Here is a 140327-nt window from a genome sequence, read left to right on the forward strand (position 1 = left end):
TTTTGAGGAAATAATTAACCCTAACCATCCCAGACCTCGCTGAGGGTGTTAAGTAATATATCATACAGGCATCGGGAAAACTTTCTAAAATCCCACATTTTCCGAATTCTGGAAACATACCTGGCCCTTAGACTTTCGGGTTTAACCATGGCCTCGGCTGGTTTTCAGCTAAGGAAACTGAGTCACTCCCTCCCAAAGCCAGATTCCCGCAGTTCTAAGTTGAGGCAACTCTGTTTTGAATTTTAAAAAGGCGAAGGGTATTGATATTCCCGCGCCCGCCCGGTACCTGGAGCTGCAAAGCACCTTGGGGATGGGGCGTCCTCAAGGCTTTGCGCCGGGCTGGGACAGTCCTTGGCGGGCGGGGCAAGGGGGCTTCCGGGGCGGCAGCCACCTGGCCCGGCCCACTCCGGCCCCGCCCGCTTGGGCTCAGCGCGGTGATTCACTCCCTCCTTCGCCCCGGGGGCCCCCTTACCGGCCAGACGGCGGGCAAGACGGCTGGGTGTGCAGCGTCCTCGAACCCGCGAGCCAGCGAGCCAGCGAGCCAGCAGATCCTCTGTACCCGCAGGAACTCCAACCCACGCCATGGCGGATTCCGAGCGTCTCTCGGCCCCCGGCTGCTGGGCCGCCTGCACCAGCTACTCGCGCACCCGCAAGGGAATCCTCCTGTTCGCCGAGATTGTGAGCGTCCCCGGGCAGGCGGGTGGGCAAAGGCGGGGTGGGGTGGCGCGACCACGCTGTACTGGACAGTCCTGGGTGAGGCAGGCACGTGGTCGGGGCGCTGGGCCTTGGGGCGCAGGTGGCTGGGTTCGTGGCTGGGAACTGGGGGTGCAGCGGGAGTTGGTGTGATTTGGGAGGGTGTTGGAGAGTTGGTGGAGCAAGGACGAAGCGGGGAGCCTGGGACGCACATGGGGGTTTTGGTGGGAGAAGCCCTCCAGGACTCAGTGGACTCATCAAAGGGGTCGTGGGGGCCTGAGAAGTGGGGTGCCTTCCGTGGCAGGGCGTGGCGCGGCCTGGACACTGGCGGGCGGGCTGGCAGTGTGCCGAGAGGCGGGGCCTGTTGGGGTGGGGCCCCGTGCACTAGTGTGGCGGGGTGGTGTGCCCCACCCTCCGCCAGTTCTTTCTTGCCCTTTTGGGACTGGGCGGAAGATCCTTAGCTCTTCAGGCGCCTGGGGAACCTGGGTTTCCCGCCCCTCAAAGTGGGCACCGCCTTTGAGTCACTTATGAGAGGGGTGCGGTACCTTTAACGGAGCCCTGCCCCTCCAGTGTCACTCTCACCGCTTCCCAAAGGGGTTGCTGGGGGAACCGCACGTTCCGCCTTCTTATGGGCTGGAAGCTGGCGCCAGTCTTGCTCGCAAAACACCTGGCAGAGCCACTCCCCTAGGCAGGGGATATCCTAGAAGGGAAAGCGGGGGAACTGAGGCACCCAACTGTGCTCCTTACTTTATGAGTGACCCTGGGAAGCCACTTAACTTCTCTGACTCACTTTTCTCATCTGTAAAACAGAGATACTAATAGTATCTAGCTCATTAGGTGGTTGTGATGACTAAATGAATTAATATTTTTAACCGAGAACAATGCTTAGAGCCCAGCATGGTGGCTCAAGCCTGTAATCCCAGCGATTTGGGAGGCTGTGGCTGAAGGATCACAAGTTAGAGGCCAGCTTCAGCAATTTAGCGAGCCCCTGAGCAATTTAGCAAGACCCTGTCTCAAAATAAAAAGGGCGAGAGATGTAGTTCAGTGGTAAAGTACCTGTAGGTTCAATCTCTAGAAACCAACCAACCAAACAAACAAACAAAAACCCACATTGCTCCAGGCACAGGGAACACACAGAAAGTGTTTAGCAATTATTGTGTCTCATTTTTTCCCAGACCTGGTAGGTATCTGAGAAGTGGATCTTTTTTTTTTTTTTTTTGGAGGGGGGAGGGTGTTGGGGATGTAACCCAGGGCCTTGTGCATGCAAGGTACTACCATTGAGGTATATTTCCAGCTCTGAGAAGTGGAATTAATTTATTTTTTCTGGTAGCCAATTTAAACTAGTTCCCTCAGCCTTCGGAACTAACTGGGACCCCTGTTCCCATGTCACCCTTCCAGGTATTGTGCCTGGTGATTCTGATTTGCTTCAGTGCCTCCACATCAGCGTACTCCTCTCTGTCTGTGATTGAGATGATCCTTGCTGCTGTCTTCTTTGTCATCTACATGTGTGGCCTGCATGCCAAGATACCATTCATCAACTGGCCCTGGAGTGTGAGAAGGGGTCAAAATGGCAAGCTGGGCAGGGGCCTGGGCAGTTGGGATTGTCTGGGGAACTCTGGATGCTGACTTCCCTCTTCTCCCTACACCTCACAGGATTTCTTCCGAACTCTCATAGCATCGATCCTCTACCTGATCACCTCCATTTTAGTCCTTGTTGACAACAGAAGCCAATCCAGAATTGCTGCAGGGGTAAGCCTGTGGAGGCACCTCTAGAGCATAGGGAAAAGGGTTTGAAGATCCAGGGACCATCTGCTTCTGCTTTTGGCAAAAACTTATTCTCAGGGCCAACAGGAAAGTCTGGCCCCAGCCATGGTTTATCTCCAAAGATCATTTGCTATAAAGGGCTGCCCATTGTCAGACACAGGGCCTTTGTTGGAAGTATAAACATGCTAGATTGCCATCTGTTAGAACTTTGTCTCAAATGTAGGATGAAATATGCCCCCTACATTTGGCTGGCTGCCCTGTGTTGAGAGGTCCTAGGGGCGGAGTGGGGTAGAATCCAGCCTCCTGGACTTTCTCTTTGGCTCTGGGGCTTCCAATCTAGATAGGAGTTACCATCCTGCATGGGGCAGTCCCTGGAGGTGGTGGATACCTGGAGTTAGGAGTCTGAATGGGCCAACTACCTAATCCAACTCCCTCACTCTCATCTCCATCCCCAGGTACTGGGACTGATAGCTGTGTGCCTCTTTGGCTATGATGCCTACTTTACCTTCCCTCTTCGGCAACAAAGACATACAGCAGCCCCCACTGGTAAGTGTGTGTGTGTGTGTTGCTGAGAGAGCAAAGGAGAAAAAGGAAAGGTATCTCCCAAGGGAGGGTAATAATGCCCTTATGTCTCGTATCAGTAAGTGCCATAAGCTTCAACATTCCTGTTTGTAAAATGGGCATATGGATGGGGCTGGGGTTGTGGCTCAGAGGAAAAGTGCTCGTTTAGCATGCGTGAGGCACTGAGTTTGATCCTCAGCGCCACACAAAAATTAAATAAAGGTATTGTGTCCACCTACAACTAAAGAATAAATATTTTTTAAAAATAGGCACATGGATCTAGCCAATGTTTTCTCTCTTCCTCCTGCAGACCCCACAGATGGCCCGGTGTAGAACTCCCCTCATTTCTCTCTGCAGTTTGAAAATAACTTCTTTTGGAAAACACTTCTTCCCACTCTCACAACAATCCTCCCAGCCAACCAACTTCTAGCCCCCTGTTGAGGTAACAGTGCCTTTTCTGGGAGAATTTTGTCTTCCAGACTGCTACTCAATCATCCTGGGTATGGTCACCTTTATGGGTATGCCTAGGTCCCCCTCCCTTCTTCAGTATTCAGTTCTGCCTGGACCACACTCCCACCTAAACCACAAAGTGAGGGAAGTGGGTGCCTAGGATTTCAGAGTGTACACTCCACCTGGTGACCCACTCCAAATAACCTCCTCATTTTGGGGGATGGTTCTGTGGAGAGAGAAATAAATAATAAACATTGTTAAAGTCTATGATAATGAATAAATTAATCCTCTGATCAAATGTGAACAAATCTCAAACATCCAGGTGGGTTGACCTGGAGTAAAGGAAGCAAAGAAGCCAGGCCTGTTTTACGACAAACATTAAATTATTTCAATAATACAAACAGAAGAAAGAGGGAGGAAGAAAGGGTACTTGACTTAGTTCAGGGTGGGCGGAATCATCTACGCTTATCAGAGAATAGAGCCCCCTCCAGAGCTGCCTAGGTCTTTAAGCCACGATGCAGTTCTTGTCTCGGGCCTGGCGAGGCATCCCTGTGCGAGAATCCCCATGGAGCTGTGGGGTCACAGAGCCTAAAGTCTCAGCTGCACTGTTGGGAGAGGTTGTGGGCCTGCGCAGGTGAGGGGGCAGTGGAATACGTTCCCCTAGGAAGAATCCATCATCCTCAGAGGATTCAGAACTGGGGCTGGAGGGTGAGCTGGAGCAAGATCCTGAGTCGGACCCTGATCCCAAGTCACAGCGATGGTAGCCACGTCGGCCCGTGTGGCGGTGGTGGTGGTGGTGGTTGTGATGATGGTGGCGGCGGCGGCGACGGCTGGGGGCCCTAGGTGGGGGACTACGTGGCCTGCGGCGCTGGGCCGGAGGTGCACTCAGGGTCCTCCGCGGACCTCCCTCTGAGACCAGAGGCTCACGGAAACTAACACGAGGGGTGCTTTGGCGGCCAAAGGCACTATCGTCAGGACGCAGGTCTGGTTGCTCTGGAGACTCCAGGGGTTGCTCCGGAGCGTTGCGGAGCCCCAGCTCGGGCATGGAGTGGCGATGGGGGGCCCCTCTCGTAAAGGGGGAGGGCTCCTCGGCGCCTGTAGCTGGAAAAGAAGAGATGGGGGCTCCCTGTATCTGCAGCCCCCACCTGTGAGGAGGCTTGTGGAAAGGCCTTCTCCTTTTCCACCCACTAAGACTAGGGAAGTGGGGACAGGGATCTGAAGCCTGGTGCAGATTGGGTGAAGGGAGGAAGAAAAAAATGCAGGAGGAACCAGGTACGATTGGTGTATGGGGCGTGGCCAAGGGTTGGGGAAGCTGCTGGGATGGGAGACGGGAGGCTTGGGATGGAGTAGATTGGATTTACCACAGAATAGGGGTGGGGCCTGAGTGCAGTGGGTGGAGGGTGACGGGTTGAAGGAAAGGAGGAACTTGGGCTCCAGCAGGAAGCAAGAGAAGCACCCTGTATAAAAGCAGGGTAAACCCAGGGTTCCCGAGGCAGGTGTAGCTGGGGCTGGAGACCAGCCTGGAATGGTGCGGCAAAGAAGGCTGGGTCAAACACTGGGCGGGGCCTGGGCAAGCCCTGGGGAAGGGCTCAGGTTGAGGTGGGGGGCGGGGCTGTGACTGGGCGTGGCTCTCACCAGGCGCCGCCTCCGTGCAGGTGCCTTTGGTGGCCGTCTCAGAATTCACCTCCGCAGCAGGGAAAGAGGACGAGGAAGTTGCCAGCCGGGCGGCGATTGTGCCTCCGCTCCAGCTGCGGCGGCCGGGCCCTGGAGCGGTGGGCTCAGACCCAAGGCTACAGGCTCGGGAGCAGAAGATTAGGCCACGTCGGGGCAGGAAGGGGCGGCCCAATAGGGCTCTGCCACAGCGACTGCAGCAGAAGCAGCGGTCTGAAGCGTGCCAATGCTGACCCTCATAAGCCATCTGGCCCTGGTCCAGGCCTGTGGGGACCAAAGTCAGGGGTGGGGACTGAGGCAGAACCCCAGGCATACTCCCAGTCCTCATGAATGGGGCCTTAATTGGAAAAAAGTGGTGGATTGGAGGCAGTGCACCCTGATTTGCCGCCCCCCTTCCTAAATGGGATCACTCTGGAGTGGGGTTTGGTCCACACCACACGGCTCCTCATCCTCCTGAGTCTCTCCTGGAGATTGGCAAATGTCTTACCTACCCACCTCCCTTTATTGCCCAGGGTGCCCCTCTGGGAGTGGGGTTAATCACTGGAGGACTCTTATGATGTGAGCCAGACAGACATTAAAGGGAGGTGACTTCAGGTGGGTGGGCCTCAAGAAGAGGCCTGGATGGCTGTGGCAGAGCTTAGAGGGGATAGTGTCACTAGAAGGTGGGACCAAATCTAGGCTGGTGGAGGAAAGTGGAAGAAAATGGGGCATAGCTCAGGGCAAGCAGAGGCTAGGCTTAGAGGGCTTTGTGCTGCTGGTGGGTGGAGACATGTCACAGTGGCCTAATGTGTAAGTAGGCCTTATGGCAAAGCTTGGGATATTGGGGATGGAGCTTGCAGTGAAAAGCACTAGACTGTGATGCTGGGACTGAGTTAAAGGACAGGGTGTAGTGGGGGCTAGGGCCTGGTGGCGTGGGGCTGTGGCCCAGCTATACATGCATCCCTCCATTGAGTCCCATTATTCACCCACCGATGTGCTCCCCACAGCCATCACAGTACTCCGCATGTCGGGCCTCATAGCAGGCACAGCAGTGGGGGCGGCTTTGCCGCATGACATAGCGCTGCCCTCCTAGTGAAGCTTCACACTCGAAGCAGCAGAAGTGACCCATATGCCAGTGCCGGCCCTCAGCTTCTGTGCACTCAGGGGAAAAAATGATCTGGAAGGTGCAGGCCATCTGTAGCTGTCAGAAGGTTCTGCCCTGACCCTTTCCGCCCTCCACTCCCACCCCTGGGCAGAGAGGCACAAACCTCGTCACAGGCTTGGCAGCGTGGGCGCAGGCGTTCAGCATGGTGACGCCCACAGTAGACCTTGCCAGCATGATAGAAGTAGATGAGGTCAACAAGCAGCTCCCGGCATGTGGTGCACACAAAGCACTGTGGGTGCCAGCAGGCACCCAGGCCTGCACGGCTGGCAAACACCGCAATGTCCCCACCTCCAATCTGCTTCCCACACTGCCAAATGACAGACAGACACGGTCACCATCACTAAAATAGTCAGATGGATTGGGTCAGCCAGGTATGTCACACTTGGGCCTTTCCCATGGTCAAGTTTTATGACTGGCCCCACGTACAGGGTAACTTTTTTATTTTTTGGTACTGGGAATTAAACCCAGGGGTGCTTAACCACTGAGCCACATCTCTACCCTTTTTATTTTGAGACAGGGTCTTGCTAAGTTGCTCAGGGCCTCGATAAACTGCTGAGGCTGGCTTTGAACTTGCAATCCTCCTGCTACAGCCTCCTGAGCTGCTAGGATTATGGGTGTATGCCATTCTGCTTAGCAGTAATATTTTTAAATCAGTTACAGGGTAAATTGGAGACAGTTTTCACTTACGGGGGTGCCTTAGTGACTGACCCTGTTCATGGTCAGAAACCATAGAGACAGGCACTACATATTGAGGGTGGCCTTACAGGCAATCCTCCTGCATAGGGGGCTGGAGCAGACATAGAGACAGAACAGATCTAACCACCAGGACCTTATTGACAGACTTCAACCAACAGTAAGTTCTAAGGACAAGCTCCACCCACCAGAAAAGGCCTTAGAGATAATTCCACCCACCACTTGGCTTTGGACACAGGTCCTGCCACTGTGGGTCAGTTTCTTTGTGCTGGGGATTGAATCTTGAGCAGGCTAAACAGTGCTCTGCCACTGAGTCATACCTCCAGCTTCTGGGTCAATTCTTAAGCACAAGTCCTGACCACTAGAGGACAAGAGAGATAGCCCACGGCCCATGTCCATTATTGCATGGAGGAAAGAAACCATGGAGAGAATACACCAAGGCCTCCTTAGAGAAAATCTATACCCAACAGTGGAATCCCAGGGACAGGTCCTATCTATCAGTGGGCTATAGAGACACATTTGGTCCAGTAGAGGGGGCCCTAGAGACAGTCTACTGGGGCTTGAGTGGCAGGCCTCAGCTTTGCAGGGCCTAATAGGTGGGCCCTGCACCCCAGGACCTTCAATCCAAGGCCCTTCATGATTTACCTCTTCACAGATGGCCCCAGTGATGGTCACTGGGAAGATGCGTACAGTTCCACGCCCCAGATTCTCTCGCTTCCGCTGCTGACTGAAGGCTCTCAGTTCTTTCTTCTCCTCCTCTTCCAGTGCTGTGCAGTACTGTGCCTGAGGGGAGCAGGGGTCTTCCAGACTTCATCCACACTCACAAGTTAACTTCTAGGACTTTCTATAGCTGGTGCCTCCTGCCTGAAATACCTACCCCTTCCCCCTTTTTCCAAAGCCAAGCTGTGGTTTTGCCAAGGAATGTTCCCTGATGGCCCCTGCCTGTTCAGCCCTAAGCTCAGCTCAGTTTACCTTTTCTCCTTCAACCCTACCCATTTCCAACTGTCCTGCATTTGCCCAGGCTGTGCTCTCTACCCAGCATGCTCTTTCCGTCTTCTCTCTCACCTCACTATCGTGTGGGGGCAGCTGATGCAGCAACTGCTTGATCCTGTATTTCTCCCCAGGACTGTTGACATAGGGGACCTTATCTTCTGGGAGGCAGCTGAAAAACTGGTATACCTGGGAGGACATGGTGGGGGTGGGTAGGAGAAAATAATTGAGATTAAGGGTGGTAGGGATGCAATGAGATGGTGGGTCCCTGCCTCTCTAAAAAATTAAACTCATCAGGGGAACGTCTCTTGGTTCCTCCTTCTCCCTAAAGCTCCCAAATATGCTGAGAGTTCTCATGTCTTGACCCTACTTTCCCCTCCAGTTATGCTCCACTTTTCTCCTTTTTCTGTACAGCAAAATTCCTCAAAAGAGTTGTGAATGCTTATGTGCACTCCACTTCCTCTCCTCCCATTTTTCCCTTAACCCTGGTTGAGTCCCCAGCACTGCAATACACACACACACACACACATACACACAACATATCCTGCTCGGTGCAGTAGCTCACATCTGTAGGCCCAGTAACTCAGGAGGTCGGGGCAGGAGGATTCCAAGTTTGAGACTGGCCTCAGCAATTTAGTGAGGCCCTAAGCAACTTAGTGAGACCCTTTCTCAAAATTGTAAAAAAGAAAAAAAAAATAAAAGGACTGGAGATGTAGCTCAGGGGTAAAGAACCATAGGGTTCAATCCCTAGTACCAAAAAAACCAAATATATCTTTCCATGTGAAGTTTAGATTCCTGAAAAGAGAAATAGCCAATAAACAAACATGTAAACATATAGTCATCCTTTGGGATCTTTGGGGGATTGGTTTCAGGACCCCTCATGGATATCAAAATCAGCAGATGCTCAAGTTCCTTGTATAAGATGGTGCAGTGTTTGCATATAACCTATACACATCCACCCACACACTTTAAATCCTTTCTGCATTACTTGTAATGCCTGATACAATATAAATGCTATTTAAATAGTTGTATTGTTTACAGTCTAGGGGTATAAATCAATAGTAGAGCATTTGCCTAACAAGTCCAAGACCATAGGTTTAATCTCCAGCACCATAAAAAAGAAGTATTGTTTAGGAAAATAATGACAAGGAAAAAAGTCTGTATGTGTTTAGTACAAGTGCAATTTTTTTTTTCAAATCTTGATCCACAACTGGTTGAACCTGAAGATGTGGAACCTGCAGATATTGAAGGGAAAAACTATGTCAGATGGTATAAGGGATATGGAACAAAAAAACAGGGAAGGAGGCAGGTGCAGGTTCAGGCCTGTAATCCCAATGACTTTGGAGGCCAAGAAAGGAGGATCTCAAGTACAAGGCCATCCTCAAGAGTTTATTGAGGCCATGTCTCAAAATAAAGAATAAGAAAGGCTAGGGATATAACTTAGTGGTAGAGAGCTCTGGGATTCAATCTCCAGTGCCAGAAAAAAATAGCAAGGAAGGGGAGCGGGCAGTGGAACTGTAATAAGGAACTCAGGTAGGCCTCTGTGAGAATTTAATGTCTAGCCGGGCATAGTGGTGCATGCCTGACATTCTAGCACCTAGGAAGGCCAAGGCAAAAGGGTTGCAAGTTATAGGCCAGCCTCAGCAACTTAGCAGGACCCTGTCTTAATATTTTTTAAAAAAGGGGAGAATCAGGCTTGCTGGCACATGCCTATAATCCCAGCAATCCCATCAGCTTGGGAAGCTCTGACAGGAGGATTGCAAGTTTGAGGACAGGTTCAGCAACTTAGCAAGGCCCTAAGTGACTTAGTGAGACCCTGTCTCAAAATAAAAAATAAAAAGGGCTGGGGATGTGGTTCAGTGGTTAAAATGCTCCTGGGTTCAATCCCCAGTACGGAGGAGGAGGAGGAGGAGGAGGAGGAGGAGGAGGAGGAGGAGGGTGGGGGGGGGGAGAAGGAGAAGAATTGAATATTTGAGATGCTCCAAAGGATGTGAAGAAGTGAGTTAAGCAGATATGTGAATTAGAACAATCCAGGTAGAGAGAATAGTGTTAAGACCCAGAGGCAGGAGTGTACTTGGCAGGTATGTGTGAGAAAGTGAGCAAAGGGGACAGCAGTTGGAGGCGAGGCCAGAGAGGTAGCAGGGCCATGGAGAGGACTTTGACTGTAACTCTCAATGAAGGATCAGTCACTAGAGGGTTGTGAGCAAGGAGGGACATGATTTGTCTTAGGAGTTAACAGGATCTATGGCTGCTGTGACAGCCTGTAGGAATGAGGGAGGAAGCAGGGGGAAGAATGAGGAGGAAACAAGTGACTACTGCAACAACTGGTGACTGTGCTGATGATGGAAGTAGTGAGTCTAATTCTGGAGAATGAAAGTGTATATGTATATATATTTTTGTTTCCTCCAGTGCTGGGGATGGAACCCAGAGCCTTGCACATGCTAGGCAAGCACTCTACCACTAAACCCCAATTCCGAATATATTTTGAAAGTAGAGCTGGTAGGACAAGAGGATTTGCTTGTGGGGGTCAAGATAAAGGAGTGAAAGATGACCTAAGAATATGTGGATGGGTTCACTTGTGTGAAAACTGTCAACTGGGTGTGGTGGTACATGTTTGTAATCCCAGTGGCTTGGGAGGCTGAGGCAGGAGGATCATGAGTTCAAAACCAGCCTCAGCAACTTGGTGAGGTCCTAAGCAACTCAGCAAGACCCTGTCTCTAAATAAAATAGAAAAAAGGGATGGGGATGTGGCTCAGTGGTTAAGTGCCCCTGGGTTCAATCCCCAGTACCCTAAATAAATAAATAAATAAATAAATAAATAAATAAATAAATAAATGAGGAAGTTGCAGATGGAAGAGCTTAAGTTTGTTTCTGGCCATCTGGAGCCTTGGGCATGCTGGCAAGTACTCTACCACTGAGCTACATATACCCTTAGCCCCTATTTTGTGTGTTTTCTTCACTGTGGTGTTCACAGTGCTTAGAACTGTGTCTGCAGTAGACGCTCAGTAATTATTTGTGGAATGAATCAGTCAATGATGATGTGGTGAATGAGATGCTTGGATAAGACCTGGGGTGGGGGGTGCAATAAGAGTGGGTGAACAAGTCCTGGGGAACTGATCCAGTGATCACTCAAGGGTCTCCATCAAGAGAGGTCAGAAGGACACTGGAAGTTTGACCACACACTCTAGCATTGCTCCAGAAATAGATTCCTATTTGAGTGTTATGTGTTTGTGTGTTTATGTGAGTGTATGTGCATGCCTGCATGTGTGTGCACCCACTGGAGAATGAGAGTGGGTGGCTGGCCTATGGTCACCTGCTCAGGTTTTAGGCCCGGGGGCACCCAGGCATACTCCTCTGATGCACAGCCTGAGTCATCATCCGAGATGGAGTGGCGCTGGAAGTCTGAGATTAGTCGACACATGATGCGTTCCAGGTCCACAGGTACTGCATGCACTGCGTGCTCCTCCCGTGGGCATTTGCAGTGCTGGCAGATCTTTCTGAGGGGGCCAAGATGGGTGGTCAGTTACCTAGGAGTAGCCTATCCAGACCCCCCTGAATCCCTTCACAGGCCAAATTCAATGAAAGAGCAGGACATGTAGATTACCACCAAAGGGCTGTGAGTATAGAGCTATGGGCCTTGGGGCTGATAGGACGTGGGGCTAAGAGTCAGGGTCTGGTTATGAGCCTGTGGCCAAGGTCATAGGGAGTGGGGTGCTGGTTATGAGGGGCCCAGCTTCTGACTGATGGCAGGGTCATAAGATGCGGGCAAAGGGAACTGGAGCTGGGGCTGTGAACCTGTGTGCACACAGAATGCCAAGGGGCTGTATAGGGTCTTGAGAATATCGCCTAACCTTCCTGTTCTGGGACTTGGGTCAGACTCTCCGAGCAGTGAGCAAGCAGCTGGTCTGAGAGTGGTGGGACTCCAGAACTGAGAGTGGAATTCTGAATCTAGGAGCTTCCCTTCAGGAAAGGCTCCGTGCTTTGTGGGGGAACTCCCTCTCCCTTGAGGCAGGGCTCCAGCCCTGTGATGAGGCACTGAACTTGTGTGTGTTGGGGAGGTGGGCTATGAGCTCCAGTAGGAGGATAGGACGCTGGCCCTGGGAGAAGAATGGAGTCCTGGAGAAAGGGGTTGGGGAGTGCGTGGGCGATGCTCAGAGCCAGGGTCAGGCTTGGGGAAGCCTCTTGGGCGGGGGACTGTGTAGTAGGTGGAGCTCTCCTGGGAACAGGATTCTTTGTAATGAGTTAGGGGGCGGGGCTCTGAGCCTGAGATTGAGGCTCTTTTCCCTACAGAGATCTTTCTGTGGGCAGAGTTCAAGCCTAGGGACATGGTCTAAGCCTCCAGTAGTTTTCCCTGAGGGCAAGGCTATGACAGAGTTGAGGTCCTGGAGAGGGTTCACTTACCTCCAGCCATGCAGCAGGAAACCGGGGCACTGCTCTCTACAGGAGTTGCAGGGCTGGCCCCGGTCTGGGTCCTCAGCCTCTGGAGGCTGTAGTAGGCCGAGGCAGACGCAGGGCCAGGCGAGGCGCCAAAGCAGAGAGGGAGAAGTCAACGCCTGCCTCTCCACTCCTAGGCCCACGACTGCACGCTGGGGCCTGTCCCACTAGGGCAGCGCTGGGCAGGCTGGGACAGCGCCTGGAGCGCGGGGGGAGGAAGACAACCGAGCCAGAGGCGGGGCAACTGGGGCCACCTCCCATATGTTCATTTTTCAAGGAATTACTCTCCCTGTGCAGTCTTTGCCTCTCCCCCAGCCTTGGACACATCCCACCAGCCTCAGATCCCTTCAGACCTCCCCCAGAATCAGGGTATTCATCCCACCAGAACAGAGTCCCAAATCTGGGCATCCCCTCCTAGGCTTCATCCCAGCAGCTTCTCCACCAAGAAGACAGCAGCAGTCGGATTCCATAGGGTAGAAATCTGAGACCCCCATTCTTCCTTGGGATCCCCACATAAACCATGCCACTCCCTTCAGAAGCTCAAGAGCCTGCCCCCAAATCCTGCCTTCATTTCCTCATATCTAAGAAACTGGGGACTGTCCCCTAGGATCTCAGGAAGCCCCTGCTCCATCCAGAAACCCCCACCCCATGAAGCCTTGGCCTTTATTCCTCATGTTTACTAGGACTATTCACTCCTTTGGATCACCAAACCCAGACCCCACCTTTCCTAGTCAAGAGACTTCCCTCCAAAGGAAAAGAAAGACCCTCCCATATGGGAAGTCAAAAGCTCCCCCGGCTCAGGTGGGAGCCTGGAAGCCCTTTTACCTCAAATCCCTGTTCCTCCACCCTAAGCATTGGGGCACCCCACAAGGGTGGGATCCCATCCCTCAGTCTATTTCCCTCCCCAGGGTGTGGAGGTCCCTGCTCATCCCAAGACCCCAAGACTTAGCCTTTTGACTCTAAGAATCCCCTCTCATAGTTCCCAGGAAAAGGGACACACCACGACATAGGGTTACTGATAAAGGTGTGCAGAGAGGTGATTTAGGAGCGTGGGTCACCAGATCTATATATTCCTTTATCCAACACCTCCAGCGGCCCCAGAGCCCAAGTCTGGGAGAGCTGGGGATAGGGATTCCCCGACTCTCTGTGGGGCTTCTCCAGGGTATCCCTGTGCCCTGCGCCCTCACCTGGGCCTCAGTTTACTCCTGACCCCCACCGCTGCCCTGATTGTCGCTCACCAAACGCCCGGAGCGGCGCCTCCGGGACCCACGCGCGAACATGGCGCGTCCGGACAGTGTCAAGCCGGGCCGGGTAGGGCGAATGGAATCCTCGCGGCCTCCAGGACACGGCGCGTCAGGCCTGGGAGCTCTGTTCCGTAAACCTGACACCGGCGTGGGAGGAGTGCGCCCCGTAGGGTCCGCCCCCGGCCCCGTTGTCTCTCCGAGGCCAAAGCGCCCCCTGTCTGAAGGTGAGCTGTCCGCAGCCCGGTCGTGTTCTGCAGAAAAGCCCCCTGCCCTCTCGACCCCAGCCGAAGCAGGAGGCACAGCCTCTATAACTCCAACGTGCCACGTGGCCTCTAGGACTTAAGTCTTTAAGTAGTGGAGGAGGGAGGTTCTTGGAGGTGGCTACCTGACTGGAAGGAGTGGTGCACTAGGCTGCTTTTATGGACGCTTTGTGTAGACTTATCTTGGATGTTTATTTGGGCAGGGGGTTAAAGCCATCTCTTGGCCTCTTACCACTGGTGAGGATCCAAAGTTCTCTTTTCCTTAAAAGAATACTGCAAGATGGGCTGGGGGTGTGGCTCAGTGGTAGAGCACTTGCTTAACACGTGTGAGGCACTGGGTTTGATCCTCAGCACCACATAAAAATAAATATACTGTGTGTCCATCTGCAACTAAATAATAATAATAATAATAATAATAATAATAATAATAATAATAATAATAATGTGAGAGTGGTTCCCAATCGCATCTACAGCCCCAGCTGCGGCTCTGTGACTCTAACCAGACAGCTAGACCCTTCCTATTTCCTTTTGTGAGCAAGAATTGTATGAGATTTGTGGGGAGGAGGCTAAAGTCAGCGGCTAGGTTTAAAGGCCCTCTTCCAGCTCCCTCCCCATCCTTACAGGCCCTGCCACCATACCCACCAAGTCCAGAGAAGGAGATTTTAAAGCTTTGCCTCCCCCACCTCCATTTTTTCTCTCTTGGGGTAGATATCCCCTTCCCAGAGTTGGTTCCAGAACTGGGAGTCTCTTCCTTGGCACTCTCAGGCTTCACTGTGCCTCGGGTCTGGGAGGAGGGGGTCCAGCGTCTGCAGTCAGAACTCAGACCTCGGGCGCCTAACCCGGGTCTCTAATTAGACGTGGAGGGGAGCCGGCGGCGGTCAGCCCGGCCTTTCATCGTGGGCGCCAGGAAACTCCCTCAACCCCATTACACACACCTCAGTCACTTCCCTCCCCTTTTAGTCCCCGGGAGGGTGTAAAGAGAATGAATAAATTAATTAAAGAGTCACGCCAGCGCCCCACCTCCCTGGTGTCGAGGTTTTCCTGCTGGGGCAGAGTCAAGGAAAAGGAGAGAGCACAGGATTGGGTAGGGTGAGGTCTCCCTGTGATGTCTCCCTAGTCAGAGCCCTTGGGGATCCGTCTGTCTGTCTATAGTACTAGGGAGCAAACCTAGAAACTCTTGCATGCTAAGCAAGTGGTCTACCACTGAGCTATATCTCAAGCCCTTCCCATGGGGATTTGAGGATAGGGCTCCACAGGAACCAGGAAGGATAGTGGCTGAGGGATCAGAGTGTGAACCAAACCCTAGAAAGACCTGTCATAGCTAGCAGGTCTACTCAGAGCATGACTTAGAATGACTGGCAGGCGAGGAGCCTTCACAGAGGATGTGGCAGCAGCCTGAACTGCATTCATCAGGTTTGGGTCTTAGCCTCCTCTCCCCAGTCTTTACCCGCACCCCATCTGCCCCCCAAAAAGACACATTGAGAAACTGCAGCCGATTGGACTAGGTGGTTGAGGAGTTTATTTGGGGGAGGAGAATTATTCATATTTGTTCTTCCTGGGGAGGGGGTCTTCAAACAATACCGAAGGGCAGGGTGTGGGAAAGGGGGGTCTGGAGGGGAAAGGAAGGGGCCACAGCCAGACGAAATGGCAACACACAATCACAGGCACTACCGACATCACAGACACAGCAGAGGGTGCAGGATAGGGGCTCCAGACCAGGCCTCCAACCACCCTAGATCGGGTGGAGATGTGGAGGGAGGGAGGGGCAGGGGAAGGGGGAAGAGGGGTGGGCCAGCCCCACAGACCTGCCTGGCTCTGCCCTCTGATTACCTAGCTATCTGGTCAAGGGGAGGGACAAGGGTGTGGGGGCTGTTCCTCTCTGGATCCCACCCCTCACTCTCCAAGCCAAATCATTTGTTTTTTTCTCAGACCAGCTTCCTTGGTTCCCAGCCTTAGCTAGGGCCATTTTCCCCACCCTTAACAAAACTCATCCTGCAGCTCCTAAGCACCCCCCACCTATTACCCAAACCTGTTCAATTTAAAACACCTTTTCTTCACTGTCCTATTGGGGGAGGGGCTGCCCTTTCTGAAACCACCAGGCTCACCCCACTCTAACCACAACCCTTCTGGAACCCTGACTAGGACAGTTCACCCCAAGCTTAGCTCATTCCTGAACCCCACCTCTTGCTCTACTCAAGATGTGTTCCCATTAGATCAAGTTCAGATTCTTGAATGTGCCAAGCCACACACACACACACACACACACACACACACACACACACCTTCTATAGGCTGGTCCCAATCCAAGACCCAACCAGTCTGGAGTCCACTTGCTGGCTCACATAAACCCCCACCCCTTCTAGAGACATGCCCTGGGCCTCCTTCCAAGCCTCACCCCAGAATGCTTTAGGCACCCCTTTACTTCAGTTACTCCCTGATGACTTCTCCCCTCCACTCCAGAGCTCCCTTTAAAGACCACCTTGGATCCAAGCTGTCCTCTCTACCCCAAGATTCCGGATCTCTGCCTCTCCCCTACCCTCAGGGTTGAATTTTCCTTCACAGCTTTGTTCAGGCAAGGCTGGTGGAACCAAGGCCAGAGTTAGGAGGAGGGGCTAGAGAGAGGGGAGAGTCTGAATTCACACCCACCCTCCCCACACAGCTGAGGTCTGTCCCCTCCCTGTCCCCCTTCCAGAGCCCCCTAAATTCAGGGGACAGGGACAGGGATCAGAGAGGGGCTGAGGAATGCAGGGAAGGGGCAGGAGTAGGGAAGAAGCCCACTCAAGACTGGGGCCCTAGTGCATGAAGGGAGAGGGGTGAGGGCAGGGCTCAGACAGATAAATAGATATTTATATATAATATATATATATATATATAAACAGCAAAGACAGTTAGGGTCTCCTGGCTTGAGGGGTGGAGACCTAGGGTGTAGGGGAAGGAAGGGGGGCAGGCCTTCTCCTGAGCTCTTGCCCACCCATGGGGTCCTCCCGGGCTGCACTGACCTGTAGAGACAAAAAACACAGAAAGGAGAAAGGGTCCAAACACAGATGGCACCCTTAGGGAGGAGCTGCCCCCTTTCCCTGGGTGCTGCTGCTTTTTCCTTTCTTTCTTCACTCACAGCCCTGAAATCAGTTTCTTTCCAGCTGCCCTCATGGTGTTCCTGATCTTGAGCCCACTGGGTTAGGTACCAAAACCATTAAGGTCCCCCACTCCCAACTAAAAACAATCCATTAACAGCTATTGTTCTAGCCACTGGGTATACACTGTATTGAGCAAAACAAAGATCCCTGTCTTTATGGGGCATACCTTGTGGCAGGGGGAGACAGACTTTCCTTAATGATGCATAAATGAATTATGTAGTAGAACATAAATTCATAACATTGAAATAAAATGAAAGTGGAGTGAACAAGGGGCATGGTGTCAGCAATGGGGTCACATGGCACCTTGGGGATCAAGCTGTGAAGACTCCATCTTTGCCTCCAGACGTGATATAAGCCATGGAATGATTTTGAGCAGGGAAGAGTAAAATGAGTAAATGTCTCATGGTGTTTCCATCGTTTACTCAATAAAATGTTTCGTAGCATGAGGAGTGCTCTAAGTGATGTGTGTCCTGTATGAATAAGTTCTGGTTATATTCCTCAGTCTAGGGGAAGAGACAGTGAATAAACATATACACTAATAATTATAGATCATGATAAGGAAAAGCACAGGGTACTATGAGAGAGATAACAAGGGGGATTTGTTTTAGACAGGCAAGACCTCAACGATCAAGTGACCAAAAGGATGAAATGAAGCTGGCTAGGTAGATATTAATTTGTGTGGGTGTGAAACTCTAGGAAGAAAACAGGTTCAAAGGCCCTGAAGTCAGATTGTGCTTGACACATTGCAGTGTCCAGTTTGACTGAAACAGAGTAGGGGAATGGTAGGTGAGGTCAGGAAAGTGAGATGGGGGTGGGGGGGCTAAATGTGTAGGGATTTAATGTACATAGTGAAGACTTCTAGTTTTAATTCCAATGAGATGGGTGAGATGGGAACTACAGCTGACTTCTAAGCACAGGAGGGCCATGAACTAATTTAGGATATAACAGAATCACTCGGATACTGCATAGAACAGAATAAAAATGGGGGTGCACACCTGTGAAGAGGTCCAGGGGAGATTACAGTAAGAAGTGGAAAGACTATGGAATTATTTTGATGGTAGGGCCCACAGGGTTCTTTGTTCAATTAGATGAGAGATGCTTTAATAAATCCCCTGCCTTTTGCTTCCTAGCTAACCCAGTACCAGAAACTATCTCTACCCACATGTTACAACTTCCTTGCCTTCCTGCCCGCCCCCCCAACTCAGGGAAATCTTTTTTTTTTTTTTTTGGCAGTACTGAGGATCAGATTCAGGGACACTCTATCACTGAATTACATTCCAGCCCTTTTTATTTTGAGGCAGGGTCTCACTAAATTGCAGAGGCCGCGCTCAAACTTTCAATCATCCTCCTTCAGCCTCCAGAGTAGCAGGGATTGCACCACCACCAGATGACTCAATTCTCTCTTAAGGCACAGCAAAAAGACAGGTAAGCCATGCTGGGCACGGTTGTGCAAGCCTGTAATTCCAGTGACCTGGAAGCCTGTAGCAGGACTGCAGGCTAACCTGGATAATTTAGCGAGACCCTGCCTCAGAATAAATAATAATAAAAATAAATTAGGGGGCTGGGGCTGGGGCTCAGAGGTAGAGCGCTTGACTCGCAGGTGTGAGGCTTTGGGTTCAATCCTCAGCACCATATAAAAATAAATAAATAAAATATTGTGTTCATCTACAACTGAAAATTTTTTCTAATTAATTAATTAAAAAGTGTAGTTTAGTGGTAGGCCCGCCCTGGGTTTAATCCCCAATATTGCAAAAATAGTAAGTAAAAAAAAATGTCGGTCAGCCTTCCCAAGCACCCCACCCCCACCCCTTTTCCTCCTCTGAAATTCCACACCACATCTTTAACCTCGAAGACTTGGGAGAGGTGGCCTATCTACCACCTCCTCTGGCATTGGTGAGCTCGTCTGACCTTCAAGACTCAAGCCGTTTACACTCAGCATCTATTGGCTAACCTGTCACTTCTAAGACCCACCTCTTCCGCAGAGCCGCTCCTCCGACTATACTCTACTGCGCAAGTCCTCCTGAGATTCCCTCTTTTCATTGGTCTCTCTGTCTACTTGTTTCACCCCTTCCTTCCCGCAGAGCTGCACTTCTCCCTCCCTCTCATTGGCTTGTTATTCTGCCCATCTTCAAGTACCACTCTCTTGTTCTCCATTCATTGGCTAGCTTTTCTACTCAGGTATCTTTATTGGTTCCTTCACACTTTAACCCTTACTCGTGGGCAAATGTTCTATGTACTGTCCATTCCTGACTCTTATTGGTTCACTGACCCGCCCAGCTCCTTTCATGTACCCTCTTTGGCCATATCACCCGCCAGTCACTCACCAGATTACATCTGATTGGAGAAGGAGGTGGGCGCACCCTGTGGGCCGTAGCCTTGCTGCCCATAGTCGCCCTGAGGCCCGTAGCCACCGCCACCGCCGCCGGCTGGCTGCCCGTAGTCGGGCTGGTAACCACCCTGGGGCCCGTAGGAGTCCTGGGGCCCATACCCGCCGGGGCCCTGCCCGTATCCTGCATCGCCGTAGGCGTCCCCGGGTGCTGGTTGCTTCTCAGGGGCGCCAGGTGGTGCACGCAGGAACGGGGCGGCCCAACCTGTCTCCTTAAACACAAACCACAGGTTGCCGACCCAAAGCACCAGGTTCAGGAAGCCGAACACCTGCAGGGAGATAAGGCCTGGCTGTAGTCCCCTGCCCACTACCTTGGGAGCCTGAGGGGACTTCAAGGCCATGCGCACAGGAATGGGCTTATAGTGTTTGAATTTGTGGACTCCTGGACGGTGGTGGTTTCTAAAGTCCTGACTGAGTCCCAGGGTTGAATGTCAATGTGCAGAAACATTATCTTGGGCATAGGATGCATGTTAGAATTAAGATTCCTGGGGATGTGGAGCTGTTATCAGTATTCCGTATACAAGTATTTATCTATTTGCACACATTACATATACATGTTTACACATGTATAAATTATAATAAATTTAAATTTGTAATATGTTTATCATAAGATGTAAGCATACTTTTTTAAAACTAGGTTCTGAACCCAGGGCCTTGAGTATGTGTGCTCTACCACTGAACTGCAGCCTTATTTTAATTTCAAGACAGGGGCTTGATAAGTTGTCCAGGCTGGCCTCAATTTGGGATTTTCCTGTCTCAGTTTCCCTAGTAGCTGGGATTTCGGGATTGTGCGATCACGCCTGGATATAAACATACATTTTTTATTAAATATGCCACTAACAGGGCTGGGGATGTAGTTCAGTGGTTGAGCACTTGCCTAGCATGCACGAGGTCCTGGGTTCAATCTCAAGTACTGTCAAAAACTAATAAAAGAAGCTGGGTGCGGTGGTGCATATCTGTAATCCCAGCAGCTTGGGAGGCTGAGACAGGAGGATCGTGAGTTCAGTCAGCCTCAGCAATGGTGAGGTGCCAAGCAATTCAGTGAGACCCTGTCTCAAAATAAAATATAAAATAGGACTGGGGATGTGGCTCAGTGGTCCAGTGTCCCTGAGTTCAATGCCCAGTACCAAAATAATTAATTAATTAATTAATTTTAAAAAACAAAAGAATAGGCCACTAACAAATGTGCACACACACACACATGAATACACAATGTGTATAAATTCATATGTAATTATTCATGTGTAAAAATATGTAATTATGTACTGTTATATTAAAATATAGATACATGGGAGCCAGACCTGGTGGCACATGACTAGTCCCAGTGACTCGTGAGACTGAGGCAGGTGGATCTCAAGTTCAAGGCCAGCCTGTACAACTTTGTAAGACCCTCAATAAAAAATAAAAAGGGCTGGGGGTATACCTTAGCGGTAAAGTGCCCCTGGCTTCAATCCCCAGTACCACAAAAACAAAGCAAAAATATATCAATATATTGAATGTATAAAAAATATTTTAAAAACATAAAACCTTTCATATATCTTTTGCTATATATTGTGCCTACTTCTAAGTGCTTTACATGTTATTAATTAACTTAAAATTCCTTTTTTTGGTACTAGGAATTGAACCCAGGGGTGCTTTACTACTGAGCTATATTCCTAGTCCTTTTTTTTTTGTTTGTTTGTTTTGAGACTCTGTTGTTGGTATGCCTCCTCCAGGGATCCTCCTTGGATCTCTTACTGAATTTCTTAGGCCCTTGCTAAATTGCTCAGTCTGACCTTGAACTTTCCATCTTCTTGCCTCAGACTCCTAAATTGTTGGGATTACAGGCATGTGCCACCATCACCAGCAAAATTTCATTTTTAGGACTGAGGTTGTGGCTTACTGGTAGAGCACTTGCCTGGCACATGTGAGGCACTGGGTTCAATCCTCGGAACCACGTAAAAATAAATAAATAAAATAAAGGTATTATTTTAAAAAGTTCCTTTGTAGATAGGAAGTAAAATCTCCATTTTATTTTACCTAAATTTTTCCTTATTTATTTATTGAGGCTGGGCCTGGCAAAGTTGCCCCAGCTGACCTCAAACTCCTGGGCTCAAGTGATCCTCCTGCCTCAGCCTCCAGAGTAGCTGGGACTACAGGCCCATGTCACCACACTTGGCTGATATTTCTAATTTATTTATTTAATTAATTTATTTGGACCTGGAAATTAAACCCAGGGGCACTTTACCACTAAGCTATAGCTCTGGCCCTTTTGATTTTTTTTAAAATTTTGAGACAGAGTCTTGCTAAGTTGCTTAGGGCCTTATTAAGTTGCTGAGGCTGGCCTCCAGCTTGCAGTCCTTCTTACTTCAACCTTCCAGGTTGCTGGGATTGCAGGTGTGCCCACTATGCATGGCTGATATTTCCATTGCTTTAAACAGAGGAAATTGAGGCCCAGAGAAGCTAAGTTACCCAAGGTCTCAGTCAGCAAGTAATTGAAAGAAGAGTTAGAATCTTGGCACCTGTAACATTTGTATGCAATTTACATTGTGCCAGGCCCTTTTCTAAGCACTTTGTATGTTATTAATTCATGAAATACTCAAGTTTGGAGCAAAACCAATTATTAGTCTTCAATTTACATGCTCAAACAGCCCCGAGAGGCAGTGTGACTAGCTTTAGGTCACAGAGCTCATAAGTGGCAGAGCTAGGATTTGAACTTACAAGTAGGGAAACATTTCAAGTTATTGTTTCCTTTTGCACATAAGAAAACCAAGGTTCCAAGAGGATACTGAGTTGTGGGAGATTCTACATGACAAGGTTGGGTCTGGGATCCAAGTTTCTCAAATTTAATATGGATAGAAGGCTTCCTGTTCCCCACTAGGGGACAGTATGTGCATCGCTGTGTTATCTCATCCTTCAAGACTCTGTTGTTGGTATGCCTCCTCCAGGGATCCTCCTTGGATCTCTCCTGACTGTCCTCTCATTTTCACTTTCCAATGCTCCCTATGCCAGACTGGAAATTTCCCAGGCTCCCTTCTCAAACAGTTCCAGTTTCCCAGGGCTTACCACTGAGGTGTTGAGTCCTGAGGTCACAGGGTCCCTCAGCTCCTTGCATGTGTTGCCTGTGTGGCGGCAGACAGCCATCTCCTTGATAATGTTCTCTGGGTCTGTGGCCATCTTCACATCCGAGAGTCCCTTGGCCCAGGCGGATGAGCTAACTAGCCACATGAAGGCAAACACCGCTGTGGCTAGAAAGTCCTAGGGTGGACAGGGGCGAGGAAGGTGGCATTGTGAGTGGGCTACTTCACACTGAACCCTCCTGGGATCAGAAGCTTTCTTGGGAGGGAGGGTCCCCCACAAGAGGCCCCTCTCTCTCCCCTGCCTTTTCAGCTGGGAAGCCTACAACATTTTCACCTGAAGGTGGCCCTCCCAGCTTCAGCTTGTGTGAGTTTATGTGACACAGAGGATGTGAGAGTTTGATTGTGATGTGTGGGTGCAGGTGTTGGGGAGGAACTCTGTGGGATGTTTCCGAATTTGTGGGAAGTGGTGTGTCTTTCCACTTTCATCTGCACGTGGGAATTTGTGTCATTTGATGTCTGGGATGAGGGTGTGTGAGTACAGCTGTGTAGGAATCTGTCTGTGTGGCAGGATGACATGCATGACTGTCACAGAGAACCTCTGCATGCTCCTTCCTTTGATCTAGACTGCGTGGTTGTGAGAGAAATGGTAGGTTCACTGGTGTAGGCCTGTCTGGGATTTTTTGTAGGCTGTGAGTATGTCCCTGGGGCCCTGTGGCTCCCTCACTCCCTGATACCCAGTGTGGACTCAAAGAGGCAGCAGCAGCAGTAACGTGTGGCTGTTATGATGGCTGCTTCCATATGGGCCTGACAGTTGGTGTGGCCTATGAACAAAATGAATTTTGTCCCCGAGGTCTTGTGTCCCCCAGACTCTACATACAAACAGCAGGGGACTCACCATCATGGGCCCTTTGTTGTTCTCTCGGTACTTGTTCTGCAGGAAGATGTAGGTGGCCAGAGCCCCCATGGAGTAGAGGAAGGCAAACACAGCCACAGTGACAAAGAATTCAGCAGAAGAGGAGTAGTCCCCCACTAGGAAGACCTTTGTGGTGCCCCCTCGGCAGTTGGGTGCATCAAAGTACACTTGGTGCAGCCTGCAGAGAGAGGTGGGCAGGTGTGGTACAGCCCCTGAGAATACTGTCAGCCCTCTGCCCAGTCATGGGTCTACCAGATTCTGACAAAATCCCAGGAAAGGGAGGGAATGACCATTCACAAAGCACCTGTGATGTACCCAGTCACATTTCACTGACTGCTCAAAAGCATTCTAGTGAGAAGGGTTATCCATGCTCCACTCCAACCTAGGCACGCTTGTCTCTTGGTTATTCCTAGAACTTGCCAGTCATCCTCTTAACTCAGGATCTTTGCACGGGCTGTTCCCTTTGCCAGGAATGCTCTTCTCTTAAATATCTTCATATCTTACTCCCCCATCTTCTTCAAGCTTTGCTCTGTTGTCACCTTCTTAGTGAGGCCTTCCCAGAAATCACTATTTAAAAATTAATTAAACCATTTGCTCCCCGTACTCCTTAACCCCCTTCCTTGTTCCATTTTTCTCTGAAGCTGTGATCACCACATAACATACCAGGGATTTGTTTTGCTTTGGGATTACTTATCTTGATTTCTGCTGTAATTACAAGAGGGCAGGGCTTTTTCTTGTTTGGTTCACTGCTGTATCCCCAGCGTCTGGAGGACCCTGGAGCACATAGTAGGTTTTCAAGCAGTATTTACTGAATAAAATGTACAGGGGTAAAAAAGGCTCAGAGAACTGCATTAACTTGACCAAAGTCACAAAGCTGGCAAGGGAATGGCAGAGTTGGAGCTGAATCCTATCTTCCCCCTATATCTTGCTCATTCTTCTCCCCATCCCACTTCAGGTTCCTGGGAGAGGAAAAAAAAAAGTATGCATAGCAGAGGATAAAAGCCCAGTGGCTACAAAGTAGGAAAAGACAGAAAGGAGGGTAGAAGGGACATTGGAACGGGATGTTTATATGTGAGGCAAGGACAGTCTGGTGAAATGGAGGAAACTGTAGGGGGTAAAGGCCTGGAATGGGGGCCAAGAGCTCTGACCTCAGACTGGGGGCAGGATTCTGAGACTGAGCAAATTGTGCCAGTGTTTATGTATAGCAGAGTTCCTGAAGGAGGAGGCTTAACATTTATTGATCACCTACTAAGCAATTTATATATCTATCTAATTTAATGATGCCCTTCTAGCAATTTCTCTAAAGTGGGCATTACTAGACTCATTTTACAGGTGAACAGAGGCTTAGCAAGGCTATTACTTGTCCAAGGCTGTACAAGGAATTGAATCTGGGTTTGAGTTTCCGTTTCCAGTGGGCTGGGTTTAGAGAGGAGGTACTCAAAGGGGAATGAGGGATCCTTAGGGTGTATCAGGGCACTGAGGAAGGCTTGTTCAGCAGGACTTGGGACAAAGACTTCTTTGAGGGAGACTTTTGGGTAAAGGGCAGATCCTTCTGTCCTGAAGTCCTAGGCATTGGGGAGTCCATAGGGAGCTTTTGTGATGTGGATTCGCAGAGGGTCAACTTTAAATAGTTTTCTATGCTGCCAACTACCACTTCTTCTCCCTGGTTTCTATGATCCAGTGGATCCTTGTTTGCTCCTCTGCCTCTCAGGTCATGCTTTCCTGGTGCTTCCACTTCTTTCCATCATTATTCAGGGTCTGGGCTGGGATTTCCTCTATTTTAACCGTTTCCTCTTTCCACTGAGTGATCTCTTGGGCTGACATTGACATTTAGGGCTCCAAAACCCCCAATTTCCAACTCAATGCTTGGCCTCCTTCCTTGCATTCCTAAAACTGGTTTCTTTTACTTATTTAGCCAACACTTCTGGGCACTTTTTCAGTACTGGAGATTAAACCCAGGGCTTTGGGCATGTTAGACAAGTGCTCTACCACTTAGCTACACTACCAGCCCTTCTTACTTTATTTTCAAACATAGTCTCAATAAGTTGCCCAGACTGGCCATGAACTTATGATCCTCCTTCCTCAGCCTGAGTTGTTGGGATTACAGGCTTACACCACTATGGCTGGCTCTTAGCAAGCATTTCCTATGTGCCAGGCACTAAGCTAACCATGGTGCAAGTATTAACTCATTTATGACTTCCCAAAACCCTGTGGGATAGGCATTATTATCATCCCCAATTACAGATAAGGAAGTTGAGACTCAGAGTGGTTATGTGATTTGGCTAAGTAGTGGAGGAACCTCAATGGAAATTGTGTCTATAGGCCGGTCTCCCCATCCCTCAGGAGATAGTAACCATGCCAGCTGTGCTCACTCTTGGACACCTAGGATCCTGCACAGAGCCCAGCATACAATGTAAGCTCAATAAATGCCAGAATCGTTTAACTGGGTATCATCATTCCCCATATCTAAGCAGCACCTACTCATTTTTCACTATCAGAAAACCCTGCATGAGGATCGCCTCCTAGAGTTTCTCTCCATTTGCAACTATCCTCTTTATCAATTTGTTTGTTATCATATAGACTCCACATGGGTAGACAGCATGGTGTGTTTTAGTCACTTCTATATCCCCAGCACTTTGAGCAGTATCTGGCAAACAACAGGTTCTCAAAAATGTGTATGGAATGGATGAATGAATGGAGAATAAATAATATTGATTGAGCATCTACTGTGTTTAGATTTATATCTTTTACTATTTTTTGTTTTGGTTGTGCTGAGGGTCAAACTCAGGGATTAGGCAAGTGTTCTACCACGGAGCTACATCCCTGGCCCTGCATTTTACTTTTTTTCTTTTGTGGTACTAGGAATTAAACCCAGTGGTATTCTATCACCGAGTGACATCTCCAGCCATTTTTATTTTAAGACAGAATCTTGCTGAGTTGCTCAGACTGGCTTCGAGCTTGCAATCCTCCTATCTCAGCCTCCAGAGTAACTGGGATTACAGGTGTGTTACTTTTTAATCTTGTTTATTTCCTGTCCCTTACCCTTTCCCTTCACTAGAACAGAGCCAGAGGGTGACAGCCTGTGTCTGTCTTGCTCACCACATGGTCCTAGATGTCCAAAGGAGTGCCAGGTACACAGCAGGTGCTCAGTGCATGGGCAGTAATCCCAGTGGTTATGACCTCTTAAGGTGGGGGCTGGGCAGAAGCCACTGGGTAGGAGGTATTAGCCAGTCCCACCCCACCCTTGCCTTTCCCAGGTCTGTTGGGATCCCAGGGTGGGGTCACACCTGAAGGGGTACTCAAATTCAACCTCGATGCTGAGGTCACTCTCCGTCTTGTTGGCACACTCCACGCTCAGCCGGAGCTCCCCGTTGTAGCTGCCGCATGTGGCAAAGGCGAAGATGGCAAAGACCTTGGGCAGCAGGGATGGGGATGGTCATATTGAGCTTGTCTGCATGTGGGAGGGGGGGTGCCCTCGTCTGGACAGATGGGGGCCCAGCATAGGCAGCAGCAGATGGAGAGGTCCCCACCCCCATCCCCTAATCAGGGCTCATAGTCACAAGCTGATTACAGGGGTGTGGCTGTCTCTTCCTGTTTCTCCCTTTCCCTGTGCCTCTCTGTCTCTACCCCTCTATGCTCTTATGTCCTCCTCTCTTTCTTTTTCTGTGTGTCTTACTGTGTTTCCATATCTTTCTATATCTCTTTTTCTCTATATGTCTTTGTCTTTCTCAGATGTGTCTGTCTCTCTGTGACTCTGATTTTCTGCCTCTCCTGTCTCTAGGTGTCTCTTTTTGCTCTCTCTATATGAGTGTATGTCTATGCCAGTGTCTTTCAGTTTCTTGGTCTGTCTCTGTCTCTCATGAGGTCTCCATATGGTCCTCTCTCTGTCTCCTTCGTATCTCTTTTTCTTTGTGTTAGTTTCTCTTTATTTCTGAGAATCTGTCTGTCTCTTCTCTACCCCACTCCATTTTCCTTCCTCTCCCTGTGTCCATTTCCATTTGCATCTCTGTTCTCTGTGCATCTTTTCTTGTCTGTTTGCCTTTCTCTCTCATTTCTTTCTTTTTCTCAGTATTTTCTTCTCTATCTCCATCATTTTTGTCTCTATTTCTCCCTGTCTCCTTCACTGTCTCTGGGTTTCTCTGTCTTTGCATCTCTCCCCAAGCAATCAGCTTTAGGCTCCACCTCCCCCACCCCTCCCTCACTTCAAGAAAGGATGTAGGACGTCACATTATGCCACTTCACGACGGGGGTACCCTCAGCCTTATGTGACGTCACAGTCCATCCTTTCCTTGGCTTCAAACCCCTGGGACCTCACCCTCAAGCCCAATTCCCTTATCCCCTTCCACTGTCCATCCATTTGTTGGCTCCCACCCCTCCTCCTCCCTGGTTCTTCTGGACCCCCACTACCTCTGGCTCTCTCTTCAGTGTTCCTCACGACCCAGATCACACTCACCCATTGCAGCACCTTCACGAAGCCAAGGGGCTCCTTGATCACCCGGAACTGACCCCCAGCCACCAGCTGAGGAGAGAGTGGGGAGGGGGGGTTGGGGGAAATGGACAGGAAGGTAAGGGGAAAAGCTATCAGGTGATGACCCCTGAGGATAGGGCATGTGACCTCTGGGAGGGGGAGGCATTTGGAAAGGGAGTGAGAAGGAAAAAGTGACACCTTGGGGAAGGTATGAGCACCAGGGTCTCTGTGAAAAGACCCTCAGGGTTCAAGTCTAGTGGAGAGCTCTGAGGTGATAGTGGGTCAGATGGCAGAAGAGTTCAGAGGTCAGGGATGGAGTGTGGACCACTTAGGGAAGGTAGGTGTGAAATCCTTAAAGGTGAATCAGATGGGGAAGAAGGTCGGTGAAGAAGGTGAGGAAGGAGTTGGGGTTCACTAGGGTTGGGGGAGGGGGTCTTGAGTGGTGAAGGTGAGTCATAATAGGGCGGGAGGTGGGTTGTCTAAAGTGGGGGAGCAGTCCACAGGAATAAAGGTGAGTCAGATGGGGGAGGTCTGAGGAGATGAGGATGAGGAGGGGTTGGTATTGGTTAGTGAGGGGGCGAGGTTCTGAGGTGGTGAACCAGAGTGAGATGGCGGAGAGGGTCTGGACTGATTAAGGTGGGGGAGAGCTGGGACATGGCTTCACTGGACAAGTCTTGTGGGAGAAGAGATTGGGGGGTTTGGAGAGGCAAAATCGGATCGTCCGCCTAGGTCTGCCCTGGGGAAAGGAGTGGTCATCTACTGGGGTGCAGTCTGTTTGGGAGGGGCGAGTGCCAGCCCTCCCCCACCCCACCCCCACACCTTCTGTCGCTCTATTTCCTAGCTCATCCGCTGCCCCCCCCCCAGTCTCCCTTCCACTCTTCCCTCCCCTCCCCCCTTTTCTTTCCCCCAACCCCAAGACCCCCTCATGCTCCCTTCGAGGTAGCCGGTAATGATCAGGGATTTTGGTGGCCTCCGCTGCGGCAATGAGGATAGCCCTCGCTGCGGCAAAGAGCGCACTCCTTCTTTTTTCCACCTCCCTCATCCTCCCCTCGCCTGCCGCAGACCCCCAGCCCCAGCACCAGGGAACGGGTCTCTGTTGCCAGGACCCTGGCCACCACCTCTCAGAGTCAGGGGGTCAAAGCGACCCGAGTCCGGAGGCCTGGAAACAGAGGGTTCTGTCCGCGGTGCTGGAGCGCGTACCTGATTCACCACGTCCATGTCTGCCAGCAGCAGCATCAGCAATGCAGGGGGCGGGAGGTGCCTGCTAGCAAGGGCGGGCGCGGGGCGCGGCGGGGGCGGTGCGCGATCATTGGAACAGCCCAGGCGGCGGCAGCCCCGCCCCTCGCATCCCCCTTCGCGCGCGCCTGCGCACAACAGGCCGTATCCCAGTCTCACCGGCCGCCATTCCAGCCTGGAGGCTGGAGACAGGAGAGCGTTTTGGGAACGTCTTTCTCTCTGAAAAGACAGCTAGAGGACTGGGGTGAGGAGGACCGCTCATTCCTACAGTATTATATTTTGCCAGGTCCTTTCCTGAGTTTGTTAAAATGTTCACTCATTTAATCCCTGGGTAGGAGGGACTATGAACCGTGTTTTTACAGAGGAGGAAAATGAGTCCCCAGAGAGGCTAAGTGACTTGCACAAGGTCACCCAGCTAGTAATTGGCAGTGCTCAGAGTCTCTGCAGTTTAAACATAGTTCAAGGTCCTGAGGGTTCTGAAAGTCTGAATTTTAAGTACATCCAAACAAACCTGCTCCTCCCTCCTGTCATCTCATTTTTCTCTTCCTCTTGGTCAAATCCTTGCCTACTCCAACTCTGCAGTTTAGTTCCTATTTATTCCTTATTATTCCTTCCTATTTATTATTTATTAAGCACTCTTAATTTGACCACCCTTCCATGCTACTAAAACTAGGCCTATCAAGGTCAATAGTGATTGCCATGTTGCAAAATCGAGTGGATGAAATAGAGTTGGGGCTTAAGATGTTCAACCTCACTCATGCTAAGAGAAGCGCACATAAAAATTACTAATACTAAATGCTAATAAAGCAGTACATCATTATACCTGATAACAGTGGCTGCCACTAGAGGAAAAAGAAACTTTTCAATTTATCCTCTTTGTAGCTTTTGAATTTTGAAACATCAAAATGTATTCTTTTTTAAAAAATATTTTTTTAGTTGTAGATGGACACAATAACTATTTATTTTGATGTGGTGCTGAGGATCGAACCTAGTGCCTCACATGCAAGGCACGTGCTCTACCACTGAGCCACAACCCCACCCCCTTATTTTTAAACACATAAATCATACAAATATGTAATGGATGCTTCCTAGTTGTTGGCTTATGAAGGGAAGCAGTGTACAGGAGGGGTGAAGAGCATGGGATTTGACATTCAGCTGCTTGAATTTGAATTTGAATCCCATCTCTAATATTTATTCCTCTTTGACCTTGGGCAAGGAAGAAGGTTTAAAATGATGTGTATAGGGTTGTTGTACTGATTAAACACAATATTCACTGTAATGCTCTTAGCACTGGGCACAAGAAATGGTTAATTTTATCTCTTTCACTTCTCTGGAATCCATTCACTTCTTGCTGTCTCCTCTGTCACCTTCCTTAGCTAAGGCGACCATCATTTCTGCCAATTTTAGCATCTCCAGTCTCTTTCCCCTCCCTTCTGTTTTCAGCACAGCCATCAGAGCATCTATTTAAAATGCAATGTTAACTATGTCACTACCCTACTCAAGTCCCTCCCATGGTTCCACATGCTCTAAATCTCATATCTTGGGTCCTAGCATTCAAGGCTCTACATGATGTGGCCTCAGGTGGTCTCTCCTACTTATCCCTTAGCAGTCTTCTTTCACTCTCTATGGACTGCCCAAGATTTGCTATCCCATCAGTCCAAACACTTCAAGCCTTTGTTTCAAGGCCTAGCATAACTCTCTGGAATCCCAGTCTCCAATTTTGGCTTCCTCCAAATTTCAGTCCTGATGTGATTGACACAAATGATGCAAATGAAAAACCACTGCTCTGAGAGTGAAGAGACCCTAAGTCAGACCCTCCCCAGTGGTGGCCCCCAACCTGTAGCATTGTCTTGTGTTTGAGCCAGTTCATAGTTCATAGTTCATAGTTCCCTGAGAGAACCCAGAATGCCTGATAAGCTTTCCCTGGATGAATGACACCCCAAAGTTGGGGCAATGAGTACAGGTGGAACAAGAAGCAGAAAAAAAGGAGCTTGGGGATCTGTATGGGAAGAGAATGAGTGACTCTCATGTGATTTGAAGAAGGCCAGGGGGCTCCTGAGTGAGTTCTCTGGAGATGGGAGCCCCACCCCTTGCTGTCATCTATATCTTCTACCAATGAATTTAGGTCTTCTTCTCTTTCTTGGGCAGAAGGTGGGAGGCAGAAGACAGCATGATACCAATTTTAGCCTCTCTAGAATTTCTGATGCCATCAGAGGACCCCTCTGCCTAAGACACTCACATACCAGACCAGCTCCAACTTCCAGGCCTTACCAATGGCAGGACTCTCCTATGGCTTTCCTTATCCTTTCCTTCTTATCTGTGTGTCCTTCCTCAGTTTGACCTGACTGACCTCTTGAGAATCACTACCCCCCTAGCCAGGCACCAACCCTCACGTCCTCTCTCCCCTCCTTCCTCCATTTCTACCCAGTGCCCTCCTCCTCCCCTACCACCTCCACTCTGTCTCCAGCTTTTTTTGGCTGCTGTCTCTTCTTCCTCCTCCTCCCTCCTTCCCTGACGCTGAATAATCAGGCCTAGCTGTCCTGGTTTCTGGAAATACCCATGTGTGGGCAGTGGCTCAGGGCTGGAACCAGGGACAGATGGATGCATAGGGACCTCTGGGCAGCTTCAGGCCCCCAGAAAAAAATACACCAAAGTATAGCAGTGTGTGGTCCATGCCTGTCTCCCTCTGGGGAGGTGAGGGCAAGAGGTTTATTGAGCAGTGGGGGAGGGGTAAGTATTCAGAGGGCATGGACACAGGCCATCTCATCTCCCAGGTCCTCCTCATCAAAGCGGGAGAGGATGGACTCCTCATCACTATACAGTGAGCTGGTCCCCTGTGCCAACAGGTCACTAGCAGCACTGTCCATTTCATCCAGCGTCAGGCGACATGCATCTGCAATCTCCTTTTTGGCCAGGGCCACAAAGCGTGGGTCTCGGGCAAAGAGGCCTAGGCCTTCAGAGATGAGTACCTGAGGGCACATAGGTGGGATCAGTGTGACAGTGTATACAGAGGGGTCAGTGTGGATTATATGATGTGCCCATGAGGACATATAGGGAAGTCAGTGGGGGACAGTGGCTGTACATTATGAAGAACATGCACAGTGAAACCTAGGGACCCCTTCCCCCCTCTCCTCCAGGTTCCACCACCTCCCTTTCCCCAGGCCTCTTGCCTATACCCCCTCTGTACTCACAGCCTCCACCAAACTGTCAGCACTGCCTCTCTTGCCATGGCTGGGGTCCGAGCGAGATCCAGGCACATGCAGACAGGTAAAGGTACGCAGTGGACCGCTGGATTTGCCGAGGTATCCCTCCCCTGCTGCACCCTCCTCTACCAACAGCAGTGGGGCGTATAGGAGCCGACCCCTCTGAGGAGGGGTTGCCCAGGAACCCTGGACCAGAATAAATATCAGAGGTGCAGAGATTGATGGGTGACCATGAGGGTCTAGGACTCACTCCTGTGAATGCTGTCCTCCTCCCCCAATACACAACTGGAGTCAAAATGAATGGGTGTAAATTATTTATGTGTTTATTTGCAGTGCCATGGCAGGGGGACAGGGCCTTGAGCATGCTAGGCAAGTGTTCTACCATCGAGCCACATCTCCAGCCCCAGAATTGAGTTTATGTCAGAGCATAAGATCATCTCTGTCACTTACTAGCTATATGATCTTGGATGAATACATTCCTCTGGGCCTGTTTCCTTATCTGTAAACTAGGGGTGGTATTACACACCTCACAAGTTCAGTGAGAATTATGTGTATTCCTCCATGTATACCCTGTTGTTCAGAAAGTCCTGACATGCAGGGTATTTGATAAGTTCAGTCCAGGCTGCTCCCACTCTTGCAGACCCAGGACCCCCCTCCCTTGCCTCACCTGAGCCCTGCTGGGCCCTGAGTTTCTCCCCCGATGATAGGTGCCTGGGATGGGTAAGTCTTCACAACTGCCCTGGCGCTGCAGACACTGGATGGTGAAGGAGGGCTTCCGGCCTGGGGGTAAAGAACAATGGCATTATTTCCCTGGCTTGCTCTTCTGCTGGACCTTGGGGGGTGGCCCTAGAGTCCATTCCCACCGTTACCTGCAGGAGTGGGGGGCAGCAGACGTCTGCGTGGTGCATTGTGTCCATTTACATATCTCTGGGGTTGGTGAGGTGGCAAAAGGGCTGGGTGCGGGGGAGCCTCTCTCTGCTCATCCAGATAAGACAGCCTGTGCAGAAGGGGGAGATGGAGGTGAATCCATGTCTGGAACTTGGAGATGGAGTAACAACAGTCCTGCCCTCTCCCCCACAATTCATGGGCTCATCCAATGTGACATGGCCAGTGTACCGGTCAGGGATTTCCTCTTCCTCAACTTGCTTGTTTTGCTCTTTAGTTTCCTTGGGCTGAGAACTTCCTTCTTCTGGGATGGTGAACATGAAAACCCCAGAGCTTCTCCTGGGAAAAATGAGGCATATTTGGTAGATCAGATACTCCCAAATATGTGGCCCTGAGTCCTTGGTTACTATTATACCATGCCCCATCTTCTATACAAATACTGGGCTTAACACTTAAATGAAAATTCATATAACATAAAATTAACTATTATTATTATTCTAAGGATAGAATCCAGCATTTTGTACATGCTAGACAAATGCTCTACAACTGAGAACTGAGTGCTTTACCCCCAGCCCTTTTTATTTTATGTTATGTTATGTTATGTTATTTATTTATTTATTTTTGATACCTAGGATTGAACCCAGGGTTGCTTAACCACTGAGCCACATCCACAGCTCTTTTTACTTTTTATTTTGAGACAGGGTCTCACTAAATTGCTTAGGGCCTAAGTTGCTGAGTCTGGCTTGGAACTTGTGATCTTCCTGCCTTACCTTTCTAGGCTGCTGGGATTACAGGCATGCACCACTGCATTGGTCTCTGTTATTCATTTTAACATGAAAACAGGTTTACTTTTTTAAAAAAAAATTATTTTTTAGTTTTAGGTGGACAAAATATCTTTATTGTATTTTTCTGTGGTGCTGAGGATGGAACTCAGTGCCTCATACATGCTAGCCAAGCGCTCTACCACTGAGCCACAATGCCAGCCCCCAGGCTTACGTTTTAATACATATTTGTCTCATTAGAAGGATTCCCAATTTTTTTTTTAAATCAAAGTTGGTCTCTTGAAGAGATAAGTTCAACACAGGAGCCAGGATTACGTTGGGGGAAGTAAAAACTGGGCACTTGACATGTATGACTTCATTTCATCCTTTCATTACCCCTATGGAGTAGATGCTGTTATCATCACCATTTTGGAATTGAGGATCCAAAATGAAATGATTAGGGGCTAGGGTTGTAGCCCAGTGGCAGAGCACTTGCCTAGCACATGTAAGGCACTGGGTTTGATCCTCAGAACCACATAAAAGAAATAAATACAACACAGTTTTTTTTTTAATGAAATGATTAGCCCAAGGTGTCACTTAACAAGTGACAGAGTTAGGATTTGAACTAAAACCTATTTAGTTCCGCATCAAGTGATTTTTGCATTAAACCTTTACACTGCCTTTCTCTTTTTTTGAGGGGGGTACCAGGGATTGAACTCAGGGGCACTCGACCACTGAGCCACATCCCCGGCCCTATTTTGTATTTTATTTAGACACAGGGTCTCACTTGCTTAGTACTTCACTTTTGCTAAGGCTGGATTTGAACTCATAATCCTCCTGCCTTAGCCCCCAGAGCTGCTGGGTGCCTTTCTCATATGACTCTCTTGTTATTCCCTCTTCCCACGTGAGCCCTTGAAACATCTCCACCCTCTCCAGATTTCTACTCAAAGGTCTCTGGGTCCTCATGCTGCGCCCCTGCCTTCCTTCACCATTTTCTCCCAGACACTTGACCTTACCTTTGGTTGTGGGATCCAGCTGGGTTCACACTGGGCTGTCTGGAATTGGAAGCCCTCCCATCATCATCACTGGGCCCAAGGGAAAGTGAATCTGGGTTTTTGCTTCCAACAGGCAGAGACACGGAAATTCTGGAATTCCTACGAGATGGGGGCTGGGACTCCATGGGGGCCTGTGGAGAGTCACAGGACTAAATGTTGCATCAACGTTATAGCTAAATCAGTTGGTCATATAGTGTGTATCCCTCACTGGTTCATAGGCTTCCCAGGGGCCAAATCTGGGTCCTGCCCTCCAACAGCCAATGGTTGGTACTGAATAAATATTTTTCCATCATGGAGGGGGCTCCTTTGGAGGGCTTTTTCCTAGAGAAGTGTCAAAGGCAATCAGGGGATTGGGGGAATATTATATGATCAAGAATTCCTGGGGGATGAAAATTAAAGGGAGATCAGTAGAGGAAAGGGACCAGGGGGAGGGAGACAGCTAGGGAGGGGGAAATGCTGGTGAGCGGTATTGGTCAAATTATAATGTTATATTGTATGCATGTTCGAACATGTAACAGCAAATCCCATCATTATGTACAAAGTATAATGCACCAATAAAAAATATGGGAAAAATTCCTGGGGGAATGAAAAGCAGTTCTTACTTTGTATGTTTCTGGGTCCTTTTCAGCTTCTTCCTCTCCTTCCTGCCCCTCTTCCTCCTCCTCCCCTTCCTCATCTGTGTCACATGTGAGGGCCTGCCGGATCTCAGGACCCAAGTCCTGTAGGCTCCTCAGACCAGCCTATGGGGGTAGAAAAATAGGGCAGTGGGAAGCTCAGGTTCTAAACTTCCCCTCCACAAGCCTGCTTCCCATGGAGGAGTGAGTGTGTGAGTAGGAGCTCTCAGTCATCCTTGACCCTCTGTGGGGACCAGTGCCTCAGTTTCCACATCTGTGACATGGGTTTCATGAGAACAAGAGGGAGGTGAGCCTCAGCCTCAGCCACAGCAGACCCTGCCCTGAAGACCTGAAGGACAGAGGAGGTGCTGGAGGGGGCCTCAGTTCCTAATAGCCCCTTTTCTTTCCTCCTCCGGAATTTGCGGAAATAATCTTGGATCAGGAATGTGGCATAGAATTTGCCCACGGTGACTTCCTCCTCTGGAGACAAGGAAGAAAGGATAAAGTTACACAGGGTTGTCTCTCCCACCACTGCCTCCCCAATTCTTATCCACCAGCAAGGACCCCCACTTATCACAGGCCAGTGCTGGTTTTAAGGTAGAAAGCAATCACTGGACACTTAAGCAATCCTCTGATGATTCAGTTGTCTGGGTTCAAGGAACTGGAGTGGGGACAGCTCACCATCTGGAGGGGGAATGATTTCATCCAGTAGCTTCTGCTTTATCCGCTTCCAGATCTTTTTGATGACCATCCGCAGCTCCTGGTTGGCTTGCTCCAAGTTCCCTGCATTGGAGGAAGATGTGGGGCAGAGTAAATGGGAAGAGCTGCTCAGCACTGTTGGTGGGGGGCATCAGAAACTACTTTTTTTGCAGTACTGGGACTCAAACCCAGGAGTGTTCTACCTCTGGAGCTATATCCCAAGAGCTTTTGTAAAATTTTATTTTGAGACAGGGTCTTGCTAAGTTGTACTGGCTGGCCTTGAATTTGCAGCCCTCCTGTCTCAGCCTCTCGAGTAGCTCCAGAAGCCTTGACTACAGCTGTGTGCTGGCCCCATTGTATGGGATGGACTAGGCCTGGAGATGCCAGAGCCACCCATTTTGAGGTTTGAAGTGGGGTTCATCACTCTATGAGTTTGGTCCCTGCACCCTCCCCAAGGACTCTCTCACTCCTGCCTCTGACCTCTCACACACCTTCTGTCTTGATCTTCAGGGATGTCCGCACCAGGGCAAAGAGTGTGGCATTGAAGGTCACTGTCCCATCTGAATTGAGGGGCACGTTCATTGCCACAAGTCTCTGCAAACATCAGAGATATAGAACCCACTCTGAGAAAATGCCAGGTATCCAGGCATGAATCTCTGGGGCTGAAACATTTGAGAATGTGACCAAACACATGTCCCCACCCAAGGCAGGTCCCTATCCCCACATGTGATGGACAGCCCTCCCAGAGGCCATGAGAGGGTGGGTAGGTGCACAGACCTTGCAGGCCACACGATGTGGGCACAGCTTCCCAAATCCTAGTGGGGGCTGGATGCGTCTCAGCAGGGCAACCACATCCAGGTGCTTGATGCGGCCCCTAGGACAGTTGTGGAGGTTCCCCTGGGTTGGTGATACCCTCTCTAGCTCTTTGTCAAGACCCCACTGGCTCATCACTACATCCCCCTACCAACACCTTGAGGTTTTCTAGGGAAGAACTGGGGGTCAGTTGGAGAGGGCAAAGGACAGGGGCAGTAGATCACTCAGGGCATCTATTGACTAGGTAATGGGATGCATTGGTCAAAGGTTCTGGGACTATGGGACCATTGAGGGGAGTGCACTGTCCCCTAGGATTTTGGGTAAAGGGTTAGAAGGCATACTTGGCCCCAGGGTCATATTCAGACCAGATCCTCTTGAATTCATCAAGATGATGAGGGCCCAGGATAGACCAATCTCTGGTTAGATAATCAAAGTTGTCCATAATCACAGCCACAAAGAGATTTATGATCTGTGGGCCATTGAGCAAAGAGGGTTAGGTGAAGGGCAGGTCAGGGCTGTGGGGGGATTGTGGGAGGCTAGGGTGATCTTATATTGTCACTGGGTCACAAGTCCCCAAGGCTGAACTTACTGTCAGGCCAGCCCTCTCAAGATCTGAGTTGCCCACCTAATTTGGACATCTCTGGGCCCTTAGGGCCAGCCCCCAAGGCAGTGCTGGTGATTTCAGGGAAATGGTTCTCACCAGGAAGGCACAGAGCATGAAGAAGCTGATAAAATAGGCTATGGCAAAATTGCTACCACAGGTAAACTCCTCGCCAGGGCCATAGTCAGACTCAGGGTCACACCGACTTCCAGGAAGGCTGGCAAGCATTATTTCCTGCCATGCCTCACCAGTGGCACACCTGAGGGGTCACACAGGGATGGAATCCTGAGAAGAGGCCATGAAATTGTGGCAAGTAGCATTGTGGGAAATTAGGGAGTAGGGAGATGACCCACTCCTTGCCAGGGGCTGCATCTGGCAGACAGCATTTCATTGTTTTAGTGGCCAGCAAGGCCATGTTGATGACAGTCATTTTTGCATCTTACAGTTGAGGGCACTGTAGACTAAGAAGGAGGTGTATCTTATTACTAGAAAAAGAATGGCTGCGACTAGAATATTCTAATAGACTCTTCAGATCATGTCCAGAAAACATCTCAGGCTACATGGAGTCTCATGCTGCCCTAGTATTTCCATAGCACAGGAAGTCTGAGGACCACAGAGGATGTGGGGACCAAGATGGCAGGGAAGTGGGAAGATGTCACCTGAACAGAAGGAGCACAGCCTGTGGAAATGTCTGGAAGTTGTTGTTTCGGTTGATTTGGGTGCCATCCTGAAGAGCCACCTTGCCAAACATCTGTGGGCACACAGGGGCCATGTTAGGGGGATAAGCCCATGTCCTCACACGTTCCCACCCAGTTCAGACCTTCCAATACCCAAATTATTCTCATAATCCTGACAAGCAAGCACTGTTGACCCCATTTCACAGATGTGTAGACTGACCTAGGGTCTGTTGATCTCATTTCACAGATGTGTAGACTGACCCAGGGTGATCTAGCTTTTCTATCTTTCCACCCCCACCCCACTATGGGGCTATTCCTACCCAGTTGTCCCCCTTCTGCAGAGAGGTGCCAAAGGGATGCTCCCTAGGGTCCCCACATACCTGCATGCCAATGACTGCATAGATGAAGAATATCATTGCTATGAGAAGAGCCACATAGGGCAAGGCCTATGGGGATGGGGGAATAGATGCTTAGGTCCAGACAGAGAGCTATAAACCCCAGAATGCACTCCCTGCCCCCAGCCATGTTTCCTGGGAGATGTAGTCCATCCTCAAAATGCTCAGGACTACCAGAGTTAGTATGGACATAGGATTAAATAGAGTAGGGTAAGGTCAGTGAGGCCAGGGGCATGTTGGGTATTGAGAGCACAGCTGGAGAACGCTAGAAAGCTGGGAACAGTTAAGTTGGAAGTGAGTATGGCAATTTTGGAGAGCTGGAGTTCTAAGGGTAATAAAGGGGCAGTCTGAGAGGAAAGGGGTTGGGTCGAGGCGTGGTTAAAAGGGTGGGACTGGGGATTACCTGGAAGGATTTGATGAATGTCCAGAGCAATGTGCGGATCCCTTCACCCTTACTGAGGAGCTTGACCAGCCGCATGACTCGGAAGAGGCGAAAGAAGGTGATCGAGATGCGAGAGCTGTCTTCAGAGCTCTGGGGATGGGGATGCCCAGTTTATACCAGCCCTAGCCACTTCCCTGTCTCATGTCTTCATCCTCCCAGCCCCCAAACCCTCAGAAACTAGGCCCCAGAGTGGTCAGAGTTAGGGTTAGGGCTAGGGTTTCTAAGGACTCTTGGGAAAATAGGGAGGGAGAGGGTAGAAAAGGAGAGTGTCCCTGTGGTGGTGGGGGGTTACCTCACCAAGATGGCCACCATTCTGGAGGAAGATATGGCCAAAACAGAGATAACAGAGATGATGAGATCATTGACCCCAAATGGACGAGGAGGAGAGGAGAGCCAATGGAGGACATGATGGAATCAGTATTTTATGGAGATGATGGAGATGAGGACCAATGGATGACCCATTGAAGAAGCCAGTGATGGAAATGTGGAACCAGCCGCATCATCAGTTGAGGTGATAGAGTCATATAATTCCCGGTGGAGGAGATTATGGAGCCCATGTTGCAGTCATTGGTGATGACAGAGTCATGAATGAGCCAGTGATGGAGATGACAAAGTAGGTTGAGGAAATGGAGCCCACGGAGCCATCAGAATGGATGATGAAGCCAAAGCCAAAGTCAATGGGCATGATGGAGCCAATGGAGAGGAAGGTAGAGGCAAATAAAGAGGTGACGGAAATAACAGGAAAGGCATTTTAGGAGATAATAGAGCCAGTGGAGAGTTTGCAAAAAGGGTTAAGGGAGCATGTGGAGGGAGACTTTGGCTGAGTCCAACATGAACTCATTAAGAGAGAGAGCTAAATTCAGGAGTGCTGAATCCCCAGAGGTGGTGACAATGTAAGTGGGAGACACCTACCCATGTGAAGGAGGGCCCTGAGGTGGAGGTGGGGGAAGGTTTTGGGGGGAGAGTGGGTTCGTGCAAAGGCCAATCCTCACATTGACTTCAGTGACAGCGATGTCCACGACACTGCCCACCACAATAAGAGCATCAAATGTGTTCCAGGCGTCAGTAAAGTAATGCTGTAGACAGGAGGAAACAATGTTCTGTCTCCTCTGAGCTAGCAGGGAAGGGTAGGGGGACACTGGGGAGGCAGGGCCTGGCTTGGGCCACAAGATGAGTCAACACCTGGATCCCTCTCACTACCTAGTCTATGACTCCCTACTTGCTTCCCCCCCCCCTCCCGAGCTCTGGAATGTGGTCCCTTCCCAAGAAATTCACCCACTTGGGGGTGGTTCTGGGGCTGAGGGGCACCTTTGGTTTGAAGGCGATGATTTTGAGCACCATCTCGATAGTGAAGAGTCCAGTGAACACCATGTTGAGGATATCCATCGCATAGTTGAAGGGAGCAGTCTGCTCATAGTGCTGGGGGAGAAAATCAGTGGGTGAAAGAGTCTAAGGCAAAGAATCCCCATTCCCAACCAAATTGTTCCTGATCTGGGCTAAAGAGAGTCTGGGGACATGGTAGCAATATGGGTTGGCCAAACCCCTTACACTGTCTGCTTCCTATTATGGATACTAGAAAGCCCAATCTTTGATTCCTAGCTTTTCTCACAGATGGGCAAGGCCAGTTCTGCTGACACATAAACATAAATCTGCTGCTGGTTGAAAGCTTCTGTGAAAAATATCTTGCTCTCCATCAAAATGCTCAAATAAGGAGAGTCCTTTATCCTGCCTTGAATGTGGTTTTGATGTCTGGAGCTATGGCAGCTGTGTTGTGACCATGAAGCAACAACCACGAGAATGAAAGTCATTTGCCAGGAATGGTGAAGCAGAAAGACAGATGGGGTCTAGGACTGTGATCAACAATAAGCAAACAACTACCTCAATACTTCTCATAATGTGAGGTAATTACCATATTTCAGTGACTCTCTTTAGAATCTCTGAAACTGGTGTCATTTTATAACCAATGGCAACTTAAAATGGCCACGAATCATTGTTTTCCACATTCATACAACTCTGAAATCAGAATACAATTTACAATTTTTGGCCTTAGATTAAAGAAATATGTCAAGTGTCTTGATAACTTGGGTCTCTGCCAGTTGGAGGATCTTTGTTATTTGTGGCCTAAAGTATTCCTAATGCTTCCCAGGGGATTGTGTGGAGAGGGTAGAAGCAGGTGCCTAGCATAGATCAGAATAGGGCATTCAGACCTGCATGGCTAGGGCAACTGTGTTGAGCAGGATGAGCAGGAACATGAGGTATTCAAAGGCAGCAGAGTTCACGGCAGCCCACACGCGATACTGATGTGGGTTCTTGGGGATGTATCTGCGGAGTGGCTGGGCCTTGAGGGCGTACTCCACACACTGGCGCTGCAAACCAATTTAGAGCACAAGTGAGCATGGGGGAGGAGTCCCAAGGCAAAGAGGGAGGGGTTCCTGGTCACCAGTAGGGGGTCCGGGATCAGAAGTCACCTGATTCTTGTCCAGCTCACAGTTTTGATACTCCTGCTCGCCCTGGGCACGGAAGGTGATAATGACAAAGCCCACAAAGATGTTCATCATGAAGAATGCAATGATGATGATGTAGACAATGAAGAACACAGAGATCTCCACTCGGTAATTATAGATGGGGCCTCGGTTTTCTGCATGTGCATCGATGGCCTTATATAGCAGCCTGTGGGAACCAGAGGAGAGTAGAGGCAGGGGAAGGTGAGGAGGTATCCTAGACCCCTCAGACCTGATCCAAGATCACCTATCCCAGATACAAGTGAATCTCCTGTCTGGTAACCCCAAAGTCCCTGAATCCCCAACCTAATCCCTTGGGACCACTATACATTCTCAGAGATCCCCACCAGGACCTCAAAAGTTCTCAAATTCCTTATTCCACAGACCCCCATACAGCCCTTGGAAAAATTCCCATTCATCCTTTCAAAGACCTTCACCCCCCAAATTCCCATAGACCTCCAAATCCCCTTATCCAGCCACCTGAACACATCCATGCAGCTCACAGAACTTCCCCCCAAAGCCCCTAAAGATCTTTAAATCCCCAATCCCATTATCAGGAATCCCCTTCCCCATTCCCCCTAGAAATCTCCAGTTAGTACACCCAAAGACCCGTGCAACTTCCCAGAAATCCCTGAATTCCCTGCTCCACCTCCTTGGTGACCTTCTTTCCAATCTCCCCAGACCTCTAGTAAGTTCCTACCAAGTCCCTTCTAGACTCCTACTTAGTCCATCAGAGATCTCTACACAGTTCCTGGAGACTCCTCACCCAAGTACCCAAAGAACTGGCAGCCAGCTTCTGGGAGACCCCCCCACCCCGAGTCCTTGGACACAACCACCAACCACCAGTCTTTAGAAAACCTTACCCAGATCTAGAAAAAAAAAGACAACATAAAAATAGCAGAGAGAGCATTAGAGAAGAGGAAGATGATCAGGGAGCTAGGGGAGGAGAGGGTCAGGGAGGTTACAGGGGTGGAAAATGATAAAGGAATGTTATATGCATGTGCAAACATCCCCAAATAAAGCCCATTATTTGTTCTGTATAAATAATATGAATTTAAAAACCCTATCCAGTCTTGAGAGACTTTCATCACATCCCCAAGTTATTGCAACTTCTAGGAGATCCCCATCGAATCCCCCAGAAAACCCTGCCCAGTCCCAAGCCATCCCTAGGGCCCCGCCTCTCACGCAGGCCAGCCTTCAAAGGTGGAGACAGTGAACAGGGCCATCATGGCTGAGAGGACATTGTCAAAGTTGAAATCACTGTTGACCCAGAGCCGCTCCCGGACCAGGGGTCGTGACACATCTCCATCAGGATAGACCAGGAAGGTGCCCCTGTGGATGGATGTTGCAGACAGGCTAGGTGGGTGAGGAGGGTTGGAGATCTGTGGCAAAGGGTGTGGGGTCTCTAGAATGAAGGCAGCAGGCCATACTGGCAGAGTTTGACAGGCTGGGTTCAAATCCTATTCTTCCATTTCCTGGATAGGTGACTGGACATTGAACCTCTCTGTGCTTCTGTTTTCCCCATTTAAGGAATGAGGATAGTAACAGAACCCATTTCCTGGCTTGTCACAGGATTAAGCAAGTCAATAAATAAAATTCAGGGGGCTGGGGTTGTAGCCCAGTGGTAGAGCGCCTGCCTAGCATGTGTGAGACACTGGGTTTGATTCTCAGCACCACATATACATAGACTAAAAAAAGGTTCATCAACTACTAATAAAAATATTTTAAAAATAAAATTCAGGTCTGGCTATAGTTGGTGCTCTATCAATCCCACCATCACCAGCCAGGGAAAAGTAACACTAACGTGGTTGTCAATGCTGAGTTTTTAGTGTAGTAACTTTATACCATGGCACACTTTCTTTTTTTCCTTCCCCTCCCCTCCCCTTTCTTTTCTTTTCGGTATCAGGGATTGAACTACTCAGGGGCACTCAACCCCTGAGCCACATCCCAGCCCTTTTAATATTTTATTTAGAGACAAGGTCTCACAGAGTTGCTTAGGGCCTCGCTAAGTTGCTGAGGCTGGGTTTGAACTCGTGATCCTCGTGCCTTAGCCTTCCAAGCTGCTGGGATTACAGGCATGTGCCACCACACCCAGCTACAATCACATTTTTTTTAAAACTCCATTTTTCAATTAAGCTAAAAGGGACTCATCAAGGTTAAGAAATATACCCAGATCTCATGACATGGATTTGAACCAGGAATGTCTGGCTTTGCAGCCTACACTTTTACCCTCTATTCTCTCTCTCTCTCTCTCTCTCTCAGTATCAGGGATTGAACCCAACAGTGCTTAACCACTGAGCAACACCCCCAGCCCTCCTCCTTTATTTAAAAATTTGAGAAAGGGTCTTGCTGAGTTGCTTAGGACCTTACTAAGATATTGAGGCTTGTTTTGAACTCGCGATCCTCCTGCCTCAGCCTCCAGAGCCGCTGGGATGACAGGTGTGCAGCACCATGCCCAGCCTATAATCTATCTTCTAAAGGAGTCTCCAGATGGAAGCTGGAGGCTTGCAGCAGGGATAGGGATTGCTAGGAGATCTGGGATGTAATGGAATGTAGCTGACACTGGAGAACATGGAGGTTTGAGGGGGGAAATGGGGCAGCCTCTGAGGACTAGGTGATCTCTAAGGGCCTCTCAAGTTCTTGGAATGTATCTTGGGGCCTTAAGGAGTTTTGGGGGGGGGTTGGAGGTCTTAAGGAATTCTGGGAGTCTTTACAGTTCTCCGGAGGAGGCTCTAGGGGTTTCAGAGACCTTGGTGAAGTCTAGGGACCTCTATGGCTTTCAGGAGGGGGTTCTGGGGTCCCTGGAGGGCTGAAGACACTCACTTGCATTCTTTGGGGGTGTGTTTGGCCTCATCGGTACAACTGTAGAATTTTCCCTGTAGAGAGAACATCTGTCAAGCAGGTTTGTGTTTCACCCACTGCCCTGACTTCTGCCCATCCTCCCTCCAGCATTTCTCCCACCTTGAAGAGCTGCACACCAATGCAGGCGAACATGAATTGCAGGAGCGTGGTGACAATCATGATGTTCCCGATGGTCCGGATGGCCACAAACACACACTGTACCACGTGCTGCAGGCACCCATGCATATGGCTGATGGATACTGCAGGCCACGGTAACCATGGGGTGGGGACTCTGGTGATAGATGCAGCTCGGGGACTTTGAACAGGCACATGTGATTGCAAATCAGGGATATGTGGCCAGAAACACGCGGTGAAAAGACAGTGATGTGGGCTAGGGCTGTGTGGGCACCAATCAAGAATATCTGCCAGGCAGGTATATTTGGCTACATGTCAGGGACCTGAACTAGAGAAATGCGGTCATTGCTAAGGAACACATGGTCATTTGTAAGGAACATGGGTCAGGTCATATGATTAGTAGTCAAGGTCATAGTACTTATGACCGCACAGTTATGCATCAGTGCAAATGGTCAGCTTGATCAGTGTCCCTGGCTCCAGAGACAGGCAAAGGGCCTGGGCCCTGTGGGTTTGGGTAAGGTGGGTTTACCTTGAGTCCCTTGGCCCTATTGATGGCTCGGAGGGGCCTCAGTACCCGGAGTACTCGCAGAATCTTCACCACGGAGATGGCACTGGAGCTGGGAAGGGGGCAGTCCTCAGGCCCTGAACTGGGCCTGGCTCTGGCTCTGAAAGGAATGGGGTAGGCAGGGGGAGGTGTCACTTACTGGATGCCAAAAGAGATGAGGGACACACTGACCACCAGTAGATCCAACAGATTGAACCAGCTACGGCAGAAGGAGCCACGGTGCAAGAAGGCCCCAAACACTGTCATCTGGGAACCAGAGGACAGTGGGCTAGATGTCAGACCTGGAGATAGTTGGGGGAATGAGGGGACGGGGACCAGAGAGGTACACTTGTGGGGATGGGTAGGAAAAAAGACTAGAGGCTGGCTAGAACCATAGGGGCTGGGCTGAGAGAGCGGGTAAGAAGGATGCTGGGGTAACTTAGGGTATGGCTGGGGGTCCATTAGTCACCTTTAGTAAAATCTCCACAGTAAAAATGGAGGTGAAGGCATAATCGAAGTACCCTAGAATCTGGGAAGTGAGAAAGAGGGGGAGCCACTGAATCATGTGTAAGTTTTGTCCTCCTGCTGAGCACAGTGGTGCACCCCTGTCATCCCAGCAGCTCGAGAGGCTGAGGCAGGAGGATCACGAGTTCAAAGCCAGCCTCAGCAACTTAGTGAGGCCCTAAGCAACTTAGCAAGACCCTGTCTCTAAATAAAATACAAAATAGGGCTGAGGATGTAGCCCAGTGGTTAAGCACCCCTGGGTTCAATCCCTGGGTAGTGAGACCCTGTCTCTAAATAAAATACAAAATAGGGCTGAGGATGTGGCTCAGTGGTTAAATGGGTATCGTTCTCCCTCTCCTGTTTCTCTCCATCATTATTATCATCACCAAGACTTCTTTACAAGTCAAAAGGGTTGGCCATCAGACAGACTAGGGTTCAAATCCGGACTCCTCTGCCTCAACCCAGCTTACATGAGTGCCCTTGGCTTGCTTCCTTTCCCTGATCACAGCTCCCCTCCACCCCAGTCAAAAACTGATTCCCCCCCTGGCCTTCCTCAGATGTGTTGCACACATAGTAACTTCTGGCACTGCTGTAGCTGCCACCATGAATCCTCATTCTCAGCCAATTAGAGGTTTTCTCCCTGACATCCCTTGGGAGAGTCCCCTCCCTCCGCCTGCCACCTCGAGATATGGAGGCCCCTCCGAGCCTCACATGGTTGCGGAAGGAGTGGGCACGGATGGGGTCTTCGGCGGCCAGGGACACACTACTGAGGATGATGAACACCAGGATCAGATTGGTGAAGATATGATGGTGGATGAGGGTGTGACAGGCCTTCCTCAGCCTGGGGAGCAGGAAAAGGGCTGTGGTCAGAACCCAGGATCATAGAAACAGGCAGCAAAGCCTGAGAGGTACGTCTTTGTCCCACCTCTGCTTTGACAGCTCCATGGCTCACCACCTGCCCCAGCCCCAGGGCCACTCCCAGTGCTCACGGGTTGGTTTGGCTGAGGCAGAAGAATGCACTGCCTTCTGGGATGGGCATCACCTTCTCCTTGGGTACAACTTCCTGCAGGAGTTCCTCATGCCCTGCACCTGCTTCCTCTTCCTCTTCTTCTTCTTCTTCCTCATCCTCTTCCTCTTCCTCTTCCTCCTCCACACCTGGCATTGGGAAAAACAGCAAAAGAGAAAATTCATTGAGAAAATTGATGTAAAGTGCCTGGAACAGTGTTTGTCCCATGGCAAGATTTTTCCATTTTCTCTGCCAGAATGTCAACTCCTCAGGAAATTATTTATTTACTTTTTTTAGTACCAGGGATTGAACTCCAGGGCATTGAACCACTGAGCCACATCTCTTTTGTATTTTATTTAGAGACAGGGTCTCATTAAGTTGCTTAGAGCCTTGCTAAATTGCTGAGGCTGGCTTTGAACTCATGATCTTCCTGCCTTGGCCTCCTGAGCCACTGGGATTACAGGTGTATGCCACTGCACACAGCAGGGAAGGGATCTTAGTCCATTTTGTTCACTGCTGTATGTCTAGTGGGACAAGGCAGGGGCTCAGTGAGTGTGTATTGAGTGAACATTGTGTGTGTGTGTGTGTGTGTGTGTGAGAGAGAGAGAGAGAGAGAGAGAGAGAGAGAGAGAGAGAGAGAGAAGTTCTGCAGTAAAACAAAAGGTCTTTTTCTCTTCTTTAACCTCAATATTCCCAAATATTGTTGGCCACACTCCAAGTCCATTCCTTTCAAGATGATCTTGGAAAAGGCCACTATCTGGAGAGGAGAGCATCAGGAGTTGGGAGCTCTGTGCCTGGGCTCTTTCCCCAAGATCCCACACCAGGTCCCACTGCCTACTTGCCTGCTTCTTCAGTCTTTGTACCTTCCTCTTCCTCATTTTCTCCACCAGGCACCTGGGGACAGGAAGCTGAGAGTCAGTGATAGTGGGGAGGACAGCAGAGGATGGATACAGGAGGCATGGATAAGATGTGATAAAGGGGGAATGAACAGGCCGAGGGTGGCAGTTAGTCACTCACACAGGCACGTATGGGTGGTAGTGGGAGGTGTGGCCAGCACCCAGGCTTCTAACTCACCAATATTCCATTCTCTTTTGGGACACTCTCCTCACTGCTCTTCTCCCTGTGTGAGGAAATAGGGGGTGACTCTCATGGATGGCAGCAAATAGACAAGTCTGGGGAGGGTCACTGCAAATAGAGCAGACCTTTCTTGGATCCCCCAGAACCTCCCTGATTAGGCTCAACCCCCACATTCTGTACTCACAGCAGCCAGAAGGAGCCTGTCTGCTTGCAGCCTTCCCATGTTTCCATTACCAAGAGCTAAGGCCAAAGTCTTACCTTGACCCAGAATGCCCTCACTCTGGCCCCTCTCTCCTCTTTACATTCGACCTCACCTCCTACCTCTCTCCTCCCTGCACACCAGTGGGTGATTATTTGTTGGTTCGTTTGTTCGTTTGCAGTGCTGGGGATGGAACCCAGGGCCCCACATAAGCTAAGCAAGCTTTAAACCACTGAGCTATGGCCCCAGCCCTGGTATTTTGTTTTAAAATGCTAACAACATTTGCACTTGCTGTTCCCTTGCCTTAATACTCCTTCCCCAGATATTTGCACAGCTTACTCCCTCACTTCATTCAGGTCCTTGTATAAATGTCACCACCTCTTAGAGCCCTCCCTTGACTATCCCAACCAAAATAGCAATCTTGGTTTCTCTTTATCCCTTCATCTGCTCTTTTTCTTTATTACTTATTAATATATACTCAAGTTATAGTACATATTCATGTGTTTTGCTTGCAACTAGGAGGCCAGCTCCATAAAAGGCAAGAACTCTGTCTACCTTGACCCCTGCTGTCTCCGTGGCATCTGCATCAGAGCTGTGCACAAAGTAGGTGCTTAATAAATGCATGTAGAATGCATGACCCCTGACAGTTTGCATCTGGAGGTGAGGATTACCAGGGACACAGGAGGCATCTCTAGTGTTACTGGTTGTATGCGGGGTTCCTAGTCAGGCATCTCAGGGAGTGGCTGTCTTGGGGGTGGAGCCAGACCTCACCTGCTCTTGTCCGTGGCAGTGCCTGCATCCCCACTGGCCAGGTTATCCACAGCAATGGCAAGAAACACATTCAACAGGATGTCTAGTGTGAGCTCAGGCTGCAAAGGCAGAGAAGCAGCCTACCTACAGACCACCCAGGTCCCCCTATCTATCCCTAGGCCCCAGGCCCCAATGCCCAGGCCCCCAAAGCTTCCAGGATACAGTTGCCGCAGATGAAGAGGATGATGAAATAGACACACACCAGCATCCCTGGGAAGAAGGGGCCACCATACGCCATGATACCATCATACATGACCACGTTCCAGTCCTCACCTGTCAGGATCTGGGGGTGGGATGTCACCATGAAGCTCTTGGGACCCCCTCCAACTCCAGGATTTCCCCAACCCACCTATCCTAAGGTGTCCTGGCCCCACCTGAAAAACAGTGAGCAGTGCCTGGGGGAAGGTGTCAAAGGTGCTCCGCTTGGTTTGGGTCTGGTCAAAGTTGAACTTGCCCCCAAACAGCTGCATGCCAAGCAGGGAGAAGATGATGATAAAGAGGAAGAGGAGCAGCAGTAAGGATGCAATAGATTTCATGGAATTGAGCAGGGATGCCACCAGGTTGCTCAGAGATGCCCAGTGCCTGTGGCAGAGATAGAAAGGGGCAGGGTGGATACCACGTTTTCTGAAGAGTCAGGAGCCAGGGTGGGGCTCCAGCTTGGAATGCATTGGGGCCATTTGGTAGAAATGATTTTGGAATTGGGGTGTGGTGAGAGTAAGAAATGAGGGGAAAGCTGAGCTTGGGGTTAGGGTTGGCATTAGGGCTGCTATGGGAGATGAGGTAGGGATGGAGGTGTAGGTGGGGATTGGTGAAGCTAAAGTTGGGTTTCAGGTTGGAACTGGGATGGGGGAGGGGACTAGGGACATTTGGGGCTGGATATGGAGCTGGGGATAAGCTTGTGGTTGAGGGTTGGGACAGGAGAAGGGATGGGGAGGGGATTGTGGCTAGGGCAGGGAACGGGTCTGTACTTGGGAAAAGGGTGATGATTAGGGGTTAGGGATGTGGGGGTTTTGTTTGAAGACTGAGGATGGCACTATACTTGGTGGTTAATGATGGGGCTGGGGCTGGGACATGGGGCTGGCTTTGTTAGTGGATGTTAGTGTTGTAAACACACCATGAACAATGAATGGTGGGGGCTGGAGTTAGAGATGGACTTATGGTCCAGGGATGGGGTGGGGATGGAATTTAGTTTGAGGACGAATATGGAGTTGACTTTGGAAATGAACTTGGGGATGATGTTAGAGCAGGAATTGAGGTTGAGGAAGGGGATAGGAATGAAAGGGATACTCTTCCCAGTGGAGTCAAATCTCCATAAAGGCAGGGACTTGGGTCTACTTTGATTCCTGGTGTGTACATAGGGCCCAGAAGTGTGCCCAGCATGCAATAGGTGCTTAATGGGTGTTTGTTGAATAAATGATGATGCAGATGAGATTATCATTGGAGTTGGGATGTGAGTTGTCTGGGCTGTGTATGGGACTCCAGTCTTCCCCCATATACACACCTGGTGACCTTAAAGATCCTGAGGAGACGCACACATCGAAGCACTGAGATGCCAAGAGGCTGCATAGCACCCACTTCCACCAAGGTGGTCTCCAGGATGCCCCCACAGACCACAAAGCAGTCAAAGCGGTTGAAGAAGGAGGCGACATAGACAGAGGGGCCCAGACCATACAGCTTGAGAAGCATCTCCACAGTGAACAGGCAGAGCAGAACTTTGTTGGCATACTCTGTGGGGACAGAGACATGGTGACTGGGCTGGCTAGATTCTGTAGAGACATATGGAGAGTCATCCTGGGTTAGCTACTATCAGGCCAGGTGCAGGCTGGGGGTGAGATTTTTGAGGGGTCTAAGGTTGGGGTGAAGAGCAGGAAAATGCCAATTCAAGGTAGTGCTAGCACCTAAGGTTTACTATTTTTTTTAAAAATTGTCTAATTTTAAATTTTTTTAGTTATAGATGGACACAATATCTTTATTTTGTTTATTTATATTTTTGTATGGTGCTGAGGATCGAACCCAGTGCCTCACACGTGCGAGGCAACTGCTCTGCCACTGAGCCACAACCCCAGCCCTGTCTAATTTTTTAAAATAGATTTTAGTTTTAGATAGACACAATACCATTACTTTATCTATTTTTATGTGGTGCTGAGGATTGAGTTCAGTGCTTCATACATGCTGGGTAAATGCTCTACCATTGAGCTACCCCTCCAACCCCAGGCTTTATTATTTTTGTTTTGTTTTTATTTTGTATTGTTTTGGCACTGTGGATGAACCCCAGGGGTTCATGCATGCTAAGCACATGTGTAGCTCTACCACTAAGTGACACCCTCAGCCCAAACTCTAGCATTTAGTTGGGGTTGGATGGGATCTGTAAACTGGGTATGATGGCACATGCCTGTAATGCCAGCTGTTTGGGAGGCTGAGGCAGGAGGATTGCAGGTTCAAAGCCAGCCTCAGCAGCTTAGTGAGACTGTAAGCAACCTAATGAGAACTGATCTCAAAATAAATAAATAAAGTTGGGCACAGTGGTGCATGCCTATAAACCCAGAGGCTTGGGAGGTGGAAGCAGGAAGACTATGAGTTCAAAGCCAACCTCAGCAAAAAGTGAGTCGTTAAGCAACTTGGTGAGACCCTGTCCCTAAATAAAATACAACATAGGGCTGGGGATATGGCTCAGTGGTCAAGTGCCCCTGAGTTCAATCTTCTGGTACCCCTCCAAAAATGAAAATAAATAAATAAATAAATAAAAAGGGCTGGGGATGTGGCTCAGTGGTTAAGCACCCTTAGGTTTAATTCCTGGTAGAGGGAAAAGAAAAACAGAAGTGGGATCTATAGTCAGCCATTCAGTTTATGTGGGCCACACAATGTTCTAAGAACATTCTATTTTAACTCATTTAATCATCCCTATAATTCTACGCTGAGTATACTATCATTATCTCTATTTTCTGGGTAGGGAAATAGAGGCACAGTGGGATTTACTTGTCCACACAATGTGGTATTAAGATTCTGGATTCTGCCAGTGTGGAAATGCATGCCTGTAATCTCAGCTACATAGGAGGCTGAGGCAGGAAGATTGCAAGTTTAAGGGCAGCCAAGGCAACATAGTGAGAGACTGTCTCAAAATAAAATAAAAAGGGCTGGGGGTGTAGTTCAGTGGGAGGGCATGCCTGGATTCAATCCCCCTTATTGGAAAAATAAAACAAACAACCCAAGATTCTGGGGCCAGGCTGCCTGTGTTCTAATCCCGGCTCTGCTACTCACTAGCTGAGTTTATGGATTAGATGCTTGACTTTCAGTACCCTGGTGATTAGTACCCTGTGCCTCAGAACTTAACTTGTACAAGGTTGTGGTGAAGAGAGATAGAGTTGCTATATGTCAAGAGAACAGAGCTTGATGCACACAGCAAGCATCACATAAGTGTAAGCTACAGGCAGAATGGTACAGGATAAGGTTTCTGTGTTTATCTGGCCAGGAAGGCACTGTCTGAGGCTCCCTAGAGATCCTTAATTTGAGCTGGATATGGCGGCACAAGCCTGGAACCCCAGCAGCTCAGGAGGCTGAGGTACAGGAGGATTGTGAGTTCAAGGCCAGCCTCAGCAAATTAACAAGGTCCTAAGCAACTTAGTGTGACCTTGTCTCAAGGAAAAAAAAAGATAAAGATAAAGAAAAAAGGTGGGGGGCTGGGGATGTGGCTGAGTGGTAAATGACCCATGGGTTCAATTCCTGGTACCAAAAAAAAAAAAAATTCTGGATTTGAACTTCTGGGATGGAGGGACCTGGGGGGAGAGAGTTGGCAGGCTGGGTGCGCACCCTGGATCTGGGTGAGCCAAACAGGCTGGCCATGGTGCTCTGAGGCGATCGTCAGCGTGTTGAGGAAGACGAGCAGCAGCACAGCCCAGTAGCAGGCATTGGACTTCACAGCCTTCCGGCAGTGTGCCCGGAGCCCCCGGTTGGCTCTTCGAAAGCGGCGGCTGGTGGGGGAAGGTCAAGATCCCACTGCTGTGATAGCCTCCCTCACCCAGGGGTGGGGGCTGATGCGGGAGCCCAGAGGTCATGGAGGGCTTGGAGGTAGGGGAGGTCTTGGGAGGTCTCCAAGTCATGGGGTCAGATAGTTACACATTTTTCCCAACTCACCAGACGCTGGTTTTCATGATCTTGTTTCTGGAAAAGAGGGGGATAGGAGGTAGTTGTCATAAAGGACTGGCAGGGAGTCAGCAGCTGGGGCTGGAGGTCAAGGTTTGAGGCTAGCATAAGGACTGAGGTCAGGGTCTAGTCTGGGGACCAGGCTGGTCAGGGTCAAGTGCTGGGGGCTCTCACAGGCAGCGTGCACAGCTGGCCAGAGCTCCTTCTTCCTCCTCCTCATCAGCTGGGGTTTCTGCCATTGAGCCAGTGTCACTGGCTGGGAGGCTGGCTGTAGGCAAAGTAAAGAAAAAAGTCAGGACCCAGAGACCCTATGTTTCACCTCTCCTCTGCCAGCCCACGTGTCCTGGCCCTGCCCCCAGCCCGGCATGGCTGGATCCTTACCGTGGCTGCTGGTGGAGTGTGTGGAGTGAGTGGAATGGCTGAACCAGCGCAGACGTCCACGCCTCCTATTGGTAAGCTCTGCCAGATGTGGCCCTGTGGGAATAGAGAGGACAGTTGGGGTGGACAGTCTAGGGGCAGAGTGAGGCCCATGTCTGGGGGAGGGGGCATTATGTGGAGTCTCTGTATCCGAGGCTGGGTCTAGATTCTGTATCCTCAACCAGCACTGAGGACTGGTCCTAGAAAAGTTGCAGGTTGGGACTGTATCTCAGGAGGGTGGACCACATCTGAGGCATGAATGGAGCAGGGAATGAACTAGATTGAAGTTGCCTACGATTGCCAGCCCGGCCCTCTTCAGCCATAGAACCAAAGTTGCCATCTGCTGAGGGGTCCTCGAGATCCAGCTCCTCAGCCTGTGTAATCCAATCCAGGTAACCCCGCAAGTCCTCTTCCATCTGCTGCTTCTCCCGAAGCTTCTGGAAATCACCTCGTGCTTTTGCCTTCTCTCTCTCCTTGGAGAACTCCCTGAGGGAAGAGGGTGAGGAAGCCCCCCAGACCCCTTGCGTTCACCATTCTAGCCACATTTCCTTCCTAGCTGTTCTTTCAATATGCCAAGCATATTCTAGCTTTTGCACTAGCTGTTCCTGTTGTTTGGAATGCTCTTCCCTCAGACAGCCATATGGCCCACTCCCTTATCTGTCACACATTTTTACTCAGATAACAACTTCTCAACCAGGCCTGTCCTGATGTCTCTATTTCTAATTGCAAGATCTTCCTATTCCTATATTTTTCTTTCCATAGCATATGTTGTGTGTGTGCACATATAATGTATACACACTTCTTTATCATGTGTTTTGCTGTTGTCTGCCCCTGCCCTTCAGAATGTAATATGCAGAAAGGCAGGGGTTTTCAAGTCTTGTTCCATTCCTATAACGTGCCTCCCACACAGTAGATGTTTAAGATTGAGTGAATGAAGGAGCATTTCAGATGGGTTTTGCAGGACACTTAAGAGTTTGCCAGCATGATAAATGAGTCAAGGGCTGGAGAAGGGCAATATGTTTAGGCCTCTCACCCACTCAGGACACCAAGCACAAGGTTGAGGACGAAGAAGGACCCAAAGATGACCAGGCTCACGAAGTACAGCCAGGGTAGCTCATACCCCATAGCATCCTGCATCTGTGAAGAGAGCATACTTTCCTCAGGGTATGCAGACATACCCATCTGAGCATGGTGGAAGGGCAGGTGCAGCCTTGGAGCTGTGTGCCTCCTGTCCACCTCACCCAGTAGAGGACATCGGTCCAGCCTTCCATGGTGATGCATTGGAAGACTGTCAGCATGGCGAAGAAGAAGTTGTCAAAGTTGGTGATGCCACCATTGGGCCCTGGCCAGCGTCCTCGACACTCAGTCTGGTTCAGAGTGCATGCACGCCCAGAGCCTGAAGATGCACAGGGTGACGGGTCCTCTTCTGCTTCCACATCTACAGGAAGACTGGAATTTGTCACTATGAAGCATGCCCACCTGCTCACCAGGAAACTCTGGAGCCCCCGAGACTCAGGGGCTCTAGATTCTTCTTAGGCAAGGTCAACCCCTTGCTCCCCTTGCTTTGTGGGCTCCTGCATTCTGAACCACTGGGGAGTTGTGTGTCCCACTAACAGGGATCTGGGGAAGTTGGACTGTAAATTCGGGATATGGACTCATAAATAACGGGGAGGCATGAGCCTGGATGTGGCATCTGGTACATCTGGGAGACTCTCTTGAGAAGAGAGTCGAATAAAGGCTTGGGCTTGGATCCCTATGAAAGGGCTTAAGCTCGTAGAGCCAGTGGTGGAAGATGACATCTTAACTGTGGGACAGGGCTTTGGTGTGTGTGTGGAGTCTTGTGATGGGACACAGCTATTACTAAGGGAGAGACTTAGGGCACAGTCTTAAATATATAGGGGTGTGGCTTGGTTATCGGGGAAGGAGCCTGAGTCTGGTGAATCAGACTGGATTTCCGTGAGAACAAGACACAAGGCCTAAGAGCCAAGGAGGGAGCTTGTCCTGTCCGAGGAGGGGTGGGCGGGCTAACCAGATCCAAGGAAGTAGCAGGTTTTGTGCATGCGTCCAAGAAACAGCTCCAGTCCGATGATGGCATAAATGATAATGACGAAGAGCACGAGCAGTGCGATGTGCAGCAGCGGCACCAGCGCCTTCATGATTGAATTGAGCACTATGTGCAGGCCTGCGGGGAGGGAGAGGAGGGTTTAGCCCAGCCCCACCCCCACCTCCCCACCTTCAACCCGGAGGGGTGTGCCACTTACTGGGGACGCCAGACACCAGTCTCAGTGGCCGCAGCACCCGAAACGCCCTCAATGCCTTCACATCAAAGCCTCCTGGCTTTGTATGCGGGGCTTCGCCTGGCCGCCCGGATCCCTGCTCCAATAGCACACTGAACAGCCTGATGGGAAGAACGGGACAGGGAGGTGGGGGTCAGATCTTGGAAGCCCCCTCCACCCCTCCCTTCTCGCCAGTAAAGCACAAGTCCTAAAAAATGGTAATGCACATGAGTTTTAAATATGTTAATAAATCCGACTGTGGCTGCCAAATAGGGGCGGTCTGAATCAGTCGCTTTCTCGAGTCTGGAATTCAAAGGGCTTAGGGTCAGCAATGCGAACTAGGGTGGGGTGCCTCCCCCACCGCAGCGCAGATGCGCACCCGACCACGACGATGATGAAGTCCAGGAGGTTCCAGCCATTGCGGATGTAGGCGCTGGGGTGGAGCACCAGCCCATAGGCCACAATCTTGAGCACTGTCTCCACGGTGAAAATCACCAGAAATACGTATTCCACCTGCTCCTGGGGGCGGAGCCGGGGCGGGGTGGGAAGTCGGGGAGTTATTTGGGGGCGGGGCCTGTCCAGATGGGTTTGGGGGAAGGGATGCTTAACCCGCACGGAGGGTGGGGCTGGGTGAGTCAGAGAGGGGAGAGACCTGACCCAAAGGCTTGAGGTGTGGCTCTCCAGGGGCTGTATTTGGCTGGGGACAGGGCAAGGCAGGCCTCACCAGGTTATGGTTGGCAGTGTTGGAGTCGTCCTCAGGGAAGGGGATGTAGACTCCCAGGGCCACGCAGTTGGCAAAGATCGTCAGCAGGATGAGGATGTCAAAGGGCCTCAGGTGGACACAGTCAAGGACCCAGACAGAGCAGCACTGGAATCCCCACACTCCTTTAGGGCTCTCCCACCCAGTGCTGACTCTTGACTTCAAGGTGTCTGGTTCTGACATTCTCAACCTCCTCCGCTCTGACCAAGATCTTACCCCCTGCCCCACAGAAACTTGTATTATACCAACTCTTACTTTGATTCAGTCCTTGACTCTGTTTGAAAGGTAGAGGGTACCTGGGATTGAACTCAGGGGCACACGACCACTGAGCCACATGCCCAATTCTATTTTGTATTTTATTTAGAGACAGGGTCTCACTGAGTTGCTTAGGGCCTCATCCTCCTGAGCTGCTGGGATTACAGGCATGCACCACCACACTCAGCAGTCCTTGACTCTTGACCTGTGGTCACTATACCTTTATGGAGGAGTCCCCCTCTAATCTAGTTCTTGACCTTGATCCTTGATGACCTTGACCCTCCTCAGTTCTCCATCTGATTCAATGCTTGACTCTTGGTACCCTGGTGACCCTTACCTCTGAGCCTTATGCCTGCCCTTCCAGGATACTTCCACTCCACAATGCTGATGCAGGACCGCCGAAGGGGATTGGCCAGGGTGAGGCAGAATAGCGCACGGGGTGACCGCTGGGCACTGGCCACTGCCACTGTCTTGTGCTTGTTGTGCTGGGCCTTTCGCCTAGGGGTACCCAGGCCCGAAGCCCCACCGGTATCACCTTCCACAACTGGAGGTCCAGGGCAAATCCCCCAATCCGGACCAGGGCCTGTCCCATTGGCTGGACTGGGGTCTGGGGTGGTATCTGTTTAGAGAGAGTCAGGGAAGTGTAGAGGGGTAGAGTCTATAATTCGGACAATTATAGACACCTCCTACATAATCCCATCCCATTGTTTGAAGAAAGGAGAGGACATGTAAAATTAGAGAGTTGGGGGTACTCAAGTATTGTGGGTAAGAATTAGTGTTGGGATTAAGATTGGAGGTAGAGTGAGAATTTACAGGGGAAGGCTTCCAAGTGAAGTAGGGTTTAACTGAGGAGAGACTTTAAATTGTCATGAGGTGGGCTTCAGTTTAAAGCTGGAGGCAAATTTAAAGTTAAATTTGAGTTGTAGATCTTGGATCAGGTTGGGGTTAGGTTTAAATAAAGGAGTGGAGTTTGGCGGACATTTAGGGTTAGGACTGGATATTTGAATGAGTTTGAATTAGAATTGGGATCAGGGTTAGGGTCGAAGATGAGCTTTGAGCAGGGTTTGAGTTTTGCATCGGGGTTTTCAGCTAAGGTCATTTTCAATTGCCATGGCCCTATTTCAGCCTCTGAGGGGTAGTAAGTAGGCCTGGTTAAGATCCCCAGCTTTGGAGGAAATAAGCAGTCTGAGTTTAAATCCCGACTCTACCATTTGGTAGCTATGTGTTGCCTTGGGCAAATAAGATAATCCCTCTGACCTCAATTTTCTTATCTGTATAATGGGATGATAATAAGGGTACCTGCATTGTACAGGTGGCCTGAGGGTTAAATGAGTTCAGCATTCAGAAGAATGCCTGAGGTGTAGTATCATTCCATTTTGCAGAAGAGGGAATCAAGGGAAAGAGGTTAAGTGACTTAATGAAGCTGCAGAATCAGGAGTCAAACCCAGGCAGTCTGACTCTAGAGCTCTTGAAGTTTAGCACCCACCGTCAGATGTGTATTCTTGCTCTATATTTGTTTAGTCTTTTTTTTTTAAAGACCTATACACTTTCTGTAAAGTCATAGATTATACTCACTAACAGTACTGACATCTAGGGGTTGCAGTTGAGGTTAGGTGGCTTCAGAGTTCATAGGGGGTCTGCAACCAGAGTGGGGTTTGCATTCTAATGGGTTTGCATTTTGGTTAATAAGGTTTGTGTTAGGATTCAGTTTGGGGCTGGATTTGCAGGTAGAGTTGAGTGGGCTCTAGAACAGGGGTCAGGGTGAGGATTGAGGCTGGATTTAATTTGGGAACTAAAGCTATGGAATGGGGCTGGGAGGCCAAGGGGCAGCATCTGGGTCAGGCTGAGGGTCTGGGCTCAGGTGATGAAGAGGTTGTATTTAGGGCCTGCTGGGATGGGAATAGGGAAACATGGTTTTGGTCCCCCCAGAGGTTTCCAGGGATAGGGTTCAGGTTGGCAGTTGGTGGGTCAGAGGGGTGAGGGTAGAGCATAGCTCAGGCTTGCTCCAAGGGTCTGCAAGGGTAGTCAGCTCCTCTCACCTTTTCCAACTTCAGATTCCGACATCCTCCTCTGGAGATTGAAGGTCCATCTGCACACAGCCCCCCTCTCCTCCCCCAGCTTTGGAGAGATTAAGGTCACTGGGCGGGGCAATAGCAATGTTGGATGGGAGGGTGAAAAAGGGGTGCAAATGGGACATTTGTGGGTCGGAACCTGGCGGCAGAAAAGACAACAGATTAAATATTTACCAAATAGATACCTATACCATATAGTCAGAAACTAAAATAAGAAAAATGGTATCATTCTCCAATAGTATTTGAAATTTGAAGTACATAGAAAAAACATAGTATATGTGCAATATCTCTATGGGAAAAAGGATCAAATATCAAATGCTAAAGGGGACCTAAAAATGAAGAAACAATGTTTAATGATTGAAATATTCAATATTGGGGCTGGAGATGTGGCTCAAGCAGTAGCGCGCTGGCCTGGCATGCATGCGGCCCGGGTTCGATCCTCAGCACCACATACAAACAAAGATGTTGTGTCCGCCAAGAACTAAAAAATAAATATTAAAAATTCTCTCTCTCTCTTAAAAAAATATTCAATATTAATAAAAAATAAAAAGGGCAGGGATGCAACTAGTGCTAGAGTGCCCCTGGTTTCAATCCTCAGTACTGAAACAAAAATTGACATCAACACAATATCGAATTTTTTTTCCAGTACAGGGGACTAAACTCAGGGTTCTCTACCACTGAGCTGCATCCCAGCCATTTTTTTTTTCTAAATTGAGACGGAGTCTTCATAAGTTTGGCCTAAAACTTGCTATTTTCCTGCCTCAGTCTCCTGACAATGTTAATTTTTCCCATAGTGTCCTGGAGATTCAGTGGAATCCCAACTAAAATCTCAAAAAAAAAAAAGAGTTTCCCATGGAATTTGACAAACTGATTCTGAAGTGTATATCAATGTATAAAGGACCTAGAAATACCAAAATCCCTTGAAAATCAAGTTGGGAAGACTTGCCATATCTAATATGAAGGCTTGGTATAAAGGCACACTAATTAAGAAAAATATAGTTAGGACACTGAGCCATATATACATCCATGAGGTTTATGACAAATCTGGCTAGAAGAGACAAGATGGGCTTTTTTTTTTCCTCTTTGAGAAGGACTCTCACTATGTTATTCAGGTTGTCCTCAAAGTCATGGTCCTTCTGCCTGTTTCTGGAGTAGCTGGGATTACAGGTGTGCCTCACAACACCCTGCTCAGGATCAACTTGTTAATAAATAGTGGTTACATAGATATTTGCTGTGTCATTATTCTTTGGAGAGTACAAAAGTGTGTGTGTGTGTGTGTGTGTGTGTGTGTGTGTATATATATATATATATATATATATATAATAGTAAAATGAAGCATGTATTGAATCCATGAATAATTATACTAACAACTTAGTTAAACTGTAACTTTAGTAGTGCTCTTTTATGTGTCAGGCATATAGTACAACATGCTTTACAAAAAGTAATTGTGTTTTAATCCCAGGAAGTAAGTACTATCAGTAGTTCCATTTTGGGCTGGGGATGTGGCTCAAGTGGTAGCGCGCTCGCCTGGCATGCGTGCGGCCCGGGTTAGATCCTCAGCACCACATACAAACAAAGATGTTGTGTCCGCTGAAAACTAACTAAATAAATAAATATTAAAAAAAAAATAGTTCCATTTTTCAGATGGGGAAAGCAAGACGCAGGGAATCAGTTAAAACCCCTGCCCTTTTGCCTAACATTCCCGAGGCCCTGGGTACAATCCCAGCCCGGCAAAAAATATAGATAAATAAATAAACGAACAAAATAAACAAATAAATAAACCCCTGCCCTTCACTTATACTCTTTTATAGCCTAGAAGATGAATGCTGACTTAAATGAAGCTCCCGTCCCCGCTCCCAATACAGTTCGTTTTTCCCATTTAAAGAGACCATGGGACCGCTAGTAAAACTACAATTCCCAGCAGCCATTGCGCTATCAAGGTTTGCGCGCGCGCGCATTCGCATCCCGCACACGACGCGCTCGCTCACGGAACTACACTTCCGAATTTTCCCCGCTTGTCCCGTGACGCTCATTGCACCCTGAGCGCTAAGCGGGGGTTCAACAACTGCGCCCCACTTTCTCAGATTCAGTGCTGGACCCAGCCCCCGACTCCGACTCGGCTCCACCATGGAGGAGGCAGACCGAATCCTCATCCATTCCTTGCGCCAGGCTGGCACGTAAGTACGCAGCCTCCCTCGCCCACAAATGACCACATCCGGGACTCCAAAACCCAGGACCCCCATTACCCGGGAACCTTAAAACCCGGCACTATATTTAGGGTTCCAACTTCCAGGGATCTAAGACCCCACGCACACATCCCAACCATAGGGTCTTCCCAAGCCCCTTTACCTCAACATTTGGTAAACCCAGACTCTGGGACCCAGACGCCCGGAGACCTAAAAGCCTTGGAATTTCAAGATCCGTGACACGGAAATGTATGGATCTTGATATCAATACTCTGGGAACTTGATACCTTCAGACTCTGAGACACCTGCACCTTGAGAACCAGGGAACTTAAAATCCCCGGACTCTAGCACTGGAGTAACTCAAAAACCCTAGAACTGCATAATGTGGAGCCTTCCAAGTTTAGTTTCCCAAACACCTTGGGCTTTTAAAAGCCCAGGACATCAGCACATCTGGTGACATCAGCACTTGGTCACTTCTGACACACCAAGACTCTTCCATTTGAGGGTCCTAAAAGACTCAGGATGCGGACATAGGGTGCCTGATTTTTGTTTTGTTTGAAACTAGAGGTCTTAATATACGGGGATCTTGACACCTAGGGACCTGACATTTGAAACTCCTGAAAACCCCAGACTTTGCAACATGAAGTCTTCTCTAAATCCTAGTAGCTCAGTATCTAGGAGTTTCTGACATGTAGAGAATGTAATTCTGGGGACCCAGAAATACAGAAAATATGCCACGTGGGCCCTTTCACCTTCACAGACCCCCAAAATTTGGGGCTTTGAAGCCTAGAGAAAATCTGAGATTTTTCTAAACTGAGATCTGTCTTATCTACCATTCTCCTACAACAAGGACTGGAGAATGAAGCTAGTTCTTTTTATCCAAATGGAAGTCACAGTCACCAATACTTAGGATTTGTTTGAACTTTTGAACTTGGGCATCCTTTCCAACCCGGGTCTATTCTAGAGCTTTTAGAAGGCTGCATGGCCCATCCTGATCACTGTATCCTGATTACTGCCTCCATAGATCCTGTCTCTTTCTTCTCCAGGGCGGTCCCTCCAGATGTGCAGACCCTACGAGCCTTCACCACTGAGCTGGTGGTAGAGGCTGTGGTTCGCTGCCTGCGAGTGATTAACCCTGCTGTGGGCTCTAGCCTCAGCCCCCTGCTGCCTCTGGCCATGTCTGCCCGGTTCCGCCTGGCCATGAGCCTGGCTCAGGCCTGCATGGTGAGTGCCCTCCCCCCATTATACACATCTTCTTCCTTCCTCCTTCACAAAGTAACCATGCTCCTTTGAAACTCTTGACTTTCCTCTCTGCCATCTCTCTTTGTGGCTTAGCATTCATTAGTGGTTAAGGTTGCTGCTTAGTGACCAAACCGGTGAGTAGTTCAGACCTTGGCTGTACCACTTGCTAACAGTGTGACTCTAACCCTTCTAGGCTTTAGTTTTCTTATCTGTGAAGTGGAGATTATAAAAGTAAAGTTGTTATGAATATTAAATAAGTTTATCCTATTTACACCTGGGCTGCCCCTACCTTCCATGCTTCAAGCTTAGCATCAATATATTTTCCTCCCTATAGTATCCATTTATCAGTTCCAGGAAAGGCCCTGCTTAAGTAACATGCTGTTTCTTAAACTATTCACTGTGTTCCCTTGTTGGTCCATCCTGAATCCCATGGTCATTTGGTAGGACGCTGTGATTGGCTGCTCCTTCACGATCCCATTGATTTGTGAGAAGGATGGTTACCCAAAGAAAGATATACTGGTTAACTCAAACAATCTCTCTTACATTCCCCCTGTGGCAACCTCATGCATCCTGCCTCTCATAGCAATTCTAAAAATGTCTTTCTGATAGATCAAGTAAGGCACCTTTCCAATGATGCCCTCCCTCCTCCCCCATTCAGAGCTGTGTCCAGTTACTATATTCTGGAGGGCTGAGTAATGCTGTTTCTTGTGGCTCCCTGGCTCTGTGACTTGGGGCCAGTCTCTTTAACTTGTTTGGTCCTAATTTTCTACATCTGCAGAATGGGTGTGAGAATTGTACCTACCATGTAGAATTGCTATGAGGATTAAAAATAAGGGGCTAGGGCTGGGCACAGTGGTGCACATCTATAATCCCAGCTATTAGCAGGCTGAGGCAGGAGGATCCAAGTTTGAGGCTAGTTTCAGCAATTGAGCAAGACCTTCAAGCAATTGAGCAAGACCTTGTTTTACAATTAAAAGAATATATAGAAAGGAATGCTCAGTCATAGTACCCCTGGGTTCAATCCCATGTAGCACCAAAAAGTGGGGAGGCCTAAGTATGTAGCTCAGTTTTAGAGTGTGCTTGGCATGCACGAGGCCCTGGGTTCAATCCCCAGCACAAAAAAAGTAAAATTGAATTAATGAAATGAATAAATGGATATATAAGCTTTGTGTCAGTGGCATTAATGGATAGGTCTGATGGGGAATGCTTGCATTTCAGCAACCTGTGGCAACATGGTGATCGTAAAGACTTCCAATATACCTAGTAAGTATATGGTGGCAGAGGGACAGTAGAATAGCTTCAGTGAAAACTTCCATTTAGACAAAAGGGACAGGGTGGTCAGAGATGTTGCATTTGGACCATGCTTGTGCACTTTCTGTCTTTTTCTCATCTCTTCACTCTCAAGTTTACTTACTGTCAGGAGTTCTCAGAATCTTCTATCTGGTGCTCTTGATGGCCTCATAAGGCAGACAGTCTGTCCTCTGGCCTAGGGCTATGTCCTGGAGGATGGTACTCTTAAGGTGGAAAATTATGTCTTCCGTGGTGCATGGAGTATGCACAGCAGGAAGTGCCAAGTAGGTGTCAGACCTTTGCAATTCTCTGTTCTTCTCTTTTTTCAGGGCTGACTGCCACTGGATTCATGTTGACTTACTTTGGCTCACACTAACTTTAGTGTGGGGCAAAGAATAGCTTTTTTGGTGGTCATAAAGGTACATGGGATTGTCCAGCCTTGGTTTGTCAGTGGCAGGCAGAAAGGCTCTTACTCATTATTGCTGCATTCTTATTTCTTCCTCTGCATGTGCCCTTCTCCTTGTACCCCTTTCTGTGCCTCATCCACTTCCATATTTTGGCATCTGCTACCACACATATCCTACTCCTGGAACAAGTTTCCATATCAGTCAGAACTATTTGATTGCAGATGTCAACAACAACAATAACAACAACAAACCACAAAGGAGTAAAGTAGCTTAAGAGCTAGTGGTTTTCACACTTTTTTTGGACTATGACCCTTCAAAATAAAAAGAAGTTACACAGTGACCCAGAACTCACATACATATATAATAAGGATGCATTTAGAGTGTACTCTGTACCAGGCACTGTGGTGACTCATTTCATTCTTATGACAATCTTCTGGGGTAGGTATTTTTGGTATCTCTCTTTTTTTTTTTTTTCAGATGGAGAAAGTGCAGCACAGAGAGGTTAAGTGATAGGCCTGAGGTCACAAAGTTATAAGAGGCAGTACTTGGGTTTGAATCCTGGAAGTTGGCTTTCAGGATCCACGAAGCTCTAGAGCAACAGCATCTCTGGCAGAACAAGTTTTTCTTTCTCTCTAGGCCTGTTTCCCAGTCCCACCTAGAACTCTCAGGAGTCCTTTCATTCTGCTCTATTATGCTGCTGGTCTGTTTTTGCCTGTTTATATCATTTTATGTTTTGCAGTGCTGGGGTTGGAACCTATCGCCTCATCTATATTGGGCAGATGTTCTCCAGCTGAGCCACATCTCCAGCCCTGCCTGCTTATATTTAGGCACTCTTTATATAATAGGTAGATTCACTACTGCCAATGATAGGGGGCTCCAAATACTTTTTTCCCAACTCATCATAACTCTTGATTTTGCTAATTATATTTTCTGGAAATTGTTTATTTGTTTTCATATAGGCAGAAATCCCATCTTCTCTTTTATGGCCTCTGGATTTTGACTCATAGTTAGCAAGGTCAGAGCTTTAATCTCCTTTCTCCCTCTCTATAGCATTGATTGTAATTACTCTGGGGTTCCCTGGGGGCCCTGGAGGCCTTGGGGAGCCAAGAGGAGGTGGAGAGGGTAGTGGCTGGTGAGAGAGTGTGAGCAGGTATGACCTAGGCCAGGGCTCCCAGGGCAAGAGGATCCTACCTACCTGGCTGATAGGGGCCAACCTCCCCAGCCAGGCAGTGTCCCCTGATTAACACCTGATAACCCCCAGGACCTGGGCTATCCCTTGGAGCTTGGCTATCAGAACTTCCTCTACCCCAGTGAGCCTGACCTCAGGGACCTGCTTCTCTTCTTGGCTGAGCGTCTGCCCACCGATGCCTCTGAGGATGCAGACCAGCCTGCAGGTACAGGGTCTAGGGGATGGGGGTGGGGGAGTGGAGTGTGTACTTGGGATGAGAGGGGCTGTAAGAGATGGCAAAACTGTTGCCTGCCAAGTGTGTGTGTGTGTGTGTGTGTGTGTGTGTGTTTGGGAGAGCTAGGCAGGAGAACTGGGGCTAGAGGGGATGTAAGCATAGCAGGTCTTCTGAGACTGGGGGCTGGGTGACCCAGGTGATGAGTGTGTACTTGGAGGGCCTCCCCAACTCACCTCCTGCACCTTCCTCAGTGTGATGCTCCAGGCATGCTGCAGCCTCAGGGCCTTTGTATCCCTGTATCATTCTTCCCCCATACCTCATGGTTTATGCCAGGTCTACGTTCTGTTTCAGCATCACCTCAGGGAGGCCTTTCTCTCACTGTTTTGTGGAACATTCCAGCCTCCTCTCAGCAGACCTCCTCTCTGGCTTGCCATCTTGATCTAGATCATTCTTATGATTCTCGTCATGAACTTTCTCCTCTACTAGCTTGTGGGTTCCATGAAGATGGGAACCTTTTCCACTTTATTCCCTGAGGTGACCCTAGTGTCCAAAACAGTGATTAGTACCTAGTTTGTGCTCAGTCAGTGTTTGATGAATGTGAGACTGATCTGCATTTCTGGCTGAGGAATCAGGAGCCATGGCTGATTTCCCAGAGTATTTACTTTTGGATTTGTGGCATCGTCATCTGTTGAACACTTCTTCCCCAACCCCCATAGGTGACTCAGCTATTCTCCTCCGGGCCATTGGGAGCCAAATCCGGGACCAGCTGGCCCTGCCCTGGGTCCCACCTCTCCTTCGAACACCCAAGCTACAGAACCTCCAGGTGGGATCCCCGACTCCTGTCTGTGCTTGTCCCCACCTTACCTTTCTTATCCCCATCTGGTTGCCCAGGTTGTTGGCCCCTTCACCAGTGACCCCTGTCCCACTTTGTCCTAGAGACTCTGACTCTGCTCTCCCTCCAGGGCTCAGCCCTCCAGCATCCTTTCCATGCCAGCACGCTGGTCATGCCTGAGTTGAGTTCCAGAGGAGGTAAGGCTAAGGCTTTGGGGAAGGTTGGGGAGCAGAGCAGAGGTACGTCTTTACGCAGGAGGGCCGGCTGACTCTATTCCTGTCTCCAGAGACACGGGAGTTCCAGACGAGTCCCCTTCTGCTGCCAGTCCCTGCACAGGTGCCCCGGCCTTCGGGGAGGGCGGCCTCACTCCTTGAACACCATGCCATCCAACTCTGTCAGCATATAGGCCGGGATCGCCCTGGTGACGAGGACTGGGTACGCCGGGCACCTCGCGTCCCACCCCAGGTATAGCCCAGTGCTTTTCAAATCAAATTTCCCTGGTTGTCTTGAAACTGTGTTCTTGTCTCTTTCTTGCCTTATCTCTCCTCTCTCTAACTCTGTCTCTCTCTAACTGTTTGCCTTGCTTCTTTGATTTTCTGTCTCTGTTCTGTCCCACATCCCTTTCTGTGGGTCTCTCTGATTAGGGGCTCCAGGCTTCTCTCTCTACCCACATCTTTTCCAGGGTGGGGAGCAAGTAGGTAGAGAGAAGTGTGGCTGTGGGGAAGAGGTCCCTCCCAGTCTTCAGGGAGCTCACAAGCCTGTGGAGGAAGGGACCTGACTTGGTGGAAAGGCTGGAAGAAGGGTGTGACTTATCAGGTGGTCTCTGGAGGAGGCAGGGCCTTGGGGTCCAGTAGGCTTCAACATCCTCCTGTTCCCTTGCCTGCTCTCTGCAGGAGGACACCCGAGCTCCACGGCAGCGGCTCCACAGACAGTTGGCTGAGCATCTGCGCCAGACCTGGAGCCCACTTGCAGCGCCCACACAAGCCCGAGACCTGGGGGAGCTGCTTCAGGGCTGGGGTGCTGGGGCCAGGACTGGCGCCCCCAAGGGATCCCGCTTCACACATTCAGAGAAGTTCACCTTTCATCTGGTGGGTGGGCCTGAGTGGATGTTGGGGTACTGATCTGGTGAGGGCTGCTTTATATATAAATGCAGCTTTTATTCACATAAGGTCCCATATACCCACAAGGTAGGCCCTTTCCCTCAGGGAAGGTGTTCAGCGGGCTTTCTTAGCTTCTTGGGACATCAGTGGAGAAAGAGCATACAGGTGGGAACCATGTAAGTGTAGAGGGGTGCTTTTGGTACAAACCCCATCTTTCCCCAGTCATTTTCCTCTGGATATATCTTCTCTCCTTGGATACTCACCCAGAGGGACCCTCGTCCTTCTCATGGGCATTTAGGGCTGCTACATCTGGACCAGGGAGGTTTCTCTGAGAGCAGACACTTTAGTTGCCCTTCCCCTTGTTTAGTCACATTCTGACAGTCGTTAGTAGTTGAACGGATGTCGGTACAGCACTAGGAGGAGCTTTGGGGTGTTGAGGCCAGGCCATAAGAGGCAGGGCCTTCCCTGATATCCAGGTTGTCCCTCCTCATGCCCCCTAGGAGCACCAGGCCCAGGCTGCCCCAGTATCAGATGTGCCAACTACCTCCAGTCAGCCTGAACAGGTGAGCAGAGCAGTCCGTGTGTTTGCGGGGGGTTCCTGATCCCTTTACTGTATGCTGGGTCTGGCATTTCCACCTGACTGGCCTGTGCCTCCCAGGACACACGGGCAACTCAAGAACAGGAGCTAGAGTCCCTTCGGGAGCAGCTGGAGGGCATGAACCGCAACATTGAAGAAGTGGAAGCCAACATGAAGACTCTAGGAATCAGCCTTGTGCAGGTGAGGGGCTGTGGCGAGGGCCATGGGCTGGGTCAGGCCAGAAGTAGGGCCTTGAGGGGACCTGGAGGTGGTTTCTTGAGGTCTGCAGATGTTAGAAGGGTTCATGGAGGATATTGGGAATCTCTGGGGCTCTTGAGTTGGTGGGAGCAAAAGGGGATGTGGGTTTGGGTGCTTCCTGGACCTATTGGGGTTAGAGGCACCTATGGGCATCAGTCAGGCCTTGTAGGTGGTGTTGAGGGTCTGTGAGCATTGGCGGGGCAAGATGGGTCTGTGTGGGCAAGGCTCCTGGGCATCAGTGTGGATCTGGAGGATCAGAGAGGCCTGTGGGGGCCTCAGGCTAGGCCAGGGTTTCTTGGGGTCACTGGGGACTGTGATGTGTGACTGGGGGTGGGGCTGATGTGGTGCCAGGTGGAGACAGAGTGTCGGCAGAGTAAGCTCAGCATGGCAGAGCGTGAGCAGGCCCTGCGCCTGAAGAGCCGGGCAGTGGAGCTTCTACCAGACGGGGCTGCCAATCTCGCCAAACTGCAGGTGGGCTGGGGCTGAGTCTGGGGTTGGGCTGGTGGGGCAGGGTTGGATAGGCCCAGCCTGTTTGACATGTCTCCACCCATAGCTTGTGGTGGAGAGCAGTGCGCAGCGGGTCATCCATTTGGCGGGTCAGTGGGAAAAGCACCGGGTTCCACTTCTTGCTGAGTACCGCCACCTTCGAAAGCTCCAGGATTGCAGGGAGGTAGGTGGTGGGGTCTGGGGCCATGGGGCAAGTCTGGTGCCCTTCTAGGAGGCTGCCTCTGAGCTCTGCTCACTGCCTCTGCCTGTGGGTCCCTGGTAGCTGGAATCTTCTCGACGGATGGCAGAAATCCAGGAACTGCACCAGAGTGTTCGGGCAGCTGCTGAAGAGGCCCGCAGGAAGGAGGAAGTCTATAAGCAGCTGGTAAGGCCCATGAAGGGGCCCTGGTAGCAAAGATGGGTGGGGTGTGGGTCCTTGGGAAATACCTGCTGTGTCCCTACCTAGGTGTCAGAACTGGAGACTTTACCGAGAGACGTGTCCCGGCTGGCCTATACCCAGCGCATCCTGGAGATTGTTGGCAATATCCGGAAGCAGAAGGAAGAGATCACTAAGGTGCATTGCAGTGGCCCTGGCGGGTGGGTCTCATATGTATGTGTGTGTGTGTGTGTATATATATATATGTGTGTGTGTGTATATATATATATATATATATATATATATATATATATATATATATAAAATATATACCAGAGATTGAACCCAGGGGTTCTTGCTTAACCACTAAATCACATCCCCAGCCCTTTTTATTTTTTTCATTTTGAGACAAGGTTTCACTAGGTTGCTTAGGACCTCGCTAACTTTCTAAGGCTGGCCTCAAATTTGTGATCCTCCTGTCTCAGCCTCCCAAGATGCTAGGATTACAGGCTTGTGCCACCATGCCTGGCTGGGTGGGTCATGTGGACAGACAGAAGTAGGGTGGCCACATGGGGACCTAATGGCTTCTGATAGGCAGAGCTGTCTAGCACACCCCAGCACAGAATAGTCCACTCCAACCTCCCTGATGTAGTGACACAGGCCCTGAATTGATGTGAGTGCATGCAAATGAATACCCTCGGCTGGCCAGCCACCCTGCCTAGACACCCTGCCCTGAGCTCATGGCCAACCTGGTATCTGCCAGATCCTGTCTGACACGAAGGAGCTTCAGAAGGAAATCAACTCCCTCTCTGGGAAGCTGGACCGGACGTTTGCAGTGACTGATGAGCTCGTATTCAAGGTGTGGGGCAGGCTGGGCCTGGCATGAGGTTTGGCGTGGGGTTTAACCTGCTGCCGGCCCATCTGCTCATGGGCCAGCTTGGCCCAGGCCCTCAGTGAGCCCTGTAGGCATAATAATGCTCAGAACTTGCTTCATGAAGGATGAAGGCAGCGGGGTGGTGGCATGGAGGTGGTGGGGGACAGTGGATAGCTAATTTTTTCAAGGTCCCCTCTGCCTGGTCAGGATGCCAAGAAAGATGATGCTGTTCGGAAGGCCTACAAGTATCTAGCTGCGCTGCATGAGGTGAGGAGAGCAGCATGCTTGGGGGGCTGGTTGGGGAGGGACTGACTTGGGTGCAAGCCTCGTATTCCTGCCATCCCCAGAACTGTAGCCAACTCATCCAGACCATCGAGGACACGGGCACTATCATGCGGGAGGTTAGAGACCTTGAGGAGCAGGTGAGAGGCCTGGATATGGGAGGGGAACTGAAACAGGTCAGGGGATAGCTCCTTGACTTATACAGAGAGAGGCTGTGGGACCAGACAGCCTATAGCTGGAGCTCAGCCTTGTCACTTGGTACCTAAGCCTGGAACAGACTGGTGGCCTTCTCTGAGCCTTAGCTTCTACCCTGCAGTCCTCAAACTTGCTTCCCAGGGCTGCTGGCAGAGGCTTTGGCTTAAGGATACTTTAGGTGGAGGGAATGACACGTGCAGAGGCCTGGCAGTGGGACAGGGGGTGGGAGGGGTTCAGGGCAGCTGCAGTGGAGGGGGTGGTGAGGAGGAGCTGTGGAAGAAAGGGGATCTATGTGCTGAGCAAGTGTGTTCACTTTCCTTTAGATTGAGACGGAGATGGGTAAGAAGACCCACAGCAACTTGGAGAAGATCTGTGAGGACTACCGAGCCCTTCGCCAGGAGAATGCTGGCCTCTTGAGCCGGGTGCGGGAGGCCTGAGGAGCTCCTGTGGAGGGCTCCCCAACCACAGACAGGGATGTGGGGTGCTGGAGGTGGTAGCCAAGTGCTGCTGCCCTAGCTACTCCCTCCATTTACCACCAGTTCCTCCCGCTGTGGTCTTAGTCTCAGACACTTGCTCACTTGACCCCAACTCTGATCTGGGGTGATCGTCCAGCATGTGGGAGCTTGGCTGCAGTTTATTGGGGAGGGCACTGGAGGTTGGGGGTCTTGGATCCCAAATAAAGGAGGGGCTCTTCTGCAGTCTAGGCTGAGGCATGGATCGGGCTTGGCCATGGGAGTGGGGTGGGTGGCAAGTGAGACATGGGGTACATTTTTGTCAGTTGTTGTGTGTCTTCATGGGACTTGGGAGATACTGGGGGGGGCTATGTGAGCACACATGTGAGATACGCAGGCAAATCCAACAGGCTGTGTGTGAGTGAGCACATGTGTTAGGTGCTGCATAAGCCTGTGTATGACCAGTTGTGTGTTTGTGTGACATTCTGGAACCTGCTATCCTGAGGGTACTGATGCTACTTCTGTGCGGGGCTCTGGGAACACCCTTGTGTGACCCTGAACTTGGGGGCCCAGAGACTGGCAGTGGGTATGTGCTTTCAGGTTGATGGAGCTGCACTCATGTGTGATGTGTAACTATGCAGCTTTGAGAGTGTTTGAATGTACTAAGGCGGGATTTGTGATTTAGGGTTTATATTGAATATAGGGGACAGGATAGTGACTGTGTCTGTGTGACTTTCCCCTACCCCTGAGGTGAGAGTGGCCGAGACAGGCTGTATGTATGGCTAGTTGTGGAGCCTCTGATTGGCTAGAGAACCTGACTGGGGGATTTGAATGGGAATGGGAGCTGGGCTGGTCCTGGGGCCCCTCCAAGCAGCCTTGGTGCAGAAGAAATGATCTGGGATGGCAGCCAGCTGGGGAGCAGGGGCCCTCACAGGCAAGACAGTAGACATCTCACTTTTTGGTCTCTGTGGGCATGTCCAGGTCCTGTCACCCCTGCCCTGGGCTACTCTGCCCCCCATTTTGGCTCCTGTCCATCCTTCCTCTTCTTGGTTTTGAGGTCAGGGGCTGTGGGTAGGGTAGGAGCACCTGCTGGGCCGCTGGCTCCTTTTCTTGCGGAACTCAAACTCATCCACGGTCCACACAGCCCCCTTCTCACTCTCCACCCGAACAAAGCACTTGTGCAGGCTCAGGTTGTGGCGGATGGCATTCTGTGGAAGGAGGATCAGCCAGAGATGGGGCAGGTCAGTGGCCTGAGGTCAGCATCCCCCGTCAGCACTGACCTGCTCCTTTCTCATATGCCTCTGAACCCAGCCCCCAGTTAGCTCGTTCCTACACTGTGTGGCACTGTGTCCATCCCAGCCACCACCACCTCCAAGAGGCACTCACCTTCCAGGTGGCAGGGTGGTTTCTGAAGAAGGCAAACATGCGTGTGAACCAGTGGTAGATCTCATTGAGTGTCCGCTGCTTCTCGGGAGCTTCCAGGATGGCCTGGAAGTTGGGATAGAGTAGGGTAAGGGGATCATTCCCCCAAAGTTGGGCCTGAGAGGGGCAGTGGCCTGCCCTGGGCCTTATGGTCTGGGGGTGGGATTGTGGGGCAGGGGAGGGGAGGGAGAGAGATCGTACAGGGTGAAGGATCAGGGCAGGATTAGACATGGGGTGAAGCATGGGATCAATGGCATGGACATCTGGAGAGGGGTGGGTTTTGGGTTCATAGTTTGGCTTACACTGGCCCGACTGGCAGTTTAGGTTTGGGTTCAGGGACAGGATTGGGGTACAGCCAGTAGGAGGGATCACATTGGAGGCATGGCTGGGGCTCCTCCGGGCTGGGGTTTCTTACTGGAGAAGCATGAACTCTGAAGTTGTTCAGAGGAAGGTGGGAGTTTGGTAGGCAGGTTCCCCCATCATCTTCCTCCCCTCTGGGCTTGAGCTGCCCTGCTTACCCAGCGGATGAGGGTGGCATAGGTGAAAGGGGGCCGCATGTTGTGGAACTTGAAGTAGTCCATGTTGTGGAAGAACTCTGGCAGAGGGTGGGGACAGATCAGGCCCTGTCCAAGACCTCCTCCCTCTTTGTCCCACCCTCCTCCACATATGCCTGAAATCCCATCATCAACCCAAGGGGAAGGACCGTGGTCATACATTGGTACCACTTGCTGAGTATTTGATATATATTGTCCCTTGCTCTTTGGTCATTTGTGACCATGATGGGGGACTTTCAGGCCATAAAAATCCTGAGAGGAAGCTTTTACAAGCATGTGCATTTTCAAAAGCTGGGTGGTGGTGATGTGGAGTTCCTTTGCACCCCTGCCTGGCACCAGGTGGGATTAGGAGTGTAGGTCAGTGGGTAGGGCACAGACCACTCTTACCTGGGAATGTGCTGTTTCCATGGCTGCCCCAGAGGTGCCTCCGCACTGCAAACAGGCTGTCAGATGCCTCCCGAGGGCTGGGCCAGGCTGGAACGACATTTCCTTGGGTGCTAGTGGCTACCATGCAGCAGGAGCCCTTGTCAGATGATGCCTGGGGGAGGCAAGAGGGGCTGGTGACGCAGAGGTTTAAATTTTCCACTCTTTTTTTTGGCACTGGAGATTGAACTCAGGGGTGCTTAAACACTGAGCCACATCCTAGCCCCCCCCCCTTTTTTGTATTTTATTTACAGACAGGGTTTCACTGAGTTGCTTAAGGCCTCACTGAGTTGCTTAAAGCCTCACAAAGTTGCTGAGGCTGGCTTTGAACTTGCAATCCTCCTGCCTCAGCCTCCTGAGCCCCTGAGATTAAAGGCATGCACCACCACACCCGGCTCCACTCTTATATTTAAATCAGTGTTTTTATTTTTTCTTTTAAGAGATAGGGTGTGGCTATGCTGCTAAGGGTGACCTTGAATTCCTGGATTTAAGTGGTCCTCTTAACATCCCGAGTAGATGAGACTATAGGCATATGTCACCATGCCTGGCTAAATCAGTGTTTAAGGGCATCCTCTTAATTCTAGTCTGACATGGAATCCCATGGAACAGCATGAGCCATACTGGTGTGCGCATGGTGTGTAGTCACAGATGCTGGGATCATGAGGTGGTGCTGATAGGGCTTCTCTAGTGCCCAACTATGACTTTGGGAGAGTTAACTAAACCTTTCCGGCCTCAATTGTCCTCATCTGTGGATTGGGGATGATAGTGGTAGTTACTTTACAGTGGAATCCTGAGGCTTGAATAAACACTAACAAAGTGCTCCGAAACAGTGCCTGGCACTCAGGACTGGTTTTGTGAGTGTGACCTGTGCTGCAGTCACACAGGACCCCACACCTTTTTTTTTTTTTTTTGTACCAGGGATTGAACCCAGGGGCAGTTAACCATTGAGCCACATTCTCAACACTTTATTTTGTTTATTTAGAGACAGAGTTTCACTAAATTGCATAGTTTCACTAAATCACTGAGGCTGCCTTTGAACTCTTGATCCCCCTGCCTAGCATCCCAAGTGCTGGGATTATAGGCGTGCACCACCACACTTGAATGCACTGAGGTTGCCATCTTGAAATTTGAACATGGGTCCTGCATTTTCATTTTTGCACTGGGCCCTCCAAGTTATGTAGTCAGTGCTTTAGGGATCACATGGTCTAACTTCATTAAGTATGGGGTGCTTAACCACTGAGCTGTTAGAGTCTGTAAACAAGTCAAAATAACACCTGGCATTTAGCCAGGGGAATGTTAGAGTTCGTAAACAAGTCTGGATGGTGCCTGGCAAAATGCCAGAGGGAGTGGTTTGAGAAGTAACAAAAGTGAGCCATTAAGTGTAGAGATTCCTTATTGGTTGACTGATGTATCTAGTTTATGCTAATTAGATAAGCTCTGTGGAATGTATAAATACTGCTCCTGTCCTGCAATAAACGGCTCCTACTCCTGCTGTATCAAGTACACAAGTTATTCGTCACCCCCCGGCTAGTTTGCTGCATCCAGACAGACTGCGGCACTGAGCTACATCCCTATCTTTTTTTTTTTTTTTTTACCAGGGATTGAACTCCAGGGCATTTAACCAATGAGCCACATCCCACCCCTTTATTGTATTTTATTTAGAGACAGGGTATCATTGAGTTGCTTAACACCTTGCTAAGTTGCTGAGGCTGGCTTTGAGGTCATGATCCTCCTGCCTCAGCCTCCTGAGCCGCTGAGATTACAGGCGTGTGCCACTGCACCTGCCCAGCTTCCTTATCCCTTTTTATCTTTCATTTTGAAACAGTTTTGCTAAATTGCTGAGGCTGGCCTTGAACTTGTGATCCTCCTGCCTCAAGCTTCTGACTAGCTGTGATTACAGGCATGCCACACAACCTGGCCCTATTGCTTTAAAAAATATTTTTGTTGTGCTGGGGATTGGATTCATGGATACTCTATATCCCCAGCCCTTTTTATTTTGATACAAGGTCTTCTTACTAAATTACCCAGGCTGACCTTAAACTTGTGATCTTCCTGCCTCAACCTCCTCGGCATAATTTAATTTTTTTGCAGTGCTGCGGATGGAACCCAGGGCCTCCTGAATGCTAGGCAGGTGCTTTACCACTGAGCCTCAGCCCCACCCCCAGCCCCTGTTATTGCTTTGGAAATTCAGAATCAGGATGGGTAAGGTCAAAGGGTTTGCAAGTGGAAGAGGACTGATTCTCATGTGTGGCACATATGCAGGTACTCATAGACTCCAGAGGCTGTGTGTGAGGACAGGTTCCCATGCACCCTTCAGTTGTCCCCCAGCTCTCTAGTTCTGCTGCCTTCAGGTCTGGGGTAGCTTACCGTAGCTGGAGCCTTGGTCAGTGCCATTTTCCCGGCCAGGTGGGCCTGCATAGCGCCCAGTTTCTCCTTCTCCAACACCAGCTGTGGGGATGGGCACAAAAAATGGGGCTTCCATCTGGCCTTTCTCCACCATACCTTTCCGGCTGTGTTCCTCCCTGGAGTCCCCTCCCTCCTTTCCCTTACACAACACTCATCCTGGATTATCCTGGTTCCTGGCACAGTATGGTCATGAGGCTCACCCACCCACCACCCACCTTCCTCTTGAAGGCATTACCTGCTGCTCCAAAGACTGCACCACCTCTCTCTGGAGGAGACACTGTGCCCTTCCCTTCTCATCCAAGAGGTGGTCTGCCTGGCAGTGCCTGGGTAGGGGAAAGATTTCATGCAGGTGACCATGGTGCACCTGGCCTCCTAGCTCAATGTTTCAGTTGGGGATGGCCACTCCCTCTGGGAGGTCTTTCCTTAGAGCTTCAGCTGCCATCCCCTCCCTCAAGCCCTCTGTCACATCTGCCCTTCCTTCAACACATGCCCTTTGGCACCTACTATGTGCCAGGCCTGATCTTGCCCCTTGAGCCTGGCCAGAGTGTTAGAGATGTTGTTGAAAATGGGGGTGAGTGCCAGGTAAGACCAGGAATGGCATTCCAGGTGGAGGGCACAGCCTTTGCAAAGGCTTGACTGTGAAGAAAGCAGGACGTACTGGTTGCTATTAGCTGGGTATATTACAGAAGTAGAGGAGGGTGTGTGTGTGTGTGTGTGTGTGTTGAGACAGGCCCAAGGGAAGGCAGCAACAGCCATCTATAGGACCTGGGACTTTGGGGATCAATAATGTGATGTGTTGGATTCTGGAGTCTGGCTGCCTGAGTTCACATCCAAGCACTGTCACGAGGGAAATGGGTAATCCTGATCAAGACACACCCTCTTTGACCTCAGTTCCCTTGTCTGTAAGACGGAGGTAAATATCAGTATGCATCTTTTTTATCATGCCCCGTTATACATATGAAGGAACTGAGGCCCAGAGAAGTTAATGGCTTGTTCAAGTTTGTACAGCTGTTGAGCATCAAAGGCTGGATTTGAATCCACACTCTCAGCTTTTACCTGTTTCATCTTACTTTTATTGAGAGGAAGCCTGAGTGGAGATCTGCATCTTAGACCTATACCCACTAACCAGGTCACTCACTTGAGGAAATCTTCTGGCTCCTTGAAGACCTTCTCACATCCAGGCCACTTGCAGACACCATTTGCCAGTAGTGGGTAGGAACTCTGGGGTGCAGCTAAAAGGGTGCTGAGGGGACAAGAGGGTGTCAGGGGAGGGGAACAATAAGGTGAAGGATCCTCCCCTGCCCTGTACACTCACCTGTCCTTCCTGGGTGTGCCAGGGCTTGGGAAGGTGCAGAGCAGTGCTGGCTCCCTGGACACCCACTCCAGGTTGGCCACATTGATCCCTGTGGGTAGGAACAGGGCACATACTTGTTATGGGTAGGGACAGGGCACCTCTGGGGCTGGGGGCCAGGCTCTGCAGCTTGGCCCACAAGGCCTCACACCCTCCTGTGCTTCAAAGACCCTGACTCCCAAAGGACTCTGCCGTCCCCACAGTTCAGGGCTTCTGGCATAATAGCTCAAAGACAGCCATCAGCAGGTGCTGACATTTTGACTAACTTTGCAAAGATCTGTGGTTCCGTGATGTTGACATTCTGCATCTTGGAGGTTCTTAATGTGACATTTTTTGGAGATTAGAGTTTCTATGTGACTAAGACCTGAGCCCTCAGACCCCCACAGGGCCTTGATTCAGAACAGTCAGTATTGCACATGTTCAAGGATTCGGGGACTCTCAGCTTCTCTAAAGTTATGGGGTACAGGCTAAGGTATTACCAGGTGGCAGGCCGGGCCGGGCCTTGAGAGAGAAGACCCCGGTGGTGGTGGTGGGTGGTGGAAGGCTGATCATGGCTGGGCTTTCCAGTGGGCGCACTTGTAGCACAGGGGTCCGGGCATGGGCATCCACTGTGGAGAGCTGGGGGACACATATGGGGCCATGGCTCAGGATTTCCTCCCCAAAATTCTCCCACTGGCTCCCTCTTCCCAGTCTATTTAGGGTCCGTACCTGGTGCATAAAATGTGGCCTGTCCTGGAGAAGTGCCTGCAAGTGGGGCGAGGGGCCCAACCTTGCCCCGGAGGGTGCCACCATGACTAGGGGCACTGTGGGCAGCTGGAGGGAGAAGGCAGGCGTGTGAGGTACCACCCTCATCCTTGCTAATTCATATGCTCCTCTCCGTAGTCCCCCACCGTAGGTACCACGATTGTCTCCACACTTGGAAACTGAGGCTCATGGAGACTAAGTGATTTTTTTTTTCAGATCATATAGCTAATAAGTGGCAGAGCTGGCCTCAACCCTATTATCTCACCTCCTTGGGCCCCAGCTATCTCCTGTTGTCACATGGGGATAAGGACACATAGTTGTGCCCATGGATCATTACAGAGTCTCCTCCTCTCCTGAAACAGGGATTGGGAGGTTGGGGAGAGCCTCAAATCTCTGAGGCCTGGCAGGTGGGGACTTTCTTGACTCTGCAATATCTGCATAAGTCACAGACTTGCCTGGGACCCAGAAACCACTTCCTGTGCCCCAGCCTGCACCCCTCCTGCTCAGTGCCACAGTAAAGGTCGGCACCTGTAGGCCCAGGTACCCCACCCTGCCTGCCCCATCCTGGGCCCTGGGCCTCACCTGCAGCTGCGATGTTGGCAGGGGGTTCAAGGAGGAGGAGGAAGAGGCATGGATCCCACTTCGGAGTTCCCGACCCTGGAAGGTTCCTCCTGGGATCCTGGTCCCCAGGATGTCTGAGGTCTTGGGTGCAGCCCTCCAGCTGGGCGAGGCTCCAGGGGATGGGCCAAGGGCCAAGGAAGGGGCAGAGGGCTTGGCTGGCCTGGGGTTGGGCATTGGGTCCTTGTCCAAGGGCAGTCTGCAGGGACATAGTGGGAAGGAGTCACACGTGTGCTAGATTTGGTGTGAGATCCTCTGAACCACATGGACACCCCTACTGGTCAGAACAGGTATTGGCTGGGGATATGTCATAAAGGGACCCACAACCGCACCCCAGCTCTAGTCATGCGTGTGCGTGCACACACACACACACGCATACATATGGTTATCAGGAATAGGCATGTGTGCCCACATACCCCATATGCACAGGTCCATCGGCCAGCTTGCCTGCACATGCCTGTACCACCCTGCTGTGGGAGTTTCCCCCACAAGGGCAACGGGTAGTTGGTTTGTGAGACATTAGCTAGGGTAGGTCTCAGCCCATCCTCCTACCACTCGAGTCTTCAAATCTCACCCCTGGTAACCCCTGCACCCTGCATAAGGCACAGTCTTTGCTGTTTCTGCTGGAACTGGTCACAGATTATAATTGGCATTGATTTACTCCAGTGATGGGTATGGACTTAAAGATTCATCTGGCTACTCTGTGGGGGACTAGTTTGGAGGCTACTGCAACAGTCAAGGCAGGTGATCATGTTGGCACTGACTGGGATGGTGACAGGGGAGATGGTTAGAAGTGGCTGGATTCTGAGACTATTTTCAAGGTGGAGTCAGGAGAAGTTGCTGGCAGCTTGGACATAGTGGGTGAGAGAGGGAGGGTCAAGGTGATTTCTGGGTTTTAGCCTGAGAAGCTAAACAAACAGCTGACATTATCAGGGACATGTGACAAACAGGGTCGGGGATGATAATCAAGTGTGGATGGATATGAAGAGTCTGGCATTGAACGCATGGATGGACGTGCCAGATGGGCAGCTGGGTATAGGAGTGTGGTGCTCTGGGACAGGATAGAGTCTGTTTCTGAGCTCTTGTCCTGCATGGAGGTGGCATGGCAGATGCCAGAGAGAACCAGGGACATGCTTTCTTGAGCTAGAGCCTGTGTGAACTCCTCAACCCAGCCCCCATTAGTAGTCATCCCAATTCCTACTCCCCAAAGGCTACCTCCAGGCCCTGGCTCATACTATTTGCCACTCTTATTCTTTCCCTATCTAAGCCACAAAATGCTTGCTTTTCTACTTGAAAGCCTTCTGTAGTGACTCCAGGTCCCCCTACTGACCCCTAGCATTAACACTCCCCAAAGTTCATGGCCTCAGTTTCTCAGAATCCCATAATCCCAGTCAGCAAGGAAGCCAGAACTAGTAGGGACTGCCTGGTCCAACCCCCATTTTACTGAAAGGGACACCCAAGTACAGAGTTCCATGGTCCCATGGTGACTTGAGAACTCCATTTCTTTCTCCAAGAAGCATGTGTGCCTGTGTGCACATTTTCACAAGCCCCCTGTACTGTGCCTGCATGTGAGAGACTCCCTGTCCTGCTACACAGCACTGGGTTGGGCACACAGCTGCTGAGAAGAGTCTAGGAGATTTCTGGGAGGGGCAGTTGTCCTTCCTTTCTTTGCTGTCACCTCACGGGGGCTGTCAGAACTGTAGCGCTGAGGGAGATGGGCGTGAGAGTCTGGGTATTAAACCCCTAGTCTCTCCAGGGTTTGAATATTAGTATGAGAATCAGAAGTCCAGGTCTGTGGAGGCTCAGACCAAGAGTCTGGGAAAAAGGTGGAGAGATGAGGAGGTGAGTGAATGAGTGAGTGAACCAATGAAGGCAGGGATTAAGTGATGCTTCCAGAAGCCAAGGAGGAGCAAAGATTGCCAACAACCCACCAGAAGCTGAGGGAGGCCTGGAGCATATTCTCTCATAGCCTTCATAAGGAACTAACCCTGCCGACGCCTTCATCTTGGATCTCTAGCTTCCAGAACTATGAGACAATAAATTTCTGTTGCTTAAGCCACACTGTCTGTGATACTTTGTTACAGCAGCCTGAACAAACGAATACTGATTTTGGTGAGTGACCGGATATTTTCCACCACTGTGGCCTGGCCCACATGGCTGGCCCACATGGCTGGCCCATTGGCACTTCTGAAGCTACCTGGACACTTGGCCAGAGCTTATAGGAAATCTCCTCCCCCACTGCATCTCGAGTGGTCTGACTCAGGAAAGTCTAAATACATTCTCAGAAAGGGGACCTGGATATGGTCTGTCTGGTGGCGGGGTACTTGGAGGGCCGGGCTGGCCAGCCGGCTTCCTGCACTGTCTGTTTGGGCGTCCCTTTCTGACTAGTTTTCTCAGAAGCTGCATGGAGGATGTTTCTGGAACACAGATTATGTTTTCCTATCGGGGTCTGCATCTGGGCCCTATTCTTACAGCCCCCAACTTCCCCAGATTTTTCTGCCATTGACGTCATGGCGGCCGGATGCGCTGGGCTTCATCCGCACCAAGGAGGAAGAGAAGGGGGCAGGACTTCACCCCACGGGTTTCGTTCCGAGAACTGGCTGGCCCATCCTGCAGCCGACCCAGGTGGGGTGATGTGGGTGCTGGCGGATGTGGTGGGTGACGTCCATCTGGCCACCATGACAAGCCCTGGGTTCTAGAGACCTGGCCTTTCTTGGGCTGCAGTGAGGTCCCAGGTTGGAAGCTCTGGGAGTGCTAGGGTGGCCCCTCAAATACTGGGATTCCTGGGGTCTTTCATAGAGTACACACAAGTACATCTCCAAATTGTAGGACATCATTTTTTAGATTCAAAGAGGCCCAGGATAGAAAAACCACAAACTCTATGGGTCCACAGATCCATTGGTATATAAACCAATGTTCCTGTCATGCAAACCAACTGGAATTGCCTGAAGGACAGGAAGCATACTATTTCAGAGGGCCTCTCACCCACTAGGCCTAGAATATCAGCAAGTGTACCCTCAGCTTCCCTCCTGAGGTCCATGAAGGCAGAGGTCAGAGTAGCCATCTTCCTCTCCTGAGCCTGGGGCCATCTCACCACTGACTGGCTCTAATGCTTCTCAAGTTCAGTATAAATTAGTATAGGAATAGAAGCTATTTTCCAAAGTAATTCCGTATGAAACACTTAGCAAAATGTCAATGATTGGTAAATAGACACTTCCGTGGCCTCAGTCTCCCTGTTCATTTTGGGTCAATGTCTCAAAACTCAGAGCTCTCTGGTAGAGATAGGGATGGAAGGATGAGGAGGATGAAGCTATCTAGTCTCTGGCTTGGGCCTCATGAAGGGAGCCCAGCACCAGGTTCTCTGGAGGAACCCCAGGATAGAAGCTCCCGGAATCAGTGCCAGTTCTATGGACACCCAAACTGACTGATGTTCTTCCATCATCACCATCCTTTAGCCTCCTGACATGGGGCCCATGACCCCTCGCAGCCCTGCTCTTCTTAGGCTAGGCCCTGTGTTATGATCATGGATTGTTGTGCTTAAGTCAAGATCCAAACTGTGAGAAGGCGGAAAAGGGAAAGGCAACCTAGGTCCCACTCTCTCCACCTCATGGTGCAGAAAGGTAAACTGAGGCCCATAGTAGGGGATAGAAACAGAGTCAGGGTCCCACTGAGAGACCTGATTTCTGATCTTGTATCTCCTCTCTGCTATTGTGTCTCCATGAGGCTTAGAAAGGGGCTCTTCTGCCTGTATTTTGGCCTCAGTTTACCCTTCTACACGTAAACTGTAGGTGTGCGGCAGAAGGGGGCCTGAGACCTTCTCCTGTGTCTGGTTGAGTTGTTAGGTGTCTACAGGGATTTGAGTTGACAACTGCCCCTCTATCCAGGAGACTGGCTGAGAAACAGAGGTATATGAAGACAAAGAGACAGAGAAAGACAGACAGATACAAATGCAGAAAGAAACAGACAGACATGAGGGAACAGAGACACAGAGTACAGATACAGGGAGATATGAAGAGAGACGTGAGAGAGAACAGAGATGTTCACACAGAGAGACACTGAGAGTCACAGAGAAAAAGTGATGGAGAACGGCAGGGGTGTGGGGGGAGAGAAAAGAAAGAAAGAGGGAAGAGAGAATTGCCCCAAATAAGAACAGTTACTGGCCTCTGGTTGGAGGACTGATGCTGCCTGAAATAAGAAAGGATAAGGAAGAACAAGGTGCTAGGGATGCCCATGGCTATGGCTGGGTATTGAATCATATTGCAAAGCAATGTACAGCTAAACAGTGTGGCCCTGGTACAAGGACAGATACAGAGAAACAGATCATAGGAGAAAGATTGGACAAAGACCTGTGCATAGAGGGAATAGAGGAGGGTGGAGGATACATTAACAAATATTTCTGAGAGGGGCTGGGGATGTGGCTCAAGCGGTAGTGCGCTCGCCTGGCATGCGCAGGGCACTGGGTTGGATCCTCAGCACCACATAAAAATAAAATAAAGATGTTGTGTCCACCGAAAACTAAAAAATAAATAGTAAATATATTTCTGAGACAATTGGGGGAAAAGAGCTATTGAATAAATAATCATTCCGTGTTCCCACTGACCCTTTACTGTTGAGTTTGAAATGTCACCATCACCATATACACTAGAATAAATTCCAGATCCATTACAGAGATACATTTTAATGTCTAATATTGATCTTGGGTTTATTGTGTGTCAGGCCTTGTACTAAGCACTTACCATGATTAATAGATTTAATCTTGACAAAGACCCTTTGAGGTAAGTACTATTATGTTCATCATAGCACATATGAGGAAATGGAGGTATAGAGTAGTTAAGTATCTGGCTGAAAATCACACCGATGGCTTGAGGTGAGATTGGGTTTGTCCCAGACAGTCTGGCTCCTGTACCCACACTCTTAACCTCTATAGTAAATGGAAAAAATGAAGGCATAAAGGAGACTAGAAGCCAACACAGGGTGAACATTTATCTCATTTTCAAGTGGGAAAGAACTTTCTAAGCACAAAACCAGAGACAGAAACCACACAAGTGAAGACTAACCTATTTCACTATTTAAAAACATCATGAGTATCACAGAAAACCCATAAACAAATAGAAAATGCAAATGATGAATTGGGGGAAAATATGTGCTGCATACATATGATTGATAGTTAATATCCTTTCCAAAAATAAAGAGCTATGGCAAATCAATAAGAAAAATGATGAATACCCTATTAGGACTAAGGACATTATAGACAACCCCCAAAGTACAAGTGAATGATAAACAGTAAAAATAATCAACAAATGTAAATTTCAACAACATGGCAATGTTTTTTTCCTTACCTGTTAAGTTGGGAAATTATTTTTTTGAGGGAGGAGATACTGGGGATTGAATCAGGGGCCCTTTCCTACTGAGTCATATCCCCCGTCCTTTTTATATTATTTATTTATTAATTAAAAAAATAACTCAACATCCATGGAGTTTTTTGTTTTGTTTTGTTTCAGTTGTAGTTGGACACAATGCCTTTATGTTGTCAAACCCAGTGCCTCATATAAGCACTCTACCACTGAGCCACTACCCCAGGCCCCTTTATTTTTTATTTTGAGACAGGGCCTCACTAAGTTGATGAGGTTGGCCTCAAACTTTCGATTTTCCCGCCTCAGCCTCCCAAGCTGCTGATATTACAGGCATGTGCCATTGCGCCCAGTGGGAAATGATTTAAAAAATGATAATACCCACCCAGGATTAGCTTGAGTAGAGGAAGCATGAAATAGGACAAACTTTTGGAAGAACAATTTGCAGAGAGGGTCAGAAACCTTAAAAACGCACATCTCTTTTCCATGGAAACTCCATTTTCAGGAGTCCAAGGAACCAGTTACGGTGGTTTATGAAGAAAAATTAGAAATGTCCTCAGTGTCCAACAATTGGCATTTGGTCAAATCAGAATTCATGCTGATGTGAGGACAGTCATGACAGCCACGAACGATCATGTGTTCAAACATTTATTTTTAGCAGACTGCAAAAGTGCTATTACTTGAATAAAGCAGGAACAAAAACAATATATTGCATGCTGATAATGTGGTTAAAATGCTAATAGCTAATACTTAGTGCTTACTATGTACCAAGCATTGTGCTAAGCCTGAAGAAATGAACTTGTCACAGTCCTGAACAGCCTGCCTTCCTGGACACAGCATCTGGTCACATGCATGCACACTATTCAGTAAACCATGGTTTATGACAGCATGAAGTGCCCCCCAGCAGGGTCTCCTCTCATGTGATGTAAACACACATTCAAGTCAAATTCTCATCCTTTCCTGACAACTCAAAATCCTCCTGCTGCTGGGGCAAACAGAACTGATGCGCATTCTTGTAAAATGTAAATGTCCTCAGCGACATTACTCGACCCACTATTAATAAACACCAGCTGTATCCAAATCTCTGTGCTAGATGCCGGGTGGAAAGGCAGGTGAGGAAAGGTGAGACAAGAGAGCCGCTGGTAGGAAAGAGATAGAGGAAAGGCAATGATGTAGTGTTGCCAAGATGGAGGAGATGGAGACGGGGAGGCGGTCAAAGCCTAGAGCCTGAGTTCAAGGGAGACAGAGAGATGTCATGTCGAAAGAGAGAGGTAGAGAAACAGAAAAAGGAAGACAGGGTGAACAAAGAGACAAGAGGGATGGGAGGCATCAAGACGGAAGAGATGAAGAGAGATGCAGCTGCGATTTCCAGTTTCATTTGGACAGCATTTCAAGTTGTTCAAAACCCTGAAATCCATAGACTGGCAGTTGACATATTTAAAAAATCCTACCCATCTGTGTATCAATTGATCCATTTATTTATCTTTGTCCCTGCCCAAGCACCGATTAAGTACTTCACCTACCTAGTATTTATTATGACTATTATATTATTTTTAAAAAGATCTTACCTGAGTGGGCTCATGGTGGCTGAGTGCATCTGACTGTACTGGAAGGCCGCTGACCCCCCAAGTGCCTACCTACCTGCCATCTCCTCCATGAGGGCACCCATTTGGTGGGGTAGAGCAGGGACACTCACCTTGGTGAAGTGGACTGACAGAGAAGGATCAGCCTGGCTTGTGGGAAACTGTCACATATCAAAAACAACTTTGCTTTTATACCGAGAAGAAAAACCACGGCGTGGAAGCCACAGACCTCTCTTCTAATAATCCAATTTCGATGAGTGTATATGCTGATAATCACGGGGGGTGGGTTCTCATAGTTCTCCTCTCTCTCTCTCTCCTCTCTCTCTCTCTCTCTCTGCTCTGCTTCTTCTCTTCTTGATTATGAGACTTAAACGGAAATTTTGAAATTTTGGGTTTTTTCTTTGCCCTTTACGAGTCATCTGAATATATGATTTCTTCCCCTCACCACAGAGGTGAGAGGTATCAATGAGATAACAGGGCTCATGAGAAAACACAGTTTTTTAAGCAAAGGTGTATAGAGTCAGAAAAAAAATAAAGGAAAAGAACTCAAATCACAGAGGCATCCCGAGGCACCAGAGACACCATTCTGTGTGTGACAGTATATCTGAGGCTGTTTGGGTTAAGAGGGAATGTGAAGTCCTGTGTGCGGACAGAAAACATTAGGGAAAGAGATAAAACAGAACCCTGTTTCCAGAGGCTTCACCTTGCTTCAGGACTCATTTTCCTCTTAGGTATAACTAATACGGTTACCATTATTTGTGCTGTCCAGAGACAGGGAGCTTTGAAAACCCCTGCAGCCGTCTTTCCCCCAGAGAGTGAGGGGGATGTCAGGTATTTCATGAAAAAAAAGTGGGAAGTCCATCCCTACCTCCCCACCCATTCACAGAATTGAGGAGTCTGAGAATCACTAACTCCCTGAACTCACAAGGAATCACTGAGTTAGGGAAGGCAGAAAAGTCTCACTTCATTATGTCCCAGAGCTTTAGAGGTCTGATCCAGTGGCCACTCTACTGGGAAGGTCCCCAGTGGCCCCTAGTAGAATGAATCAAATCTCACAATGAAACCCAGAGGCTCCTTGGGACACTGGGACTCTCCTGTCATGAACACCATAGCTGATGCTTCTGATGTGCTCAGACTCTGTGATTTTATACTTGCAAAAGCCCCAGTTTCCAAGGATTTAGATTTCCAAATATCACCTATCATCCTGGTGGCTGACATTTATCCTGAATTTCCACACGCCATACTCGGCACTGAATATTTCCCATAATCAGTTGTGTCCGATCCTCACCAGAGCCCTCTGTGGTCCATCTTATTATCATTACTGTATCGCTGTTATACAGATGGAGAAAATGAAGGCATAGAGTAGCAGACCAATTTGCTGAATATCAGAGAGCTGTTTCCTTAGTGCTAGATTTTGAAACTCCCAGTTTCTGTGATCCCAGTAGTCTCAGGTTTTAAATTCTAGGATGCCAGGAAAGGGAAGTTCTGGGATTTGGAGATTCTTCTGGGGGCTTGATGCTTGTGAGGTTTCTAGATTGTCCAAGATTCAGTGGCCGCGTCTCCTCATCTCAGTGCGTATTCCCTTCTTCCAACCACTGGTCAACATGGGAGATCATCCTCCAGAGGTTTCTCTTGACTGGCCATGGCTAAGACTTCCAGCCCCACCATGCATTTCCAGTGCCCTGTGTGGTCTGGGGTTCTAGTCATCCAACATCCACTCCGACTTTTCTGCAAGACTGGTTTCAGACCTGGGGAAGAGAAATTGAAAACAGCTTCTAATTCATATGATACAAATCTAGTGACCAAGACCCACCCCTTTACCCTTTTGCCCCTTTGCACTTTCATCCCCTTTCCTCCCTTCACCTTCTCATCTCTCAAAAAAAAAGGGAGGGTCTCTTTTCTTAACTCGACTCACCTTTCTGGAAAAGCCCATATTTGACCTGATGGCCTGTCTTTGTGAAGACAAGGGGAAAAAAAAGAGTGAATAGAAAAAAAAAAAGACTTAAAAAACACACCCAACAACAACAATTAAAATAAAAACCCCAACCCTCCCTATCATTAGTTCAAAACAAAACTTTCACTGGTTGGGGCTTTAGAGTTGGTGGGACATGTTTATGACACAAAGATGAACTATGTGTGATCTGGGTGGCTGAAGGAAACACCAAGATGGGGTGAGATCCTCCCAGCTTTAAGGTCTTCAGGGACCTTGTGTGTACAGCAAGTGCTTAACAGATCCGTTGTTGCCTGTGGGAGAGAGCACGGGAGGGGGTAAGGAGCATGCTTATAAGGAACAAGTCCCGGGGAGGCCCCCAAAATTGATGATCCATTGCTCCTTGCAGACTTGGGTCTGAACATTTCCCATGTCTCTCAGTAATTATACACCACACCAATTCTAGGAGACCACCTTCCCTGCCCTAGCACTTCTCTCCTCCTGGGAGAGGGGTCTGGGATTTTCTGTCAGGGTCTGAAGTATGGACTGCAACCTTCTTATAGCTTCCCATGACCATCTCTCCCTACTGTCACTTACTTTGTGAGAGATTGGTTAGAGAGGTGGGAGAAAAAGTGAATGAGGGTGGTGGTCCCAAGGATCTTAGGAAGCCACTTGAGTGTGGCAGGGGTGATGCTAATGCTGCTGAAAGTCAGGTTTGCAGAATGAAAGCCAGGGCCAGGTGAGCAGAGGGGCTGAGGTCACTACCTCCTCCCTAAACTGGACTATACCCTATTGCATAGAAGGATTCTGGGGGGAGAACATTGAAAGGACTTGGAATTTGGGGAGAATGAGCAAGATTAAACAGGTTAGGGAAAGTGCCCAGAGAAGAGGGTCTTTGACAAAAACTTGAAGGAGGTGAGATATCATGTATGTATCTATGGAACTCTAGAGGAAAGAGCCAGTGCAAAGGCCCTGATGGAAGAGTGTACCTGATGCGTACAAGGAGGCTGGTGTGGTTAGGGTGGAGTGAATGAGAAGAAGAATGTTAGGAGCTGAGACGAAAAGGCACTAGTGGGGTTAGACCATGCATGACCTTGTAGGTCATGGTAAGGACCTTGGCTTTTACACTTAGTGAGAGAGAACCATGGGAGGCTTGTGAGCAAAGGAGAGACATAAACTGTCTTAAGATTTAACAGAATGCCCTGGACTGCCAAATATAGAATGGAGTGCTTGGGTCGAGGGTGGAGGCAGGAGAATCAGCAAGGAGGAAGATACTACAGTAGTCTAGGTGACTGGTGACAGTGCTGGCAGTGAAGGAGGAGGTGAGAGGGTGGATTAGGGAAATATTTTCAATAAAGAACCCACAGAATTTGCTGAAGAATGAGAGTCTTGGGGCCAGACCAGGACATAGCTGATGCTCAAAATGCATGGGTAGGAATGGCATCCCTGGACTTCTTGCCAGTTTGAACTTTTAGGTGAGGAAATAAAATTTTATTTGTTTGAGATCTAATGATGTTTCTGCAACTTGTAGATTACATATTCTTTCCTGACCCATAACCCCATCCTGGACTCTAAGACTTAAAGAGAAGAGAGGCTGCTGGGGGGAATTGCCTCCCTCCTAGGGATGCTGTATTAGATGAGACAACGGCATGATCATAACCTGGCATACAGTAGGTGCTTGATAAATCCTCCCAGGGTGGAGGGGGAATATATGCATGTATATATTCAGTTGACAGAGGCTACAGTTCAGTAGGAGAAAAGACCTCAAAGGGAAAGTGAAAACAGTTTGGTAGATAGAAGCAGCAGAAGGAATAGTAGTCTTGGGTGGAAGAAATAGTAGGAGCAGAGATTCGAACAAAAAGAAGGAAGGTGAGGCCACTTAAGAGGTGTTGAGTATCACAGTTGGCAAGAAAGGCAGGGCTTTGATTTGTGGTTATATTAGCCAGTGTCTATCAATATGCCCAATTGACTCCTGGTAGCATAGAGTCAAGCTCAGCATTGCTGAAGTTAGAAAAAGCTAATCTTTCAAAAATTTCCATTTTCCATTTGGGCATTCATTCAACAGTGGTGCAAAATCCTGGAGACTGCTAATGATCAATCTGGGACATTAACGAATAATCAGGGGCATTCTTGGCTAGTGAATGGGGTTCAAAGCAAAGCCTGGGAGATAGGCGTGTAGGGGGAAATTCTTTTTGATTTCTTTGGTCTCACACTAAGGTGCTGTCTAGGCCTTCGGGCTCTCTGGGCATTTCCAGGACAATGGGGAGTCCTGGAAGGTTAGGGCGAAAGGAAAAATCTATGCTCCCCAGAGGCATACCCTTTCTATTGGATGCCTGCATTCTATGGTTCTGCTGCTAGACCACCCAACAGCTCAGGCTCTGCCTAAGCATTAGCCCCCTCTCTAGATTCCTTATTGGCTACTCTTGCCTTCCTTCGCACCATCTGCCCCGCCCCTATTGGCTCTGCTCTTTCCTCTTGCCGCTATACTATCTAGCTTTGGTATTGGTCAATCCCACGCTAGCACTGCCCTTTGAGTTCTCACTGGCTTCCCCCTGCCCCCCCCCCCCCCCCCCCCCCCCCGCCATTGGCTATCTGCCATCTCTCTTCCTTGCCCCTGCCTTCATCCCCATCCCCATTGGCTTTGCCCTGCTCGGTCCCACCTCTGTGGCGGCTCACACACCCCCCCCCCCCGTGGTCTCCTTTTGGTCTCTGCATTGGCTAGTTCCGCCCTGGCTCCTCCCCTTGAAGCCATAGAGCAGGCTTACAAGACTTTGCACTGGCACACTTCGGCTATTATCGTCATCTTGCCTCTACGTCACCTCTGCGCGTCTCCTCATAGGCTGTTCTCTGTTTCTGTCTTACGTCCCACTATCTACGCAACCCGCGGATCTCCCACTTTTCGGACCTGTGGGTTCGCTTCCTTATTCCCCCATCGCCTGAAGCCATTCCACCTCCCCGCTGCCCACAATGCCGCTCCCATTCAGACTTCCCTATTAGCTGTCCTACTCCTGCTCTCGGCCTCCTGGGCCCGCACCACCCCCATTCCCACCTCCCCATTGATTTCCCCATCATCCCGCCTCCCACACCGCCCACTCTCCAGCATCCCCATTGGCTGTGCCCTTCTCCTGCTCGCCATTCACCACCTACGTCATCCGTGCGCGGCTGCCCATTGGCTCTCTGCTACACCTGTCTTCATCTCGCCGCCTACGCTCCCCGTGAGCTGTACCCCCCCCCGCACTGGCCTTCCCATTGGCTGTCGGCCCCTTCAGGCCCTGCCCCCGCCGGTGCCGCCGCCGGTGCCGTCGGTGCCGCCGCGGCCGCCGATATGGCGCGCACGGCCCCTGTGGAGCCCCCGCTGCGGCATCCCGCGCCCCCATCACCGGCCGCGGGCGAGCCCCGCACCTCGGTTGAGGCGGCGGTGGCCCCGCGGAGGGTGCTGTTCGCCGACGAGGCCCTGGGGCTGCCGCTGGCGCAGCTGCGCCGCTACCGGCCGTGGGGCGGGCCCGGGGCGGGCAAGATGGCGGCAGCGGCCGGGCAAGATGGCGGCGGCGGCGGGGCTGATGAGGACGACGATGGCGAGGATGGGGATGAAGGGGAGGAGGAAGACGAGGTTATTCCCGAGCCCTCGCCGCTGTGCCCCGTCCCTGCTGGCGGGGGTTTTTATCTGGTGCCCACATTTTCGCTGCCGCCTGCGCCGGGCCGTCTGGAGCGCTTGGGGCGCGTCATGGTGGAGCTGGAGGCGTTGCTGCCGCCTCCCGGAGCGGTTCCCGGGGGTGCCGGGGTGTGGGTGCCTGGGGGACGCCCGCCGGTGCTGCGCGGGTTGGTACGCGTGCTGAACCGCTCCTTCGAGAAAGCGGTGCACGTGCGGGCCTCACACGACGGCTGGGCTTCCTTCTGCGACCACCCAGCGCGCTACGTCCCGCGCAGCCCGCCTGGTGCAGGAGCAGGAGGAACAGGAGCAGGAGATCCCATCCTGGATCCAGGTCTCGGCCTGGGCCCTGGCCAGGCATCTGCCTCCTCACCCGACGACGGCGGCCGCACCGACCGCTTTGCCTTCCAGCTGCCCTTTGCTGAGGGCGCGGGTGATGGGGCACGCCTCGACTTCGTGGTGCGCTATGAGACCCCCGAGGGCACTTTCTGGGCCAACAACCACGGCCGCAACTACACAGTCCTGCTCCGGATCGCACCCGCTCCCACACCCAGTGATGTCGAAGGGTTGCTCCAGCAGCAGCAGCTGGAGCCACAGCCTGAGTGCCAGGGTCCGGTGGAGGCTGAGGCCAGGCAGCTGAAGAGCTGCATGAAGCCGGTGAGGCGCAGGTAATGTCTGCCAGCGCCACCTCCGCCAACACAGGGCTGTATGTAGAATGGAGGGCAAGCATTCCTGCCCAGGAACCCCTTAGGCCTTATCTTCAGAACAGGGAGGAGAGTGCAGTCAGTCAAATAGTTGTGGAGGCCAAACATGTGCTAGTAACTGTTTTAATTATTGGGATTTTTCATTTATTCATTTATTGAGCTCCACTGTAAAGCCCTAAACAAAACAGACATCTTCCCTCTCAAGGATCATACAGGCTCCTGTGGGAGACAGTTTGAAAAAACAACAAGTAAGCAGATAAGTAGGGATAAGGTTAGCTGCTGAGAGGAAAGAAGTATGAGGAGATAGATTGGGAGGCAATGGTTGTTTTAGAGATTGTGTTCAGGGAGAGCCTTTTAGATGAGTCCTGGATAATGAGAAAGAAGAGATGGGGGGAAGAGAATTGGTAGAAAAGGGGCATCATTTAAACAGTCCCGAATGATAAGGAACAGTTATGTACATATAGGTAAGGAAGGTTCTAGATAGCATGAATGGCAAGTGCAAAGGCCCTGAGGCTGGAATGAATTTGGTGTGAATGAATGGGCAGTGTGCTGGAATGGAGAGAACTGAAGTGACATGGTAGTGTGGACCAACAGCCTTGCAAGTGATGAATAGGGAATCTGATCCCCATCTGACAGAAAAAATCAGGGTTCCAGAGGTGGAGAAACTGGTTGAGGAAGTGATGGCTCCTGGCTTTTTGACACCAGCCCTGTCTGACTTCGAAGTCTGTGCACGTTCTTTACTATTATGCTCTGTAATCTAGGTTGAGGCCTTCAGAGGTGAGGGACTGAGGCCATGCTCTCAGGGAAGCAGTGGTTTTGGCAGAGGCAGAACCAGATGGGGAGTAGACTTGAAGCTCATGTCCCTTTTTATTGCCACACTTCCAGTAACCATTCAGGGACTGGGAGAAAGAGCCAGTTCTATCCCAGGAAGCTTTGATCCAAGATCTTCGTAGGTTTCCTCCATTAACTTATATAAGTTTTAATGACAGCCACTAGGCCTGATTCTTTATGTGGCCATCTAAATATAGCTTGTGATCAGTAGGTTTTCTCTAAAATGCATACAATCCCCCATTCCTGGAAGGACTGGAAGTGGGAAAATGCTTTTTTTGGACCTTGTATATGCTTGACTAGATGTTGCTGGTTGCGGTGAGGTGTTTGTGGGATCTGTTGGTCCTGGGGAAGCTTTAGGCTGTGAGTGGTTCAGAAAGAAATACCTCGTGCCCAGCACTGTGATGCCCACATGTATTCTCAGCTTCTTGGGAAGCTGAGGCAGGAGGATCACTCAAGCCTACAAGTTTTGAGACTAGCCTGGGCAAAGTAGGTCCTTTCCCCCTAAAAAAAAAAAAAAAAAAAAAATTAAAAGAAAAGCCTTTCTTATGGCTGGTGGGCATATGTGCCTAAGTGAGTGAACAAGCAGTCAAGTGCCTGCTTACCACCCTGTGCCCCCCCCCCCCCCCCGGCACCAAAGAGTGTGGATTCTGGCGTTGTGGCTCAGTGGCAGTGCACTTGCCTAGCATGTGTGAGGCACTGGGTTCTTTCTTCAGCGCCATATATAAAAATAAATAAAGGCATGCCGTCCGTCTACAACTACAAAAAATAAAAATAAAAAGTGTGGATTTTGGCCAGGCACCGTGGCACACACCTGTAATCCCAGCAGCTTGGGAGGCTGAGGCAGGAAGATCGCAAGTTCAAAGCCAGCCTCAGCACCTTAATGAGGCCCTGTCTCAAAATATAAAATGGGCTGTGGTTATGGCTCAATGGTTAAGGCCCCCTTGGTTTAATCCCCAGTAATAACAACAACAAAAGTGTGGATTCTGGCATCAAATTGCCTGGGTTCAAATCCTAGCCATTTCACTTACCAGCTTTGTGAACTTGGCCAACTTATTTTTTTTAAGCATTTGATTCAGCTGTGTTTTTTAATCTTTATTTTATTTTTATGTGGTGCTGAGGATCGAACCCAGTGCCCTGCACATGCTAGGTGAGCACTGTACTGCTGAGCCACAACCATAGCCCCTTGGCCAACTTATTTAACCATACTGTGCCTCAACTGACTGTATCGTCTTCTGTAAAACAGGCGATTATGGGCACCTACTTTACAGGATACAAATGAAAGCACTCAGAACCAAGCCGGATTCAAAGTGCCATAGAGATGTTAGCTATATTGATGTTTAGTTATTCACATGCAGTTCTCGAAGTTCCCCTACTAGACTCAACTCCTATCACCAGCTGTGTGGCCTGGCCTCAGTTCCCTAATTTGCTAAAGGGGAGTGACCATTATGTGTGGTTGAGTCAAATACAGCAAATGTGGCCAAGGTAACTGAGGCATGGTAGTAGCTACGTAAGAGTGGCCAGCATTTACTGAACTCTGCTAAGAGTTCCAGGTCCATTCTCTCATTGAGGCCAAGTGTTCATGTATATGGTGTAGGTGCTGTAATGATGGTCTCCATTTAAGGGGGGAAACGGGGAACTCAGGTGAGCCAGTTTGCTCAAAGTCACTCAGCTAGTGAATGACAGGACCAGGTAGAAATGCTAAGGACATTATTTTTTTTAAAGTGCTGATCCTCTTTGAAGTTCTGGCAGGGTTCAGGGAAAATTCTGGATTTCATTCTTGGTGTTCTCAATGTGTTGTGCTTTCCTTTTGCCTTTATGTTTTATTGAGGTATACCTACAGAAAATGCACTGCTTAAGCATACGACCCAGTGGATTTGTACATATGTATGCACTTATATAACCACTTCCCAGATCAAGAGATCCAGTAGTTCTAGTGCCCCAGAATTGCTTTCATTTCTATCATTTTTCCCAAGTTGTCATCTCAACCTGCTGTCATGGGAGCCCTTTCTATAAGATGAGACAGTTTGAGTAACAGAGTTTGGTCATTTTTAAGAGTTGTGAAAAGCAAGGGACAGAGAAATCAAAACCTTGCTAGGGCAAGGTGGGTGGAAAGGGTGTTTTTCTTTTAAAATACATGGGTGGTTTTAAGGAGAAATTGAAGCAGCCCGTTTAGACAATTGTTTTGGTAGGTGGCCCCAGGTCTGTGGTTCCTAACATGACTTGTGATATTATTTTAAGTGGGCAGATGGCTTTTTGATAGTTTCTTTATCTTTTGATCTCAGCTCTTGCAAAGGGGAGGCTGGTGCTCATTGCAAGATCAGCGATAAGGTTTTCTTTGTAGGTTGGTGGCTTTCCTGGCGAGTACATTTCAACTTATTATTGTTTTAAAACCTGTGTGCTGCTGATTACTTGGAGCGCTGTTGAAGAGCCACCCCCTGTGATCCAGACCTCTGGGGAAATAGTGAAGGATCTCAGGGGATATCCTTTACCTGTGGGAGCCCCGTTGTAGAGGGCTTCAGGAAATACTGGCTGTAGACCCCCTATGCACTGGATATGACCATGCCAGGTGGGGGAAATGGGAGAAGTCTGGTGGTCATTGGGATGTAATTCAAAAGCCCCAATGGCCGCTTTCCCTGGGTTGTGGGACCAGGCTTTCAATTCCCCATTAGGCTTACAGATAATCCATCAACAAATGTTTATTGATAACCTTCTGCATGCTGGGCACAGTGCTGGGTTCAAGCAGGGGAAAGGAGATTCAGACTGGTCTTAACATAACCAAGGGCTTTTGTGGAGCTGGGAGGGAGGGGCAGTGTGGAGAACTTGTCATGTGAGACCTGGCTGAGACCCTGCTCTTTGCTAGGCACTTTGCCAAATATTTTTGTGCATTGTAGTTACACCTGACAGCGGACCCTGTGAGCTGTGTTTTTTTGTTTTGATTTTTTCTTTTAGTTGTTGATGGACCTTTATTTTATTTATTTATTTTTATGTGGTGCTGAGAATCAAACCCAGTGCCTCACACTTGCAAGGCAAGTGCTCTACCACTGAGCCACAACCCCAGCTCCACTGCATTGTTTTTAATCCCTCTTTCTTAGAGGAGCAAACTGAGGTTCCTAGAGTCCCAAGTTCCAGGGCCGGTGTGGAAAGGAGCCCTCTTGGTCTACCTTGGCTTAACACTCCAAGAAGGTCACCTGTTCCTCTTAAAAACAAAGACCAACAAAGCCTAACCATGGCCTTCAAGCACCTTCCACTCTAGTCTCCCAATCTGGCCTCTGCTGGCTTCTAGGCTTTCCTCATACTGGACTCTGTTCCTGAGTTCTTTCAGCCTCGTCTTTCTGTCACTCCCAGGGCCCTGGCTCTTTCCTGCTTCAGGACTTTTGCTCATGTTCTTTCCTTTACTGGTAATGTTCATCTCTAGCAGTCTCGTGGAGTGGATCCTGCAGTTCTAAGAGGGCTTCCTAGGGAAACCCATCCACTTCAAGCTCCTTGGGTTCCCAGTTTTTCTCATAGTACTGGGAAGCCTAGCAGGCATGCCCTGTTACAGCATGTTATAGCATGCACAGCATATGAGCCCCACCCCAAATTCTCGATCATTTACTACCCTGCAAGGCAGTCCTGCTGTATTTTTCTGACCCACTGTTGTCGCTTTTCTCATGTAACTTTTTCAAATGTTCTTTATGTTCACATTTCTCCTCCTGCTTCCCAAAACACAATAGAAACCATAAGAATGGAACTCCTTACAATTTGCAGCCTCTAAGTCAAGTTCTCCTCTCCTGTGTTACAGGTGAGGAAAAGTCCCTTCACCTTTAGGCCAGTTCCTCCTCCTATGCTCCAGGTTCCAATTTTCTTCTACCTGCTGCAGAATATGAACTCGACAATCCCCGTTTTTGTCCTGGCAGCTTTTCTACTGCCCTCCCTGATCCTCTCTGTTGACCTTTCCCCCTGCCAGTGTTGCTATCTCTACTGATCTCCTCTCTGCCCTTGGCTCCTGGCCAGCACTGTAGTAATCTCCCTCCCCATTCACTCCCACCCTATGGGAAGGATTGGCCACATGCCCTTTCTCTCCCTGCTCACCCCTATGTATTCCGTCAGCCCCTTGCATCAGCAACATTCCATAGGAGATTTTTCGGTTTTCTTGTAGTGGCTGACCACTCCTAATGAAGTCATTTCCTTCCTTGGCGTTGGGATCACACTCTGTTACTTTTCCTCTGAACTCTCTGGCCCTTTTCTTTCACCCTGCTTTTTTAGCCTTGTATCTGAACTTGGTATTTCTACTTGACTGAGTCTTAATGGTTCCTCAAATTAAACCTTATTCAGGGCTGCATTCATCCCCTCCTCTTCTCAGTGCTCCAGAGCAACCTCTTACTCCCTTGATCCCTCCCTTGCTTATTTTCATTCTAAGCATTCTTAAGCTCTCAACATCCCTGTGGTCTGGGCCAAGGCCCCTTGTTCTAGAACATTCTTTGCTTTTTTTTTTTTTTTTAAGGCACTGACCTCAGTTTGTAGTTAGACATTTATTAAGGGGTTACTGGATAACTCTGCCCTGATAGACTGTAAGCTCCGTGAGGGGTAGGGATACAGTCTGCTTTTGGTCACCACTGTATTTTGCAGGCCTGCCATGGTGCCTGGGATTTAGCAGGTGCTCAATAAATGTTTGTTGAAAGAACGAGTTTGAGTATTTTTTTAATGTCTTCTTCCACAGTGAATTGTAAGCTTCCTAGTTGGGTTTGCTCACTGGTGTATGTCCAGGGTCGGTCACTGGGATGATGCACAATAAGGCCTCAGTGGGTTTTAGGTGCACTTATAACTGAATGGATGGGATCCAACTTGATAATAACTTAATAATGTAAGTTGGCAGCCTTAGGGCCAATGGGAGCAATTAGAGTTGAAATAGGATGGGTCAGAGGTTATCAGAGGTGTCTGGAGAGAGGATTTAATGAAAAATGACACCCATTTTATTCCATAGAAAATTGATAGGGCATCACAGTTAAGGATGTGGGCCTGAGGTCCTTCATTAAGAAAGTGGAAGAGCTGGGAACTAAGCCTGGGAGATTCTGCTCTGGTACCCCAGTTCTTAACTGCTCTACCAGGCTGGGGAGTGTGTCTTACCAGCTGGGCACCACTGGGCATGTAGCTTTCTTTTTCAGATCCTCAGTTTCCCTCAGTGCAAATTTGAAGAGAATTACTTTTAAGCACTTTATAGACACTTTTCATATATTTCTTCAGTTCACTTAACTGACTGAGGGAGGAAATCACTATTATCTGCTCTTGATAGATGAGAAGAGTGTGACGTAGAGAGGCTAAATAACTTGCACCAGGTTACTCTGCTAATAGGTGGAAGGGCTGGGATTATTAAAACTTGCATGTTCTGACCATTTATTGAGATGTGAAATCAATTTATTGGGTTCTAACCAATACTAAAAAGTGGCATAGAAGTACCAAGCATGTCACACTATGTAGGAAAGGTAAGTATTGTTTCAAATTCAAAGAACAACCATTTTTCAGTTCTATATGTGTGAATATATTTACTCATGAGTGGGTGTGCTGGGTTATGATGTAAAATGGTTTCCTTACTGGTGGGCTATGGCTAGGGAATTGTCACAGCAATAAGTGAAACTCACGGCATGATAAATGCTTTCCTCCCTCCACCTTGCCATATTATAAGTCTCAAAGTTGAGGCTGACATTGCTTGGGGAAGGTGAGGCAGTGTCCCACATAACTTGGTGGCTTTCACATCTGCCTTCAAACCCCATTCTTTCCTGAAAGCAAAGGCCTAGGGTAACTGTGATTCCAAGTATCACAGGGCAGATTTCTGAAACTGCCTTTACACCCCCCCCTCCCCCAAGAGTCAGCAGCAGCATCAGATTGTGTCCATGGGAGCCGGGAACTGCTGAGTTTCCCTTTGGTTTCAGTGCCTGACCCACTTTGGGCTGGCAACACTCTTTGAAGATGTGAGTGCTGAGGGCACTCAGCTCTTGGGTGGTGTTGGTGGTAGCAGGGATGTGACTGTTCTTGAGAGTCTGCTTTGCTTTTCTCCATGAGGCTTGCCAGCCCTCTCTTGCTTGTTCACTGTCTAACCCTGGCAACTCATCTTTCTGGTGTGTGTCTGCTGGCCTAGGCAAAGGCTGGTGCCACCTCTTTCTAAGATCTCTCTCCCCGATTTCCTTAGGTACTGTGAGTTCAGCAGTTCCTTGCAGGAGAAATTTTCACACCCAGGAGATTGGTGTGCAGGCCTTAGCCCCTTCCAAATAACACCGACTTGGGTATTGCTCACAAGCACTCCCAAGGTTCTTGCCCGAGACAACCGCAGCAATTGGTGCCATGGCCTTCTACTGCCTACAACCCTTGAGAGGATGCCACGTGGCATTTGTGGGACTGGTGCCAAAAGAGCAGGTTTCCTTCTTGAAAATTAGCAGGCGCACTGTAGGTACAGTTTTGTTCTTAATATCTCTCCCCATTTTTCTAAGAATCCTTCTTCTGTTACTGATCAGTGAGTCAGTATACACTTGTTCTTGATTTCCCTTACTGTCCTCATTTTGATTGTAGTCAGAGCTGCCTCTAAAATTGTTATCGTGGACGACAGTTCAAGGATATATCTATATTTTAGGCCTCCAATTTCAGATACTGTCTTCAAAATGGAGCTCCCCTTGTATGTTATTAGTGTGGTGTGGAGTGAGTGTGCATAGGGACAGTTCCTTAAGCCTTACTTTCTGCATTTCAAATGACTTGGTATATCAATGAAAAGGGCCTGGTTTTGGAGAAGTGAACAATAAATGCTGGTGCCTCCTGCTTTCATTTTTCTGACTTTGAGTTTAGGAGAACAACTTGTTTGCTTCTGTGGACTCTGTGGACCCTGGGATAGGCTCAGTTGCTTGACCTGAGTTTTAGATGTTCCTCTTAGACTTGTCAAAGTGCTGCTCTGGCAGTTGAAGGATTTCTTTTGTATTTTTCTTCCCCCATTTCTTCCTCCAGATGAATTGTGGAGACCTTTGCCTTTTGGCTGACTGCTTCCTGAGTTCTTCCCTTTTCACTTGCACATTTAAGCCACTTTGTAGTGGCTTTTAGAAACTTGGTTGTCACGCATGTCAGAACTGGGCCAGATGGCAGGAAGGCTTGCCTAGTCCTGTCCCTGGGAGGGCGGGCTGGCTTTCTGTTCAGGAGTATTTTTGAAGCGGCTTGCTTTAGAAGATCCTAGGAAGATTATTTTTATTTTTTTTTAACAAGCACTGACTTCGAGCTGTTGGGCAGAGATCATGTTGAGCCACAAGTTCATAGGCCTGGATTTTAAATCTACAGAGGGGACTAGTACAGGACTATGGTGATTTGCTCTGAATCCCTGTTTCTCAACTGTGAGGTACAGGGAGTTGATCTCTGGGATCCCAGCATTACCCATCTGAAGTCCTGTAGTATTCTGATTCAGATGCCTCTCTGTGGGATGTTTAAGCCCTAAACCAGAGAGAATGATAGACTCTCCTTTCCAAGGCTTTCCAGATTCTAGATTCGTATACATAGTTCAGGCTTCTTCCTCAAGGGTGATAATAAAAAGTTCTGGCAACCTTTGTCCTTGTTGGTCTTCTAGCCCACATGACCATGGAGGCAGGGAAACTGGGAATGAGTAAGGAGGGCAAAGGGCAAGTCCAAAGAAAAGGCTGGATGAAGGAGTAGGGAGAAATCTTGTATTATTGATGCCTCCCTTTATCTACTTCTAGAAAGTGTTGGAAATCAAATTGGGTAAGACCCCAGTCTTTCTCATCTAAGAAGTGGCAGCATATTGATTCAAAACCAGAAGGCCTGTGTCTCAATCCTGTCTGCATGACTGTAAGCCACTTACACCATCTCCAGATCATCATATGTAGGATGGGAATAATAGCACTGCATAGTTTAAAGGATTAGAAGTACCTATCTCAGGGCACTGTGAAGATTAAATTAATATATGTGAGGCACACAGACCAGTGCCTTAATACCATAGTACATACATACAGGTCAATTAGTGATACTGTTTTTTTTTTTTTTTTTTTTGGTACCAGAGATTGAACTCAGGGGTGCTTAACCACTGAGCCACATCCCTTGCCCTTTTTTATATTTTATTTAAAGACAGGGTCTCACTGAGTTGGTTAGGGCATTACTAAGCTGATGAGGCTGGCTTTGAACTCACAATCCTCCTGCCTCTGCCTCAGCCTCCTGAGCCGCTGGGATTACATGCATGTGCCACCACGTCCAGCTTGATATTCTTTATTTGTGAAGGCAAGTGATGCGGTGTTTTCACAAAGTTTCAGCTATTTCTAGTAATGTCAGTATCACCCCATTGCCTCTCAGGAAGAAAAGTCTAAGCTTCCCTCAGGTCTCTGAAACTGTAATCAGTGCTTCCTTCATTCACCTTATCTGTACACATTTGATACTCGTAAGAAAGTAAGAATAGTGATTTCTTCATCATGAGACACCAACCCTGGCAAGGGAGGTATCTGGTTGAAATATACTTGGTTTATGTCACTTAAGTCAGACTTAGCTGGCAAGGGAGCAATAGCCACTTCCTATTGATTTAGCCCTGCTGTGTGCCAGGTCCTGATATATGGCTTTCCATTCTCATTCCTCTTCATTTCCCTGTGCTTGATGTGCATATCCTGGCTTATGTTACAAGTGAGAAGGTGACATGATATGGCAGGCTGATCTGGGCATGGGCAAGGGCTAGTGAAGGGACCCAGGCCTTTCTGACCCCTTTCCCATTCTCCATTTACTTTTTCTTTCTTCCCCCTGTTGACTCCTGTGTCCCAAAGTCTTTTTCCTCTGCCCTTTCTTGGAGAAGATGGCTTTGTCCCCAGACAGGAATGGACCATAAATAAATGATCCAGTTTTTTTCTTATTGTGGGATTAAACCCAGTGATACTGTACCTCTGAGTTGCATCCCTGGCCCTTTTTATTATTATTTTTTACTTTGAGATAGGTTCTTACTAAGTTGTTGAGGCTGGCCTTGAGCTTGTGATCCTTCTCTCTCAGCTTCCCAAGTTGCTGGGATTATGGGCAAGCTCCACTATGCATAGTGAACCAAACATGTTGAAGCTGTGCACAAGACTGTTTGCTGAAGTCTGCTTTTGACCCAAAAGTAAAGGAAACAACCTACTTGCTCAGCAGAAAGGGAATAGCTATGGAAATTATAACAAGCCATAAGATATGACTATTAAGCAGCCATTTTCAATGTTTGCAAAATCCTGTAATGTTTCTTACTGATAAATCATCAAAGCCAGCTGTAAAAGTATGTAGAATCTAAACAGTTTCAGAGAATGTCTGGAATGAAATTTTCCATAATGGTAATAGTGGTAGCCTCTATCTGATGTGTGTGATTGCTTTGTTTCCTGTATATTTATACTTTCCTGTATTTTGCAAAATTTCCATAAGCGTGTAGGACTTTTCAGCAGAAAGTAGCAGCTGTCAGGTGAGGATAGGCCACCACAGAGGTGCAGAAGGTACCCACGGGTGGCAGAACTGGTCTCTCAGGGCATGAGATCTATGTGCTCTCTCCTCTGCCCCACAGGCCTCATGAAGAGGAGCTGAGGATGAAGAACATGGATGATAATACCCCTGCCATGGGTAAGCACCTGGCAAGCTTTGCAGTTCTAGTCCCTTTTTATAACTCATTTGTTTTTGCTTGTTTGCAGTACTAGGGATTTGAACCTAGGGACTTGTACATAAAGTGCTCTACCTTCAGGCCTTCTAGCCCCTTCTTTTTTTCTTTTCCTTCTTCCAAGGGTGCTTTACAGCAATTTAACAAGCTCAAAATAAAAAAGCTTAAGCTACATCCCCAGCCATTTTTTATTTTGAACTTGTTAAATTGCTGAGGCTGATCTTGAACTTACAATCCTCCTGGCTCAGGATCCTGAGTCACTGGGATTACAGGTGTGTGCTGACACACCTGGTGAAGCAACAATAATATTAAATACTACTACTTCTACTACTAATTATTATTATTATTATTTGTAGCACTGGGGATTGAACCCAGGGCTTTGTGCATGCTAGGTAAGTGATCTACCACTGAGCCACATCCCAAGCTCCTGTCATTTCATTCTTCCTACCCTTTTTCTTTCTATAAAAATGAAGTGGTACCCTCTGCCTTAGACTGCCACAGAAAGCTTCAGAGACAAACTGCCAGTTGGCCACACTCGTAGATTTTCTTAATAAAATAAGACATGCTTTTACACCTGTCTTGCTCCAACACTTTCCTTCTCTTCTCTTAAGCAGAACATCTTGATGTCCAGGAGTCACTGGGCCCCTTGGTGGCCCCTACCCCTCTCCGTCCATGGCCCCAGATGACCCTTCAGGTAAGCAGGCCCTTGCATCCTGGGGGTAGACAGCCTAAAGTGTAACCTCAGCTGGACTAGGTAGTGGAGCCAAGAATGAACTCTGGGTTCATTCTAGGTCAGAGGGAGTTTGCAAAAACCAGAAGCTGATAGGGAGGGGGAGAATCAGTGATTTACCTGGGCTTAGGGAAATTTCAGTCGTTAATTTGGCAAATATTTAGGGGTGCTTTCTGTGTTTAGACACTGGAAACACAGTGGTAAACAAAAATGCTGTTTGCATGGGGCTTACATGTTAGGTGAGATACAATAAAATAATAGTTAAAATACATAGCATATTGTTATATGAAGATGAATACTAAGGGAAAAACTGAAGGGAGAGGGAGAGAAGGAGAGAGAGACACAGAGAGAGATATGGATGTTTACAGCTTTAGATCAGGTGGACTGGGAAGGACTTAGCAAAGATTGAGATTTGAGAGAAGATCTAAAGATGAGAGAGTGAGCCATGGGGATAACTAGATGAGCATTCCAGGCAAGTACAAAGTTCCTGAAGTGGGGCCATGACTAATGTGTGAGGGACAGGGGAGGCTATTGTGGAGGGAGCAGAGTGAGTGGGGGGCAGAATGGTGGGAGTTAAGGTTAAGAGAGGTGGCTGGGGATAGATTGGACAAGGTTTTGTGGGCCACAGTGAGGACTTAGGCTTTTATAGTGAGAGTGGGAGCCACAGGAGGGTTGTGAGTAGAGGAGGGACTTGGTCTGACCTTGGATTTAACAAGCTCCCTCTGGCTGCTACCTGGAAATAAGCTGTTAGGGGAGGATAGAAACAGGGATGCCAGGGAGGAGGAGGAGGCCATTGCAGTGGTCTGGGAGAGCCCTGATGGTGGTGGCAGGGGAGGAAGGGACATCTCAGAGCTGTGTGTGTGTGTGTGTGTGTGTGTGTGTGTGTGTGTATGTATATGTTTTAACTTCTTATTATAAAAATTTCCAAATATATATAAATGTAAAGAGACTAGTATAATGAACTCACATATACCATCACCTAGTTCCAACAAATATCAACATGTGTCCATTCCTACTTTCCATACTCCCTGCCTCCCCTCTCATTTTCTATGGAATTGTTTTGAAAAAAAATTTAGACATAAATTGAGTGTGATGGTGCACACCTGTAATCCCAGAACTTGGGAGGCTGAGACAGGAAGATTGCAAGTTTGAGGCCAGCTTCAGCAACTTTCGCAACTTGGCGAGACCCTGTCTCAAAAAAAAAAAAAAAAAAAAAAAAAAAAAAAAAATATATATATATATATATATATATAGGCTGTGGATATAGCTCAGTGGTAAAGTACCCGATTTCAATCCCCAGTACCAATATATGTCCATATCTATCTATATCTATTTATTTATCTATCTAATAATCTACCTACCTACCTATTTACTTACGTAAATACCTATCTGGATGACAGAGTCGTTGGAGTTTAAAGAATTCAAGAGGGCTCTTTAAGGCATTATCCAGAAACTCCTGTTGGGCTGGGTGTGGGCTGTCACTTGTTCTTATTGTCTTGCTTGTCCCTCCCCTCCTCTACTTCATTCCCTTCCTTTTCTCTCCCTATTCCCATCATGGCTCCAGGTTTCTGAAGCTACTGCAACTGGAAAACCCCCAGAAGAAGGTGACATCCCTAGAAGCAGTCCACCTGTGGCTTTTACAGAAGTCCCCCAGGCACCAGCCATCAGGATTCCCCCCTCCACCCCTCTCTGTGGTCTGGGTGGCTTCCCCAGGGACCAGGCCTCAGGGCCCGATGCAAGTGAGGGTGCCACGGGGCCCTTCCTGGAACCCAGCCAGCAACAAGTTGAGACCACGTGGGAAGTATTGAGTGAGAGTGGAGGGGGTCGAAAGGACCCCATGGTGGGGGCTATTATGGATGAGCCTTCTGGGGGTCTGGAGGTCGTGAGTGGGTTGGAGGAGCTGCTTGGCGAAGACACCATTGACCAGGAGCTGGAGCAGCTCTACTTATCCCACCTGAGCCGCTTGCGGGCTGCTGTGGCTGCAGGTGGGGCAGGGGGTGGTGGGGAGGGCCCCACAGATGGAGGGATGTCCCCCAGCCATCCCCTGGGCATACTCACGGACCGTGACCTGATCTTGAAGTGGCCTGGCCCTGAGAGGGCCCTGAACAGTGCCCTGGCTGAGGAGATCACTCTGCACTATGCGCGCCTGGGGCGTGGTGTGGAGCTCATCAAGGACACCGAGGACCCTGATGATGATGGGGAGGGTGAAGAGGGGCTCTCCATCACTCCCTCCAGCCCTGAAGGAGACAGCCCCAAAGAATCGCCTCCGGAAATCCTCTCTGGGGCCCACTCTATGGTAGCCACTATGGGAGATGTGTGGCTCCCATGGGCAGAAGGCTCAGGATGTGACAGCCCTGTGGTTCTGGGTACAGAGGGCCAATTTACTGGGGATCCAGAGAAAGGGGTGGGTAAGAACACCACTTCTTTGCACATGAATAGGATCATAGCTGGGGTGACGAGGTCCCCAGGGGAAGCCGGGACAGAAGCCCCGATGGAGGTCACTGGTGAGTTGGCAGACAGCTTGGTTTCTTTATCTGGCAAAGAACCAGCTGCTCCAGTCCTTCTGCAGGAGCAGAATCCCACCCTCCTTGGTCCTGTGGAGGCTGAGGTCTGTCTTTCTAGTGTGGCCAGACCTCATGTGATCTCCCAGGATGAAAAGGGTGCAGACCCAAACCTTGAGCCCTCAAAGAAGTCTCCCACCCTAGCAGCCCCTGCAGAATGTGTATGTGGCTTACCTCCTCAGCTCCGGGGGCCCTTGACCCAGACTCTGGGAGTCCTGGCTGGGCTGGTGGTCGTCCCTGTGGCTTTGAACAGTGGTGTGTCCCTCCTGGTGCTTGCGCTGTGCCTCTCTCTGGCCTGGTTCTCGTAGGGGATGCTTGTGGGATCAGCAATAACAGGCTTCCCCATCTCTAGGGTCTGGGGAGGGGCAGTCCCTCTACCACCCCACAGGGTTGATATGAGATTTGTGGCCTGTGCAGTGAGGGACCTTGGTCCTTTGCTTCTGAGAATGCTCGATTGGAGAGAGCCTTCCTTGTCCTGGAGCTGTCCACTCAGCATGGGACTCCCTGCAGTGATACCCATGGAGAGGAAGGGATAGTGGGTGATGTGAGAAAAAAGGACTTTTAGAATGAAACCAGGCATGTCCTCCCCCACCCCACCCCGAGCCTGTATTTATTTTTGTATAATTCTCTGGACGAGGGAGAGTGGTCGTGAGCTGGTCTTGGGGCACAATTACCCAGAGAGATATTTATTAACAGCCAACCTGTGCAACCTGCTGGAGCTTTATTTTTAATTTAATTTATATAGAGTACCTATTATTATATGCCACAATAGAGCTCTATGAGAAACCATGTGTCTTGCTGTGCAATGGTCTCCTGTTTGGGTCTGAGTGTACAGGGTGGTCACATTCTGGAGGAAGATTATGGTGGGGAATGGGTGGTGGATGTGACCCTGCCTGCTGCTACCACTTCAATATGTCCCTGGGTATCTGTGTTTCCTCATGTCATGGTCCTAATACGTGTAGTCCTTTGGTCTTTCCACATTCTGCCTGTGGGAAACTGCCTGTGTATATAAGGTTGGTGGTGGGATCCAGAGAGGAAGAGTTGTGGCCACATCAGGGTTTGGTGTCAGTTACATGGCTGCAGTGTTGACTGTAGTCATTTTTGGTTACAGGGATATGAGCTGTGAATCAGTCAAAAGGTTTTGAGGTTACTGAAAAAACAGACCTAGACCCAGCAGGAAGACCCCTCCAACCTCCAAACAGGGGAGGCCTCAGAAAGGACAGAGGAATTAATGTACTGTGAAAAATTCTTACCAGAGTTGCTGTTCACAGACATCACATTTCTACTCAAAACAGGAAACCCAGAAGCTTTGAAAGAAAGGGTACATATATCTATTGCATGCAAATAAAAACTCTTTGCATAGCAAAACAAAACCCCATATATGTATTTACTTTACAGCAAAACTTTTCATATATTTATAGCAGCTTTCTTTAGTTCTTCATTGCTCCAATGCCTTTCTGAAATTACCCCAGTTTTTTTTCCCAACCACTTCATCAAAATGGCTGAAGTTACTGATGATGTTCACATTGACCAAACTACAGTTAAGTCTCAGACCTCATCTTATATAGCCTCTTAGCAGCATTTGACACACTTAGTTATCTCTATTTTCAGCCCTTTCTTCACATGGTTTCCAGGATGCCACATGCTCCTAGCTTTCCTCTTTCACTGGCTACTTTTGTAAAACAGTTCCCCTGGCACTTAGTAACTGCTCAACATGTACCCATTGAATGAAATACATGAAGGAACAAACAAATATACATGAGGATATACAGAGAAACATGGCCAGAAAGCTTAGTTGGTCACTCAGTGGTTACAAGCTCAGTTCAACTCCACAAGTATTGACTGGCCACCTCTTCTCTGTTCTGTGGATACACAGAAAGGAGCTCACAGTCCAGTGGGGGTGACAGAGAAAGAATTTCAGTGCAGTATGGCCAGTGCATCAACAATGATAGGTCCAAGGGGCTGTTGGAGCCCAGGACAGATGCTTGGCCCAGTTCAGGGAGTCTGGAAATCTTGGAGGATCTAGTGCCTGGACTGGGTTTTCAAAACCAGTAAAGAATCCACGAGATGATGAAGGGGAGGAGAGGCAGACTCATCAGAAGAAATAGCACCTAAGAGTCTGGAAGAGGAAAACAGCTAGTGAACAATTGAACACCCACACATCTCATCTGCTTTTCAAGGAGGATATTGTGACTGTCCAGTATCAACACCCAGATATATTTGTCTTTCCATTGATGTGGTAATTAATTTGATGCCTAAAAAGGCAACTTCATGCCAATTTGGTTGATAAATTATGTCAACTGGACAAATGACTACAGACATATAATTTGCCAAAAGTGTCTCCAAAAGGAATAGAACACTTGAATAGGCCCATAACAATTGAAGAAGAAACTGGGAGCCAACAGTTTTCCCATACAGAAACACTATCTTCCCAGATAGCTTTGCTGTTGAAATACTGAGGAAACAAAAAATGCAAATTTTACCAAAGCACTTCCAGGGTGTAGAAAAAGAGGGAGCATACCAAATTCATTTTATGGGGCTGATATAATCTTTGTTTTAGAACTTGATGAATCATGGGCTGGGGCTGGGGCTCATTGGCAGAGCACTTGCCTTGAACATGTGAGGCACTTGTTGGATCCTTGGCACCACATAAAAAAATAAACAAAATAAGTATATTGTGTCTATGTATAACTAAAAATATTTTAAAAACTTGATGAATCAAAAAATAATAGAACAATCTCAAGAAAATGGATGCACATATTCTAAATGAAATGATAATTGCCTGGACACAATGTGTTTTATAAAGTTTAATATGACCAAGTAGGATTTAGTCCCAAAATGTACTTGTTTTAATATTTGAACTCAACATAATTGGCCTCATTCACAGATTAAAGGAGAACTTCCAATCATCTCAATAGATAGGGAGATAGGATTAGATAAAATTTGACATCTATTCATGATTTAAAAAAAAACTTAGCAAAACAGTCAAATGGACATTTTTAGGTTAAAGGGTATATACAAAGCATTGCATATTTGAATGTTTATAGCTTTGGCATTGGGAATGTGCCAAGGATGGCTGCTACAGCCATTTCTACTGAGCCTTGCACTGGTTTAATAGCCAGTATAATAATGTAAGGGAAAGAAAACACTTAAATGTTGGATATTAGGAACAGAATTGTTATGTGTAGGCAATACCATTGTATATGTAGAAAATGTAATTTATGGGTAAATTATTAAAATTACTAGGAATTTAGAAAGATTTCTGGGTACAAAAATCTATACTTAAAAATGTATTTGGCTTGGCATGGTGGTGTATGTCTATAATCCCAGCAGCTCTGGAGGCTGACGCAGGAGGATCTCAAGTTCAAAGCCAGTTTCAACAATTTAGCAAGGCCCTAAGTAACTCAGCAAGAACCGTCTCTAAATAAAGTACAAAAAAGGGCTGGGGATGTGCCTCAGTTGTCAATGTCTCTGGGTTCAATCTCTAGTACCAAGATAAATAAATAATAAATAAAAAAGAGCTGGGGGTGGGGTGTAGCTTGTTTGGCAGAGTGTTCCTGAGTCCCATTCCACCTCCCCAAAATAGTAATCAAATAAAAATCTATTGCTTGGGCTAGGGATGTAACTCAATGGCTTATCTAGTACATGTGAAGATCTGGTTTCATCCCCGGCACCAAAAAAAAAAAAAAAAAAAAAAAATCCAAAACAAAACTATTGCTTTTGTCATGATAACAAATAAATTTTTAAAAAATTGTAGTTGCAGATGGACAGCATGCCTTTATTTTTAAATTTTTTTTGAACACACAGTATCTTTCTTTATTTTTATGTGGTGCTGAGGATCGAACCCAGTGCCTCACATATGCAAGGCAAGTGCTTTACCACTGAACTACAGCCCCAGCCCTTGTTTGTTTTTAAGTGTTGCTAAGGATCGAACCCAGTACCTCACACATGCTAAGGGAAGTGCTCTGTCACTGAGCTACAGCCCCAATAAATATTTTTTAAATAAAGATACCATTTATTGGGCTGGGTTGTGGCTCGGTGACAGAGCATTTGCCTAGCATGTGTGAGGCACTGGGTTTGATTCTCAGCATTGCATATAAATAAATAAAAGAAAGGTTTGTCAACAACTAAAAAAAAGATACTGTTTATGACCTACTGAAAAATTAACAAAACAGGGCAAGAGCTTTATGGAAAAATATAAACCCTGATTGAAAGGCTTTTAAAAAGATTAAATAGAGCTGTGTGTGGTGGTGCATGCTTGTAATCCCAGCAGCTTGGGAGGCTGAGGCAGGAGGAGCATGAGTTCAAAGCCAGTCTCAGCAACTTAGGGAGGTCTTAATAAACTCAGCGAGACCCTGTATCTAAACAAAATATAAAAAAGGGCTGGGGATGTGGCTTAGTGGTTAAGCACCCCTGGGTTCAGTTCCTGGTACCAAAAAACAAAACAAAACCTAAATAGAAAGCTGTATACATTGAAAAGTCAGAACCATAAATCTGTCATTACCCTCTAAACTGTTTTGTAGATTCAATGCAAATCCAATCTCAATTCCATCAGATGTTTGCATATGTGTAGGTTTTGACAAATTAATTCATAAAATTATGTGGAAGTATACTTATTATAAACACATAGCAATCAAGATGGTGCAATATTGGAGTGAGGCTGTGGCTCAGTGGTAGAGCGCTTGCCTATTGTGTGTGAGGCACGGGTTTGATCCTCAGCACCTCATATAAATAAATAAATAAATAAATGAAATACAGGTACTATGTCCATCTACAACTTAAAAATTTTTTTAGAAGGTGGTGCAATATTGCTGCAAGAGAAGATAAGTGGACCAATGATAGACTTGTGCTCTCAGGAACAGACCCACTCCTATGCAGACACTAAATGACTGAGGAAGTATTATAGACCAGTGGGAAATGGTTGGACTTTCAGTGAATGGAACAATTGGTTCTATTTTGAAAAAAGGGAATGGTGAAATTGGATCCCTGTCTTACAACACAAAAATAATTCTTGGTTATTTCAAAACCTACATATGAAAGGCAAAGTTAACAAGCTATAAAATTATAATATGGCAGAAAAGTTTTTTTTTTTTTTTTTTTATGTTGGGGTTCAAACCTCATGCATGCTCTACCAGAGTTTTATCACTGAACTATACCCTAACCCCAGAAAATCTTTGCTTACTTGTGGTTGAAAAGTTTTTTGTTCAAGACAGAAAAGCATTAACCATAAATGAACATTATAAAACATTCAATGACATTAAAATTAAAAAAAATATTTATTGATCAAAAGACACCATAGAGCGAAAACACAAGCGACATCTAGGGAGAAGAAAATGGAAGCATATATAACTGATAAAGGTCTCACACTTAGAATATATTAAAAACCACAGAGAAAAACCAGACATGTTAATAAATGAACCAATAAATTTTGGTATATTCACAAAAAGGAATATTACACAACGAGAAGGGAAGATCTACAACTGTATGAAAGGATCTGGATGAATCACACAGACATGATATTGAGCAAAAGGAGCCAAACGGAAGTTTCATACTGTATGACTGACCCATTTACAGGAAGTTTACAAACAGGTGAAACTAACGTATTACCACATGAGAGGTAACATTATAAAGAAAGGTGAAGGGATGATTTTCATTGTCACCATAGTGTTTCTCACTGCAGGGGTGAGGGATGTGGCTTGGATGGAGTCTCTGGGACTTCTGGGATGTCTGTATAGCCTACTGCATCATCTGGGGTGGTTTGTTCATGAATGTTCAATTTACGTTTTTATGCTCTTTATGTATTTTGGGGGATTGAACCCAGGGACACTACCACTGAGCAACTGTATGAAAGGATACTCCTAGCTATTTCTTAAAATTTTGAGACAGGGTCTGGCTAAGTTGCCCAGGTTGGCCTCAAACTTATGATCATCCTGCCTCAGTTTTCCCAGAAGGATTACAGACCTCTGGGATTATAGCCCTGCACAACAGTGCCTGGCAATGTGCAAATTATTAATATTCATTAAGATGTACCTTTATGTTTTATATGCCCTCAGGCAGAAAAAAATCACCAAGTGGGGTAAGAAGTGGGAGTAAGGTGACTGTCTAGGGCTCCTGCACACAGTTTCCCAGCATCCCTAGCTTCCTAGTCTACATACTTCTCAACCTCCTCTGTGTTCAGCCTCTTGCTTTCATGAAGGCTTCAGAGGCTCCCTTAACCCTGTTTGTGGAGAAGATGCTGTGGGGAATTGTTGATCCTATATGGGATCAAGCTGATAGCAGCTGTGGGGAGGGGACACCCATTTCTCAGGACAAGGACAGGATTTGCCCATCTTGACCTCAGATGCTGGAGTTCGCCTCCCCTTGGCCTTTTATCACACCCATCATAACCCAGGACAGGTGGGTTATGATCCTTATTTAAAACCCTGGTGTGGCTGGTAGTGGTGGTGCATGCCTGTAATCCTAGCAGCTCTGGAGGCTGAGGCAGGAGGATTGAAAGTTCAAAGCCAGCCTCAGCAAAAGTGAGGCCCTAAGCAACTCAGTGAGAGTCTGTCTCTAAATAAAATACAAAAAAAGGGCTGGGGATGTGGCACTCCTGGATGCATTCTCCAGTACCAAAACAAAACAAAACAAAAACCCTGGTTAGGGGGACAAGTCCTAGTTGTATGACCTTGGGTAAGTCACTTGTCCTCTCTGAGGCCCAGTTTCACTTTCATAGAAAAGCAGGGTAACTGTGGGATTTGAGGAAAACAAATGTAATGTCACTTCACCCAGGACCGTGTTCAATTGGTCTAGTGGTCAATGCAATGTAGTAGAGTGGACGAGAGCAGGGGCTGGAGCAACACAGTCCAGGGCTGAACTGCCCCTGTGTCATGCAATGGGCAAGTTACTTAGGCTCTCTGTGTTTCCCTTGGCTCATTTGTCCTCTGAGTAGTAACTTTCCCTCCTTACAGGGTTTTGTGAGGGTGAAGTGAGATGCTCTGTCAGTCACTGAGAGCAGCACCTGGCATAGAGCAAAACTGAGTGCATGCCTGCTGTAGCCACCTCTCACCAGAACCTGTTCCCCATGACACCTGCCCCACCTGCCAGTGTAGACTATCCTAATGGTGTGTGGTGTGTAGAGTGGGGCCTCCCTATGCTCCAGATGCCTTCCTGGCCTGACCCCTCATGAGGCCCTGGGTCCTTACACTGAGGCTGCTAAGGAAGCTCAGCCACCACCTCAACATCCAAGTGACACCATGTGTAGGCTGCAGGGCTGGATGTCTCTGACACAAGTGCCCTGGGAGGGAGGGAGGGAGGAAGGGAGGGTGGATGCATGTTCCCACCTGAATAGTTTCCAGTTGCTGATGGAACAAATTCGCAACAAACTTAGTCGCTCAAAACAACATGAATCTATTATCTGAAGTTCTGGAGGTTGGAAGTCTCCCAGGTTGGCAGGTATGTTCCTTCAGGAGGCTCTAGAGGGGAGAATTTGTTCCTTTGCTCTTCTTGCTTCTAGAGTCTGTCCATGGTGCCCCTTTTGCTGGTGCCCCTTCTCTTCATCTTCAGAGCCAGCAATGGACCGTTGAACCCGGTGCCCATCCTGTGGGGGCCAACAACATGTCATGTCAATGGACATAGAATGATTCTAGTAATAATAACAATATGTCGGCATTTACCTCAGTTAGTCTGTATCAGACTGACTCACCACTTTCCATGAATTCTGCTTTCCTCATAGAAACCCTTGTGTGTAAATTCTACTTGTATCCCCAGTTTACAGATGAGGAAACTAAGGCCCTGGGGCCTCCTGTGTTCTTATCATCCCTGAGCACAGTCCTTTGCAGGGGCTTTCATCTTCTGTCACCTCCTCTTTGTTATGAGGCCCAGAGTCTGAATCTCCCAGTGGCCCTTGCTCTCTGTTCTTAGCCTTCAGCCATCTGTCACCTGCTCACACCCTACAACCCCTTCTCTACCTATTTTTGGTATCTCTGATCCACAGAAAGGCCAGATTCCCACCCGAACTTCTAGATAAATTGAAGTGAATTTTCCTTTCATTCAGGGAGGCCTAAATGTAGCCTGTGGTCCCGTAGTGGTTGTGGTCCCATGGTGATGTCACTAGGATTGTCCACATTATAGTGATACCCACCTTTGCCAGCAGGGGGCACCTCATCACCTAGTCAAGGAAGGCCTCAGAAAAGACCCAAGAGGGTCAATCTTTCTTTATCCCACTTGCTCACAGTACTGGAGATCAAAGGGCACTTTATCACTGATCTACATTCCCAGCCCTTTTTTAAAAATAAATTTTATTTTGAGACAGAGTCTCGCTAAGTTTCCCAGGCTGGCTTTGATCTTGCAATCCTCCTGGCTCAGCCTCCCCAGTAGCTGGGCTTACAGGCATATACAACTATGCCTGGCAGGATTTACTGGGCAGGAGAGGCAGTTTTAAGCATTTACTTCTAGTGGGGTTACAGGCCTCTGAGGGTGCATGACCCCTAGGACGGGGTGTCTCTGGGGCCCTCCCTCTGCATATGGACAGATGGGGCAGCCTAGGATAGGCTCTGCTCCTTCCTCTTGGAGGGCCGAGGTTTTAGTGGGTACTGTTTGGGTTCTTCTATGGATGACCTTCCTCCTCCTCGTGTTCTTCCTACCAGCAGATCATTTCTATGACTAAAAAGAAGTTCTCATATTTTTAATCTTCTTATTCTCATTTAGAACTTTTATTATAGTTTTCTTCCCCCCAGTAAGATGCACTGATTCTGTGACCTGGACCACAAGCAGGTCAGGTTACAGTGTGACTAGTCCTGAGGGAACAAGCTTAGATCATGAAGATACTCGGGACACTCTGAACAGAGCCTGGGGTTTAGGGAAAGGCCATCAGCCTCCAACCACATCCTGGGCACCTTCCCCCACCCAATTCCCACCCAGGGCCTGATTCTGGGTTTACAAGCCCTAGTTGGTGCAAATAGATGACCCAGGAGGTCCCTTCAGGGGAGAAAGCAGCAGAAAATCTGTGCATGGCTTGAGGGGATGTACAACTGTGGGTTAAGGGAAGGGCCACCCGCCACCTACCCACTGACCTGCTGTGCTATTACAGACCCAGTCCCTGACCTTTATGGCCTCAGTCTCCTAACCTGATCAATGGGCATAATTATACTCTCAGAATACAGGGGATGCTCCTGAGTGGAGGGGAGCTGAAGCCATAAGAAAGCAGATTTGGGGCTGGGGATGTGGTTCAAGCGGTAGCGCGCTCGCCTGGCATGAGTGCGGCCCGGGTTCGATCCTCAGCACCACATACAAACAAAGATGTTGTGTCCGCCGAAAACTAAAAAATAAATATTAAAAAATTCTCTCTCTCTCTCTTTCTCTCTCTCTCTCACTCTCACTCTCTCTTTAAAAAAAGATGATATATAGTGAATCAAAAACTATTTGAAAAAAGTTCAACATCTCTACCAATTAGAGAAATGCAAATCAAAACTACTCTAAGATTTCATCTCACTCCAGTCAGAATGGCAGCTATTAAGAATACAAACAACAAGTGTTGGTGAGGATGTGGGGAAAAAGGCACACTCATATATTGCTGGTCGGACTGCAAAATGGTGCAGCCAATATGGAAAACTGTGTGGAGATTCCTTGGAAAACTTGGAATGGAACCACAATTTGTTTATAAACCACCTTGGTTTATGCCCAAAGGACTTAAAATCAGCATACTATAGTGATGCAACCACATCAATGTTCATAGCAGCACAATTCACAAAAGCTAAATTATGGAACCAATCTAGATGCCCTTCAGTAGATGAATGGATAAAGAAACTGTGGTATATATACACAATGGAATACTACTCAGCATTAAAAAAGAATAAAATCATGGTATTTGCAGGTAAATCTGCAGGATGGAGTTGGAGAATATTATGCTAAGTGAAGTAAGCCAATCCCCAAAAACAAATGCTTAATGTTTTCTCTGATATGTGGATGCTGATACATAATGGGGATGGGGGGCATGGGAGGAATTGAGGAACTTTAGATAGGGTCAAGGGGAGGGAGGGAAAGGGACGGGGCAGGGGGTAGGAAAGACAGTGGAATGAGATGGATATCATTACCCTAAGTACATGTATGAAGACACAAATGGTATGAATATACTTTGTATACAACCAGAGATATGAAAAATTGTATTCTATGTGTGTAATATGAATTGTAATGCATTCTGCTCTCACATATAACAAATTAGAAATACTATAAATAAGAAATACTATACATATCCAATTTTTCCAACACTATTCATTATAGAGATTTTCCTTTCTCTATTGAAATGCCCACACAAATATGGCCAATTTATTTTTCATAAAGGTTTGTCTCTACCACATTGTTAATAACACACTGTCTTTATAACTATGTGTCATGGTTTGGATCTTAAATGACCACGCATAGCTCATGTGTTGAAGGCTCACTTCCCAGATGATGGTGCTACTGGAAGGTGGTAGAAACTTGGGGCCTGGTGGGAGGAAGTTAGGTCCCTGGGCATGTGCCCTTGAAGGATATGGAGACCCAGGCCCCCCATCTGCTTCCCAGACACTATAAGGTGAGAAACTTTGCTCCACCACACTCTCTCTTCCATGATGTACTGCCTCACCACAGACCCAAAGTGACAGAACCAGCTGGCTGATCATGGATGGAAACCTCTGAAATCAGAAGCCAAAATAAACCTTTCCTCCACTTTAGTTGATTTTCTCAGGTATTTTTTTCCCCAGAAAAGGAAATATAACTAACACAAAGTAGGTTTGGAGTAATTTTTAAAATTTTTTTTGTGGTACTGAAGATTGAACCCTGGTGTTCACCCATGGCTAGGCAAGTGTTCTGACACTGAAGTACATGCCCAGCCTTCTTAAAATTTTATTTTGAGACAAGATCTCACTGAGTTGCCCAGGCCAGCCTCAAACATTTTGATCCTTCTGACTCTCTGCCTTCCAAGTAGCTAGGATTATAAGTGCACCTTGGAGATTTTTTTTTTTTTATAGTGGCAATTGAATCCAGGGGCACTCGAACATTGAGCTGCATCCCCATCCATTTTTATTTTTTTATTTTTATTTTGAGACAGGGTCCTGCTAAATTGCCCAGGCTGGCCTTGAACTTGGAATCCTCCTACCTCAGCCTCCTGAGTTGCTGGGATTACAGGTGTGGGCCATTGCACCTGGCTAGGAGTAATTCCTAAAATGTGTGTTATTCCTTTGGTTGTTTATCCTTTTCAAAATTATCTGGACTATTCTAGTTTCTTTGTCTTTCCACACACCTTTTAGAATCAATTAGTTGTATTTACAAAAATATCCTGGAATTGTATTAAATCTATAGATCCATTTGAGGACCATTGATATCTTAACCATATTAAGCCTATAAATTCATGAAAATAGTCTATTTGGGTCTTTTTTATTTATTTAATCAGCTTTTTATTGTTTCAGCATACAAATCCTACATATGTTCTTTTAGATTTTTTTTGAGGAACAATGAAAATAGTATTATATGTGTACTGTAATTTTTTTCTGATTGTTCATTGTTAGTATATAGAAATGTGCTTGATTTTTTTGGGATGTGTTGAATTTGTAGTCTGCAGAAGTGCTAAACTCACTTTTTAGTTCTAAGGATATTTTTATAGATTCCATGGAATTTCCTATGTTGAAAATTATGTCATCTACAAATTGGGGCTGTTTTCTTTCTTCCTTCTCAATCTGTAAGCCATTTATTTCTTTTTTCTTGTTTTATTAAACTGGGTAGGGCTTCCAATACAATGTTGAATAGCAGGAGTGAGAGTGAACATTCTTGTTTCATTCCTGATCTTCGGGCAAAAGCATTTAGTTTTTCTCTACTAAGCATCTTCTCGGGTGTGGGGATTTCTTTGTAGATGCTTTATAACAGACTGTGAGAGTTCTTTTCCCCACCTGGCTTGTTAAGTGAATTTTTAAAATCATGAATTAATGTTAAGTTTTTTTCAGATACTTGTTTTGCATCACTTGATATCATCATGTGTTTCAATTACTTTAGTATGTTAATATGGTACATTGGATTGATTGATTTTTAATATTGAGCCAATTTTGCATTCCTATGATGAGTTTCACTTAGTCATAGTGTATTATTCTTTATGTGTTTTATTGGATTTGATTTACTAATATTTTATCGAGGATTTTTTTTTTTTGCATCTACATTACTGAGGGAAATTGGGCCATAGTTTTCTTTTCCCATACAGTCCTTTTTCTAGTTTTGGTATCAGGGCAATGCTAATATTATAAAATGATTTGAGAAGTGTCCTTCTTTTCCTAAAGTTTTGATACAATTTGCCAGTGAAATTATCTAGGCCTGGAAACTTATTTTTTAAAAGAAGTTATAGGTTTACAGCAAAACTGAGCAGGAAGTACAGAGAATTCGCATTTATCCCTTTTCTCTCACATGCTGAGCCTTCCCCACAACATCCTACACCAGAGTGGTACATTCATTTCAATTGATGAACCTACACCAACACATTGTTTTCACCCAAAATCCTTAGTTTACATTAGGGCTCACTCTTGGTGTTATACATTCTGTGGTTGGGACAAATGCATAATGACAGGTATCCACCATTATAATATCATACAGAATAGTTTTACTTCTGTACAAATCCTTTGTGCTCTGCCTACTCATCCTTCCCTCACCTCTAACCCTTGGTGACCACTGAACTTTTAATTACCTTCATAGTTTTGCCTTTTCCAGAATGTTCTGTTTATAGTTGGAATCATACAATATATTGCCTTTTTAGACTGGTTTCTTTCACTTAGTAATATGCATTTAAGTTTCTTCCATGTCTTTTCATGGCTTGATAGCTCATTTCTATTTAAGTGCTGAATAATGTTTCATGTCTGGATATACCACAGTTTATCCAATCATCTGTTGAAATGTATCTTAGTTGTTTCCAAATTTTGATAGTTATGTATAAAATGGCTATAAACATCAGTGTGCAGGTTTTTATGTGGTCATAAGTTTTCACCTCTTTTGGGTAGATACAAGGAATACAATTGCTGGATGGTATGGTAAGAGTATGTTTAATTTGATAAGTAACTGCCAAACTTCTGAAGTGGTTGTACAATTTTGCATTCCCACCAACAATGAATGGGTGTTCCTGTTGCTCCACATCCTCGTCAGCATTTGGTGTTGTTGCTGGTCTGGATTTTGGCCCTTCTAATAGGTGTATAGTGGTAGCTCATTCTTATTGCAACTTCTTATTTTGTTTGTTGATTTTTAAGGGAATATTTAGTGAATTTACTAAAAAAAAATATTTAATGAATTTACTTAAATGAAGGTAGCTTAATGATATAAGAATGCAAAATATTAGAAATCTATATGCAATAAAATAAAATGAATATATATTAATGAATAAAAATGAATATAAATGAATATATACTAGTCAAATCCTTGGAAATTTCCAGATAAACATTCATAGAAATACATATTCACAATTTTCTTTATATAGAGACAACACATACATATATGACATGATGATTCTGGCAAAAGTATCAGAAATAATATATGAAAATGGAAGGGAGAAAAGTGGAGTAGAGGAAGGGAAATGAGGGAGAGGGGAGAAGGGATAGGAAAGAGGAGGAGCAACAGAAGGAAATTAACCAAACTATGTCATGCACATGTATGAACATATCACAGTGAATTTCACCTTGTGTATAACTGATTCATCAATTAAAAAGTAAATCAATGAAAAGGAAAAAAAAGATTGCTAAAACTAGAAAAATAAAAAATAAAAAGTCAGAGATACTAAAAATATTCTCAAGTTGTAAAAATAGTGTGGAATATTTTCAACAACAACATTCTACACGACATAAACCCCTGATATAATTCCACAACTTTATCATGCCAAAAGTATCTATCTATCTATCTATTTATTTTTCAGTGCTGGGGATCAAAGCCAGGGCTTCATACATCCTAGGTAGGTTTTAATTTTTAGAACAGATATTGACATCATAAACATTGGCATATTAATAATTAAGGCTTTTGCACATACAGAATCTCAATATGGAAAATTTCTTTAAAATATTGATTGTTTGCTATGTTGTTTTAAACTTATAGTCTTCTCAGCATATGAAAGTAGAGGCACATATATAAGTGTTTCTTTTTTCTTTTGGTACTGACATTGAACTTAGGGCCTCTCCACCACTGAGCTACATCCCCAGAACTTTCATTTTTTATTTTTGAGACAGGGCCTCATTAAGTTGTAGAGGCTGGTCTTGAACTTGTGCTCCTCTTGCCTTAGCCTCCTGAGGAGCAGTGATTATAGTTGTGTTCCACCATTCCTGGGTAAGGTGTTTTTTTTTTTAATAAAACAGTCTTGCAATAATTAAGGATGAAGGGAAAGATATATCTCAGTGGTAGAGCACTAGCCTAGCATATTGCAAGGCTCTGGGTTCCACCCCCAGCACCACCAAAACTAACTAAATGAAAAAATAAATAAAAAGATGAGTGGTCTTTGTGGTTCCTAATAAGAAGTTCTATCTTATTATTTCATGTGTTATATATTATATTCTTATGAAGGATAGTATTTAAGATCCAGACAATCTTACACGATGTTATTAAATGACCATATAAATCCCAAATGCAGCAAAGATGAACAAAGTCTTCATAGTGAACTTTTTTTTTGAAAAGATATTTTGTTTAGTTGTAAACAGACACAATACCTTTATTTTGTTGATTTATTTTTATGTGGTGCTGAGGATGAAACCCAGTGCCTCACATGTGCTAGGTGAGTGCTCTACCGCTGAGCCCCAGCTCCAACCCCTTCATAGCGAGTGCACTTTTACCTCATTGAAATTGAAGCTGCTTCTTTTGGATATTTTTCCACTTCAATGTGAAGTAGATTGTTAGGTTTTACAGTAGTTTCATCATGTGGCTTTTTAAAAAAAAAATCATTTAGTTGTAGATGAACACATAGTATCTTTATTTATTTTTATGTGGTGCTGAGGATTAAACCCAGTGCCTCAAACATATGAGGCAAGCACTTTACCACTGAGCTACAGCCCCAGCCCCTCATCATGTGGCTTTTTAAAAGAAAAAAAAATAGTTTGATTTCTTCCACAGTTCACAGTTCTCAGAAGAGACCTACTTTTGGAAATCATATAATCCAAGGATACTTTGAACAACTAAATGCTCTTTAATAGACAAACTCTGTCCGTGCAACTGTAATAAACAAGCATATACTTTCTAGGCTACGTAACTAGCATATCCCAGAAACAAAGTAGGATGGTTTTTCTGTTCCCACTATCCACTGAATTATTGTTTTAAAATCTGAATATTTCCATCATTTATAATTTCTGTTTTGGATAATAGTTCTGATCAACACATTTTAATTGCTGCTTGAAGCCAGTTTAAACCAACTACCACATATTTTCAAGTTTGCTTTTAAGTAATGATTTTACAAGAGGCAACAACTCTACTTAGTAGTCAAGTGAGATATGTTGTTTCTCTTCTAGTAAATATTGGTGAGCACAGGAAGGGCAATCTAGTACAACTCCAATATCTTCGATTCCCATCAAATAAGCTACAACTTAATTTATACTTCTCTTTCTCTAGAAATTTAAAGGCACTATCTCAAATTCTTGAGGAATAAAATTTGTGCCATTGTTTCATGGTTCTGAGAAACTGTGTGGGGGGAAAAGGCACTGTATTTTGATGATGGATCTGTGAAGAACAAGTTACTGGACTTAACCATATATTTTCAATCCTGGTGTAATTTTCCAGGAGCTGGCTTGCACAAGCCAGTTTATTGACTCCCTCCCTACCTCCCTCTCTCCCTTCCTTTCTTCCTTCCTCCTCTACCTCTTTCTTTCCTTCATACTAGAAATTGAACCCAGGGACGCTCAACCACAGAGCCATATATATCCCCAGCCCTTTTAAAAATATTTTATTTAGAGATAGGGTCTCACTAAGTTTCTGAGACTGGCTTTGAACTTTTGATCCTCCTGCCTCAGCCTCCTGAGGAGCTGAGATTACAGGCCTGCATCACCTCCCCACTTTTTTTTTTTTTTAATTTTGAGATAGGGTCTTGATAAGTTGTTTACAGTCTTGTTCATTTGCTGAGGCTGGTCTCAAACTTGCAATCCTCCTGCCTCAGCCTCTCTAGCTGCTGGGATTATGAGTGTAAGCCACTGCACCCAATTTATTGTCTTTATTTTCCATGTCATGTCCTCCACTTTTAGGGCATTTTCCCTCAATCCCAACAAGGATTTGGAAAGGGATGATGAACTTTTAGTGATAGATCACCTTATATACTTTTGTTTGTTTGTTTGTTTTGCTGTCCTGGGGATTGAACCCAGGATCTTGTGCATGCCAGGTAAGCACTCTACCACTCAGCCACATTTACAAACTCTTCCCTTATATAGTTTATCTGGGCTCTTCCCAGCTTGTCCAAATGTTCTACTTATGTCCACAGCCAACTGTTTTGGAGATGTTTTAAAATCTTCTTCATGTTCTTATTAGTGAAATTAGGGATTCTTTTTCTAGGAAGAGAGGAGATGTTTCTGGAGAAGGGTCCAACAAGTTTCCAGAGGGGAGGGGAATTCAACTTAGGGAGTTCTTGGTGTAAGTGACCAAAAAGAATTTCAGCATGAGCCAGACAAAGGCATGGGCAGAAGTTGATTTAGGAAGGTAGATACACATTTAAGGGAGAATACAGGCTATCTTGAGAGTGAGAAGCACCCCCACTTGGGGCTGGGGGTCCAATATTTATAGAAGGGCTGTATTAGGGGTAAGACTGAAGGTGGAGCCACATTGGAGCCGAACAATTTCAAGTTAATTTTCCCTGTCCTTGTGTATTTCCCTTATTTTACAAGGGCATGGGCCAAAGGCTTGTTGCTCAAGATTTACAACTGTGATTTCTGCATCTCAATGACTCATGGATGTTTCCGTTAAGACTCAGTATTTCTCTCACTCTTTATCCTAAATCCCTATTTCAGAATGATCCTCTATATTGTGAAAATTCTGTTTTTTAACATTGTGGGTTTCAGATGCTGTAATCTCTTAAATAACCTCATGGTGTCATGGCATTGTAGCTCAGCACTAGCACTGATGAATTGCACCCAGCAGCCTAGAGTGTCCCTTGGCTCCCAGCCTGGGACCCACTCAGAGCCATTCAAATGCAGACCCATTCTTCAACCTCTTATCTTAAAAGATTTTCCAGTGTGAATTCAATTTTCTTTGTGTTGGTGTGACCTCAAGCATGCCAGGCAAGTGCTCTATGACTGAGCTACATTCTCAGCCCCATATTAATTCTTTTTTTTGTTTTTAATCTCATTGATTTCTGCTCCAATATTTATTGTTTCTCCCCTTCTGCTTGCTTTGGTTTTATATTGCTCTTCATTTATTTATTTGTTCAGATTCTGAAGGGGGAAGCTTTTCTTATTGATTTTTTTGACAGTGCTGGGAGCCTTATGCAAGCAAGGCAAATTGTCTACTATGGAGCTACACAATATTCTGGTCTAATGTAAGCATTTGATGCTATAAACTCCCCTCTTGATTTAACTGTACTCTGAAAATTTTGGTATGTTGTTATTTTGTCTTTCATTCTATTCAAACTATTTTTGTGGTGCTGAGGATGGAACCTAGGATCTTGCACATAACTAGGCAAGTGCTTTACCACTGAGCTAATCCTCAGATACATTTATTTTATTTTGGGGCAGGGTCTTGATAAATTGCCCAGATTCATATCAAACTTGCAATCCTCCTGCCTTAGTCTCCTGAGTATCTGGGATTTCAGTGATGTGCCACCATGTACACCTATTCAAAATATGTTGTAATCATCCCTGAGATTATCTCTTTGACCTATGGATTACTTAGAACTGTATTATTTAGCTGGGTGCGGTGATGAATGTCTGTAATCCCAGTGACTTGGGAGGCTGAAGCAGGAGGACCTCAAGTTCAAAGCCAGCCTCAGAAACTTAGTGAGGCCCTAGGCGACTTGGTGAGACCCTGTCTCAAAATGAAAAAATAAAAAGGGTGGGGTTGTGGCTCAGTGGTAAAGCACCCCTTGGTTCAATTCTTTGTATCACCCTCAAAAAAAACAAACAAACAAACAAAAAAACAAACCCAAAAGTGTATTATTTAACTCTCAAGGGTTTGAGATTTTTCTGTTAACTTTCTCTTATTGATTTCTAGTTTATTTCCATTATGGTCAAAAAGCACTGTCTGTATGATTTCAATTATTTTATATTTGTTAAGATTTGTTTTACAGGGGCTGGGATGTGGCTCAAGCGGTAGCGCGCTCGCCTGGCATGCGTGCGGCCCGGGTTCGATCCTCAGCACCACATACAAACAAAGATGTTGTGTCCGCCAAATACTAAAAAAATAAATATTAAAAAATTCTCTCTCTCTCTACCTCTATAAAAAAAAAAAAAAAAAAAAAAAAAAAAAAAAAAAAAGATTTGTTTTACATCCCAGAATATGGCTTATCCTGGTAAAATGTCAATATGCAATTAAAAAGAATATTTATTTTGCTCTTGTTTTGTGGAAAGTTCTATACAAGTCAATGAAACTCTGTTGGTATATGCTATTGCTCAATACTTCTCTGTGTTATTGATTTATCCCCCTACTAGTTTTACATATTTCTGGATTTGAAATTTAGTTTTTGGTGCTGGGGTTTGAACCTAGGTTCTTAGCACATGCTAGGCAAGAGCTTGACCACCGAGCTACACCCCCAGCCCTAGTTCTACAAAATTCTGAGAGAGTATTTAAGTCTCCAACTACAATTGTAGATTCATGTATTTGTCTTTACAGTTTTGTCTGTTTTTATGTATTTGGAAGCTCTGTTGTTTAGTGCTTTATGAAAAAGTGTTATGATAGCAGGCTTGAGATGGTTATCCTTAGAAAGGCTTGTGAGGTTGGTTTTTCTCTGGAGTCTGTGAACTTGGATGTCAAAAAGATTCCCATCAATTCCTAGCTGACAAAGATTGTTTGTTTACTCTGCTTAAACTGTACATCCAAACTATAGGCTTTACACTGAACACTTACTTTCCTTCTATGATCTGGAATCTTGATATGTACTAGGCTGAGATTGCATATGTATTTCTTTTAAAAACCTTGGCACTGAGTCTTTCATAAGGTGTCCTGATAGGACAACACTTCACACAGGTCACAATTCATTGCTGGAGGAATGAATTGTGTGACCCCACTGGGAAAGGAGGACTCTTAGAAGTTTGCATTAGTTTTCTCTGGACTTCACCCATGCACTTTTCCCTTTGCTAGTTTTATTTAGTATTCTTAAGCTGTAATAAATCCCAGGCATCAGTTCAATTATATGTTTAGTTCTGTGAACCCTTTTAGTGCATAATTGAAGCTGGCTGAGTTGGTCATGAGACTCCCAGTGCAAGTGCACACATATTAAGGATTATTATATATTCCTGGTGAATTTTTGTGTGTGTGTGTGTGGTTCTGGGGATTGAACCCAAGGTTTTATCCATGCAAGACAAGCACTCTACCAACTGAGCTATATCCACAGCCCCCCTGGTGAAGTGTTTAAAAAAATTGTTCTAATTAGTTATACATGACAATAGAATACATTTTTTTTAAAAAATATTTATTTAATTACTTTTAGTTTTCGGCAGATACAACACGTTCTTTTGTATGTGGTGCTGAGGATCGAACCCGGGCTGCACGCATGCCAGGCGAGCGCGTCACCGCTTGAGCCACATCCCCAGCCCAATAGAATACATTTTGACGCATTGTACACAATGGAGTGCAACTTTTCATTCCTCTGGCTGTACATGGTGCAGAGTCACACTGGTTGTATACTCATACATGTATATAGGGTAATAATGTTTGTCTCATTCTACCATCCTTTCCACCCCCACACCTCCTCCTCTTCCCTCACTTGCCTCTGCCTAATCCAAAGTTCCTTCATCCCTCCCTACCCCACCCCCATAATAGATCAGCATCCACTTATCAGAGAAAACATTTGGCCTTTGGTTTCTTGGTTTGGCTTATTTCACTTAGCATGATGTTCTCCAGTTCCATCCATTTACCTGCAAATGCTGTAATTTCATTCTTCTTTAAGGCTGAGTAATATTCCATTGTGTATATGTACCATATTTGCTTTTTTTTTTTTAGAATTTTAATATTTATTTTTTAGTTTTCGGCGGACACAACATCTTTGTTTGTATGTGGTGCTGAGGATCGAACCCGGGCTGCACGCATGCCAGGCAAGCACACTACAGCTTGAGCCACATCCCCAGCCCCCCATATTTTCTTTATCCATTCATTTGTTGAAGGGCATCTAGGTTGGTTCCATAGTTTAGCTATTGTAAATTGAGCTGCTATAACAATTTATGTGGCTACATCTCTATAGTATGCTGATTTTTAAGTCCTCTGGGTATAGACTGAGGAGTGGGATAGCTGGGTCAAATGGAGGTTTCATTCCAAGTTTACTGAGAAATCTCCATGCTGCTTCCCAGACTGGTTGCACCAATTTTTAGTCTCACCACCAATGTTATGAGTGTACTTTTCCCCCACATCCTCTCCAACACTTATTATTGCTTGTATTCTCGATAATTGCCATTTTGACTGGAGTTAGATGAAGATTTTTTTTTTTAATCAGTGTGTAATGTTTCTCTTTGTCCCTGGTAATTATTTTGCTCTGTAGTCTACTTTTTCAGATATAAATAGTTTGAAATTTCTTTTATTAATGTTTATCTGTTATATTATTATTATTTTTTAAAGGTGTAAATATATTTAAGAAATGTTATTACACATTAATAAAATAGTATATAAATACAGGACTTAAATCAAATGAATATAAAATCAAGAGAAAAATATCATTCAAAGGTTAATGTAAGCAAATAGATCCATTTGCCTTTAGGAAGGTTTTTTTTTTTTCTTTGCAGTGTTGAGATTTGAACCCAGGACCTTGTACTTGCTAGGTAGGTATTCAAACATTACACTACACCCTCAGCCCCCTTTTGGAGAATTTTATTTAGAATTTTAAACATTTAGAGATATAATGAAATACAAAAGCTAAATTTTATAATTTGAATACTTATGTTGTACATAACTTGGCTTGGAACAAATGTAAGTAAAATATTAAATGAAAAGAAAATAAAAAGGGCTGGGGATGTGGCTCAAGTGGTAGTGTGCTCACCTGGTATGCGCGGGGCACTGGGTTCGATCCTCAGCACCACATAAAAATAAAATAAAGATGTTGTGTCCACCGAAAACTAAAAAATAAATACTAAAAAATTCTCTCTCTCTCTCAAAAAAAAAAAATTAAATACTACAAAACAGACCATAAAGTTAAAATTAAGAAAATGCTGAAGACATGACTCATCAAGTGATATGATTTTCCATATTCAGGATGGGTACAATAAAACACTCTTTTGTATGTATTCATTATCAGGAAGTAATTGTGAAATGTACTAGATGAGTGAACTCACTGGGAAAAGAGATTCAGTTCCTTAGTAGGAATTACACCAAGCTGAACATTCTTGGTGTGTTCCACCTCCATGTGGCTGTTAGAAAAAAATGTGAAGGCCAAGTTCCTGTGCACAATAGAAGATGTTAGTACTCTGTACAGAATGATTCTTCTAATTGTTGCAAATTTAAAATGTTGGCAATTCTGAGTCTATGGGAGTTATTTTACAACTCTGAAACTTGCACATGACTGATAGCGATGCAAAAGAATTTTTGTCTGTAGATATGCAAACTCTGTCCTCTACAGAATTCAACTGACTGTTCTCACTTCTGAGAAATTCAGTTAGTTTTATCTCCATTTGCACATTCATTTCAAACTTCATTGTCCATAAATATTGTTATTTTATTTTCCAACTCTTTTTTAGGGGGAGTGGGTACTGGGGATTGAACTCAGAGGCACCTCACCACTAAGCCACATCCCCAAAGTAATTTTGTATTTTATTTAGAGACAGGGTTTCACTTTCTTAGCACCTCACTTTTGATGAGGCTGGCCTTGAACTCGCAATCCTCCTGCCTCTGCCTCCTGAGTTGCTGGGATATCAGGTGTACACCACTGTGTCAGGCTCATCTTTTTATTTTAACATACTTATATCATTATATTTGAAGTTTATTTTTTCATTTTTATTGTTCTTTTTAGTTATACATGACATTGGGATTAATTTTGACACAATTATAAAAGCAAGGAATATAATTTGCTCTAATTAAAAAATATAGCATATATTGGATTTTTTTCCTTCTTTTAAAAATTGATTCTTATAATCTTTGATTTTTTTCTTTTCCAAGTTATTTATTAGACTGTCGGACACAAAAAATCTTTCATTTTTTTTTTATGGTGCTAAGAATAGAACCCAGTACCTCACACGTGCTAGGCATGTGCTCTGCCACTGAGCCCTAGCCCTAGTCCCAAATCTTTGATTTTTAATTGGTATGTTTAACTTATTTGCATTTAACATTTGGATTTACATGTACCATTTTATTATTTATTTTGTTTTTTCCTGTTTTTTGTTTTTCTCTGCTATTTTCCTTTTCTTTGGGTTATTTGAACATTTTTAGTATACTTCTAAAATTTATCTGTTGTGTTTCAACTGTATTTTTGTATATTTTAATGATTCTTTAGGAATTAAAATACATAATTAATTCTCCATAGTCTACTTAGAATCAATATTTTACCATTTTATTTATTTAAACATTTTCTGTTTAGTTTTAGATGGACAGAATTTTTTTATATGATGCTGAGAATGGAACCCAGTGCCTCACACATGCTAGGTAAGCACTCTACCACTCAGCCACACACACAGCCCCATTTTACCATTTTAAATGTGATGTAGAAAACTTACCACCACACAGTTCTCTTTAGTATCCACTCTTTGTATTATAGTTATTTTATATGTTTTGATACATTGAAATTCCATCAGACAATGTTTAAAGTTTTGTTTTAAATCCTCAAATATGTTTTAATTTAAAAGAAGAATAGTCTATTGTAGTTGGCTAAATATTTATTATTTATATTTCTCTTCCTCAATTCCTGATGTTACAGATTTCCTCCTGGTTTCATATTCCTTTTGTCTGAAGAATTTCCATTGTAATCCTTTTGGGCTCACTTTCAACACATTCTCTTTGTTTTTCTTAATCTATGAATATCTTATTGACGCCTTCCTTCCTGAAGGATATTTTAATTTATTTATTCATTCTAATTTGTTATACATGACAGCAGAATGCATTTCAATTCATAGTACACATATAGAGAACAATTTTTAATGTCTCTGGTTGTCCACAAAGTAGAGTCACACCATTCATGTCTCCTAAAGGATAATTTGATGTAGAATTCTGGATTGAAAGGTTATTTTTTTTTCTTTCAACACTTTGAAAATATTGAGACATTTCTTACCAGCCCCAATGGTTTCTGATGAGAATTTTGTAGCCATTTGATCCTTTTTCTCTACATACTTTCAAGATATTTGCTTTTTTAACATTTATTATTTAGTTATAGGTGGACACAATATCTTTATTTTATTTTTATGTGGTGCTGAGGATCGAACCTAGTGTCTAACGCATGGTAGGCAAGCACTCTATCTCTGACCCACAACCCCAGCCCACTTTCAAGATATTTATTTTTATCTCTAGTTTTCAGCAGTTTAATTATAGTATGCCTAGGTATGATTTATTGAGTTTTATCCTGTTTGGAGTTTGCTGAGCTTCTTAAATCTATATGTTTACATCTTTTACTGAATTTGTGGAGTTTTCAGCAATTATTGTTTTTTTTTAAAAAATATTTTGTTTTTTAATTGTAGTTGGACACAATACCTTTATTTATTCATTTTTTTCATGTAGTGCTGAGGATTGAACCTAGGGTCTCACACATGCTAGATGAGTGTTCTACCATTGAGCCACAACCCCAGCCCTCAGCAATTATTGTTTTAAATGTGTGTGTGTGTGTGTGTGTGTAAATTTCAATCACCATACTTCCAATTCCACTTGTTCTTACAGGATTTTGATGATATAAATGACGATGTTTTAGTATTTTCTCACAGACCCTTGAAGTTCTATTCACTTTTCTTTCAATATCTTTCTTAGTTGTTCAGACTGAATAATTTCTATTGATCTGTCTTAAAGTTCATGAATTATTCTCTCATTTCCATTCTATTTTTGAACCTATGCAGTGAAAATTTTATTTGGTCATTTCATTTTTCAGTTCTAAAATTTCCATTTGTTTCTTTTTAAAAGATTATTCTCTTCTTTATACTAATATTTTTGATTTTACATTTGTTTCAAAAGTCTTCTCTTTTGTGGTTGTGTTAGGAAGGCTGATACAGGAGGATTGCAGGTTTGAAGCCAGCTTCAGCAACTTAGCGAGTCACTAAACCACTTAGTGAGACTCTGTCTCAAAATAAAAATAAGTAAATAAATAAAAATGTTGGGGATATGGCTCAGTGATTAAGTGTTTGGTTCAATCTCTAGTACCCCCACCCCCCCAAATCTCAATATCTTGGACTTTTTTACATTGATATCTGCCCATGTCTTTTCCCATTTGATTTGTACCATTTTAGTGGTATTTCTTATTCTGAGTAATTTTAAATTATAGGATGGACATTCTGAATATTTGGTTATGAGACTCTTGATAAAGTGTAAATCCTGTGGAATATGTTGCTATTTCTGTTTTGGCGGGCAGTCTACTCCTCATGACAGGCAGCTACCATGGCCCTTGTACTTGTGGTGGAACTGGGATGAAGGAGGAAATTGAGCCTTGTAAGGATCATTGGAAGACGGGGTGCATTATGAGTGGGGACGCTATTCGAAGCATTTGAGTCCAAGAGTCATATGGAACCACCTGCAGGGGAGAGATTCCAGGATACTCAGTGGATACTCTGGGTAGAGGTGTAGGAGGAGCTTCAGAAAGCCTGGCAAATGCAGGCCTCAGTGCGCATGCCCACAGCGCACCTTCCCATTGGCCGATGCACACTGCGTGGTGAGTGAGGAGCTGTGCTTCTGCGGGTTGGCTTCCTACTGCCCTGACCATTCACCTGACAGAAGTTAGTCGGTAGGTCCACAGATCAGTCTTCCTGTAGGTTTAAGTGTGAATGTGTGGAGGAGCCAGCAGGCTTCTGTGAGTAGGCAGTGTGTTCTGTGTCCTGGAAGTTGGAAGGGCCTCGAGGTCATCGACCTTGTACTTGCAGGTGGAGCAGCTGCTTTGGGCCTTGTTGTGGTGACAGGGACAGGAAAAGGGAGGAAGGTGGGCAAAGGAGGGGAGGGTGTCAGGTGGAGACTGGGCGAGTGTTGGGGGTGTGTTTGGAGGTATCTGAGTTTTGGGAGGGCTCCTGGAACAGCCCATGGGGGCAGATTCCTGAGTTCTCCATGGGGCCCTGAACAATAGAGCAGGGTAGGAATTGAGGAAAGAGCCTGAAAATTGGTGACACTATGAGGTTGTGACTGCATCGCCATCCCCAATTTTGTAGAGCACTTAGTGAGGGGTGTGCCTATTGCTCCTCATGGCAACATTTTACCTCTCCTGTGGATGGTATTAAAGTCAATTTAGAGGATGTGGGAAGGAATGAGGTAGGGTATACAATCCAACAAAACTTTATTTTAGGGAATAAATAGGCCTAGGCAGTGGGAGTGTGACAAAAGCAAAAGTCACTTGAGTTTTAATTCTATTTATTTCTATTTTCTAAATGCCTTCATGATGGAGAATCTAGTTGTGAAACCAGTCCTCCTCTTTTGTCTTTTACCCTGAGCCTTAAAACAATTAAGATGATTTCTTTTGTCAGATTGGCTACAACATATGCAATTGCCTTCTTAAGCTGCCAGATATGCTATAATTGGAAAGCATGTGTACTTATAATTACCCTGAGAATTATTCTGAAAATATTTTTACTATTGAAAACAATTACATGCCACTATTTACTGATGGAAGCAGTCAAAAAATATAGTTATCTGCCGCAGTCTGGCTGGGCACAATCAGGAGCCACTTGTCAAAAGAAACTAACTTTATTTTTAGAACCACACACGCCAAACAAAACAGCCTCTCAGGAAAAACCCTCAGAGCCTCAACTGCCACCACCGGCTTTCCACAAGCCTCTCTCTCCCTCACAAGCTTCTCTCCACCTCCCACAATCCTCCTGCTCTTGAGGCCGATTGGCTGGGTCACGTGGGCGGAGCCAAAAAAGTCCCCCAATGAGCAGCTCGGTGGTCTGAAAGGGCAGGGAAACAGCCCAATGAGCATCACCGCAGAGGAGCCAATCAGCTAGATGTTGCTGGGGCCGAGGAGCCCATCAGCTAGATGTTGCTGGGGCCGCTGTGAGCCAATCATCAGCCGGCAGCTGGAAGTTTGCTGGCAGCTGGAAGTTTGCTGGGGCCCCTTTGGCTGTGGCTCTCAACATCTCCCCCTCTGTTTAAACAACAAGCATGTGGCTTAGGGACCGTGCCTGCCTTAGGTTGTCCAATAGTACATATGGTCCTTAGGTTGGTACCATTGCAATTGGATCTTACCCGTCACTGACTACCGGTCCAGTATACAGCCACACCTGTGGAGAGGTCTTTGTACCAGCGGGGGGGGGGGTGAGGTTCTTTGCCTCACCTCTGTTGGCCCCCAAATGTGTCTTAAATGTGTCTTTCAAAACACACTATTATGATTTCAGTGTGAAAAATGAGCAAGCAAGTAAGATCCACATTTAAATCTAGAGGACAAAGTGATGAACAAGGATCTTCTCAGCCTGTTGCACCTGTGGTTGTGAGTGTTTAATGTTTGAGGTTTATCTTTTTTTAATATATATTTATTTATTTATATGTGTAGATGGATGCAACACAGTGCCTTTATTTTTATGTGGTGCTGAGAATCGAACCAGGTCCCGCCCATGCGAGGCGAGTGCTCTACCGCTGAGCCACGATCCCAGCCCCTAATGTTTGATGTTTTCTATCAGCAGAAATATATTTGTGTGGTAGTGTTGTTGAACTAGTAGTACAGATACAATAGAGGTCTTCCATGATGATAAAAAAACCATAATGGAATCTTATGAAAGAAACATTGATCCAGGAAAATTATATTTTGGTTTTGTCTGGATTGATGGTCTTATGGCCCCCTAATTTTGCCTATGACGTTCTTCTCATGTTTATTGATAATAGATTGCACACATATATTAGTATAAATCAAAATAGCTTCCAAAATCCTTATAGGTAACATTTGTTAGGTTAACCAGAGTGTAGGAAGAGTAACTTTTTAAAGAAATATTTAGAACAGTGTTGGGGAAATATCCTTTGACTTACTTAGAATCAGAAATATCTATGTATTCTGTATATTTATATTAGTGACCTGTAATTAAACATTTTAAACACACACCTCTAGGCCAAACAGCCCAGTGATGAAAAACTTCAACAAAAGGAATCACCTGAAAGTCAGATGACACCCCTGGTCAGAGAGATGAAGAAGAACCTGTAGTTGAAAATGAAGGCAAGGGAAAGAGTGCTTATTGGGGGTGTTTGTGTGTATATATGCATATATGCCTCATGCACATACCAGAAGTAGAGTGAAAGAAAATAGTAGAAACAATGCCTCAAATTGACTGTAATAGTAAATAGGATATAATTTGCAGCTTAGTTTAGGGAAATCCCTTACTGTTATAAAAATTTTCCATTTTATAAATGAGAGAACTGAGGACCAGGGATTGTGTTTTATCAAATAACATGTGACTTGTGAATATTAAATATGTTTTTATTCCAAAGCTTTTATTTTCCTTCATCCATGTTGTAAAAAATAAAAGTGAATGGGCCAGGTGTAGTGGTAAATGCCTGTAATCCCTTCTACTGGGAGGTTGAGGCAGGAGGATCACAGGTTTGATGCCAATTTAGTAAGACCCCCCCCCTTTTTTAAGGTGAATAGCTTTAAGTGCTCAAAGCTTGAATGTTGCTACCATAAGGTAGCTCAGTACTAGCCTAACTGTAGACCTTCAGTGGAAGAGGAGCAATTCCAGAAATGAGTAAGTAGATGATGGCCACTGTTTCTTTTCTTTTTCTTTTAGTTGTAGGTGGACACCATAACTTTATTTATTTATTTTTATGTGGTGCTAAGGATCAAACCTAATACCTCACATGTGCTAGGTAACTGCTCTACCACTGAGCCACGACTCCAGCCCCAAATGTTTCTTTTGATTGATATTTTATATGATAAGTTTGACAAAAGCTGGATAATTTAATATACTGAATTAGCAGTATTAGGCATACAGGTATATGGTTTAATATGGTTTTTTAAGTGGCTTTCAAGATGTGGTCAAATCCTTTTACAGTTAGAAGAATAAAAAAAATTCTCTTGATTAACATGAGACAGAAATGATTTCTTTCAGATTTAGTATTTTGAAGTAAAACATTTACATAATTCAAGTTCATAGATTATTCTAGAAATTTACAGTTAAGCGTTTTTAGGCTCGGATTACTACAACCCCCATTAATTTCTTTCTACCTGCTCCATGTCACCAGCGTAAGAGAATACATTTTCTGTGTTCCACAAATAATTTTTTTTGTACCATGTGTTGAACTCAGGGTGCTTAACCACTGAGTCACATCCCCAGCCCTTTTTAATATTTTATTTAGAGACACGGTCCCACTGAGTTGCTAAGTGCCTTGCTAATCTGCTGAGGCTGGCTTTCAATTTGTGATCCTTCTTTTCAGGCTCCTGAGTTGCTGGGATTACAGGTGTGAGCCACTGCACTCAGCTTCACAAATAATTTTATTGTTATTTTTGGTACTTTGATTATCAATGGATTCATTTCTGAAATATTATGTTTAGGACCTTTGGACCTAAATATAACTGTAGTTTATTTTAATAAAGTAAATTTTTCTTTACCTCAATAGGTAGTAATGTCATAACTGTAAGATTTTCTTTATTTTCTTAAATCCATATAGCTGATTCTTCAGAAAATGATATTTTACTTACATTTGAAATTCTACCCATGGCATAGAATTCAGATTTCTAAATAGTTGATGCATAGTGATTTTAGCTCACTATTGTAAAAAAATATAAATCATAACTGTTTTGTGGCTTATCCTTAGATTGTTATTTAAAATAAAGGCATATAGGAAAATATATGTGTGAATACATTCCTAATTGCTTCCAATTTTGCAAAATTACAAAATTCCTGAACTGTATACTTGAATTGGTTAAGATGCTAACTTTTAATTTTTTTTAATTTTTTTAAAATTTATTATTATTATTATTATTTTTAGTTTTCGGCGGACACAACATCTTTGTTTGTATGTGGTACTGAGGATCGAACCCGGGCCGCACGCATGCCAGGCGAGCGCGCTACCGCTTGAGCCACATCCCCAGCCCCTTATTTTTTAATATTTATTTTTTTTTAGGTGTAGATGGACACAACCCAATGCCTTTATTTTTATGTGGTGCTGAGGATTGAACCCGGTTCCTGCCCATGCTAGGTGAGCGCTCTACCATTGAGCCACAATCCCAGCCCAAGATGGTAACTTTTATGTGTGTTTTTTACCTCAATTAAAACAAATATCTTCTTGAGGCCCCATCTAGTTGTCATAATTTTTTATTTCTATTTTTTATTTTGAATAAAATAAAATTTACAGAAAAGTACAAGCATAGTATAATTAATAGTATAATTAACTCATATGCTTCTTACCTAGAAAGATTACCTAGATTCACCAACTGCTAGTTGTTTTTTGCCATGATTGTTTCATATCATCTTCCTTTGCTTCCACACCTCCCCTACACACACACACATGCACATTTATTGATACTGTGTTTATTATTATTAATATTGAATTGTTTAGATAAAGTTTTAGATATTGTACATCAGTATATATGTATATACATATTACATATACACTATATACTATAGTATATATAGTATGTCAGTATATGTGTATATATACATCAGTATATATGTATACATCAGTATATATGTATATATACATATTACATATACATAATATATACTATATATGCCATATGCAGTGTGTGTATATATATACACATAATATATATACTATATGTAGTGTGTGTTTATATAGTACATATAGTATGTATATGTAGTGTGTGTGTATATATATACATATATATGTATATATATAGTGTATAAATATATATCTCCCCTCAGAATAAAGAAAAAGTCATTCTCCTTGATAACTATTGTATAGTGATCAAAATCAGGAAATACGACAGTTGAGAAAATGTAATCATTTAATATATGGCCTAGAAATTTCCCTATTTGTCAATAATTTCTTTCATAGAATTCTTTTTTTCTAATCCATAGTGTAGTCTAGGGTATACAACAGATATAGTTGTCATATCTATTTAGTTTTCTTTAATCTGGAATAGTTTTCAGCTTTGCTTTGTCATTCATAGCACTGACATATTTTGAAGAGAAGGGACCAGTTGGTTTGCAGAATTTTTATCATCAGTTTGAGCTTTTTCATGTGTTTTTTAGGATAATTTTGTTTTCACTTAGTGTTCTGTGATGCCTGCTTATGCCATGTAACATGCTAGTTGCTGGAGTTCTAAGATGGCTAGTGAGAGACAGGATTTCTGCTTTGAGCCAGAGAGACTCAAATCCCTGAATTAATGTGATAAGGATAATGACAAATACAATAACAGATAAGCCCAGAGGTAAGAAAGTTGTTGGTGGGTAATCTTAGGAAAGGAAGAGGGTAATATTTGGAAAACACTGCTTTCTTGTTTTCTGGCAACAGACTCCTGAAATTAGTTTTTGGAATTCTTATGTCTCACATTTATTATTATACTACTATAAGGCTTTTATTTTATTAACTCTGAGGGTATGAATATTATCATTTTCTAATTCACATTTCATATTTTACTACTTACATTTATAGCCTTTTTATTTGTAAGAGCATGACCTAGAGGGAGGTCTCCAGGAAGTGGGTCAGCAGAATTCTGGACACGAGCATGGAGATGGTCCAAACGTCAAGAGGAAGTGTCTATGTAGTGTAGACTATACTAAAATGCCTGAGGCAGGTAGGTTATCCTTTAAACTTACAAATTATAGGTTATCCCTTCCACAGTATTATATTTTTAATAATATAGTGGTGATGTTACTGCTACTTAATAGCAGTGTTCTCAAATAAATATTATTCAAAATATATTCAGACCCCAAATGCATGACTTATAGACTTATAAGATATAGATACAAGTTGGGTCAAGGCCATATTGAATTACAAAATATGAAAGCATTTTCTTACTTTTGAATATAAGTTCTTGAGCCACTAGCTAATAGATTTCAGATACTTATATAGAGGTCTGCTTTTAACAAGAACATAATAACCTTTGTGACACATCAGCTTGTGTAAAATATGCTGAAGTACTAAATCAGGTTCTAATAGATCTTACATAATTTGTGAGATTCTTGATGAATCCTTTAACTTCTAACTTCTTTACTTTTATAAAAATGGTTAAAATCAGAGATTTTAAAACCATTTTCAGCTGATTTTTTTCATACTCTGGTTCTGTCAAATAGACCACATAGGATACAGTGGACATATGCTTTGAATGAGTTATTTATTATAAATCAGACTCTGGCCTGGGTCAAATTACAACATCTGAGTTGAGGTTTTATTATTACTAAGCAAATGAGTAAACACTCTGCTTGATGTTTGTTTTGTATGGAGACCTGAACGCTTGGTCTTAGATTCTATCAAATTCTGAATGATATGGCTGTTAGAGAATAATTGCTTTTAAATCCTCCCTTCAATGAAGGCTAGAAGGACAGAATAATAAATTGGCAATAGATGGTCGAATTTCTACTTCCCATGATTGATGAAGTAGTAAGAGGGCATGTAGGTCATTGATGTTCAAGGTGGGTGTGAGTTAAATGTTTGTGCAAAGCACACTCTCTGCCCCTCTCTCAGTCTTCATGTGCTACTATTTCTAGTAAGATAGTAGATAGTATTTGAAAGAATTACCTTAGCTGGGTGCAGTGGCACACACCTGTAATCCTAGCAGTACGGGAGGCTGAGACAGGAACATTACAGGTTCAAAGCCAGCCTCAGCAAAAGCAAGGTGCTAAGCAACTCAGTGAGACCCTGTCTCTAAATAAAATACAAAATAGGACTGGGAATATGGCTCAGTGGTCAAGTGCCCTTGAGTTCAATCCCCAATACCAAAACAAAAACCAAAAAGCCAAAAAAACATTAAAAGTTTTTGCTTTGAGATAACAGTTGATAGAACTTGAAGTTCAAAGACCACAATATAGTACTTTCTGACCAATTAATCTAAGTATCTTTTATGTATGTGTTTTCCAAATTGCTGACCATTAATTACAAGAGAGTCTTGATTTAATGAAGCACTTGATGTTTGGGAACAATGTGCCTTCTAAATGCTTTTCCTCTACACTGCTAATCTATTCCAGTAGACTACTTACATTAGAAGATAAGTTCTCAGACTACTTCCAGGATCTTAGTGAACACAGCTAAAATGTACTTGTAGGAAAATCATAACCTTAAATACATATGTTATTAAAAAGGAAAAAGAGGATAAATTATATGAGCATCTAATACAAAATAATTTTATAAAGCAAGAAAATAAACCTAAAGGAAAAGGAAAGAGGTGGATAATAAAATAAATATGAATCATTAGGGAAAGGAAAAGCAAGCCAACTAATACATACTTCATAGAGATTGTTCTTTTATGAAATAATCTGAAAAGAGGATCCACTAACTTACACAGTCTTTAAGAAAATAGACAAAACCACCTTATTCACAGTAAGAAACATGAGTAAGACACTAACATATACCCAGTGTATTTTATGTTATATGATTATCTGTATGTGTGTATTTTGGGCTTTCCAGATTTGTTTTTCTACTTTATTCTCCCTCCACCTTCCTTCCTTCCTTTTTTTGACTCTTGAGAAATTGTATCTCTTTCACATTTTGATGTTGCTTATAATATTAATGACTTCAAATTAGTGTGAACATGTAATTCACTATAGAAATAAATACTTTTTTGTTGTTTTTACATATCCATGACAGTAGGGTATATTTTGACATATTATACACACATGGGGCATGATCCATTACAATTTTGATCCCATTCTTGAACAAACATGTAAAGAAGCCCCCTTCATAATTAAAATTAGGTGTATTGCTAAGAATGGGAACAAAGATGATCCTACTTAAAACTGCCATATAAGAGCTAAGCTAGCTCCCAAATAATTTTTACATCTTTCCACAATAAAGAAAATAAATGCAATACCGGACTTACTGTTTAGTTTAATTAAGCATTTCCAAGTATGACATTACTGTTTTAGATATCCTTGTATTCAGAATAAAATATCAAATAAAACATTTAAATTACACTTTAAAATAGTTTTCTTTCATCTCTTGGGTTTTATTGTCTGTTGTTTGGATTTTTTTTTACTTAAAGTATGTACAATTTTTACTTTCTACTTAAAACTACATTTAAATAGATTCTGTGGATTTAATCTGTCCTGAACTAGAACAGTCTATGCTTCCTTGTACTACTAGAAAGAGTGGTGTGCTCAACAACATAGATAAAATGTACTTTTAGGGAAAATCATAGCATAATGTTAGTATACCTGAAAGCCTACCCTCAAAGTCTCTATAGAGTTGTAATTGATGTCAGCCATAGGATTACCCCTATGGTTCTGGTTTTATTCTGTTTTTGTTTGTTTGTTTCTTTTGGTACTGAGGATTGAACCCAGGGGGCACTTTGCCACTGAGCTACATTTTTTAAAAAAATTTTGAGATAGGGTCTTACTAAGTTGCTGAGGCTGACCTTGAACTTATGATCATCCTGCTTCAGCCTCCTAGTTTGCTAGTATTATAGGCATGTGCCACTGCACCTGGCTCTGTTTTTGAAAACACAAACTGTAGTAGCCTTTGTATGCCTTTAATATCATCTAAATGAAGTTCTGTTAAGTAATGTTCCAATGGTTATGTTTATATTACAGAAGAAGGGCCACCATAGGCTTAAAAGAAGACAAGATGAAATCAATCATGCAGGCTGTTCCTTTAAATTTTTTAAAAATTTGTTCTTTTTAGTTATACATGACAGTACAGCATATTTTGACATATTTATACAAACATGACAGACTGCTTATGTTGGAAACTTGACTATCAAAATTCTCCCAGTAAAGTTTTATAGCTGTCTTCCAAAAAGAACTGCATATTTTTGTTTAATTTATTCCTAGGTATTTGATGCTATTACAACTTGTATCTTTTTTGAAATTTTATATATTTCAACTATTTGAGCTGGTATATATAGGCATAATTTCTATATATTGACTTTCTGTCCAGAAAACTTGTTAAATATGCTTATTAATTTTAAAAGTTTACCTTTGGCTCTTTTTCAACATACACAAATCATCTTTGAATGAGTACACATATGTCTCTGCCATTTTAAATATTATACCTTTTATTTCCTTTTCTTGTTTTATGGCATTTGATAGACCCATCCAATACAACATTGAAAGGAACTGGTGATAGTGGGCATCCTTGTCTTATCCCTGATCAGAAATGGAAAAAGGTAGAATTTTTATTGGGTGGGAGCCACAAAGGTATGTCAAGTTTGAACGACTGATTTCAGCTACTCAGACCCCAGCCCTCCAGAGCAAAACCAGATATTCACCATAAATCATATTGTTAGGATAAAATTATCTGGGCCCAACAAGGTCTAAGGTCTGCAAGCACCACAAACACCCTTCTCATCAGGCAGAATATTCCAAGGGCTTAGAGGTTATGTCCTAGAGCCAGCCAAGGTCCAGGCCTACTGAGTTAAGTGGTTCCTGTACATCCTCTCCTAAGAGAACAAACATAAAGTTTGGTTCCTTCCTGTTTGTTTTAGATATCCTTGTATTCAGAATTTCCTATGATTATTCATTTACAATGTGGTATTTCCAGTAAATAGATTGCTGGGTTAATAATAACTATACGTGATTATGTGGGGAGCATGTTTCATCATCCCTCAAAAATAAAGACAACAAAAACTTGTTTGAGTATGTACTAGGAAGCAGGCATGGGACTTTGGGCTAGCAAGGCTCAAAGAACATAGAAATGATTTAGAAAGAACATGAGTTCTCAAAGCACTCAGAGTCAGAGAATCATTTAGAAGATTATGACATAACAAGTTGATGGAGTGCTATGGTAGAGGTGAGCCAGGGTACACCTAGAACA

General features: G+C 46.4%; 7 protein-coding genes and 1 pseudogene across 11 annotated transcripts; 3 read left to right on the top strand and 5 right to left on the bottom strand.

Annotated features, from left to right (window-relative positions):
* The first annotated feature begins 404 nt into the window (after window positions 1–404).
* On the top strand, window positions 405–3735 carry Plp2 (proteolipid protein 2). The gene is made up of 5 exons (XM_046442544.2): window positions 405–678; window positions 2092–2244; window positions 2347–2442; window positions 2913–3003; window positions 3329–3735. The coding sequence occupies exons 1-5, from the start codon at window positions 583–585 to the stop codon at window positions 3349–3351; spliced, it is 459 nt and encodes a 152-aa protein (XP_046298500.1). The 5' UTR covers window positions 405–582; the 3' UTR covers window positions 3352–3735.
* A 95-nt stretch (window positions 3736–3830) lies between these two features.
* On the bottom strand, window positions 3831–13819 carry Prickle3 (prickle planar cell polarity protein 3). Of its 2 annotated transcripts, XM_046442543.2 has the most exons (9): window positions 13639–13819; window positions 12368–12453; window positions 11280–11463; window positions 8042–8155; window positions 7622–7759; window positions 6387–6590; window positions 6109–6295; window positions 5104–5403; window positions 3831–4569 (listed from the first exon to the last, which is right to left on the bottom strand). In XM_046442543.2, the coding sequence occupies exons 1-9, from the start codon at window positions 13678–13680 to the stop codon at window positions 3974–3976; spliced, it is 1851 nt and encodes a 616-aa protein (XP_046298499.1). In that variant the 5' UTR covers window positions 13681–13819; the 3' UTR covers window positions 3831–3973. The 2 variants fall into 2 exon arrangements, with proteins under 2 accessions (XP_046298499.1, XP_058434686.1); XM_058578703.1 differs by lacking the exons at window positions 12368–12453; window positions 13639–13819 and having other exon boundaries at window positions 8042–9201; window positions 11280–11414.
* Window positions 13820–15400: 1581 nt separating this feature from the next.
* Window positions 15401–29158, bottom strand: Syp (synaptophysin). Its single transcript, XM_046442545.2, has 7 exons — window positions 29068–29158; window positions 27853–27918; window positions 26687–26811; window positions 23382–23577; window positions 22473–22664; window positions 19366–19696; window positions 15401–16903 (listed from the first exon to the last, which is right to left on the bottom strand). The coding sequence occupies exons 1-6, from the start codon at window positions 29101–29103 to the stop codon at window positions 19370–19372; spliced, it is 942 nt and encodes a 313-aa protein (XP_046298501.1). The 5' UTR covers window positions 29104–29158; the 3' UTR covers window positions 15401–16903; window positions 19366–19369.
* A 2609-nt stretch (window positions 29159–31767) lies between these two features.
* Window positions 31768–58777, bottom strand: Cacna1f (calcium voltage-gated channel subunit alpha1 F). Of its 2 annotated transcripts, none has more exons than XM_046442582.1 (48): window positions 58753–58777; window positions 57083–57332; window positions 56423–56528; window positions 56078–56217; window positions 55684–55820; window positions 55452–55604; window positions 54664–54860; window positions 54456–54559; window positions 53751–53908; window positions 53387–53479; window positions 53180–53273; window positions 52997–53023; window positions 52673–52833; window positions 50367–50592; window positions 49240–49447; window positions 49028–49148; window positions 48827–48908; window positions 47854–47899; window positions 47622–47673; window positions 46763–46928; window positions 46485–46614; window positions 45739–45798; window positions 45430–45536; window positions 45255–45342; window positions 44711–44818; window positions 44573–44625; window positions 42935–43081; window positions 41717–41918; window positions 41456–41614; window positions 40557–40667; window positions 40241–40324; window positions 39541–39561; window positions 39210–39338; window positions 38792–38857; window positions 38394–38485; window positions 37834–37993; window positions 37475–37602; window positions 37098–37194; window positions 36812–36914; window positions 36303–36404; window positions 35971–36101; window positions 35610–35747; window positions 34969–35138; window positions 33423–33530; window positions 33176–33303; window positions 32974–33086; window positions 32295–32492; window positions 31768–32072 (listed from the first exon to the last, which is right to left on the bottom strand). In XM_046442582.1, exons 1-48 carry the CDS (start codon window positions 58775–58777, stop codon window positions 31842–31844), a joined length of 5910 nt encoding a protein of 1969 aa, XP_046298538.1. In that variant the 3' UTR covers window positions 31768–31841. The 2 variants fall into 2 exon arrangements, with proteins under 2 accessions (XP_046298538.1, XP_046298537.1); XM_046442581.1 differs by having other exon boundaries at window positions 53718–53908.
* A 1970-nt stretch (window positions 58778–60747) lies between these two features.
* On the top strand, window positions 60748–70991 carry Ccdc22 (coiled-coil domain containing 22). The gene is made up of 17 exons (XM_046442549.2): window positions 60748–60962; window positions 62018–62195; window positions 65172–65304; window positions 66030–66136; window positions 66276–66342; window positions 66432–66610; window positions 67039–67233; window positions 67746–67808; window positions 67904–68023; window positions 68432–68551; window positions 68634–68750; window positions 68850–68951; window positions 69033–69140; window positions 69706–69801; window positions 70024–70083; window positions 70164–70238; window positions 70617–70991. Exons 1-17 carry the CDS (start codon window positions 60913–60915, stop codon window positions 70728–70730), a joined length of 1884 nt encoding a protein of 627 aa, XP_046298505.1. The 5' UTR covers window positions 60748–60912; the 3' UTR covers window positions 70731–70991.
* On the bottom strand, window positions 70910–85546 carry Foxp3 (forkhead box P3). 2 transcript variants are annotated; one of them, XM_046442551.1, is made up of 12 exons: window positions 85311–85546; window positions 78228–78462; window positions 77610–77714; window positions 77381–77519; window positions 76866–76953; window positions 76689–76793; window positions 75786–75873; window positions 75512–75592; window positions 73109–73259; window positions 72686–72762; window positions 72132–72233; window positions 70910–71953 (listed from the first exon to the last, which is right to left on the bottom strand). In XM_046442551.1, exons 2-12 carry the CDS (start codon window positions 78438–78440, stop codon window positions 71804–71806), a joined length of 1299 nt encoding a protein of 432 aa, XP_046298507.1. In that variant the 5' UTR covers window positions 78441–78462; window positions 85311–85546; the 3' UTR covers window positions 70910–71803. The 2 variants fall into 2 exon arrangements, with proteins under 2 accessions (XP_046298507.1, XP_046298506.1); XM_046442550.1 differs by lacking the exon at window positions 77610–77714 and having other exon boundaries at window positions 85311–85418.
* Window positions 85547–90425: 4879 nt separating this feature from the next.
* Ppp1r3f (protein phosphatase 1 regulatory subunit 3F) lies at window positions 90426–106009 on the top strand. Of its 2 annotated transcripts, none has more exons than XM_046442546.2 (4): window positions 90426–91444; window positions 101838–101893; window positions 102539–102621; window positions 104222–106009. In XM_046442546.2, the coding sequence occupies exons 1-4, from the start codon at window positions 90453–90455 to the stop codon at window positions 105524–105526; spliced, it is 2436 nt and encodes an 811-aa protein (XP_046298502.1). In that variant the 5' UTR covers window positions 90426–90452; the 3' UTR covers window positions 105527–106009. The 2 variants fall into 2 exon arrangements, with proteins under 2 accessions (XP_046298502.1, XP_046298504.1); XM_046442548.2 differs by having other exon boundaries at window positions 102542–102621.
* A 14308-nt stretch (window positions 106010–120317) lies between these two features.
* On the bottom strand, window positions 120318–120927 carry LOC124091504 (KATNB1-like protein 1; annotated as a pseudogene).
* Between the last annotated feature and the right edge of the window lie 19400 nt (window positions 120928–140327).

This window comes from Marmota monax, unplaced genomic scaffold (assembly GCF_021218885.2).
Source record: "Marmota monax isolate L192 unplaced genomic scaffold, Marmota_monax_Labrador192_F-V1.1 WCK01_AAM20220418_F8-fsc00170, whole genome shotgun sequence".
NCBI lineage: Eukaryota > Metazoa > Chordata > Mammalia > Rodentia > Sciuridae > Marmota > Marmota monax.

Coding starts and splice junctions, on each gene's coding strand:
- Cacna1f (XM_046442581.1), bottom strand. CDS start 58,777: ATGTCGGAATCTGAAGTTGGAAAAG. Junction 56,218..56,422: donor ACACTGCCAACCATAACCTG/GTGAGGCCTGCC, acceptor CTCCGCCCCCAG/GAGCAGGTGGAATACGTATT. Junction 43,082..44,572: donor CACACCCCCAAAGAATGCAA/GTGAGTGTCTTC, acceptor ATCCATCCACAG/GGGCACCTTCCTGGTCTATC.
- Syp (XM_046442545.2), bottom strand. CDS start 29,103: ATGCTGCTGCTGGCAGACATGGACGTGGTGAATCAG. Junction 23,578..26,686: donor GAATTTGAGTACCCCTTCAG/GTGTGACCCCAC, acceptor CTCTCTCTGCAG/GCTGCACCAAGTGTACTTTG. Junction 19,697..22,472: donor CAGGACTCAACACCTCAGTG/GTAAGCCCTGGG, acceptor ATCTCCCTGCAG/GTGTTCGGCTTCCTGAACCT.
- Plp2 (XM_046442544.2), top strand. CDS start 583: ATGGCGGATTCCGAGCGTCTCTCGGCCCCCGGCTGCTGGGCCGCCTGC. Junction 679..2,091: donor TCCTCCTGTTCGCCGAGATT/GTGAGCGTCCCC, acceptor TCACCCTTCCAG/GTATTGTGCCTGGTGATTCT. Junction 2,245..2,346: donor TCATCAACTGGCCCTGGAGT/GTGAGAAGGGGT, acceptor TACACCTCACAG/GATTTCTTCCGAACTCTCAT.
- Prickle3 (XM_046442543.2), bottom strand. CDS start 13,680: ATGTTCGCGCGTGGGTCCCGGAGGCGCCGCTCCGGGCGTTTG. Junction 8,156..11,279: donor CGGGCCTAAAACCTGAGCAG/GTGACCATAGGC, acceptor ATGTCCTCCCAG/GTATACCAGTTTTTCAGCTG. Junction 6,296..6,386: donor GCTGCCAAGCCTGTGACGAG/GTTTGTGCCTCT, acceptor TGCACCTTCCAG/ATCATTTTTTCCCCTGAGTG.
- Ppp1r3f (XM_046442546.2), top strand. CDS start 90,453: ATGGCGCGCACGGCCCCTGTGGAGCCCCCGCTGCGGCATCCCGCGCCC. Junction 91,445..101,837: donor ATGAAGCCGGTGAGGCGCAG/GTAATGTCTGCC, acceptor TCTGCCCCACAG/GCCTCATGAAGAGGAGCTGA. Junction 102,622..104,221: donor GGCCCCAGATGACCCTTCAG/GTAAGCAGGCCC, acceptor TCATGGCTCCAG/GTTTCTGAAGCTACTGCAAC.
- Foxp3 (XM_046442551.1), bottom strand. CDS start 78,440: ATGCCCAACCCCAGGCCAGCCAAGCCCTCTGCCCCTTCCTTGGCCCTT. Junction 77,520..77,609: donor GGCCACATTTTATGCACCAG/GTACGGACCCTA, acceptor TGTGTCCCCCAG/CTCTCCACAGTGGATGCCCA. Junction 72,763..73,108: donor TGGAAACAGCACATTCCCAG/GTAAGAGTGGTC, acceptor ACCCTCTGCCAG/AGTTCTTCCACAACATGGAC.
- Ccdc22 (XM_046442549.2), top strand. CDS start 60,913: ATGGAGGAGGCAGACCGAATCCTCATCCATTCCTTGCGCCAGGCTGGC. Junction 66,611..67,038: donor CACCTCGCGTCCCACCCCAG/GTATAGCCCAGT, acceptor TGCTCTCTGCAG/GAGGACACCCGAGCTCCACG. Junction 68,952..69,032: donor AGGAAGTCTATAAGCAGCTG/GTAAGGCCCATG, acceptor GTCCCTACCTAG/GTGTCAGAACTGGAGACTTT.